The sequence below is a fragment of the Mugil cephalus genome, chromosome 5 (assembly GCF_022458985.1).
Source record: "Mugil cephalus isolate CIBA_MC_2020 chromosome 5, CIBA_Mcephalus_1.1, whole genome shotgun sequence".
NCBI lineage: Eukaryota > Metazoa > Chordata > Actinopteri > Mugiliformes > Mugilidae > Mugil > Mugil cephalus.
This window is the reverse complement of record NC_061774.1, coordinates 8233898-8376436: the sequence shown is the minus strand read 5'-3', so window position 1 is coordinate 8376436 and position 142539 is coordinate 8233898. Positions and strand designations below refer to the sequence as shown.

Below are 142539 nucleotides of genomic sequence, written 5' to 3'. Positions count from 1 at the left end.
GGAACTGAGCTCCCTCGCTGTGTCTGTTGTTCACGTTTTCTGTACAGCGGTGACCCATCTTAATTTATTCTCGTGGTCACAGTGCAATAGGAAGCAAAGCTTGATTTATGCAGGACGCAGACAGCCTCGTCAACCCCAGAGAGAGAAAACAAGCAAGTGTGAAGTGCTTGTCCGGATTCCAGGAATTAGTTGCAGAATATCAGTCATCTACCTCCTCCACAGTATGTAAGAAAATGACAGAAGAAGATCTGGGACGAGTGCTGTTACAGTATGTGTTGGATTAATGCAGAGCAGAGCAGAGCAGAGCATAGCCTCCCCCTCACCAGACAGGGCCATGCAAAATAGTGCGATCTAATTGCTAAGGAAACTGTGGAACTGGATGCGGCTTCAAAATGAGCACAGAGGAATTCACTCAGACCGTGTTTTCAAGTCTCATCTTTTCTACCACGGTTCAAATGCATTTCACCAGACAAGAAAGTGGCCCCTTCGCGACTCGGTCACACTTGATTTGATCACACTTCAGACTCCTGCTGCCACACACACACACAGACACACACTACAAACGCCTGTCGCTTGCTCCTTTCTGCTCACATTTTAGTGATATGATGAAAAGAATAAACACACGTCAGGCTAATTTTCAAAGTAAATGCTGATAGGGAGATCTGATGTGATTTACTGTTTGTTTATTCATTTACTCCCAACACTTACGCATCACCCGCCCACGCATGCTTTTAATACATCAAGCTGATTTTCTTGCTCAGGTCTCTCTGAACATTGTTGTCTGAATGTCCAGCCTTCACAGCACAGATTAGAGGAAGTGGTACTTTTATAATGATCTAATTTCACTCAACTACAATTATCACTACACTGTAAGAATAATGAGTTCAACAAACATGAGCAAGTGCTCACGTTTCACCTTTTTTTGCCTCTCAGGTTACAAACAGACTGACCTGAATTGTATTCTTGAAGATATTATTCAATGCTAACAAAGATACAGACACAATACACAATAACTAGTTTTTTCATACCTTATTTTCATCTCATTCTCAGTTGAACTGACAACAATCATTTTTGCATCAATTTAGCAGGTCAGTTTTTTTCAGTGCATTGTGTTTATCGTGAACACCCAGATGAAACAGACAATGGTAAAAATAGTTGACCTGATAGTAAATAGAAAGAGATTTCTGTCTCAGCTCTAAACTGTGTTCAAGAGGAAAAATGACACCTAAAAATAACCCTACATCTTTCAGCCACAACTGCTATCCTTCAAAAGGCAGGCTATGTGAAAGAGGGGCAATCTTAGCACAAATTTCATTTTTGAACTCCCACACACACACACACACACACACACACACACACACACACTCACGCACGTACACAAATGCCTTGCTATGTGGGATTTACTGTCCTTCTCCTGTGTTTACTTTTTAATGTTTAAATCCAATCACGGTTGTCATGTTGAATCTAAAACGAGCTGCTCCTTATCACGGTGCTGCACCCCTTTCCACCACCACCTACCTGGACCTGTCAGGAGTCAAACGACAAACAGATGCCAGCTAACCTTGTCCTTGCGGTAACTGTGGTAGCTGCCACTAAAGCGCTAATGTTACGAGACTTCCTGGGGGCTGTTCTTTCCACAAATCACCAGGTTGTCTGCTTCCCCCCCGACGTTCGTCGTTATCTTTAGCAGCGCTTCCTGTACTAGGCTCGGGTCCTTGAAATGCCAGAGTTCAGTGCCAAACCACAGCAGCACTGGGCTAAATGCTGCTGAGTTATGTTGACAGAAGCATGGCTCCCTCTGATACCTCCGGAGCCTTCAGCAGCCTCACCGCCACCTCCCAAAACAACGAAGTGACATCAAGATGGATGGTATTCAAGAGTTTTATTTTGCGTAATCAAATGAGCCAAGGTTAAAGACAGAAAAGAAAATACAATCAGGGCATTGATTTCAGGACAGAAAATGGCTATGCAGAGATCGATTGGGAGTAATAAAGGAAGACCATAAATAACGCACAGAGCTGTGTTATCAGCCTTAGTGCTGCACAAAAATATCGCATTACCGTTTAAAAATGCAGCATTCAGACAGAGGAGCCCTGTCCGTCCAGAGGTATTTCCAGCCTCAGGTGCTTTCAAAAAAATACCTCTCTTGCACACATCTTATCCAGGTTCATATCTAAGGTGAGACCATTTTAATTGAATGCTTTAGCCATCATTCCATCGGCAGAGAAACACAATTCAACTGTCACCTGGTAAAGAACAAGCTCAACCACTAGAAAATTACTACTTGTCCTTCTTTACATCCTCCATACTCTAATTTTACCCTTAGTAATAAAATGTGGAAGGAGCAAAAGGATCCAAACTGCATGAATGGGTGGGACACAGTTGAATATGAAGCTAAAGTAAGTTAGCAGAGCTTGGCAAAATGCTTAAATTTTTACCTCCACACATGCCAGGAAATCGCTATGTGAAGTAACCTTCAATGACAAGTTATTGGTTTCTAATAGACCCCTTCACGGTTTGTAAACAGTGTGATGTTTTTTGAGGGGCGGGGCTTAACTGGATGCCAAACATCTCAGACAATATAGCTTGTAAACAGTGGTTAGCATATTTCAATGGACTGTTTTGGCAAGAATGGACAAGGAAAATGTACATTTTAGAGAATATACTAATACTCTCAAAGGCGTGTTATTTTAAAAAGTTGACTCTGACTGTAGGACTACATTCACCAATGACTACACTCTCACTCATGGGATGGACAATTTGACCAAAGGAGGACAAAGAGGGGACGAAGTCTGGTCTAAGCCTCTCCAACAAAGATTTTACAAGAAGTAAGTGGAACCACTGTGGAGGGTAATGTAGCAAATGCAATTCTATTTGGACCACGGAAACACTAAAGTATTGTTGTGTTAGCTTGCAGTTAGCATTAGCATTAACATGTAACAAGAATCCCCTAAATAAGCATTAACTTAATGTAATTTCAGTCACAATTCATTCTAACCCATAATGTTATCCAGGCTGAAACTGTTGCTGCATTACATATTAATCTGACCTGATGTGAAGTGTTCAAGTTGTTGATTGTCTCACTCCAACCCATTCTTTTAATAGCTAAGGTCAAACCAAAGTTGTCTATGACTGGCAGTGGCTGGTATGTGATAAAATGTCAAGTTAGTGTATTTAATTTTTCAGTTTTGGCACCAAAAAATACAGCAAGACGAAATTTTCATGGTTGAAAGTGACACTGTTCGCCTCAAGCTTCCCTCTGTTTTGCCTCCAGTGACGTAGGCCATGAAGGAGTCTATAGTTCTAGAAAAATGTTGACCACAGTGTCCCAAGTTCTTTAGTTGAGGCATACTGTCGGAAAAAAGTAACCTACGGATACATCTAAAGCTCATTGAATTGTAGCCTTTTTGTTTAATCCACTTAAACAGCAAAGTAAAAACCAATAGTTGGAGTTTTATTGGATGGTGCACAATGTCATTATAGAGCTGTCAGGCAACAAGCCAAAATTTCAGTAAGTTAAAAACCAAACCAAGATAAAACAATTCAGGGGCCAAATCCTTAAAAGGCAGTGCAACAGTGCCACAAGGCAGCACCACCTTTGCACAGGGCTGACATACTGCATGCACCCGTCTTTTAGAGTCACTGTAAAGACTGGATGTAAAATGAAAGTGTGGTGGACTTCCCCAATAAAACAGCAGACAAGGAGCACACATCCAAATTTATATTTAATGTCTCTAAGAAAAGAATAAAATGAACAACTCTATCCATGTTAGCCGTGTTCCAATTTCAACGTCATTCCAGACTTCTTTTTTCACACAGGAATCACTTCAGAGATTGTGCCCTTTGAAGGATGTCAATGTTTGCGACACAGCTTTAGTACTTGAGTACTAATGAAAGAGTACTTTCGAAAAAGCCATGTTTCAATATTACCCGCTGCTTCCAATCTTTCCATGAAGCGAAACCCATTGTCACCTGCCTTTAGTTTTACATTTACTAGCTCTAAATGAGAGTAGTATTAATAGCTGAACTGTACAAACTGTATTTCAACATAGCACCTAACTGGTCATCAAAGGTGACTATCCTGTTAGTACCAAGAAAATATCTGACTTAAAGTTAGGTCCTGTATAGGAAGATTTACATATTAATGTCACACTTCAAAGTCCTGTGGTATCGGAGAGGAAAAAATTGACATAAAACATGAAATAACCCTTCTGTGACCAAAAGCCCAATGAGATCCACATCAATAGGCTTCTTAAATTTAAATATGAAATACATAGCGAGTGAAGTAAGAATGGAGGAAATTCCACACCCCTGAGCTAGACATCTTGAGAAGAATAGACTCCTTCCACTGCCAGTTCAGTAAAGCCTGCACAGCAAATTTCACACAACCATTTTGTGCTCTGCTGATAAAACACTTTGAAAGCCCAATGACACAGACAATGCCTTCAGAAAGAAAAAGCCACGTTTTGTCCCCGTCCCTTTTCATCAATGTCCCAAATACAACCAAGCCTAACTGAGCGGTGGAACGGATATACCCAACAGAAACCGACTCCACCATCAAACACCCACTCGCACTTTCAGCAAATGTGCACACCTCTAAAGCATTCCTGCTAAGAATCTGATTGTGTTTTGCTTATTAAATGACTCAAACTGTGAGCACATCACTGCTCTAAACGCTATTTGTGATTAGGTCTATTAGGCATGTGAAGAGGATCTGACACAATGGCACTAGAACCGTGCACCTGTCACCCTCTCATCCACACCCCACTCAATTCCTGTCAATGAATCGTGTAGCTCACTTCATTTCCATGTCCCACTCGAGCTCTTTATTGATGAATAAAAAGACGTCGCTGGTGAATGAATGCTTGCTTTTATTACCTCATGCAAGGGAAAATGAGATGGATTATTGAGTGAGAATCACATCGGGCCTCCACCTCATTGAGTTTTACTGATCTTGTGAGCCTTCATTTTGATAAAGATTTCACATCTGGAAGCTTCACACCGTGTGCAGTCATCATCTACATCAGTGGAGCACAGAATCAACACACAACCTCAGGCTGTTAGACCTTCTAGTCACACAGCCTGCCTAGAGTCCAACAGGAAAAAGTTGCTCAATTAAGAAGCTCTTTGGGTAGCAATCTCCATGCCCTAACTGCTTCTAATGCCACCCTCAAGCACTACCTTGACACCCAAAGGCTCATTAAAACAGCTAGGAAGTTCAGTGAAAACAGCAATGAAATAGAAAATGAGTGTACCCCTTTTTCTTTTTCACTAAACCCCCTAAACCAAGCTTTAGTATTAGTTAAGTCATACATTGTCATCTTTGGTTTTGGATTTGGATGTGTGAGCAATATGTCTGGAGCTCTATTAAAGGACCACTATACAGACCCCTTCACGGTGTGTAAACAGTGTGACGTTTTTTGAGGGCCGGGGCTTAGCTGGAGGCAAAAGATCTCAAACACTACAGCGGTTATCATATTTCAATGGACTGTTTTGGCTCGAATGTACAAGGAAGACACATTTAGAGAATATATTAATCAATTCTCTCCCCAAGACCATGAGTGTCATTTCAAAAAGTTGGGACTATATTAACTGACCCCTACACTCTCATTCATTGGATGGACGATTTGACCAAAGGAGGCTTAACTTTATAAAGACAAGCGAGACTTTGTCTCCTCTGTTTTTATGAAGCGAAGCCTCTGCAACAAAGACATTACAAGAAGTAAGTGGAAACACTGCGGATGGTAACGTAGTAAATGCAACTTCTGCTTGGACACCCCTGAAACACGCAGAATGGTGCATTAGCTAGCCTAGCAGTTAGCATTAGCATTCACCTGAAACAAGAATCCTCCAATTAATGATTAACTTAATGTAACATCAGTCACAATTTAGTTTAACCCATAACATCATCCAGGCTGAAACTGATGATGCATTACATATTAATCTGACCTGATATGAAGTGTTCGTTGCAAGCATTGTTGATAATTCTGTCACTCCAATCCTTTCTTTTAATCATGTTCAACCATAGTCGTCTACGATGGGCAGTGGCTGCTTTGCAATAAAACTTCAAGTGAATGTTTTTGCTCTTTCAGTTTTGGCAACAAAAAATACAGCAAGACAGCATTTTCTTGGTTGAAAGGGACAGTGTTCACCTCAAGCTTCCCTCTGTTTTGCCTCCAGCTAACGATGTGACGTCACAATGACGTCGGCCATGAAGGGGTCTTTTGACAGCATCTTGTTGTGGGGAGGCAGTGGTCGCCACTGGGGAGGGGGGGTAACGGTTGTGTGTCGCATGAATCTGAAAGCTCAGTTTTTAACAGAAGAAGCAGGGTGTGAACATAAGATTGTCAAACTTATCTTCAGGAGGTGTATAATTTGTGTAGGTTTTGTTAGCTGTTGTTGCCATATAATGTTTTGTTAACATCAAGTAGGAGTTAACATCAAGTAGTAAAAAAAAAACGAAAAATATTAAACCAGTAGCAAAGTTACTTTACACAGACAGTCATCACGTCTTGATTCTATCAAATGACCCCACGGAGCTCATTATGATTGAACATATGGCGTGAGAAAACAAAGTAAAACTATACTGGGTGTTGTACTTTCCTGCAGTAATAGGGTGGAACAAGTAGCTTTGTGTCTCAAAAACACCAAATTTCTGCCTTTTTTTCTCCTGGCTGTTTTTTTAGCATACAGTATGACGTCAAGACAGTACTGTGCCTGAACAATACACAAGGTACCGTGGAGCATTTGGTTTTTACATTTATAGAGAGAATTTCTATCTATCCGCTGTCTTCATGCTCCCCTCTGAGGTCAAACTGTGATGCTGCCATGTCACCATAGCCACCCCCATCCTTCATGATCCATCTAGCAACACCCTCCCACTGCCTTGCCCCCCTTTTCACAACTTCAAAGCACTGTTTTGCCCATTACCCTTGGGCAGAAGCTGCCCTTCTCTGGACCACAGTGACATTCAGATGCTATTTGGAGCCATTAGGCCACTGAGGTCAGCACTTAACGTACATTTTCACAGCTTCAGGCATTACTGTTTTTTTTTTCCCCTTTTGCTTTTTCATTTTCTCATTTCTTACTCCATTATTGTTGTTTTGTGCTGCACATTGCACACAGGCCAGTGAATTGCTCATTATCTGGGACTTCTGGTGCCTTAACATGCACTAAAAAAAGGGGAAAGTGGGGGGAGAAAGCCAGAGCATTCAATTCAAGGCGACATTTTTAGTCATCGCAGTAGCAGCTTCTGATGAATTAGCTAGCACCCCAGGCTCTCCTTGTAACCCCGTGAAGACCATCCTGATTCTTACGAGGATAAAATGGGATAAAGGCTAAGAATGTGTGATCTTAATCAAGGGGTAAACTCCTTAGCAGGTATGCCTGCTAAAAACAGATCATTTTTATGTTTCTTCAAAGTTCATATATTGATGGAAAAAGGGTTGGCTTGGTCAGGAACAAGACATAACAGGGCAAATAAGCTTGTCAGAGCTGTCTGTGGCAGAGCCAGAAAAATGAAATATGGTAACACAAGTCCAGTGCACGACCCTTCAGAAATAATAAAAAACTACACTTTCACACATGTTCCTGTCAAAAGAGAGAACAGCCAGCCATACCAAACGCCTTGATCCTGTCCTCGTGTTTATCATTTGCTGTTGTGACTTTTTGTTTTCTTTGGAGCCTATTCCAGCTGTCACTGGGGGAGAGGCTGGGTACAACCCGGACAGGTCATCTGGAGACTGTGCAATGGGTAAAACAGGCTAGTACTCATCATTATGGAGTAACACTTTGCAAAATGTGCTAAGAGCTGCAGAAGCAAAGTGAGAAAAGAAAACGTTTAAACACCTGACGCTCTCACTTTTTGTGCAGTAAAGTTTTACCGGAAGAGTTATTGCAGAACATAAACGCTTGGATTTAATTTTTCCACTGCTATTATGACACATTTTTTATATAATATTCATACGGCCGTCAAATGATAAGAACCCTGATAGCTTTGGCTGGAGGCAGAATACTCGGCAGCAGCTAAAGTAAGTGCATTAAGACAACAGTAGCATTTCATTTTCTGGATATCTCTATCACACCCTGCAGCCATGTGCAGAATATCTTTTGTTTCGTTTCTCTTCCTGGTTCGAGGTTTTTTTCCAATTGATCAGTTCTCCCGGAGCGAATCTCACCAGAGTAAATGAGCAAACTGTAAATTAAGTTTAATTTCCTAATGACAAATGCAATTCTGTTGCAGCAGGGGTATGACATTCATGTTTGATGAGCTACTACATCTCATTTCTAACATCTCAATAAACCACTTGCCTTTTTTATCATTATTATTATTATTATTTTTTTTTTTTTGTAAATAGGCAGCACAGCAATGAGCAGACTACAGCCACTCACTGCCTGGCAACTCCCCATAGGCTGCTATTGCTCATTCACAGCTCCGTGAGATGTCAGGGTTTGGTGCTTATGAAAATTGAACTCCAAACTCATCTTCACCTCAGGCCAAAAAAGTGCTGAACAATGCCTTGTCATTTTCACACAACAGAGAGACTAATCTGTGAGGTGGGGCAGGCATCCACAAACCTAATGTCACATTTTGACATACTGACTCTGGGAGGACGCCAAGGTGAGTGTTTGGTGGTGGATGAAGCTAATGTGTAATAACGAAAAACAGATAAAGAAACCAAGAAAGGCTTATTTAAAGAGGGTCGGTTGCTCATATTAAACACCAACGACATTTATTCCAAACATTAATTTCACATCGCTATCGGAGTCATTTCAGGGCTGAGGAATGAAGGAAGAGCAGGAACAAATTGCTTTCAAGTTCTGCAGAGTGATCCCTCTGGATGGCACAGACCGGGACGCCTCTCCCTCTAATTAAATCTCCCCTGTTGTATTTAAAAGCATAAGATGTAATTAGAATATTTAGTTTCATTTAACCCTTTAACATTCTGCTGGGTCGTAGATGGGACGGCAGTAGCTTTTTGAACCAATCGGAGCTCTGTACACAAGTTGTGTTTGAAGTGTAATTTTCTTCTGATTTCATTGATAAAAGTCATTATAGGATTAAATCAGCACAGTTGACACAATCAACACACTTTTTCAAAACAAAAAAATCCAGGTAAATCCAACGACTTATTATTTTTTAACTTCGCGCCAAGTCAAAGGAGACCAAGACCATGGACAAGCTCCCAAATGTCCATAAACAGCATCCAGTTTACTTTGGGTGTGTCCTAAATAGGTGTTTTATTTTTGCAAAAGGATGGAATGATAAGAGGCTAAAAATGCCTGTATTTCTTCCCCTCCTCCTACGTGCCGCAATTTAATTATATTCAGCATATCGTGGAGTCCTGACAGGAACAGAGTTGCTATAGAGATGACCGTGGCCAAGCTGCGCTTGGAAATCCTTCAGAGTAGTGAGCTGTTACACGTCAGACCGAGCGCACACAAACACACAAACAAAAGTGCAACAACAAGCACAAGGCGAATGACTTCCGCTCCATCATTGTGCGCTGTAGATACATGCAGATATGCAAACACATGTGTAAAGCGGCACAAGCTCGGGCATCCGGCACAGACGCAGGGCAGCAACAAACAAGCACATTATTCACCAAGGTGTCAGCCTCTCGCACAGATACAGGCCACAGAAGGTGAACCTTTCTGTCCTCCCTGTCTCAAGCAACTCCCCTGCCTCCCTTCCTTGCCTCTCGACTTGCTGGAGCAGCAGAGGCTGCCATAGGTGTCCTCCTCTTCACAGCCGTCCTCCTCGCTGTCTTGATTGGGGCTTTGAAGTCAACACAGCAGAAATCAATGGCGATGTGATGGCCGCTGTCACACTTGTTAGATACCCTTTTCTCATGGAAGAATGGGCTGCATTGCCAGTCTTCAATACGGATCAATTATGCTCAAATGCTCACAGAACAAAGTCACCTCAGACGCGTACTCTCACACTCCTGCTTCCCGACCTATTTGCCCTCCACTCTCTATTAGCTATATCCCTATGTACTAACTGTGGTGACTCACCCCATTCCTGCAGAGACCAGTTTGTAGCGCATCTAAGCTTAGATGCTGAGAAGCATTTTTACAGAGGATTTACTAGTCATAGAAGTGATTTACTCCCTACTTTACAAATCAATAGCCATAATACTCCAGCATTGGCAGCTGCCAGAAGAGAGGTCGCAGTTAGCGTGGGGATGGGTTTTTGTGTCATGCAGAGTAAACACTGTAATGCTCCACCGTCTTCGAGCGCGAAGCTCAGACATGGCTCCTTCCTATTTGGTGGAGGGAGGAAACCAAACAAACTCCTTCCACAAAAAGTCCGACCGTTTCCAATTAAAATCTACTGGCCGAAGCAAAGAACAAATCAAAGCCGTTGTTTGACGAAGCTCGCAAAGAGCGTGCAACTGCACAGCAGCGACACAGAAACCCAGCAGACTTCTGTGTGTAGATTCTTTTAGAAAGTGATTGTGTTTTTTAAATAATGTTGACAGCGAGTTTTTACTCGTATGAAATATTTTGATGGGTGTTTTAAAGTTAGCTCTTGGCACCGATGCATTATTCTGTAAAATGCTACAGTAATATGTGCTTAATTTGCTTTCAGCAACCAGCAGCGTTCACTGTGGAATCTCATCACGTATCTGTTGCATTGCTGTTTTTTTTTTTCCATCCTATTTCAGTGCGGTAGTGTTATTTAATTTTGAAAGGACCAACAACTGAACTGGGAATAACAGTCGAAGACAGCAAGCTAACAAAAGCTGACGCATAAGTGACTTTAAATAGGGGTATTATGAAGCTCTTAGTGAAATCCCACAGAGAACTGGAGTTAAACAGCGTTCACGGAGTAAGCTGAATTGGTTATCCATAGCTCACACTTTTAACACAACTGACAACCAACGACTTCCACAGTGCGCCTCCTAGATCAGCTCCGGGCCGTCCATAATGCTAAAGTCTTGCCACATCACCCCCGCCCTTGCCTCTCTGAACTGGCTCCCGGTCCATTTCAGGATTCGGTTTTAAGTCCTCACTGTTGCCTACAGAGCCCCCCGTGGTCAAGCTCCGGCTTACATCTCAGAATTCATGCACCCCTACTCCTCCAGCCGTTCCCTCAGATCCACAGACCAGCATCTCTTGGCACAACTAAAGGGGACAGAGACTTTGAGGTGGTGGCTCCAAGGCTCTGGAACGTCCTCCCCTTGAACCTGAGGACGGCCCCTTCAGACCAGTCATTCAAGACGCAACTGAAAACTCACCTCATCAGGCTTAAGCTGGTCACCTGTTCACCCTTACTTGCTTAAATGTTTATTTGTATAGGTTTTATTGTTGACTGTTCTTTTTTTATTCCATTGCAGTAAATCACTCTGTGCATTTATGCTGCGAAGGGTGTTATACGAGTAAAGTTTTACATTCCTGTTAAAGTTTTACGTTCCTGTTCACCTTATACACCACTGACTTTCAGCACAACTCAGAGTCATGTCACATCCAGAAATTTTCTGATGACTCTGCAGTTGTGGGGTGTATAAGCGGTGGACGGGATCAGGAGGAGTATAAAGGACTGGTGGACAGATTTGTGGAATGGCATTGAAGGAATCACCTGCTGCTTAACGTGGGCAAGACCAAAGAGTTGGTGATTGACTTCAGGAGGAAGGGAACAGCTGCTCAGCCCCTCAGCATCCTTGGCAGGGATGTGGATGATGGTGGAGGAGAACAAATACCTGGGAGTGACCGTTGACAACAGACTGAACTGGAGGACCAAGAGTAGAGCAGTAAGTGTGCAGTAAGATGCTGGAGATCTTCTACCAGTCTGTTGTGGCCAGCACGCTTTTCTCTGCTGTGGTCTCCTGGGGGAACAGCGTTGCAGCCAGTGACACCAACAGACTGAATTTCTGATCAGGAAGGCTGGCTCTGTCATTGGCTGCACACAGGAAACTTTTGAGGTGGTGGTGGAGAGGAGGACACTTGTCCTCTTTTATCAATCATGGATAAACCTGACCACCCTCTCCACCAGACGATAGACAACGGAGCTCCTTCTCCAAGAGACTCAGACAACTCCGTTGTCTCAAAGAAATCTTTCCTGCATCAAGGCATACGCCTGTTCAACTCCTCATCTGCATGTGACAGATAACACTCTGTACATTATTTATTTTCCCTCCTTGTATACACTTTTTTTCAATTCACTTATTTTTATAATTCTGTAAATAACATGTACATGGTAGACTGTGTTTTTCCTGTTATATATAGTATGTGTGGTGTTGAGTGCCTGTACATTGCTGCTGCATCGGTGAAATTTTCCATCTATCTATCTATCTATCTATCTATCTATCTATCTATCTATCTATCTATCTATCTATCTATCTATCTATCTATCTATCTATCCATCCATCCATCCATCCATCCATCCATCCATCCATCCTCTTACCTACTTACACATGGGCATAAAGCCTCTGATTTTCCTCATATTTAAACAGTAGCGCTCTTATCCCCACAGCCAGCTTTGCGCTCTGTAAGACCACACATTGTTGGGAAACAATAGTGTGAAAGTATAACCTGGCCCTTCAGGATGCAACTTTACAAGAGCTGAAAACACTGCTTTTGATGTCTTTCAGAGGTTTAACCTGTTACCTTCCGGTAGGGACTCAACGACTGACTCAGTGCTGTGTTGCTTATAAGTGCAACAGATCGGGATTGATTGTGTTTTTGACTTCTTATGACCATGACAGCAGCAACACTGAACTTTAAACGTTATTATTGCTTAATGATGTGAGCAGCTGGCTTTATAATGACAAGGAAAAAGAACCTGTGATGGACAGTTATTCAAAATAATCCTCAATAATCCCCCTTTTTATTTGTTAGGATTTGGATTGGAGTCTGAAATACAAACATCACTAAACACACAGCAGGGAGGTTGTGCATCACAGCACTACTGGGGATTGGCTGCCTTGTAACAGAATCAATCAAGAGTCATTAAGTGGCAGCATTAAAGAGAAGCGCCTCGTGTTTTAGAGGAACGTCACTTGATTCAGACGCGTCGAGGTCATAACATTCCTGCCAGGGGATCCACAGCAGCGACACACCTGTCTATAGCAGGCACCACAGCGGCCCACTGAAATAAACTTCACTCCTGCAAACTGCCTGTCACAAGAGCTCTACCCTCTTTGCTTCAGGCTGAACATTTCAGTTATCTCTCGCCCACACAGGAACTAACCTGAGAATGAGTCTTCCTCACGTCTAACCCAGCTGGTGTCCTCCGATCCATAGAACTAAACCACCACCACCACCGCCGCCACTGCCGCCACAGCATTCATAAAATGATATTCATGGAAAATTCAACTCATTCGTTTTTTAAGAACTGTGTCCTCAGGTTGTGGAGAAGGAATGGCAGAGCTTTGAGCTGACATCAGCGTGTTACTATTCTCGCCATGTTGCTTATAATGTTTGCTGATAAGCGCGAATTTCGCCCAATAACGGAGTTTCTCATTTATTCCCTTTGCCATGAAAATATAGCAGGTAGCCTCAGCAGAAGTGATGAATACCTTTTGAAGATCATAATGTCTGCCGGTAAAAACTCTATTCCAAAAGGCTGGCTTCTATGCCGGCAATGGAAAAAAGTACCTTTATGCTCTGTTTTCAAGGGGGCAAGGGGGGATGAATTTGGGGGGAAATGGGATCATTATTACCATCTAGTCCTTTAATAACCCACACATTGCTCCCTGATTATCATGAGGATGAGATTCATGGGGGGTGCGAGAGGGATTTGTCGCATTTTGACTTAACTGTGCTGCTAAATCAAATTTCCTAGGACCAACAAAGTTATTCAGCTTCCACTGGGCCCCATGACTACTTCAAGACGACACGTTTGATCACCTGACCGCACGCACTGTTTTGATACAGCAATAAAAAATGAAATTACTGACCTGCTCGTGTTGGGAAATTAATGTTGTATGCCTGCTTCATTACACGCATGGAGAAAGGTGAGAAAGCTTTTAAAATCTCCACTATTCCTTTTTTCTATCACTGTTGCAGGAGAAATAGTCTGAACATTATCAGCATAAACACTTATTACATCTTTTCCTTTTCTTGAATGTGGGAGTTTAGAATAACTATAAACATTCATGTCTTCCCACCAGCTGACCGCACTAGATCTTTTCAAGTGTGCTCGTGTCTCAAGACGTGCCGCGCTGCTTCTAAGCTTAGCTTTGACATTCACCCACCTTGTTCCCACCCATGGCCGTCTCTGGGTGTCTCCTATGGATGTTAAGGCAGATTAAGGAGTGAGAAGGGGGATGTTCACAGTCTCAGCACTCAAATTAGTGCAGCATGGGGCCTGACAGGTTCAAAGAAACTCGAGAAAATGTTTGTGCGAGTGTGCGTGAGTGTGCATGTGCGCACACAAACCGGCGTGGACGTCCGCGCCTTCTGTATGTGTTAGCTCGTGTTTGTGTGTTTACATCTACATGAATGTCTACACGGGTCAAAAAGCGTCCAGAGGAGCCACGGAGAGCGAGTTATGGTGTGATGTCAGGTCTAATTAGCCAGCCTTGCCTTAGGCTCATTACTCACAGACCACAGGGAGGAAGGAAGCAGGATGAAGAGGAGAGGTAAAAATGAAAAGGCCACATGGGGAGCACTCACCACCATCTGAGCTTCATCTCCACTGCTTTCTCTCTAGGAACGCCGCAACGCTTTGATAAGGGCACACGCACCCCACTCCAGACCTCGTATCACCCTCCTCTTGTTCGTCTACGCCTCCCCGAGCTCCACACCGCCCTCCTGACACACAGCTGCCTCTTCAATCGCTTAAAAGGAGCCTCAGCCAGAGGAAGAATAAAGTGTGGGCTGAAATTAAGTTGATACAAGGATACTAAGGATTAAACAGAAATGTTTTCGGCTCCGCAGTTACCACGGAAACGCATTTGTACCCATGTTTAGGGCTGATTGGGAGCGCCTCACCTTAATGATGAAGTGGTTGTCAACAAGATATAACATGTGATTATGAAAGAGAAAGACACACCCAGGAATCTTCAAGATGAGGGCCCGTGGGTAGAAGAACATTTTCAGTGGTAAAAGCTTTGATGAGGGTGGTTATTATTAGTGAACACACCGTGCAGCTGATTGCTGAAAGGTTAAGTACAATGCTTAATAATCAGCAGCGGGTAAAGGGCTGTGCTCGTTTAATTATACCCACTCTAATAAAACCCCCATCTCAAAACAGAGAATAAAATGCCTAAAAGATTAGAAGAAGTTTTCCAGGAATAAGGCAAAAGTTTAAAAGTGAGATGTGTGCATTTTTGTCTCGCTGTGGCTTGTCCGCCACTCCACTGACTGCGGAATGAGATGCTTAAAATAACGCCTTTCACACCTCCGACAGTTTTTATTTCACCGACGTCCGACCGGTCGCACAGTTCACTTATTCATCCACTCCCGACTCTCCACCAGTTCCTTTACACCAGATTGAAAAGATGGCACGCGCAATTAAAAGCAGTCGAAAACACTCTGATTCTGTCTCATTCCTCACCACTTACATCAGACATGTAGGCTACGCCGTCATAAAAACAACCACGCCCATTCAAGGCATCAGGATTCAAAGGCCACGCACGACAGACAGCAAATGCAGGTCATGGTGATGTGACTTATATAAATAAAAACGAAAGGGATGTGTCAGACCCCTCTAAGTGGTATTTAATTTGGAGCTTCAATACAGGAGATGACCTTTAGATTTTATAGGACCCCACGATGGCAATAACACTGCTCTCGCTATTTGTGGTTTTCAGACTGAGGGGTGCAGAGAAGCACATAAGTGTGTCTGTGAAGGAACACAGGCAGTAAAATGAAAGTTACGACTGTGAAAATAGAAGAAAAAATGTGCAAAAAAAAAAAAAAAGTAGTGTGTGTAATTAAAATTGCAGATACAAATTAGAGCTCCTGAGACGGGTAGTTTCTAGATGGAGCAGTCAACAGTGACGGAATAATAAACACATCAGTTAATTTTCAAGTCAGTCCTCTTGTTCAAATCTGAACTGAGTGTTCGTAGAAAACACAAACTATCTGATGAGAACGGTCAACACTGAGGCATCAGCGTTGCAGCGTTGGCATTGCAATCCTCCAGACCTTCCACACATCTAAGTATCTCAGGGCAATACAATCAAGCCGAATTTATTACTAATGGCAAATGATCACCTTGTTTTTGTAGAAATTACCAATTAAGTACAGCCCCATAAGGTGCTCTGCTGCTATGGTCTATGGTGTGGTCCAGGGGTCCCCAAACTTGTTTCAGAGTGGGTCACATCAGCTTACCTTTCCTTTCTGTGATGGGGGGCCAGGGCCAGTCTATAACAGAAAATGATATAGGCCAGGCTAGTATACTCCGTGGTGGGTCTCATAGTGTGGACGAATGTTAAATTCGCTGAACACCGACACTGTATCTTTGCAGATTAGACACACTCAAGCCTCAAGTGGCCACTCAATGAACTGCAGCTTTTTACACTTCCGCATGGGCTTAATCACTCAGACCCGGATGTTGACGGAGGGAGGGAGGGACTGCCTGTGGGTGGGGGCGGAGCAGAACACCTGGGAAGGGTAAGAAAAGCGATACATGCTTTCACATGCGAGTCTCCAAAAGTCTCCAAGACCAACAGAAAAAGTAAGATTTATCACTAGCTGCTTTTTTGGAAAAAAAAAAAAAAAGTCACTCGAGGGGTTTGAAAAGAATATACCATTGTGTGAGGGGTGAAGATGAGCCAGTTTTATAAATGTAATTAAAGTATTATATTTATAATAATATTATATTATTGTATATATTAAAATTTAATTTGAATACCAACCTTTAAACACGGAATAGGAAAATTAATCTTTTTTTTTTTGGTGAAGTTCAGAGGGATTGTCTGGAATATCGTTAAGTGGACCGCTCCAACTGGTTTGGCGGACTGTAGTCTGGGGACCCCTGATGTAGTCTAATATCTGAGGCATCGCTTCTACCACTGAGGGACCAGACAAGATGTTTATTGGACTAGTAATTCTCAGAAAGAGCCACAAGAGTAAATCTGGATTTACAATTTCACTTCCATACTGCACTGAACAGGAAGTTGCAATGTATTTGATTATTATTTTTAAATCTGTTTATTCTGTAGCCTGAAAAGAAGAAGAGAAAGTTAATATTAGGCCACATTTTCTTTATGCTAACATGACAATAAAGATAAACAAATAAAAGTGCAACAAGTCACATTTCTTTGACTTGCTGTCTTTTCTTTCTATGCAAATTCAAGTAGAAGTAGCCTACATGTGGAATTTGCAGCATGAGAGGTGCAAAATCAGTCTTTTAAAATAAATAAATAAAAATATTAGATTAGATTTAGTTTTAAGTTTGAAGTCGTTATTTTTCCATAGTCAACATTTTTACGTGCTTTTTCATTCAATGATTTCTCCAATAACCTCTGCAACAATCACAATCAATTACACCCCTGTTGCGTGCTCTGGTACCGCAACTTACACTCTGTTGAGACCACTTCCCTCTCAGCCCAACATGTGTAAAGTCTTCTGAGTACAGCTCCCTAAAGAACATCACTCAGTTACAAAAGAAAAAAATAATTAAACCTCTGTTAGGTAAATAAATTCTAAGTAGAGTCTATTTCCCTGCACTCATTTCCACAACATCATCCATCCACCAGACTGTGAAATATGGATCCAGATAATAATTTCCATAATAATAGAAACAGGCACTGTGTTTTTCAGCAGTTCTCCGAGGTGTCGAACTAAGCCAAAGGTAATTAAAAGTTTATAACTGTGTGAGCATGTACATTGAATGTCACAGTAACTGATATCCTCCACCTCATTTTACCTTCACATTACAGGGTGTTCTCATTTTAAACTTTATCTTTCACCTCTCACCGCCTCAGGCATCCCATCATGCAGATTAGCATCCTCACACCAACACTTTCCACAGTCCCAGCTGCACTTCCCTCTAATGAGACGCGATGCATAGAGTCCCTCATGCACAATATGTGCCCTTTTCCCAAGTAGCAGCATAATTCCAGGATTGTCCCTCTTTCTTTTATTCTTTTTGTTTCTACAGTTAATGTGCTATCGGGCACAAACTAACCCCTACTCTAAATGATGGAGAAAGGAAAAAAAGACAAAGCCTGTTTCTTTGAATTTCCTCTCAGGAACATATTAAAGAGCTAGAGTGAAGCAAGCCGGACCAAATCTCTTGTGTTTTGAATAAGATCATGAAAGAGTACAGGGATAAGGCCTGCCAGTCTGAATTCCAGAGATAAGTTTTGATGCTCAGGCCGTATCTATGGAAGACGCAATCAGACTCTGGAGTACACAGCAAAGACAAGGCTGGCATTCACAATAATGGAAACCAAGGCAGCTTTAGATAAACAGTAAGGTGCTATTGAGGTTACTGTCTTTCTACTTCAGCACCTGCTTCACCCTGTCATCCATCCATCCATCCATCCATCCACAGCCTCGCAGTACTCAGCTGATTAAACACTAGTGATTGATCCGTGCAGAAATCTGACGTTCATGTCTTTTGTCAGGCTCATTTACATACAGACTGAGCTCTAAGAACAAATGACACCTCAAAGCAGTTTCTTACTCCTTCCAATCCGTCAGACGTGGAGCTGAATGCTTGAATATTTCATCTTAACCAGTAACTGGGCTCGTAGAGGGAATGAAGGTCCTGTGTAACCCAACCAGGACTGTGTCAAAGATCACTGATTCCCCAGAGTTCATGTGAGGTTCTTCTCATAACACCAAGAAGTATTTAAAACATGGTTTATATATTCATTCATTTTCTTGTCAGGTCACCACTTCATCCCAGGGCTAACACAGAGAGACAGACAACCATTCACACTCACACCTACGGCAAATTTAGAATCACCAATGAACTTAACAAGCACGTCTTTAAAGGGTGGGAGGAAGGAGAGAACCCATACACACACACACACACACACACACACACACACACACACACACACACACACACACAGAGAGAGAAAACATGCAAACTCCACCCGGAAAAGCTTATAAAAACTAAATAGGGTGACCTTAGATTAGCATAAAGAGGCAGATTTAGAGGTTACTGGTCAGAAAACTGTATCCCTGATTCAAGCCTCTTTGCTATGCCAAGCTCAGCTACTCAGCTAGTGTCAACAAATCAAGCTGAAACAGGAATAACTGATCTGGTAGAGCTTCTTGAAGACATTTCTCCACTCATGTAAGTACTTTCTACAGTTCTGAAGCACTGGTGGGGACTTGGTTTAAATAGGAACATGTGGATGTTGCCCATCAGAAATGCCTGACTAGGGTCTGTACAGTCCAGATACTTACGTGCAGTTGGAGGAAACTGTTCTGAATGTGTGTGTGTTTTTTTTCTCCAGTGTATGGACCTCTAATGACCCATTATTGGCTAGAGGCTCTAATTCTAAGATGTGAACAGGGATTACATTTTTTAGGGACAGACATTAAGGCTTTTGTCTTCTTCTCTGAACAGCTCATTGTCACTGAAGAACTTGATGAGTGTTTATACTATACTATACTATACTATACTATACTATACTATACTATACTATACTATACTATACCATGAGACCCTTCACAGACACTTACAGACTTGAATAATGTGAGAAGAATAATGTGAATATGCATACTTTCAAGATTTGCTCCAAAAGGGAATCATTCCCAACTGACTTCTATTTTAAAACGCTCAAATAAGCAGAAATAATCATATTAATGGCCTGTTTTTTTGTTTGTTTGTTTTTTTAAAAAAGGTTTTGGACTACTTTTCCATTTATGACCGACCTTTCATATAACAGTGTGCAAAGCGTGTAGAAGCTTTGAGGGTCATGTGGGTGCCATCCTAGGTCATTGTCTCCTTAAGTATTACCTGCCAGGCTCAACTCCTCTAGTGGATTTAAGCAGAGTTCGACAAAGCTAAGATGGAGATGACGAGAGCCATCACACAGAGCTTCAAAAAGAAGATAATGGTTTTGAATCATCTCATCTAACTCTTAGGAATATTATCCCGGTATGTGACTCATTATGAGCGTGGTAATAACTTTGAGAAGTAATTCTACCTGCTCAAAGACAACTTCCCCCCCCAAAAAACAAAACAAAACAAAAGAAAGCCTTGCAGGTTCCTTAAAATTGCAGCAGCATGGCATGCATCTTTGAAATGTCTTCTGAAATAATTCTCCAACCGAAGACTTCAAAAAGTTTTTTCTTAACACATTCTTTCCACCAATTGAATTTCAACCAAAAGGTTACCCAGAGTATTTTCTATCATCAGCCAAGTCTTGAAAATGAACAGATAGTCACTGAAGGTCTGCTCGCTGTGGCAGCTGCATAATTACCAGAGGATGAACTGCTGTGGAGGGTTTTTCCATCTTCTCCATGTAATTTCAATCAGCAATAACAAACTGTTGCATAAGCTGCTCGGATTAATAAGCTAATCACTCTTGTCAAAGCAGTCTGTGGGGAGTTTCGGGTTTAGACAGAGTATAAATATATTAGCATTACTTCAGGACTTACAGATCTGTCTTCCAACTTTACCAGTCTCAAAGTCAAGGACAGTAAATTTATTTTTCAACATTTAATACAATACTTCACAGTCTGCATCACTCTGGGAGTAGACTTGTCTGACTTCATGTAGGGTTCAACTGTTGCACAAACATTATTCATTCATTTGGTCTTGTCCAAATCAGGGATATTATCTTTGAATCTACTGAGGCCGGACTGATATTGACGTCAGGTGTTTGCGTATGGCAAGATATTTGAAATGATAATAAAATGCCCCCACTGGGATCAATAAAGCCTCATCTTAAAAAGAAAACAAGACATTACATCAATAAATATGAAACTGATAACCACAACTTTCCTTCAGGCTGCAGGTGAAACTATGTGTGGAGTCATTCTGCCGCTACGATTTCAATTCAAATGGCTCCCAGATGTTGTAAGAACTCCACAGCTTTATTATATGACCACCAGTTTTAATTATTTCAGCTTTGTTTCGTCCCCACTAGTCCAAATCATCTGACTTCCTCCCACCTGCTCATCTGTTCATCAGTCCCCAACCACCCCCTCAGTATTTATACCAGCTATTTCCACCTGCTCCCACCCACATTGTCATGTTGTCGATACTGCCAGTTCGTCAATACGCTCTAACTGATTCCTGTTTCTACCTGGTCCTGCTGTCCATCTGTTTTTACTCTTTCTCTTGTCTACCAGACTGTTTATTTGAAGTCCATTGACTTGTTCTACCTTGATATATGCACTTGAGTCCTCTATCACCTGTACACCCCATAATTTAGAGATGTGAAAAGTTTTTGGCCCCTTCCTGATATCTTATTGTTTTTGCATGTCTGTCACATCTAAATGTTTGAGATCATCAAACAAATTTAAATACAGGAAAAAGGTAACACAAGTAAACACAAAATGCAGTTTTTAAATGAAGGTTATTAGTGTAAAAAAGTGTTTGCCTCACCTTTTGAAACGTAACTGTGGTTTATCACCTGAGTTCAGTTTCTCTAGGCACAGCCAGCCCTGATTACTGCCACACTTGTTGTCAGTCAACAAATCACTTTAATAGTACCTGGCTGACAAAGTGAAATAAACAAAAAGATTCTCAAAATCTAGACATCATGATGAGATCCAGAGAAATTCAGGGACAAATGAGAAAGAAAGCAATTGAGATCTAAAGGGCTGGAAAGTGTTATGAAGTCATTGCTAAAGCTTTAGGACTCCAGTGAACCACAGCGAGAGCCATTATCCAGGAATGGTGAAAATATGAAACAGTGGTGAACCTTCCCAGGAGTGGCCAGCCGACCAGAATTACCCCAAAAACTCAGTGACAACTCATCCAAGAGGTCACAAAAGATCCCACAACAACATCCAAAGAACTCCAGACCTCACTTGCCTCAGTTAAGGTCCGTGTTCATGACTCCATCATCAGAAAGAGATGGGGCTGAAATGGCCTCATGGAAGAGTTCAAGACCAAAACTACTGCTGAGAAAAAAGAACTCGTCTCAGTTTGGCCAGAAAACATCTTGATGATCTCGAAGACTTTGAGGGAAATACTCTGAACTGATGCGACAAAAGTTGAACTTTATGGAAGGTGTTTGTCCCATTACATCTGTAATGCAAGTAACACAGCATTTCAGAAACAGAACATCATCACAACAGTAAACTATGGTGGTGGTGGTAGTGTGATGGCCTAGGGCTGTTTTGCTGCTTCAGGACCTGGAAGACTTACTGTGATAAATGGAACCATGAATTCTGCTGTCTACCAAAATATTGTGAAGGAGGATGTCCAGCAGTTTGTTCATGACCTCAAGTTAGTAGTGAACTTGGGTTCTGCTGAATGATCAGTGATCCAAAACACACCAGCAAGTCCACCTCTGAATGGCTGAAGAAACACTAAAAATCAATGTGGCTGAATTACAAAAATACTGCAAAGATGAATGGGCCAAAATTCCATTCATCGACATTTAAGTGTGACAAACATGCAAAAAAATACCACCACTTCTTCACACCGCTGTAGCTGACAGGTTTAAACAATCCCAATAAACTTTCACCAAATGTTATTAGACCACACCACAGATTTTTAAACTTGGTGATTGGATATTTCTGGCCTAAATTACAGTTTGTACCTTCAAAGGAACCAGTTCTAAATTGTTCTTTGAAGAGTATTTCATGTGATCAAAGCTATAGAAGAGCTCCGGCTGAGTCTTGTTACATTGCAGTGAAAATTAATGGGCCCTTGCTTGCAGGAGCAAGACAAGAAAATATCTCTGCAGCCCAGACCCAGCTCCTAATTCACACAGGCCAGCAGTAGCAAGTGGGCAGACAATTTGCGTCAAACATCGTTCTCATTCTATGAGTCAAAACTCAGCCAAATCTTAACACTTAGACATGATTTTGGACTCAGTGTGAATGTCAATTTCATTGATGACCGTTGCGAATAAATATCCATAAATCTGCATGGCTATGATAGAAAAGGGTTGCTCACTCTAACCTCAATTCTCTCTGAGCATCATCACATTTTGAATTATCTCGGTATCCTGTATGATTGTATGCAAATATAGACAAATATAAACTGTGTAATTCCTCTGCAAAGCCCTCAGTGAACTAAAGTTTCACAATTGGAGCACAATTATCGCAGATAAAATTGAGAAAAAGAATTATAACGAGAGACAATTATCAGTATTTATTTTTGCAATACTGAAACTCAGTATTGTGAGTAGCATAACACTTTCTTCAACCCACTGAAAAAAATCTTAAAGGCTCAGTTTTCATTTTACAAAACTTAGGTGCATTAAATGTAACCAGAGATGTCAGCGGTTCATGTCTTCGCCCTCTCGGTAGGCAAGCAGGAAATATGCTTCAACACTGAGAAATAAGAAGCTTGATGACTGAGTGGGTGTATGAAGTGTTTAACGAGCATCCTGCTCCAACTCATTTGTGATGCAGAAAGCCAGATGATTTAGTCCTCAACCAGAGTCCTGCCATGGTGAAACGGCACAGAATCTGCCAGCCGTATGTTCACCGATCAAAGCAGCATATGGTGGAAAAGAAGAGAGGTTTTATCATCACCAAACAATATAGTCGGGAGACGTGAGGTTCCTATCACTCCATGGGGGTTTGGCAGTTCACATTCATTGGTTTTAACATGACTCACTCCCTCCTCGCTCAGACTGAACACCAACAGGAGATCGACTCTAAAAATAAAGACCAGGCACCAACAGCATTTCCTTTCAGACTATACATCTTCCTCTGGTACTGATACAGTCACTACGGAGGCAATGTGCACAATGAAGCAGTTAGAATACTCCCTAAATTTGCAAGAAAAGGCAGAGGATGTCTCTGGCATAATCACAAAATGTTTTTCGGTGCAAACTTGGTGCCGGGAACGAGGATCTCTGATCTCTGGAGTACAAGCCGAGGCTTTAATATGTTAAGAGCAAAGGCTTACAGCAGCATCTACTGGCATATGGAAAGGTCAGCATGACTGGAGACAACCAGAAAGGTCAAACCAGTAAAATGATCAAACATCTGAATCATTGTGTTTTAGTCCAGGTTTATTCCGCAACTCTCGGATCTCTGGGAGAAAGGACAAAGAGAAACTGCTGGCTAAGTCTTGCTGCCTTCAGACCAGTGACCTGCGGCGCACTGACAGAAAAAGCAGCGTTTGTCACGAAGAAACATGGTCTAGCAGGGCAAAGAGTTGCTGCTGTCTTGTAGCATTTCTCCAACATTGGACTGGTCTGCATAGCAATAAGTTTGAACAAGTAACACTGCAGTTTCCATAGGAACTAAGTTATGCAGCTTACAAGATGGATTGATGAGATGCTTTAAGTGCAGAATCAAAACTGAGCCCAGAGGCACAGAACAAAAAAAAAAAGGATTTGAGCATTAATTGTGGGGGCTTCTGACCTAGCTTGTGAAACATATTGAAATAACGTGAGATTTTTGAGCATGCAAGCTATTCCTAACCGCGCAAACATAAATAAACACTGCCTGGGGCACGGTGCCTAATCTAAGATGGAAAGTCTTAGAACTGTACTGTACAATGAACAGAACTGTAAAATGAAAAGAAGCGGCTGTATTTGCTCAGGGGGAAATTCACAGCGTGCTGTTAATTCACTTGACTTTTGTGTCTGAATATTTATTTAAGTCAAGTGACGCTTTAAATCGAAATCTATATAGAATTTGAAATAAACTAATATTTCTATCTCAGAGCAACCCACTTTAATGGTTTATTCTGTATTTTAAGCAAGCAGCAGTCTGGTCCCTCTTTTATTGTTTGCATGCACATACAAATGAACCATTCACACTCACACCTACAGCCAATTTAGAATCACCAGTGAACCTAACAAGCATGTCTTTGGGCGGTGGGAGGAAGCTGGAGTACCCGGAGAAAACCCACACAGACACAGGGAGAACATGCAAACACCACACAGAAAGGCCGCAGTCAGCCGATGGATTCAAACCAGAACCTTCTTGCTGTGAGGCAAGAATATCTTAATATACTGTATTGGACTGATTAACACAAACACATTGTACATTCATTATTCTCAGACGATGTATCGTAAAGACTTTTTTCCTTGACACCACTTTAGGGATCACATTTTCAATCAATTTCAATTAATTTTTTTTTAAATGCTGAAACTATATTTGAGGGACTCTGCGTCCTCATATGTGGACATTAAGTTTTAACTTTTTGCCAGATTATTCTGCTTCATTTATACCTGTTGTCCTCAAAAGTGGATGCTTTAGTCTGCCATCCACAAATTTAACAAATTATATCAATAGTAACGTGCTACAAAGTCAAGTACTCATTTGAGGACGTTGAGATTCCATTGTTTGCAATTCTGTTTTTACTTTTTCGTGTCATATGTTCTTACACAATATGTAGTGAAATAATCCCCGCGTCCACACATGAGGACATTTTCTCTTTTCTAAAAACTGCCTCCTGTTCAAAGATGATGCTTTTTATTCTTTTTAGGTCTTTATAATAGCAAACTCCTTGGAGAAATTAAAAATGCATAACAAACAAAAGCTTGGGTCTCAGGAGGTTAAGATGAAGTTCTGTACAGATATTTATGTTCTCTTTTAACATTGGCATCATTTCCTTTAGCACTGTCATTGGGTGAACCTAAATACGTGATGGCAATATGTGTGTAAAACTACTAACATAGATGTCTGTCGTAGCTCTAAAGTGGCAAGAGACCACTCTGCGGGTTTCCAATGAAGAATTTCCAAGTGCTACTACTGCTTACTGCCTCGCTGGGATTGCCGTAAGGAAAGGAAGCCTGAAACAGAGACATGAACACACATAGAAATTCTTTAGTGTGTGGTGAGAAAAGTGAGTTGGGTAGGTATGTTAAAAAAATTGCTCAGCAGAGACAGCGATAGTAGATACTTCTTCTAATGGATCCCCAGGTTGACTGAATTGCTAGTGCTATCTACGCTGGATAGTGATTTTTCTTTCTATGTTTCTTTCTGGCTTGCTCCTGGTTTCCTTGTTGCCCCAGATTTGTTTTACATCTGCTAGCTGTAGTGTCCAAAGCAAGAAACGACTGCTAAGGAACACGACTTGAACAAGACATCCAGATCTCAGTACAATGTCAACGCCAGTAAAATACCCAAAACACTGTATCAGGAAATCAGCTTGTTTTCCTGCTGATGATATTTGAATAATGTAAAACAAGTGTCTGTGCTGAACCACTGAGGCCTGGGGCGCTCTCCAGTGAATGAATGCCGGTCCGATGTTCACTCTTGTTTTTTACTCAGTTTCTATCATTCTTTGCCTTCTTTGTTTTCTCAACAACGGGGATCTTTTTCTTTTGCACAGTTGTTGTTCCACCGTGTCCACTTGGGAGAAGCTGCCCATAGTTACCAGGGACACACTTGCTTTGTGCTGTAAATCAAGCTTTCATTTTAACCTACAGATTTAATATCCGGCACCCAGCAGACTGAGGTACACAGGCTTACAGGGCACCAATCTAAATGCAGATTAGTTAGTCACTAGCGCATAAACATGGCATTGTGCAAAAAAAAATTACTTCATAACGATAAGTTAATGCAAAACTCCTTTTGTGCCAGGCTGTAAACATCTTTATTTCTGCTGTAAAGTTGGGCATTTTAACATGGAGGCCTATTAGGACCAACTTGTTTTTTGAGCGTCAACCAGCCATTCAAGCAACTGGACACTTCTGAGAATTTGCTGCAGCACTAGCACAGTCAGCACCACTTTGCTTAAGTCCAGCCTCAGTTAGCAGCAGAGTTTCTTCTCCTAACCATCATTTCGCCTTTAATTCTCCCTGAATATGTTGTCTAAGGCTCAAGTTACTACTTGTTCCGTTCCCAGTGTAGAACAGCAGTATTTTATATAAATACTTAAGACAACCTGTGTAATGACATGCGTCACTACTGGAGTGAGAACATCTTAGAAATACCAAATAAAAGCAGGGAGAATTAATTGCTGCTCGCTGTAGTGACCTTTTCTGTTTGATAAATCATAAAGCCTTAGAGACTGCCATTAGCCCCGCTGATGAAAAATACACTGCTTTGAGAAATGAGCTAGAACCTGCGGGATGTGGAGCTGTATCGACCTGGCTGTTATGCAAAAATTTGTATTATTCTGCCTTTTTCTGCCTCAAATGGGATGGAGACAATTGTGCTCTATTGTCTGAGGGGAAGGGAAATTTCTATTTCATCATTTAGGGTAGAGAAGTGTTCCCATGATGCTCAATTAAGCTTAACAGGATGAACCTCGCTCTCTGGACAGCGGCTAATATACACAGTCATGAGGTTAGGTTCAGATTCATTTTGAGATGAAAACACATTTCATTGGCTTTGTGAGACAATGTCACTGCAGATGCTTTTGAATTTCCCTTGTTATTCAAATGTCTTTATCTGTGGCTCTTTAAGAATGAAATGAAACTAGGCGTCAGTCAGGAGCCAGACATTGCATTAAACCAAGCAGGTAACCATAGATTTAGACAAGAGTAATTACTCTGAAGGCTGAACACACGGTTGGAGAGTAAAGTAAAGTGTGATTTCTGAGCAATTTCATCATGACAAGGTAGTTTGTCTGTGTTATCTATTAAATACTGGACAATGTGTGGTCATAAACTCGGCAGCTGTACAAATCATGCCAAAGCAGCTGACCACTAGTTAAATTAAAATGTACTCAGATATAAATGACACATCACATGTTTCATGAATGCATACAGACACACAGACAGACAGACGGAGAATTAACAAACAAACCCAGAAAGAATACCTGACACAGACACAGAAGGTCGTCTGCCGGTAAAATAGAACTGAAAAGACTACAAAGGAGAAAAATATGGATTTTTTTATGTTATGTAATAGTTTACCTCTGTAAGACCTGTTCCGAGGTACCTTTAACAAAAAGGCCCAACGTTTTTATGGATCATAATGCCCTTCTGAAATTCTATTACCTACACAAAAAAAATGGTATTTTCCATCAATATTTAACAACATGAATGGATTTTTCTCTTTTCAGATTGAGTTTTATTTCATACTCTCGCTTCCATTCTGATGACTTACAAGGAGGGACAATCAACATAAGCCTCATGTTCAGGTTGATTTTAGGCAGGTAATATATAACAACATTGAGCTGTATTCTGTTAATGAACTTGTTTCTAGGGAGACAGTGGACGGGTATCTGCCACAGTCACACATGATCATCCATATTAAATGCAGATTTAGTCACTACAAAAAAAAAAAAAGTTTCATTCCATTGAATTCATTACATTTTGTGTGGATAAATGAGTGAAACGTTATGAATGAGTTATCTCCACATTAAAAGTGCCCAAAACTGCACAAGAGTGTTGAGTGTTAAACATGTGGCTTGTGTTATTTACTGTTGAGAAACTGACAGTAAAGTTCCCTGTTTCCTAATCAACAATCAAAACCATATGCAGGAAATAAAAAAAACAAAAAACAAAACAGCCTTATTGGGTGCGTGTCCCACTTTGCATTAATTATGTACAACACAAAGCTGATCAATAAACAAGCTGATATATTAGTCTGTTTAGACATCATTTCCCTGATCACCGACCATAACAACTGGAGCATGAATGCAGTCAGAGAGCTTAAATGAAACAATGAACAGTGAAATGTACAGACTGTCCTCCAAGTATCTGAGTAGACCCAGTATTAGTCTCTGACATTTGTGAATTTTATGCTACTTTATGCCTCTGCTCCACCACATTTTTCATAATGAAATATCGTATTTCCTAATCCACTGCATTACAGGTCTTCAACAGGGGGTCCATGACCGTTTCACACAGGGCACCACACTAGACCTGTCAATCCAAGCAGGTCAGTAAACACAGTAGGCTGCTGCTGAGCCAATCACAAGGATGCACGGTATATATAGGTATGTTTATGTTTATGGCAGTTGCACAACCTACTATTGCACATGTTTGAAAAACATGAAACATGAACATGAAAAAAAATGAATATTTGAACCTGTGTATTATTTGAATAGCTTAACATTGAATGCAAAATTATAATATGTATATTTATGAATAGCATTAATATAGAACACATATAGTAGGTAGGGGGTCCCTACTTAATCTCTCCATCAGTTCAGGGGTCCTTGGCCAGAAAAACATTGTACACAGTGTATAGTATAACTTTTTAAAAATAACCAATGATTTCCAGCCTTTGTGCTTCCTGTCATCTTAATAACTAGTGTGCAGTATGGGCTGGCTTTTAGATGGCTAAGTGCTCCGTGAAATAGTGTTTTTTTTTTGTTCCCTCCATTTTCTGTAACTGCTTGTCCTCTGGCCGTGGGGGGGGGCTGTCAGTGGGCGAGAGGCGGGGTACATCCTGGACAGGTCGCCAGTCTATCACAGTGCTGGCAGATAATCACTCACACCCACAGGCAATTTAGAATCAGCAACTGACCTAACAAACCTGTCTTTGGACAGTGGGAGGAAGCCAGAGCACCTGAGAACCCACAGGGAGAACACGGAAGCTCCACACAGAGAACGCCTCATTTGGCCAATGGATTTGAACCCAGAACCTTCGTGCTGTGTTTTGCCTCAGCGCTAACAACCACAGCACTGTGCCGCCCCTCAAATGGAGTAATTTCAGTAAACGTTTAAATGACCTGGTATCTCATCCAAACGTTAAAGACTCTTTTGTGTGACAGAACTACGCTGTTTCTTCCTTTCTCTTCCTTTAATAAACCAGACGTACAGATTGACCGTGGAGGTCAAGATTGACTGGAGGGTTAACACTGTTGTTGAACTGACAAGGTTGAAGCTTGTGTTGTTTGCACTAACAGCCTCCGCTCTGAAACCGTAATTAGTGGAGTCCCTGACACTGCAGTGTCTACGTGGAGGTTATAGTAAAATAATGGGAATAATAAACAAAACTATAAAAATAACACCCAGGTTTCTAATATTAAATAGAAATAATAATTTTCCCACATGTATAAATGTGGAGTACTGGAATTTAAAAGGTTCAAACATTTTTAAAAGACACAATCAGACTGACCCAATACTTGCTTCTAGGAACTGGAAGAAAAACTGTCTTTTTTTTTAGACTGAATTCGGGGAACTACTGCGAGTCATTTCTAATGAGTTCATCACCTGGTGAAGGAGGAGGAGCAAATTCGAATAGACATAATACGCCATTATTTCTTCAAAATGACTTGAAATGACTGTCACCTAAGCCGTGTGATCCTATTTCTTGAATCGAAAATGAGAGGAAAAGGGAAAAGAAAAGAAAAAAAACACCTTAGGTCTGATTGAGGTGTGGGCCGGGGGCAGGTTTTACAAAGCCGTACAGACGTACAGATCACAAATGGCACCAGCATCCCATTTCCCTCACAAATTGCAGATATTAACATTTTCTACAGTCCTCTGCCGTCACCATGCAAGGGGTGAAAGTGTTGTGTTTCTTTTGATGAGCTGAAGCGACAAAATTACATAACACAAAAAAGACAATGTCATGTTGCAGGATGCAGGTCGCTTGCAATAAATTTCATGAAACGGGCCTTTGAGCCACATTAAACGACTCACCCGCAATGCTGACAATGAATGCATGAATTTTATGAATGGCAATAAACCAAGATGGAGTCGATCCAGCCGCGGAGGACAACTGGGCCCGACGGAGGTCACACTGCCAGACATGACACAGCACTGATCAGTACATCAGAGGGTGTCGGCTTTAATTAGAAGATGTTAGCACATGTGCAGAAGATGAGGTGTGACCAGTGCGGAGCAGACGCCGCATTACTCTAACCAGACCTGACATAAGAGTGATCGGCGCACTTGAGAGTAGAATTTACCGGAAACAGAGGAAGCACTCAACGCAGCGCAGCAGCAGCCACAAGAATTACAGTACGTTGCGCTCAGTGCTGGAGCCATTAACTCCAATTAAAGGATAGAAGTTGTAAGGGACCGCTGAGGTAATGCTATTGACCGGAGTGTCTGCTGCGGGCTGAAGATCCGCCCTGAAGAGCTGTGTATATGAGAGTCCACTTGAACAGATTAGAAGCAGATTTGCATTTAAATTATACACGTTCTTTAGGAATGGATTGTTAAATCAATGCAGCGACAAGAGAGGATTTCGCTTAAAAACTGAAACAGCTTTTTGCAATGGACGGATCTCGACTGTAAAGATGCTTAAATCATTCGTCATTTGTATTTATCACACGTTTAATCAGGCGTCCGTTGCGGGAGGCTGCTCTCAGAATGTGATATTTATTGTTATTTAGCTTAAAAGTGTAAATGTTCAGGCGGCACTTAGTCAGACCCCTGCCCCACACGCCGACAACCGCAGATGAAACCGCCGACAACAAAAGGCCGGCATCTCTGGCAGAGAAGATGGGGGGATTAAGATATCACCTTGACATCTTTAACTCACTGTACCGCTGCCTGATAGTCAGAGTGGGAAAATACACGTCTGATCTCTTTTTAGACACGCTGGCTACACCAGAAAAATTAGAACCGAGAGAGAGTCTAGCATCCCCACGATGACAACGTTAATGTTGGGCGTTTTAGCGCGCAAACATAGGCTAATTAGCATGTAGACAAAGTGTGTGCAGAGGCTAATTTCATGTGATTTCATAATGTGATGATGAAAATGACTGGCAATAAAAGCATATTTGCATTCCTGAAATGAACATCTGAAGCTAATATCAAAGCAATCGGTCCTATAGTTTAAATACTCCTCTCAGAGCTACATTTCTCCGAGATGTTTCTGCAGTTCTTTGACAGTGCATCCGCATATCTCGAAGGACAAGTGACGAATCTGACCCGACGAAAGGTCAAAGAATCGGCAGAGTCGACATTTGTCATCTTCTCAAGCGCCTGTTTTAAATTTCATGGCAACATTTACAAGCCGAGGCAGTCGCACCATCATCTGATAGAGCTGCCAGTGCAGTCGTGCCCCTAGCTTGCCTAAACCCACCACAAGCTAACATACGTACCGCGGAGAGAAATTTATGAGCGCGCACAAATCTCCACACATGCAAACGCAGATATCCACAGCAACACGCCCTGTGAGCTATAAATTAAGCCAGGGGTCCTGCTACCCTCCTCTCCCACACTGCCATATTAAGGATGACTTGCCACGCGGGGCCTCACTGTGAGCTGCCCCCCAGTGCAGGGCCCGCAATGGCGCGCAGTAAATAACCGGCATAAACGTGTCACGGGAGACAACCCGCAGACACCAACCCATTTAATGTTAATAGGAAAGCATCGGTTACCAGATTCTAAATAATAGCTCGCAGTCAACATGACCAAGGGTAGTTGCAACAGGCACAGGAATTTATGGAGTTAGCAAATTGCTTTTCTATCCCCATTCTTCCCCCATTTGTCCGCTTTCCCATGTCTCAGCGCGGGGTGGGGATGATGGAGAGGTGCGGGGAGACGAGGGGCCTGTTGCAGCCAGCGTGACTGAGCGCACCTGTCCCGCGGCCACAGAGTTCAGGATGACGACGCTCATAGTTGTGCAGCAACTATAAGTCCATCTGGGTCTCGGGAGGGACAGAACCTGAGATATTTCTATTCCAGCAGCGGCTGCGCTGTTTGCGTGTGACCAGTGGCACTTTTCTGCCGGACAAGAATTGTGGATGCACTCAGCACAACCGGTCCGTGGCAAGGATTGTTAAGAAAGGTAAGGTCCCAGTGTAGTGGTCTCTCCTGTCGAGGAGAGCAGGCATTCAGTCCAGCTTCTAATGAAAGACTCTGTGTTGCTGTTTATCAGTTTCTCCAGTGATTAATACGGCGAGCCGCGTTCTCAGTTGTATTCGTTCATTCATTTCCTGTAAGCCGTTGGAGCCTATCCCAACTGTCACTGGGCGAGAGGCGGGGTACGCCATGGACACAGAGAGACAGACAACCATTCACGCTCACATGCACACCTACAGCCAATTTAGATTCCTCAGTTTTATTACTTTTAGCAAATGCTATATCAAAACCAATAGTGTGTCAGTCTGTCTCTTGATACTTTCCACCCCGTCAACTCCTGAGTGCCAAAAACTGCAGTTTCTCAATTTACCACCATCCATCCATTCAGTTATTATCTGTAACTCGCAGAGGGTCACGGGGGGCTGTTAGTAGCCTATCCCAGCATGCACTGGGTGAGAGGCGGGGTTACAGGTCACCCGTCCATCACTGGGCCTGCGACCACTTTAGTGTGTCTTCGGATTGTAAGAGCACCCCAGAGGCAACCCACGCAGACACAAGCGAGCATGGAGGCCGGAAGATGAAAACAGATCAGAATCAGAAACATCTTGCTCAAAACTACTCTTCAGTAATTCGGTGAGTTACAGAACTATCAGAAATATATTGTTATAACATTTTAAAAAGGGAAACAATTACTCAGACCAGAAATAAACTGTTCGTCTGTTTCATGATGAATTTAGGATATCTCCAGACTTCCAACTCAGCAATTAACTCACTTAACAAAGCTGAGGAGATGTGAACGTGGCAGTCAGAATCGTACGGTGACAAGCATGCACAGATTACTTGCATGCGGGCTTCGGCCTCTTCACTAGCGATCTCAACCACAAGCAGTGGCAGCACTTGATTGTGCGTCTCTACCTGCTGCATGGTCACAGACACGCACCACGTCCGGTCAAACAGCCTAATGCGTTCTCCGCTGTCTGCATGCATGGCGAGAAATTGAAACATCAAACCAAGACGGGATCAAATGACACAACAGACGCTTTGATTACACATAATTGACGCTTCACGGGATTCAAACTCTGGATTATCAAGTTTTTTTTTTTTTTATAGTTTACTCAAAGCTTCTTATTGTTGTTGTGTGCAAGAGTGAGTAGCAACAAACGGCTTCGTCTGAAGGGAAGAAAATAAGCCGTCTGTGAGAAGACCGCAGTGGGAATACGGAACATTATTGCTAATTATATTTGTGTGAAGAAGAAGGGCGGCCTAAAGAAATGTCACACGCGATCTTTTAAATGGAGTCACAAAAGCTCATTCAGGGCAAATATTAAGCTTGACCATGTAAAGTCATGTGTAAAAAAAAAATAATAATCATTGAGGTCTTCATGTGCCCTGCTGGAGAGGTAACATCAATAAGGTCAAAGCTGGGGTCGGCTGTAATTAAATTACAACAGCAGTTGGGCCACTTCGACTCAGTGAGGTGTCTCTGAGCTCACAACTAGTAAGCTCATCGTTGCTTTTTAGAAAGAATATATTATTCTGGATCACAGCTGCTGACCTGCACTTTTTTTATTGTAAATAAAGAAAATTCTTCTGGGTAAGAATATGTAATGTTGCTACAGCAGTTGGTAGGTTGATAATTCTTAACGCTCTGCTAGAGTAACTGAAGACCCCAGGCAGACTTTAACAGAGGATGACATTTTCAGATCACTCTCCTGAATTAAAAAAAGGGGAGGAAAGAAAAACATGCCGAGACAATCTTTAACACAGTTTGTTCCCTATATAACATTATGAATAATGCAATCCCAAAACACATGTTTTGGGATTCATCACAGATGGAAACAAAGCATGAAATAAAGCAGCTCTCCGCCTCAAAGCTTTGCTTATTTGGGTTTAACCTTTCACACTTGGCAAAGAGTCCAAAGAAAAGCGGTGAACGCCAGTGAATCCCAACCAGGGTTGGCCCACAAAAAAAAATGGCAGTTTACTGCAATTTATCCCCAGACTCATCGAGCGTGTAAAATCTAGTCAGTGGGCACGGTGAGGAGCAGGTTACCAAATGTAATGAAAAGCAGTTCCCATAGTTAAAATGGGATGAACAGATTAATTAGATCGATGCATAAAGAGCTGGAGTAGTCCCTCCAAGGAAATGAATGAACATTTGAAAGAAAAGAAATGGATAAGATAGTAGCAGAGATCATCCAAGTGGTAATAGGAGGGCAAACGTGACGAAACCCTCCTAAATATAGTGTGACTAGCAGACCCTTCAGAGGTAGCTCATCCAACAGAACTGTGAGGATACAACAGATGCATTGGCTTAACATCTGACACGGGTGCCGGTGTTTTTCCTGAATGCATAAATGACACTAAAATGGGCCAATGCTGCGCGATTTAATCTATATTCTGGAAAACACAGCTTGGGGGAAGGGGGCTGGTAATGTAACATAAAAGCTGACCAGGAGGCATGTGGAAGGAAAAAGGCAGTGACAATAGAACATCCTCGTAATCCTTTTAGAGTCTTTCCCAATTATACTTCGCTGCCGTGTGGGGCCAGCTCCGCCAAACCTAGAGATAAACAGCAACACATAGTGTAATGTGTGAGAAATACTGGACACCGCTACACTTGCTTTTTATTGTGCAGAGGGCTTCTTTTAAAAATTTCAGATAATTTGCAACAGTCCTCCAAATCCAACAAATGTGCACTTCTATCACCTTTCACATAAATGATCTAGTGTTCGTAAAAAATACTCGCAGCTACTTAAAACTAATGCAGATTGACAACGCTGGAAGGTCTTGCAGGATGACAACATAAAACCCATTTTCAGAGAAATTTCTCTCCGAGACAGGCTGTCCCTTCATGCCCCCTTTGGGAAGCTCCTTTTTTTTCCTCGAAACACTAAAATAAACCGTTTACAGCTTCTCAAGACCTTCAATTTCATCCTGGGCAGAGCCGTGAACAAGAGTTACCGGGCTTTATGATCAAAGACGAAGGAATACAAAAGCAGCCTGGTGGGAAGAAGGGAGAGGGACGCTTTTGATGTTCACAACTAAAATTTTATGCAGGGAATTTTCTGTTTTTGTATTGGAACATACGGCTAAAACGTGGAGTCAATTCCTCCCGACTCTCGGGTGATATGTTAAAAGGCCAATCAGGATGCCTAGATTTGAGCTGACAAAACTGCAAAATAAATCACAATGTAAGCCAAGCGTTGCACAGAATGTAAAAACTCACTTTAACCGAGCTGGTCTCAGCAGCTGCCAGTCAGACTGGGGGTGAGAGCAGGTTCAGATCTTGTGTATCAGTTAATGGGGAGAATATTTTGTTCACGTTTAGTTTTAAATACAGGCTGTTACTGCTACTGCTGCTGCTGCTGACACGTCCTCCAGAGCATAAAGGATTACTTTCCTCCCTCCAAATATTTTCCTAAATTATCCCACACTGTGTTGCATCCTGAGGCCCTCAAATGAGTCTTGGGGCTTAAGACGCACACCGTGTAATTGTAACCATAATTACTCGCGACATCCAGAGTTCAAATCCGGCTCAGCACATCAGTCTCCCATCACATGTCAGTCTCCACCCATACAAATTGATGAGGCAGAAAATAATCCAAAAATGTTGCTTTTCTCTCTTAGGGGAAGACTCACAGCAAGTTGCAAAGGGAGGGAAAAAAAGGATCCCTCGGGCTTCACAAAACATGCGCACACTGGCGCGCACACTAAATACTGACTGAATCCACTTCCTCTTCTATAGTCCGCAATAAGTGAGGGGAGAAACTGTCTATGCACGGTCTTTTTTTTAAATCAGTGGACGAGCTGGACGTTGTTCGGAATAACAAAAAAATTCGTACACATAAGGAGAGGCTGTTCCCAGTTGCAGCCAAAATCATCCAGTTGCGCACCTTTTACTGTGGCTACTCCACCGGCCAGCACACACACACACACACGGGATATAGTCACCCTGAAGCTCATGAAGCGAGCCTTATCCATCACACGGATGTCGTTAGATTAAAGAAAAAGAAAAAAATCCAGCTGCCAAACTGTTGCCAGGACGATGCACATCACCCTAACTGCAGCACAACATCCAGCCTCTTGTCTCAACATGCGCAAGAGTAACCCAAAGGCGATTCAAGAAGGCTGTCACAGTGTCACAGCATGCTCCTCTGTTTGCCCTGAATGTGAGGTTAACCGGCTTCCACCGAAACACCATTCCTGCAGAAAACACTTAACGAGAAGCTGCCATGAACCATAAATCTTACCTCTTTTTTTAAAAAAAAAAAAAAAATCTTCCTGAGGCGAGGATTTGGCTCAGGTAGGACTGGCGCGGATCAGTTGGACGCGTTGGCGAAGCTGCCGCTGTTAAAATAAAGCTACTCCCGTGGATGCAGTCGAGACATGAGCTGAAGAAAGTGAACAGAGCAGCAGTGGCGGCGGCGGCGGCGGCGCAGATGAAGATTTGAAGCGGCGGAGCAGCGCAGCGCTATACCGGCGGCGGAGGAGACTGTGGCTCTTACATCAGAGGACTGCTTTCTTTAAGGTGGCTCCGCTCCTTCTCATCAGCGACAGAACGTGCGCCGAGGGGCTTCATCTCCTGCGCTGAATGCCCTCAACAAAAGAACACGATCGGCGCAGTAACCAGGAGCTGGAATAAAATTAACAGCAAACTTGCCCTACGAGAGCTGGAGGAGGGGGGATGCTCTGAAGTCACACCGTGTGAAAAAAGAAAAGATAACTCTGGAAGTAATTTGGATCAAGGTTGAGAGAGCGAATACATGGAGGTCTTCCTCCTCCTTCACAGCGGATAGAAACCTGTAATAACGCCTGCTAGACTTGAAATAAAGCCGTGATATCTAATTGAATCCTTCCCGCTTAAAGTTCAGACATTCAAAAAATTAGAATAAATATTTGACACTTTGCAACGTCGAGATCTATCTATATATATATATAGTTTTCAAATTAATGCATAAATCAATTAATCTGCGATTGTTCGATTAATCTTCAACAATTTCATATTTGGCTTGTTGTCTAAAGTTTCAACATTAGCCTTGTCATTTTACATACGATCCTAAAATGAATATATTTGGTCTATAAGCATTTACAGTTTCAACAATTAATTACTCCTGATCTTTATTTGACAATAAAAACAATCATTTGTTGCAGATTATTGCTCATTTTACAAGAAACCTGTGGGCTGCTTCAATCTGAACACACATTGCCAAGACAAAATTTGGATGTGCAAACACAAGCACAACAGAAGTTAATTGATATGCTCCGACTCACCTGATCATAAAGTGATTTCGACAGGCCAGGAGCTATTAACCATCGGCACGGTTCCTCGTAAAATCGTAAAAAAGCACTGTTGTTCCAGATGGTTTGGCCTCTAACTACAACACATAAGACGTCTCATCACAACAAAACGTTTAATTGTTGACTGAAAGAAACACTCAGGTCCAGTAGTGTCCAAGGGCAAGATTTTAATGTGTGTCCTGCAAACGGTGACTAATTGTGAATGTTATAAAGACAAAACTGGTTCATTTTATTTGCTTCTCAAGTAAAAGTCTTACACTTATTTATTTTCAACAATGTGCAAGAGCCATTTTTTTGCAGAAGCCAAGCTGCACATGAAAACAACACTAAGGAGTATTGTGGTCTGTTATTGTAGACTGGACAGCACTATAAGTAAAAATAATTATAATAAAGAGAAAAAACTATGTACATAAAAAGATATTCAGGCGTTTTGCAAACAGCAGGCTGGGAAGAAATGAAATATATACAAGTCTTTAAAAAAAAATGCAAGATGCAAGTTTTTCTTGCAGTTTGTTCTCAACTGAGTTGAGTTTCTAGCTCTGCTGCGTTTCCTCCTGTCCTTCGCCTGTTGTCCGCTGCCGGATGATGTTACTCTTAAAAAAGTGTTTTAGGCCGTCAAAGCCCTGAGTGAACAGATACTCCAGGTACCAGCTCCATGGTTTGGAGTGCTGAAACACACAGAGAGAAACACACCTAGTCACGTCAAAGACATCTGAGGATATGTATGATCAAAGTTACCACTATGAGTCTGTGAAACAGGTCCGACACACTTCAAACTACATGTGAAGTCTATTGGAAATGTAGGAATGAAAAGGAGCCCCGTCGTACCGTTATAGAGCTGAGGTCCATGTTCTTTTTCTCTGGCCAACACTAATAAAGAGAGAACATTAATAATCATTGTCAGTCAACCCTGGTAAATCTCAGAAGATCACTCCTGTACGCTGCAGTTGGACCGAACCAAAAAAAGGCACGTGTATTATTAAACATGAAGAACACCACATCTCACACAGCAGACATTAATAATAAAATGCCCCTCTGTATTAATGTATCATCTGTGAAAGATACATTAATAACGCATTTGTCTTGCATGCAGGTCTATTAACCAAACCGTACGGAGCAGCTGCACGGGGATTCATCAAGTGATTCGTAGAGTCTGAAAATAAGCAGGGGCAGGTTTTCATTTAAAAGCTACATGTAAGTTGACGCGCGCTTACCTTTTGGTGGAAGTCAACAGCGTAGCTCATGAAGGCCGGATGGTGGATGAGGTTGAAGCGCTCCCAGTGTTGTGGGACGCTGCTCTTGAGCAGCAGCTCGTCTCCCAGCTGCAGACCCATCGCTGGATGAAACATTTTGGAGTTCCACAGGCAGTTGACCATGATGACCAAGTAGTTGTTGAACTCGCAGTAAGTCTGCCGGTTGATGTGGAAGGCCTGCTGCAGAACAGGATTAAATATAGAGAGGAAGAATTTAAAGAAAAAGAAATGGAAAATCCAACTAAACACACTTTTCTTGGTGAAAAGTGTGACTGACATTTTCAGGGGATTATTAAAATCTGGTATTTGTAGCTGCAACGTCATCATTTTCACAGATATTAAACGTCATTTGGCCTTACCTCTGTCAGTTTCTCTTGGTTCTTTGCTGATGCCAAGTTCACTTTGTACCTGAATGAAAACAGAAACAGTCAAACACCAGTGGCCTCTGTGATAATGAGTCACCGCAAAACAGTGCGTCCCCCACGGTCCGCCAGAACACATGTCACGGCAATTACGCCCCAATTTTCTTTTGCTATGGTATTTTTTGACGCTTAGCTTTAGTAAAATTATTTAAGAACCCTGGGGTGAAGTCAATTAACCGACGCCACACGGATTGTATTATTATAGCCCCGAGTTATAAACGGTGCTTGAATTCCACATAAAAAAGCAGAACAGGGCTTAAGTGTATCGCCTCTTAGCCGCTCATTATCATAAATCATTCATTAGCATGTAAGTGCAATGAAGCCATTTGATTCCAGTTCTGTTTCTGCATCAAATATGAATAAGCGTATGACACAGTGCATTTAGGGGGCCGCTAATGTACGCGTCACGATGAGCTCGTGGCGTGTTGTTAAAAATGAACACAGAGATGAAGAGGGGCCCACCTGTGCATGATGTAGGCCAGTCGGTCCACGCTGACAGGGTCGGTGGAAAACAGAGCCGGGTAAAAAACTCCAGCTGGAGGTATAATCACGAGGGGGAGCCCATACTTCTGAAATGTGTCACACACCTACAGGAGGGCAGAAATATAAGTGGAAATTAGCTACGCCACAGTGGAATCTACACACACTAGCCAGCTCGTCACGCACACGAGTGAAAATGAGTGAATTCAAACATCACGGTGGTGAACTGTTACAATGTTCAGCTTCTGTCGAAACAGTGAAAGAAAGGTGGTGATTTAACTGCGCGATCGTTTTAGGAGCATGTATTTTGTGGTGCTGATAAACTGGATTGAGTCACACACTTAAGTGTTTCTGTTATTTAGCCCACTGAATAAAACAACACAATACAATTCAATACACAAAATGAAAACACGGTTGAATCGACGGCTCTGTTATTTTAAACAGAGGCTGAATAACCTTTGTGAAGCTAGGACTTAGTCCACGGCAGCTATATTAGGATGCATATGTTGTCAAGAACTTTGCATTAAAAAGACCATAAAATATTTTACAGTCTAGAATCTGAGGATTTTGCAAGTTTTGAATTGGAAATTAGTTTTAAAAGTGGGTGAATTGAAATCATCCTTTTTAAATACAATGATATTACTTTTTCATTTGATAGTTTGTTCAAATGTTATGATATATAAAGTTTCAAAAAACAGAATTTGAAAATTACGCCACAAAGTATTTCTATGATGCAGCTTAAGCCACTGACTAAAATAGACGTAGACAGACTTCAATGATCCACGAGGGAAATTACTTGGTCACTGTAGCTCAGCTGCACACAAAAGAAAAACACGCAAAAAGAAAACACAAGTAAAAAGAAAGATAAAATAAGATTAGATTGAAATAAAACACAAAAATAAGTATTATCTAGTAAAATAAAATAAACAGTGCAATGAATAATTTAAGTTTAATTCAGTTGAATTCTTACTTTGCTTCCATAGAAGCAACTTTAGGATGCATTTGTACCTAATGAACTGGCCACTGAGTATATTTCACTGCAAACACTTTCACCACCCACTCAACCTGTTTAGAAGTTGCACTTATCCTTTGCTAAATTATAGATAAGGCTGAAAACTACTGTTTATGCAACCAAAATCATGGCTCTTTTAAGGTGTGCACTGAGCACAGGAGAAGAGCTTCTGATTCAAACGAGCTTCAGTCTGATGTAAAAAGTTATGAGCGGTTGCCAAGCAACCAGGAAAGGTGACAGGGGGTTACTGGTGCGTGTGGTGGTTTATTATTTTGGTCTTGTGCGTTTTTAAAAACGTGCTTTTTTTGTATGTTTCATTCTGTGATGCTAAGTTGACCATGAAACCTGTAAAAAAAAAAAAAGAGTTTTAATCTCAGTTATGGTGAAGGCTAATAAATAAACAAGGCATAAAAGTTGGTCCAACGTAGCAAATAAATTAACGAATGAGTTAAAAAGTCTTAAAAATACATCCGATCTTCGAGAGTCTAAAAATATACAAATATTTGTTTATTAAATGTTTTAAATGTGTCTTACTGCTGCACAAAGTTTATTTACTCTGTATTAATTTTTTACACAACAAGTTAGATCTTAGACTATAAACGACATCCAATCTGGAGATAATTCAAGCTGTAATGTAAGTTAAACTTTCCCCTTAATCAGTGCACGTGAAAACAGCCTCGTACATTCAAACTCTACACAAGCATCGTTCAAATTAATCAGAAACACATTCGTAGTTCATTTACCGTCTCGTAGAAGCCCAGGGTGAAGTTGAGTAGGAGAGAGTGGTAGCCCTCGAGCTGGAGGCCAACAGTGGCCAGTCGACCCACGAAGTGAACCAGCTCCATCACAGAGTCCTTGAAGCCCGACAGCGTCATGTTTCTACGAAGTCAAAGGAGACAGAAACTCCTAGTCTCAGATTGGGCAAAGGAAAACATCACCCAAACAGGCTGAGAAGACAACACTATGAATAAGAAACGCTGTGCCTGGAGTGATGCTGAGAAATTACACAGAAATACGATCTATAATCGATAAGTTCTTCACTGGGTTGTGGTCTGGCTAAATACCAGAGGTGAGCTTGGAAATGACACTGAATAAAAATCTATCTTTCCACTTAGTGGGTCATTTAATGTGGGATGAGACATGTGAGGAGTTCAGGTATTTAAACATCTGTCACAACTGTCACTAACTCTAATTTAAATTCGAGCTTAAAGGTTTTATGGGACTATGAATAAGCAAGAAGCTCGATGATAACCACAGAAGAGTGAAGCAGAAACCTCAGCGCCTACTTGTATCTGTAACTGATTAGGTGTGAAAAGTCTAACTTTTATGCTCTTGAGTAAATACACAATGTGTCAGGTCTTGTTTAAGACCTCCTGGTGTCAACGAGGAGCGGGGAGTGGATGAGGGACTCACATGGAGGTGTGGCTGTTGAGGCTGATGTCCAGGTCGTCCTCCAGAGCGTAGACCGAGTGCCAGGTCAGCCACTTCAACAGCATAGTGTTGAGACACTCCAGCAGTCCGCACTGCACACGTAGGAGGAAAAGCAAACACTCATTAAAGACTGGACTGATCAAAAGATCTGTACTGAGAGCATCCTGAATACAAAGAAAATGCATTTTGTGTAACTTTAGGGCAGAGGGCTTTGTGATTCCAGACCAGCAGCAAGAAGACGTTTGATGGTCGGAGAGAAAATCATACCTTGAAGAACAGCGAGGACGTCAGGAAGAGCTGCATAAGAGGCTCAAACAGAAGTCTCCCGATTTCTGAACAAGAGGAGACGGAAAGGTCACAGCTGCAATACATTCGACACGCCGCGGCTAATACGACAAACGCAAGGTCAAGGAGGTAAGGCTGACGAGATAAGTCACGGCGTTCTGCGAAAGTGAAAACTCACGGGAACTCGGGACGACGGGGATGTTGCTCAGCAGGCCCAGGACCTGTGGACAGAGCAGGGCACCATCCCACACACTGAGGAATTTGTAGAGGAAGGCCTCGGAGCTGGAAAACCCCTCCTGGTGGAGCAAACGTGGCAAATTAGCGATCGATCATTCACGCAGTCAAACCATTAGCGCACAGCGGGTGTCAGCTGAGCGGGTTAATGAACACGGGAAATAGGGTGTGAGCTACGGAGGCGTCTGACACGTGAAGCTCACCTGGAGAAAGTGCTGCGACGACAGCAACCTATTCAGAAACTGGAGGGTTTCCTCTGTGTCCTGGCCGGCTCCTCCGTCGGCACAGAACAAAAGCTCTTAACAAAAACAGCGATAAGTGGGTATTTAGTGAGGGAAAGAGTTGGGGGAATATTAAGAAATAAGTGTTTAAGATACAGTTCCTTTTCTCACAGTGAAATTCTCCCAGTCCTCTTTAAAGCGTTCTCTGAAATAATCCCCTTGATATGCCAACTAAGTAATACGTGGGGTTCAGATCAAGGTCAGCTTTGCTTTGGAAGTAGCTTCCGGATAAAAGATGTCACGGCGGTTTTGTAGTCGTCCCACTGCCACCCCCGACTTACCTTCGTGGAGAGCGTAGCCCAGCCAGAAATTGAGGCGTAGGAGGGCAGACTCATCTTGTACACAGTCCAGGTAATGCAGGGCCAGACTGGAACCCAGCAGTGAGCCCATCTGAGCAGGCAGCTGGCGGAGGTAAAATATAACAGGAAATACAAGACGAGCGTGATTGAAAGGCTAAAATAACCAAATATACACACACGGATGAGACACGCTGAGACGCGGACCGGCTCCAATTACTTCCAGATCAATCCTGATTATTTGTTAAAGACAACGAACCAACAAACGCTCGCGTCCTTGCCACTGACTGAGCCCCTGATTGATCCAGTTCTGACCCGGTTAGTCAGCGCCATTGTCAGTCGCCATAACGACAGCACTGGGACATTTATACTGTGCCTTATTGTACACCAACAGCTGCATCGGTACAATAAATAAATTAGAGAGAGAATAAAACAGACTCTAAATGGACACGACTCAGCTCTTCAATAATTATGGAGCAACTGTATCAATACACCGAGAAAGCACCTTTCTGCTTTTGTCAACAAGAGCGCAGGCTGTGAATGGAACAATCAATGACCCTACGTCAATGTCTGTTCTCAATAGTTTTATGCTTGTAATTGACTGCGCTCATCTGTCGCTCCTAAGACACGACGAACCGAAGTGTTCTTGGCTATAAACACATTCGGTGCCATCACCATCCAAGACTGTTCACAATGGCTTTGTGGGCAATGAAAGAGGTGAATTTATGCAGCGCGGTGCATTAAATTCTGCCGCCCATTTAAAATGACATGTATTAGTTTATCAGCTCAATGAATCCGCAGGGTAAATAGACGTTTATGGACGGGCCCGTTTAAACGGCCATTTGCTTTGTAACTTTGCTCAGTGCATTTCTTGGATACGTCTCATCTCAGGGCTTTTCCCTTTATTACTCTTAAAGGACAGATAAAATACTCATGATATCTGTAAAGGAAAAAAAAACACCTATTTAAAAAGCAAGCAGTCTGCTCATGAAGCCAGTTTAATGCTCTTATCTAATAAACGGATTACAGCCAGAGGAGACCTCTGCTGTGATTTCTTTATGACTAAGTTGTTAATGGCCCAGCACAACGAAGTTAGAACAGTGACACAGCACCACCCTGTGGTTGTGAGACGGTATCACAGTTTAAGTAGACTGACATTATGTTGTTACACTGTATTATGTGCTTTAGATCCTTCCCCTACTCTTGTATGTGTTTCAGGTGATTGGCTGCTTCTTAAAAAATAAAAAAGGGTTAGCAATTTTGGAATTCTTCTCTTCTTCCTGTTTTCAATTGTTATTTTGATTAAATAAATCTTGACAATTAATACTTAGGGGTTGTAATCATTCCGTGGTCCTTCAGTGTCACGTACGCCAATGGTGAATACATTTTGCTGCCTAAAGCAAAACCAAGAGCCGACTGTGCAGGCTGAGGTAGAAAAGGTGGAGACAGAAAAGGTGTCAGCAGCAACAGATGCAGGTGATCCATCCAGGTGAAGTTACCTCTATGCAATGCATATTTTCCAGCAGCTGAGCAAAGGTGCGGAGCTGCACCAGGGGGACCACCTTTCTGCTGGAGTTGGTCTGAGCCTCTTTGTTCACCACAGACCTCAATGGCGGCAATTCCAGGTGGCAATGTTTCTGAATAAGGACACATGGAAAAGATAAAATAAGGGTAAACAAACTTTTTTTGTTTGTGCGGCAGTCTATAACCCATGAACCCTGAATTTACAACCATTAAAAGTGGAGTTAGTGGTTCAAGTTAGACAGTAATGGAAACTGTGATGGAGCTCTATTGACGTATCAGCGCAGTGTATTATTTCTAATGTTTGCTAACTTTCTACTGGGAATGAGGAGTATGCTCTGTGGGTTTAGCCTCCAGTTAACATAAAAGGGTTTATACAGTATCTGGTCTACCAAGAAAAAAATAAACTGGAAATTAACTTGATAATCAATTAATCGTTTGTCTTTTTAAAAAAATAATATTTGCTTTCTGAATGAGGCAATAATTAAAACACAGTTTTGTTCGTTGCATATGTTGTCACATAGAAAAGGCCATTTGCAGACTTTATAGAGTCCAAAATAGCTGTTTCTATTATTTCTAAGGATGCGAGTGTAGCTGTGAAATTTAAGTTACAAATGACAAAATAAAAACCGAATGACACACCTGAAACGTTACAGATAAGGCCATTTTAGGGAGCAGAGATAGGGAGTTGAATTAATACATGTTAACTGAAGCAAGCAGGAACACGTGTTACAATAACATCACATTTAAATTACTAGGAACATTCTTCTTCTACTTGATTTAGTTTATTTATTTCAATAACTGTCATGATGGGATAATCCCTGTCCACAATCCATCTCTCTTCTGTTACTGGCAGCAGGCCTGCCATTGTACATAATATGCTGTTTGTTTGTTTTTTGTTTTTTTCTTGTTTTTTTGCCCACTTTTGCACTTTTTATTCTTTTGTTATCTTATTCTCTTGTTCTTATTTTATGTACCGCTCTTCGCCCTCCTAATTGGCCTTCAGGGATAAATAAAGTTTTTTCTGATTCTGATTCTGATTCTGATCTCTGTCCAGGGACCTTAGAAACAAACCATCAGTTGAACCACCACCACCATCATCATCTGACCATGTTACTTCTTGTTCTTACACAGTAGTTAACCACTGCGTGAACAGAGAAATCTTAACACAGATAAATGGGGTGACAAGCTGCAGCAAGTGTAGCAGGAGTGATTACAAACACATCTGATAACTTTTCCGTACCCTTTTCTTAGAGTTGCTCTTATCCTTATTCGTAAAGACCAGACCCATGTTGGAAGCAACCTGTGAACCGTTCCTCTTCTGGACGGCTATCAGCGCTGACTTCCAGGGGGACATGTGGTTCTTAAACCCACTCTGTAATAAAAAATAAAAAAAAAAAACACACAGAAAACATTTAGTTCACTTGGTGTTTTAACACTATTAACTCATAAATCATGCACAAACCTTCATTTGTGATGGGATGGAGAGCGTCACTAGCTCAGGGCAAAACACTTTGTAGAGAGAGAGGAGGTGCAGGAGGAAAGGCTGGCGTCCCTGCAGAAACAATAACGAGCATCGGCACACTCAATGAGACACGTCTCAACACACTCAATATCTCCATTTTTGATTGATGTTCTCAGATAATGCAATAACAGCTTGTGACATGGAGGGGCAGCCATTTATGGGAAAATGTGCAGCGCGGAATAGATTTTCATACTGAGTGAGTAAGTCATGCAGTTTATCTGATAAATGGCCTCAGATAACTTAATCAGCAGGATATTTACCAGTTTAGACTGTAGCTCCAGCAGCTTCCTGACTCTGAAGACTCGCACTACGGTGAAAAATAAAAACAAGTCAATGAATGGCACTCAGAAGCGATGAGAACACCAAGAGGAGGAAATGCTGGCTTAAACATGAATAATTCGTACTACGTGGATCACATTTCAGGTGTTAAAACAACTGTCTCACCGCTTTCTTTTCTGGTCAAAAGGTACAACAGGTGGCAGATGAAGGGGCACTGGAAAAAAAAAAGTGACAAAATTTAATTCATCCTTTCACACCTCATTTTGTTGCAGCAGCAGACAACAAGGGAGCAACAACAGAGAGGTGTTCTCGCGACTTACAGCAGATGTTAACATTTTAACACCGCATTTTTGTGCACATACCTTTCTGTGTCACAGCCACGTGTTCACAAATTCATTTTAAAGGCAAGAAAAGGTCAAATAGATGGAACAACTGCACCTTTTTTAGTGTTTACAAAGCATTGCTTTTTTTTTATGATTTTAAAGGCACATGTAGTGTGATTCAATGAAGAATTTAACTGGCTGGAAAAGATATTAAAATATTATTTAAATGTCATATAAGCCCAGTGCATGCCAGAGACATTTAAATAAATAATATTTAATTTTGGCCTGAAACAAAGGTCAGACGCATACGTACCAGATTTTCCTCTGTGACAAAGCTGAAGATGAAGCCATAAATAGCTCTGAGCTGATCTTTTGCGTCCACCATGTCGAACACAGTCAACACCCACTTTATAAAAAGAACCTGAAAATGACAAAATGGTCAAATCTTATCAATGACTCGATAGAATCAAAAGTGACAGGCTCGTCTCAAATATTGTCTCCATTGTCATTTTTGTAATCTTATATCAAAAGGTTTATTTAATACAAAGGTCAAACGTAGTCTTGAAGGATGGCTAAAAAAATGAAACTCAGTTATCATCAGTCATTGCATGCTACATCTCTTCCAGTTCAAATTACTCAGGAACAGAAAATTGAGTGAAAGGGTTCAGGTGAATCAAATAAATATCTACAGCCCGAAAACATGAAGTAAAAACTAAATATTGTGTAGCTTGATGTTTTAGTGTTTATAGCTGTAAATCGCTGTATTTGCACACACCTGAGTGGTGATAGGTATTTTCCCAACACCCAGCCAACCCACTGCTCGGACAACAGCTTCCTGTGGCACCACAGTGGCAGGAATCAGACACTTCAGCACCCGGACACATGGAGCATTTCCTGAGCAGGAAAATTTACAGAGACAACGTCACTGAGACGAAACAAATGTTAAAACAAGCTCTGTAAATATTAAATGTCCTAGATAGATGTCCACGATTTATACTTTGTACACGTTTACATACAGTTGGAAATGTTTTAAGAGTTAAAGAGTTACGTGGGCTCTGACAAAACATTACTACATGTGCAATATTATTATTTTATTGAGCAACTATTTCTTTCCTTTCCTATTTATTCTATGATTTTAGTACAAAGACAACAGGGCGGGTGAATTGTATGTTTGTCATTTGGTGAGCTGGCTACCTGACCAAGGAGCACATTTGCTTGATGTATGATCGGAAAAATTCTGTCCCTCTACATCTGTACAAAAAAGCACCAAGACAAATAAATTTCTATCATCTGCTATGAAACCTGCAATTACATCCGGTCCACATCTGCTGCTAAGTGGCCGTCTCTTACCCATACGGAGGCTCATGGCAAACTCCAGCATGACAGAAATGGCCTCTGGGGAAAGTCCCCTACTGAAGGCCACCTTCTCCACCAGCTCCAGGTTCCTCTCCAACTCATCGTTGCCGGTCACAGGAGTTCCTGCTTCAACTACACGAGGGAGAGGAGACACATGAGAGGATGTACCTGTTCTTGGTGAAATACTGTTACAGTTGATGTTGGACAAAATGAAAGTAGCTGGATGTTCACAGTAAATCTGTTTTCCATAACAAACTCCAAATACTTTACCCTTTTTATTTTATGGATTTACTTATCAGCATGACATACGTTGGAGATCTAAAATGTACAGCTTTTGTTTACTGGGTACATCCAACAGTTTTTAATGGCGTATTCTGTCATTTGTTATGTGAATATAAAAAAAAGAAACACTAATGTAATTATTGCCAAAACAATCAATACATTTAACATGACTGATCTACTCAAATGTGACCGACCAACCAAAGGTTATCAGTGTACAGATAAAAGAACTACACAATCAGTTCCCACTAGCACAGTTACTATAGCAAAGACTCGTGGCCACTCATCCAGAAATTATTTTCAAGGCTGAGGCACAAAATGTGGAAGGAATAAAAGTGGTCAGACACTTAGTGAAGAAAACCACTCAGGTATTCAAAAAAATACCTCAGTTCTTTAGAGCTACAGCCGTGGGGACCGGGCCAGTGTCATCGCGAATGTCAAATCACCAACAATAACCACACAGACTAAAGAGTCAACCCAGATGAGAGACCAGTTAAGTCTTAATTCATGTGGAGATTTGTACTGATGCAGGAAGCCTGGAAACATCGGCTGTTGTCTCCCGAGGCCTAGTAATCAAATGATAGCTGATGGGTTCCCACATTTAAATTCTCTGCCCCTATTACCTTCATTGTTCAGTGTTTATCGTTAGTGTCTATGGATCAGTGTACAGCCCACCTTTCTTTCTTTCTACTCGGTTAAGTTTCTCCGAGTCTTTTAAAAGGTGGAACTTGCTTCGATCATGAATGGCAGAATTACTGCAACTAAGAGTTCACGTTTTTTTTTATGTCCAAGCATTTAATCCACTCCGTGGACCAGATAATCACTACCTCTTTATGGGATGGTTAAGTCTCTCGTAAAATTCGGGAAAAGCGTGTTTAGAGGGAGAGTACCAAACCTTTCGCTCTACAATCACTTTGCACAAATTTACTGAAATGCTGTGGTGTTGGCCAGACATCCAAACACGCGACCCATCTTCACACCATCTCCAATCACTCCTTCCAGTTTCACAAATAACATTCCAGTTATTTTACAGTTCACTGTCCTGTAGTCTGCACTGGGCAGCCTTGGATTCGACTTAGATGGAAATCCCCTAAAACTCCATCCATTTCTTTGTAAGTTAGAGGAGTTACATATTTTCTTGGGCTGGAAAGGTGAAAGATATTTCAGCTAAATTTTTCCATGAAAACACACAACACATAACAACAGAAGTAAGATATAAATTAAGGGTCTAAGGACTTGGGTGGGCTGGGTATGGAGCCAGCAGGCGGCCATCTTTGTTTTGGTGCTTGACTGATGCAGCTTCAATAATAAAATAGACGAAATATTGTTACACCAAATATGTCTACACATATATTTGGACTATCCTATAGATAGACTGGATGCAGCATAAACATATTTGAAAAAGATTTCGTCGGGGAATAATCTAACCGATGTTTTGTTGCCACAGTGTCCCGAACGTTTACTAACACATGATGAGACACAGACTGACTAAATAACTTTTTATCTTAGGCTTGTCTGATCGTCGCCAGCTGTTTATCTTTGTGTTACCATACCAGACTGTTAATAACGCTATAATTGGTAGCTGTAACGATACCATCTGCTGTCGACCGGATCGAGTTGATCTCCGGGTCTTACCGTCAGAGAAATACTTCAGGGCCAGAACAAATGGGTCCTCCGCCTCGTTCTTCTTCCTCTTGTTTTCCGCGACTCTCAAACTTCTGTTCCAGCTCCGGCCTGGAGCCGAACGGTCGCTTAGGGACGACTGGTCCGAATCCGAAAGGTTTTGTGTTGCTGCCATTTCAACATTGCTAAACTTTAAAAAACAGTATGGTCCTTTCCGTCTTCAGCCATTCAAAAAACAAAACTCAAACCTTCCGCGCGACCGTTTGTCCTGCGCCTGCGCAGTATGGCCTATCCGCTTTGTTGCGTCACGGGAGTTGTAGTCCTTTTGGAAGCCCGAGTCGGACAAGGGACTACAATAGTCGTCTAACTTTATGATTCTGTGTGGAAACTTGCCAAATGAGTTTAAAATTGGTCAGTACTTTCTAAAAATAAAATATTATGACTCTGATAAGCGAGGAGACTGGTCAAATACGGGTGTGGTTTTAAATATCAGTAACTTTAGTTTCAGAAAATGCCTGACACTGTTACTGAACTGACCTGGTGTCTTTTAGGGGGTTCAATACATAATACATTTAACAGACCTACGCTGCCCTCTGCCCCTAACTCCCTCCCGGCTGTAACTGACATCCTGTCCAGTTTTCATGCTTAGGGGAATGAACATAAATGGCTTCATTCTCAGTGTTAAAAGACTTGAGAAAAAGACTCTTGTGTTTGAAACATGCCATTTGTCGCTTCAGTTCACTATGGGCCCTCTTGTTGGACAGTATTAATGGTGGGACTTGTAATACAATAAAATCCTCAACAGAAAATCCCTTACTACACATGGACATGGAAAGAAAAGAATTACATTTACTGTAATTGACTGAAAATGTATAAAATTACTGCTACACAAAAGCATCCAGTGTTACAGATTTATCATATGCCAGGCTGTATTTAGTCTTTAAATACAAGCGTGCTAATAAAACAAACAATATTAAGCCAGTCTCTCCTCCAGTTCTTTATTTTAAGGATATCTTTTACAGAAATATTGTGAATCTCAAAATTGACTCCATGGTCAACTGAAATAGGAATGCTTTTCACATCTTTAAAAGAAAACACAAATAAAAACGAAAACCCATGAGACGAACCTAAGGTTAAGACTTAAAATGTGAATTACAAATGGTAAAATTCAATTCTGAACAGGCAAAAACATTTATGTTTTTTTGTTTTTTTTTTGATACGGTCATGTTCTGCTGTACAAGCTAGCAGCAGATACCTTGGGCAGTCACTGCTGTGCTGTCTTTTCCATCTAAACTTGAGATAACAGATCTGAATAAACAGAGGATATTAAGATTATCTTACTGTGGGATAAACAATATCATGCATACTCACGTGAAGACCATAGACTGTAGAAAAAGTCAGCTATGGCAATAACCTACTGAAATGAAAAAACATATGGGGATCTCCATGTTCCAGCTTTGTAAAGCAGCTTTCGGGTAACACTGAGCCAAAGTAAGACATGGATATGTAATACTCATTGATGTATAATTTGTACAAAATTCTTTGTCTGGTTTTTCGTTAATGTCCTATGCTCTTGACCAAATTAAACATGCTTGGGATTTGTTAATTATCAGTCTCTCCTAGCTACAGTATAAAAACAAATTAGAAAATCAAGCTACAAAGATTCTTTCATGAAAAACAGCATTCTCAAATCAACTTACAACATAAACGAAATTCATACTTGAGTTAAAAACACAAACACATTTAACACAGAGTAGGACTGAAATAAATAGGGACCAGACTAGTGTGGCGATGAGCTAAGCTCATCAGAGTTTCCAAGGTATGATTGTCCACAGTTATGTAGAGGATGGATGGGGTAGGAGTTCTCCATTTCACAGTAAGGGTGCAGAAGAGTAGGTAGGAGTAATCAGTCAGCCAGCTGGATGGGACAGAGGATGTGTGTGTGTGTGTGTGTTAAGTGTGTTATTACTAGGAGTGACTGTTTCCTTAGAAATCTGAATTACTACAATCCCTTGAGGCGCACCCGGTTCCCTTCGCCGTGGCTTGGACCAAAGTGGAAGATCTTAAGACTGCTTGACCTTGTTCTTTTCCTGATCGTTGATGTGCTGTTCCTCCCTGCTGTCCTCTCTCTCCGGCCGGTCATCACTCTGCCGGGCAATGAGCAATCGGCAGGTGAGCAGAATACCAAAGACCAGAGCGTGGGCATAGCGTTTCAGAGGGTCTCCTACTAGCTGGTGGAAGAACAGGACCGCCAGCATGACAAGCAGCAGCAAGAAGTTGGCCACATCCTTCGGCCTGCCTGGCACCAGGGTAAGCACCATGCCGCAACCCACCTCTAGAGAGCCAATGATCTTACGAAGCAGGACTGAGCTGATCCCAATCTTTTTCAGGCCTGGCAATGCCTTGGCATAACTCTTGTAGGCCCTTTTCTGAAACAAACAAAAAACAGAGACCTTTTTAAACATCTCTAATGTGTCTAATGTGTAACAGAGCCACACAAGCTACAATGGCTGTCTTATAGTGAGACCATTTCAGGATCATGTAAGGTCAAATGCATTTACAGTGTGTGGTTTGTGGCTGCCTCTTATTGTTCCCTGCCTGAGAATGACAGTGAGTATATGACTATGATAAGAAAATATAACTTGAGCTTCATATTGAAGACTATGAATTATAAAAATGTGAAGGCATGCCCTCTATCATCTTCTACACAGGACAGCTCAACATCAGCATCCTGGAGGTGCATCACAGAAATTGCTCGAATGCGCCGCCATTGCTTTTCAGCTGCTAAGTTGCTCTCTATATGAAACCACACACATGTAAACGGCTGTAATAAACAAGCTATCCAAACCTTCAGATCTGATTACTGTCCTCCATATAAGTTTGCATCTTTAATCGAGACCTTTCGAGCGTGTTTCACGCAAATAAGAAGCAGTCAGTCATTTATTATTCATCCCTGTGTCAGTGTGTACTGGCTAATGGCAGACGAATTTCCGACTGTTATATTTATCTATAATCCATAATGATGAATGTAGCTCTTTATAATGCCGCATTACTTTAGGGCTTGTTAAAAAATATACAAGCATAGCCTGTGTGTTAACTGTAATTACACGTTATAAAGCTAGTCTAGCCGTTTTATATAACCTTACATGAGCCTCCACTGGGGACATAACGCACCACAAAGACAGATTATAAGAGCAAGTCAGCTGAAGCGTTCATTTTCCGTATATTTTACTATTTAGGTCATCGTCTCCAGTCATTATTCGAGCCTGTCGCATCTGTAGCCGACGCAGAACAATGGCCTTTACCCCCCACAGATGGCTAAGATTTAACGACACTCACCATTTCACTGTATGCATCTTTGCTTAGTCTCGGAGTCAGCTTGATGGTTCCCATAAACACGAAAAATAAACCCAGAGCAAAAGAAAGGGCCACAATAGTTACTGTCCTTGGTGAAGGCATTGTTACAACCGCACAGGCAGCCCAGGCTCTTCTTCTCAATGAATTGAATGAAAGTCTTGACTATTTCCCGGTGTAGATGCACCAGGGGGATGGGCTTCAGGACGAACCGCAAAAAAATGGCGACGCGGTCCCTCTCTGCTCTGCATCATCCAGTAGCGGGAGACAAGTGTTATCATCCACAGCTCAAGCAGCGGTACACTTAAGCTATCACCACTTATAAGTAACGTGTTATTATAGCTGCTATAACAACAATTAACAGTAGTTTACTCTTAGAGGTAACAATTTTGACAATATACACTTGTTCAGCTTCTTTTACGAGACTTTGAGGTTGCCAAGCAACCAGTAAATACACCCGGAAGTCTCTGCACCAGTGAAAAAAAATTAGTCTCACACTCAACCCATGTTAAACCACAAATTCACACGTTAACCCATCATATTTGTACTCATTAATCACATTTGACAGCATGTACATTTTTATTATTTTTTTTTACTTGGACAGAATCTGGATTTCAACTTGGTCCCAATGTTAATGCCAAACCAAGTCTTTCCATGTTAATTCAGCTGTTTCCTTGACTTGAATCATTTTTATTTATGGTTTTGGTGTATTTCTGACAGCAGCACAACAAAAACTATGCTGTATTTTTCTTTGTTAGCCACTATACATTCACTTACATTGGACTGTGTATTAACTGGTTTGGCCATTTGTTAGTAACAACATTAACAAAGTACAAAAACGTGCATATTTCATGAGTAAAATCATTAACTCTCCTCTGATATATACACAGTTACATGTAAACCATTTGTTCACCTAAGCACACTTAATAATATAATTGTATTCAATGTATTCAATGCTTTTGCAGCGATAACTCATCACCATTAGTCGACAAACCACCAAATCTATCTTTATCTTTATTTAGCTGTTTTTGTCATAGACTCAGAAACTATTGTATGAAGACACAAATTTCCTCCATAAATATGCTGTGGATTATGCAAAAAAGGCTTGAATAATTTTAAATAGCAATGAATTTGTGCCACAAATATTTTGTGTTCAAAAAAACTTGTTACCGCTACTGTATTGTAAACATATAAGACATGCAAGTGCAGAGACAAAACGTTAATTATATATTTTTATTATTTCAGAAACATACTATTCCCAGCACACTACTCATCGCTAGAAAATTTTCAAAAAATCATACAAAAAAGGATACACTTCAAAAATCATGTTTCCCTTACATTTAGAACTGCACAAATTAATACAAACACAATCCCCCTTTTTTGGTCTCGTACACAAGTTCATCTTCAATTAGATTTTTTAAGCGATTACTAGTAGTTTTTATTATACAGACCTGCCCTTCACTACACATTGGAATCTGTAGTTTTGCTCCAAAGGTTCAGGGACCAGCTAACATGTCTACTGTGAAGGAAGTGATATAGATATAGTCATGTGTGAAGTTGTGTAGCTGTGTGGTATGCTACTGCTGTGGACCACATCCTCACACTCAGGTGGCAGGACACAACCAGGACTCACTCTCACTGTCCCTGATCCTGACGTTCCTTCAGGGCGAGTATTGCTTTTCGGTAAAGATCTATCAGGAGACAGGGTCATCTTTTTAAATTAAGGCCGTGATGTCATCATTTCAGAGTCCACAGTGTTACTGAATTTGATTGGTGAGTGGAAGAAGAGGAGGGGGCTCACCAAAGGTTGCAGAAAGGTCCACGGGCTGAGAAACAGCTTGAGGTACCCCCTCTGTGTTGATTTTGTTTTTTCTTTTGACTTTCACCATTTTCTTCTTCTTCTGCCTTTCCCCTTTACCTGGACATGGGACAAAACAGTAATTAGATTTCATTTTAAAACAGCTGACAATCAAACAAACGCAGTCAATTCATTACTTCTGACAACCTTTCAGCGGCTTCTCGTCATTGTCGGGCGATTCTGGCGCTTCCAGAGTCTCCTCTTTCACCTTGGTTTTGCGTTTCAGTTTGCCTTTTCTCTGAGGGATCAGGGCACTGTTGGCTCTGTCTCTGTGACCAGAATTTTCTTGCTCTCCTTCGTTTCCGTCACCCTCCCCTTCCTCCTCCTCCTCCTCCTCATCGTTGGCTCCTTCCTCATCTTTCCCACCTTTGTTGACCTTAACTGCCTTCTTCTTCTTGTTAGACCTCAGCTTCTTCTTCAATGTGGTCTCCTGAGAAGAAACTTTTATTTACTGTGACGCTCATAATCAAAGATGCCCTCACACATATGACAAACTTTGGGAAATAAAGGAGATACATAACTACAAACAGATGAACAGATGCACAAAGCTATTGTTGTCAGAAAGAGGCTAATTTGTCAAGCAAAACAAAAAATGCTAAAGTTGTTTTTTCAAAGTCAATATGGACATTTCTTAACAGTTTTCTGACAGTTTATTGACCACTTAAATAAAGGATTAATCGAATGCAAGTGAAAAAATGCAAGTTTATGACTGAATTATTTGTTGCATCGGTTCCCGGATGTGTCGCTGACCTTTTGCAGCATGTTTCGAATGGGTTGCAGCTTCCCTTCTCCCTTGGTCTTCTTTTCCTTGTCTTTCCGCCGATGAACCTGACGTAGGTCTGACTTGCTGGATCGCATTCTGGGGTGAGGAAATATTTGACAAAAAATGTACGGTCAGATCAATAATTCTTTCTTGCTGAAGTTGATACTGGGCTGAACAATACTGGATCATGTATATAAATGCGTCTCTTACCGTTCAATCTTAGTTTTTCTGCGTACTTTCTCAGTCTTTCCATTTTTCTCTTTCTCTCTCGGCTCCAGAGGCCTCTTGCTGTCTTGGGCTACCCGAGTACAGAGCTCTGGATAATCCAGACAGACAGCGCGCAGCAACCAGCGAAGACCTCGCAGAGTCTTTCTGTCTGACCAGCGTCTTAGGTCCATTAAGGCTGAACAAGGCTCCTGAGTGGAAACAACAAAGGTCAGTGTCTGTCCACCAGCAGCTGATTTTTCTGTCCTCCATATTTTCTTCCGTCTTAGGGAATTTTGAAGAATACTCACAATATGGCACAGAGAGCGGCTCTGGTTGACCAGCTTCTCTAGAGACAGAATCTCAATCAGTTCACCTCCCAGCAAAGCGTTCATCTTATCCTGTTTGTTAGCCAACCTGAAGAAAAAAAAAAAGATCACAATTGAATTGTTCCGTGAATTATTTCCATATGTTTGCCACCAGAGAGCACTGTTTTCACTACAAATGATGTCAAATTCAAGTATAAAGCTGAGTGTAATTACACCAGAATGGGTTTTCCAGCCACCCTTGGTTGCTTCAGCAGGTCAGTCAGAACTTCCTTCACCTCCTTTATCCTCTGCCTGTCGCTGGAGTCCACCACAAAGATGATCCCATGGGCCTCTCCGCAGAGGTCCCTCCAGGCTCCCCGTGACTCCACTGATCCTCCGACATCCAGCAGCGTGACCAGGTAGTTCTCCACTCTCAGCTCATTTCTGATGCAGCCATGGGTGGGACCTGCTTCCACACCGTGGGGGACTGCAGTGGGAAGACACAGGCAGCTCGCTTATTTTACTCCTGCTATAAAAATCGTCAGATGAATCACTCTCAAAGTCGCCAGTACATTACCTCTTAACATCCCCTTGATGGAGGACGTTTTTCCTGCTTTGTCAAGACCAACCACAAGAATGGTCACTTTCCTGTAAAGGACATAAGCATATATGAACTAAAGTAGCACAACATACCTTAAACAAATTAACTACAAATTCAGCTTATGCAAACATATTAAGACAGAAAGAAAGTCAGCCAGTAAATGTCTAAATGCACTCAACATTATTAGGCGTATATTTCAAACTTTCATTGCAGTCACTGTTGCCAGAGTTTGGCGTTTCCTTTCACTCCTTTATTTTTCAGCGAATGTTTTTGTACCTGATTGGCTCCTGAATTTTGGAAACCCAGGTGCAGCAGTTGCTCATCAGGTTGAACATGTTTACTTGGGGTGAGCAAGGTGAGCACAGTGGCCACCATCTTCTCTGGAACTGGTATCTAACAAAACAGATGGTAAAGTCACCAGGGGTCATGGCCACACAAAGATGCTTTGAGTCTGTCTCCCGTGGATTTAGGCAACATCCACAGATGGTCACTACAGACAATGTTCACTGCCAAAAGTTAAATACTTTTTTCTTTCTACCTTTTGTTGGATCAGTTTATTTTGTAGTCGCTCTAAATACAAATAAATATTTGCCTTTTTTTCTCCTCTCAGTAGCTAATGTTTTCTTGTATGGGCCTGATTATGTGTGTAAAGCCCTCCCCTGTTAAAGCTTTCTGCCACGTCATGAGAACTATGAGTAGTCGCATTAGTGCACATGCAGCAGGTGTGTCTGAGGTAGTCGGGCCATGTGCTAAAAAAAAACACTGATAGATCTTCGAGGTCTTTGTCCAGAGCATCTGCTCAGGCTCAGTAATCTGCTAAAGCCAGTTTAGAATGGCCCGCTTTTACAGTGTTAAAGAGCTGACCCACATTTGTTTTCATTGTGGAAGAGGTCTTCACAGTTATATTCATAAGGCATCTGAAATCACTTTTATTTCCTGAAAAACACTGTAAGTGCAAAAAACAGTGCGGAAACAAAGGCCACTGGACTAGTTGGGCTTTAAAGACATTTCATAAATGTCTGACTGGGGGGTTTTATTTGAAACATCTGTCCACCTGAAACTCACATGTGTAGGGTCTGTTAACAACTACATACTTATGGGAGGTACTCTAATGACAGTATATATTCAAATATAATATAAAATTAAAAACTGACATAAAAGTTTTGACCAACTAAGCTATTACAACAATCCTACACTAGATCAACATTTGTATAATTTGTACTTTTTTACTAAAAGCAATCCTGTGTTTGTGTGTAAAACATTTGACTAATGACAATGAGAAAACATGGCACACGGGGTAAAAGGCAAGAAATCAGTTGATCAAAACAATACTGTACGTAAAAATTCAATTGCTCTAGACATTGTATAGGTGAAATTAGTGATAAGCCTTTAAAAAAAAATTATCTCAGTAAATGATATTAAAGACAATGAATACAATAATTACAATAAACAGTTAAAAACAGATAATCTCAGTAATAATAGCTCTGAAAAGCTGTTGATGTAAACAGTAAACCTATCCGAGGCTAATAGTTTAATTATTTGTACTTTTTGCTAAAAGAAATAAAGTTTTACTAATATTTCAGATCAGTAAACTTTGCACATGTATGGATCAAAACATATCATTTTAAATTCGCCTGGCATCAGACTACCACTGCCTAATTGACTACATGTAAAACTTATGGATTTTAAAGATTGAACAAGATGCTTGAGGAATACTTACAGAATTAAGTCTGTATCCATTCATTTGGTTGCGTGTGCGTCTCTGCTAACATCTTGTACCCATCTGCTACAGAACTAATAAGGCTCACACTAAGCCTTTGGTCACCCCATGTGGGAGGCGCAACCTCGAGAATTGTTGTTCTGGCATTTCATCCAATCCCAGAGCTCCCTGAGCTAAATGTCAATCCCATTGGATGACAACATTCTTCTTTAACTCGACAAAAGGAAGGTGGATATATCTGTACGGGAAACCCAAATGTGTTGTGTGGTGTGATCTGTGACATGCAGTGATCTCCTTTCCTTGTAGGTGGCAGAAAGTGGAAGCATGTGGAGCTTTTGAACCGATTTAGGATGTACGGTTTTAGAGATGATGACGTGACATGGTCCTGCAGGCTCACACCACAAGTGTACTTGTTTACAAGTATAGCTGGAACTCAAGGTTTCTCTACAGCCTCCCTATGTTTTGTCACATTTTATTTGATTAGATGTGGCAAGATGATAAAATCCCAAATAACAGTGGTTAGGTCTGCGGTGGATAGATGGTGTGCTGTTATGTGCATGTATATCATGCAGTTAATGTATTTAATTTTTAACATATTCCACTTTATTTTATTATGGGATCTCTTTTTTTAACAACACTTAGCTTGATTGTTTATAATTTAGTTTATTATTCCTGATAACTTAAATATATATACAATCAATATGCATAATTAAGAGGAAAGAAGATGTGATTATACGTCAGGTGAAAACAGATTAGGAAAGTTAATCTACCATGCCACATTTTATTTAAGAAAGAGAATGAGATGAGCTTTATACATTTATCTGTCTAAAGAAGGATCAACTCAATATTATTACATAATGGTGTTACTATAATAACTAAGCCTCTCCCATACATTCTGTAACGTAACACTGACCACTAGATGGCCTCACATTCACAGGGTCTATTTTCACTGCCAGTGGGTGCTTTGCCTCATATAGTCGTCTGTGTTTGTTTCAGTCCCTGACAAGATAAGATGTTTCCACTGAAGCTACAGGAAGTCTCACTTTAGTCTTCACTGAACAAGCTTTGCTCGAGTGTATCTGCAAACTCTGCACCTATCTAACTCTACACTACATAAACAGCTACATTGGCTGAAACAGATTTCTCCAGCAAATCATAGACATATGACTGTTTAGTGACATCTTTCAGAGACTCAGCGGTGTCTGTGCAAGCTTTATCTCATTATGTCATTAAACCAATGTCCAATCAGGTGCTGCCCTCCTCTGCTGAGTAAACTCCTCCAGACGACAGCCCTGCGTCAGCTCACTCACACACACACACACAAACACACATAAATACGCAGACAAACAAGCGTGCTTGCACGCGCACACACACGCACAAACATGCACGCAGGCTGCTAAAACAGCAGCAATTGGGAACCACTCCCTTTCTGCTCCAGTTGGCAACATTGCTGACATATTTCAGAGACCCCCCTCCCCACTCCCCAACTGCTGAATTTGTGGTCACCGAGTGTTTTATTAGTATGGGCTGTTAATATTTTTGCTAGATATATACCTTTTTTTCTAGATTTAGACTAGAAGATAGAAACCAGTCCTGTCTGTGTGATAAATATAAGTTACAGCTGGGAGACCTTGACCTCGCAGAAGCACTGTGAATAGGAGAAAAATGCTATTTTCTTACTCTGTTTACAAAACAAAACCTCCTATCTGTGCATCTAAAACTCACAATTTAGCATGTGTGTATATCTATATCGTTTTTTTTAACTTGTATGTGCACATAAAATATGGTTATTTTGGGGTACTACTGTAAGACTCAAGCACACATTTAGACAGCTGTTGATCAGCGTTCAAATAGTTCAAAACAAAGAGAGGGCACGTGGTTTATTTGAACTGTTGTGAAGGATTTAAAATAGCCTGGCAGTTTATACTTTCAGTTACCAGGCTGGCTGCTGGTAATACAGTATACTGGGAAAGGTTTGGTTCTGTGTAATGAGGTTTTTGTTTTCCACTTCCCCATGGCTCCACTGATCACACGGCCTGTCTGATCTGAAGCACTGATCCACATCGCTGCTTCAACAAACACATGCATTAGTAATGACAACACACGGTGTCTAGCTCCTTCAGAATGTCTAGCTCATGTCACATGGACTTTGAGGGGATCTGATTAGACCGGAAGACGTTGTCATGTTTGGGATGAGCTGCGTCCAAACAATGAACCACTCCTTTTGTTCTTATGCAGCTAAAGAAAAGTTTCATCCACTAGTTTAGAAGTTTCCCAGTAGAAATGTTCGGTATTCCGGTGCAGCTGGTGTACTTCTCATGCACCTTACAAAGAGATAAGCTAACACTTGTTTGCATAAGTAGTTGTGCAAATCAATTCGTTCTGCTCATTTGTATCACAAAAACCTGTCCAATGTGGATGTGCTTTATCAAATAGCAATGTGGAAATGCACGTGTACCGAATAAGATTAAGTGATGTTTTAATAGCTGCTACGGTGTGTGTGTGTGTGTGTGTGTGTTGGCTGCACCTGTTCGTGTGGCTGCTCCACTCTCAGGCCTGCAGGTCACTCTAACAAGGCCAAGCCCACCATGTCGGTGGAAACTAAAAATGGAAGTGCTGGAGAAACTGATCTGTCTGTGCTCGCCCTCTACAGTATTTCCATTTGGATCAGACAGACAGTGCATGCTGAAATACTGCATGTTTCTCACTGTATTCTCTCACTCTCTAGATAGATAGATAGATAGCCTAGTATGGTGTATTTGCAAACTTCTTTAGCATAACAAATATGGTGCTTTGAAAGGCTCCTGCAGGCTCGTCTTTCAGGTTTTTAGAATATGTTTCTATGTGAGTATATTTGCACAGTTTGACCGTTTTTTTTCTCTCGAGAATTAACTCTAACCGTTTTGTTTATTTTGAAAAGGCCGCCCATCACTTCCGGGTTGGTCCTGCGTGATTTGACGTTGACGCTGTTGCCTTAAAAAAAAAAAAAAAAACACGACAATCAAACTCGACCCGACAGCAGTCACCGAAGAGGGCCGATGAGAGGGAGACACCCAAATCTCCCCCACGGTCCGCAGTCAGTCTCCTCTTATGTTTGAAAGTGGGACTTACTGGAGGGTTTAGATCCCCTCTGAGTTTGGACCGTGGTCTCCGGGCTGGAGTTTCTGTCAAGCCTGAACTGTGCCGATCCTGCACCCAGACTGACTGACGGTGCTACGGCAGCACACGGGCGGCGAGGTGGTTCTCTCCGGGATTCATCGCCCCACGCGGGACGACAGCGCCACGTAGGACACAGCCCTGAAGTCAGACCAATTTAAAACCCCTGCGGGGCTGCTTTTCCTCGGCCCTAACAGTGAAGTTAACGTCAGATGCGATGGGACGCCGGCGATGATCAACTCGGAGGAAAGTTGGGAGAGACGGCGCATCAAAGGAAGTATTCACAAAAAGGGACATTTTTTGGAGCTCGTTTTAAGGTCGTTTCAAGCGCTTTGACATGTTGGAAGTGACCACGGAGGAGGAGAGGGAGGAGAGCATGGACGCGGAGCAGTGCCCCGAGGCGAACGGGGTCACGACGGTGGTGTCAGCCTGGCGGGTCCGGGGCCGCCCTCCGCTCAGCGTCCTGCTGACCACCTTCCTCTACTTGGCGGAGTTCATCACCGCCGCCGTGCTCAGCAGCCGCTACCACAAGACGGAGGACGTCATCTGGATGAGCTTCACCATCACCTTCATGCTGGTGCCCGCCGTGCTCATTCAGCTCACCCTGACCTTCATCCACAGGGACCTGGGCAGGGACCGGCCCCTGGTCCTCTTCCTGCACCTGCTGCTGCTCGGCCCCGTCATCAGGTGGGTCAGGGTCAGGGGCCTTGATTTGGTTCATTGTCCCGCATTTGTGTACCTCACTGGACATGCAAGTTCCTCTTAATTGAGTATCACATTTGAATATGAGTGCAGACATAATTTTATCGTACTGGACACGAGCATGCCTACAACATTTAAGTGAAAATCTAACTAAAAACTATTGAATTAGTAGGATTTTATCAGAAAAAATGTTTGTTTTTCCCCCCATAAATACTCATCATATGTGTAAGAGTGTCAGTGATTGATTCACCATTTTCAATAAGATTTGATGCTTTCGCGTTCATAATAAACTTCTTATATCCTGGGATGTGAAAACGTAAACGACATCTATTTTCTTACCTCCTAGAAAAAGAAATGAACTGGGAAAACAACATGCACATTAAATGAAGGGTGGAAATAAATGATGTGCCGCCCTATGTCTTGATGGCAGCTTCCGCTCTCCACTAATGGTGCAGGACAGCTAATGGGATCCAACTGGACAATCTGTGCAGAGTGCATTAAAGCCCTGCAGTCATCTTCAGCGTTGGACCCTGACTAAAGCTAAACTAAAACAGCAGACTGATTAGACTATCAACAAAAACGTACAATTAGCTTTCAGTTTCGTAGCTACAACTAAGATGAAAGCAATGCAAGAATACGGCCTACATGAATGTCATGATGTAACAGAATGAGTTTTGCTATGATGAGTGTTGTTTAGCTTTGGCGGCGTTTTAGACTCACTTGCCAGTTCGCTAGTTACACTAATAACAAATGCATTCTGATGTGACAGTCCTGCATTAAGGTTATAGTATTAAGCATTAGTCTAAAGTAACTGAGAGGGCTGTTGATTCAACAGTGTTTTCATTTTGGGAGCTGTGGATTGTCGTACTGTTGAATTGTACTGAGATGTACTGACGCACGTTTCTATTATTTTGACAACCCCGTTTCAGTCAGTGGTCAGCGAACTCAGTGGATCTGTAATCATCATAAAATGTCAGATAAAGTGCCGGACTTTCACTAGTTTAAAGATGTGTACCTATTTATCTGACAACTGGGTGCAATTCCCAATTGTTTTGGCAAATTATTAATTATTTCTGCTGTTTTTAAGGCAAAAATAATGAAAAATATGCTCTCAATCTAACTAGTGATTGTCTGCCTCTTATGGTTCATCTTAAAATTGTGTTTGAATAATTTGGGGAAACAAGATAATTTAATTCCATATATTACACATTGGAATAAATAATCTTATGATTTATCAACAATAAAACAGCTGCAGCCTTTACGCTCGTCAGCGTATTAAATCAGTCGGGATCATTTCGGTTGAAATCCTGTTTTTGCTCTGAATAACAATTACACATTTGGGTTTTTGGTCACTGAATCACACTCCAGATGGAAAGCGCATGCGCTGTGACGAGCATGAATCGCTGCCTGCACATGACAACCTCCCACACCATCAAACCTTCAAAACCAACTGCCATTTCCTGTAAATATGCCACATCTCATGTGTACCCCGTCATACCTCCCGTCAGCAGACCCTGCACAGCTCCTAACACAAGCTAAAAATGACGACTCCACTCAGTTGTATGACCTCATTTCAGGACAAGGACAGCTGATCAGGCCTGGCTGAATCACATGAAGGACAGAAGTGGCAAAAGGGGGTTGTTTATGTTGCCAGAAAAGGCTTCTAGATATGATACCTGGGCATAAAGATCTATCCTGACTTTTAGAAAACTGGCTCAGTTTCCTGGGAGGAGTTCTGTTTGTCGTCCTACAGCCTTGGTACCTGTTTGTCGAACCATGAGTCATGTAAGACGATGTAGGTGGAGACTCATCCACAAGCGTGGTGTGAAATTCAAACCTACCCTCCTTAGACTCCTTCTGCCTCTGAACTTTGATTTGTTGAGCAGAGGCCTCAGAGGTGCTGTTGTGAATTGTAAGACTTAGCTGAAGGGTGTGTTCTTTTATAGTGCATGGAGAGGTTCAGTGTTGTGTTTGGCTTTAGGTCTGATACAGCGGAAGGAATGTTTTGCAGAACAAAGTGTAACTAAAAGAGATGTGGAGGGTTTGGTTTATACCTCAGCTAAAATCTAATGTATTTCAAAACCTTTTGCTGTTGCTGTTTTGATGCAGCTGATGTATTCTAACAGTTTGAACACAACTTCTCATCGAATTGAATGTGTATAAATGCAAAATGAAAGGAAAAGTCCCACTCAGCCCTCTGTATTAAAATGACGAAAGTGATCTTATCTTCGGCCCTGAGCCAACCGTTTCATTTGAACTCTCATCATTGTGTCAGCTCAAAGGATCTGCACTTCCTGCTTTACCCGTTCTGCTATTTTGGCTTCAAGAGCCTCACATATCGGGTCAGTATAACACGACACGACACCCTTCAGTTTTACAGTTTCCACATTTGAGATAAAACCCCAATGAATGAGTCAGATAGACCACCTGCAGCTCTGCATGGTGGGGGCATTTTTAGCCTGCCCGTAGTTTACCACAACAATGATGTAGCTGAAAGCCAGGGCGCATTCACACTTCCACCACATTTGCTATGAGGAACCTGCTGTGGTGGCAGCGGATTTATTTGTCTGGTGGGTGGTTTCGTTCTCAAGAGGCTGCAAAGACAAAGAGATAAGGCCTCGGATGTATCAAATTTAGTGGGATTACGCACGCTGTAAACATCAGCTTCCTCCTACTGACAGTAAGGTGTTGGAGGGAACGTTCAGGAACCGCAGTCTCCTGATTAATCAAATGTACAGTACGCTCAGGGAGACGGTTTTTAAAACAGCGTCACTCATTTCTAGCCTGCAGTGACATGTAAAATGTAACAAACTGGTTTAAATTGAACCAAAAAATGAAACACAACTGTAGATGTTATGTATCAGAGAAATGATCTATATATATCACTGTGGTGCTGCAATAGACGCCCCAGAAGAAGCATTGATTGGTTTTATTCTCTGATACGTACAAAAGAAAAACTGTCCAGATAAAACACAAATATGCTTAAGCTACCCAAAACAAGTTCATGTCGGCTAATCACTGATATTGTGTGTGCAGGAGACATTAAAGAACAAATATGATAAAAAAATAAAAGATTTCATTCTCAAGTTTGTAATGAGGAGGAAAAAATGAGCACATTCTGCTTTTTGTTTTCTACTTGAGCCCCAAATTTTGAAGCTGTAAGATTCCGTTTCCTTAAGAAGCGCAGATAGACTGAAGAGAAGATCAGATAAGTGTGATGGTGCTGCAGAAGAATGCGAGTAGCTTTAAACTAAAAGCAGCCCCTATCAGTCTGCTTCCTTTTGATCCTGTGCACCTAGGAACGCTCTGGTTAAGCCAGGGAGTGGAACACAGCAGGCAATCTCGAAGTACTTTCTGGTCTGTGCAGCCAAGCTGGCTGTACCTCTGATGTAAACGCTCGCTGCTGTGATCATCTGTCACATCTTTTAATGCAGGAGTGAGTCCAGGAAACAAACATTGAGATTGTGGCTAAAGCTCAGATCGATCTGCTCTGTTCGTCTGTTTCATTTCCAGTTCTTCTTATTCTGTTTCTGTGGTGCCCTGAACAAATCACCTCTGCTCCTTCTTGCCTCAGATGGGAGGCTTCCTGTGTAACTTGGGGATGGCGTAATTGCGGATCTTGTGGCTGCATGGTCAAACATGCCATATCTGGAATCGAAGGAATTTTAACTCATAATGTTTACAGATAACTACATGGGTATATGCTATTTTTTCTGAGAAGGATCCACACAGTCAACATGAAATCAGATTCCCTATTCAGGGTTGTCTGCTTCCAGGAGAACTTTGTTCTGACTTGTTCGCCATTTCCAAAAACAGAGACACACCGGATAATTACAGTGTCAGGTTGGGCCAGTCTCAGCACGCGTAGCTTTAATGTTGTGTGTTAGAAAGGCCATGCCTGTGAGCCTAATGGCATCCCCAGTGGCCAAAACAGGATGGTCTTGCTAAAGAGCTGTCGGATTTCCTGCCGCGTTGCCCTATAAGCAGAGAGTATCAGTCATTCTAGGTGCTTGTTTGAAAAAGCAGTTCCTCTTCTTTTGGAAGGTATTTGTCACACGATGCTGCTGTTTCAAACACCGCAGGAACAGATTGCATGTTTAGACAAACACCGTACAGCACGGCTGCCTGTGTTTCCTTTTTATAAATCCATAAGATGCTGCCTTTGGAATTCAGCGTATTGATCCTCTTGGCTAATGCATTCTTCTGGCACGCCTTTTATTCCTACCCTAAGTGAAATTCAGTCTGCCTTGCAGTCGTTAGACAGTCTCCTAAGTGCACGTTGGCTGGTGTTCAGTATCATCGTCCTGAATACTGAGTACACTGCGCTGTCAGATTTCCAAGGAATGGCTATTAGTAAATCAGGTTTTTGTGCCTTTCCCTGTTACTAAAGCTGAATGTCCCCTAACTAACAGCATGAAGAATAAAATGATGTGTGTGAAGATAGGTGGCTTCCTGTGAATAAGGACGAGGTTTCTCTTGCCCGGCCTCCAAAGTTTGGGTCAAACACAGTTCAGGGAGGACGGCCGGGGAGATGTCCCACGCTACAGTTTCGCTACCAGAAGCAGCTGAAGCAACAGCGCCTGGAAATGCATTCCAGCACAGTGATGTGAGATTTAGTGCTGCAGCGGGGGCCTCGGAGCGCTTGGGCGTTGTGAGCTGAATACAGATGTGAAGCATGTTTGACTTCAGTCGAATATCATTCAGAATTATTCAGTTTTGACATTTTGTTGAGTTGAAAACTTTCGGTTCTTCCGGTTTTGGTGATTTCCCATTTTAAGGTTTTATGTTGATATTTGTTCAAGATACACACACTTGATTGAAAGTAAACAGTCTTCACTTCTTAGAAAACCCCCTTTCAGTGTAAAACCGGTTTCTTTCCTCATGAGTGGTGTCGACTTCCCTCCTGACCGACCACAGAGAGCATTTACCTTGCAAACGTTACCACACCCTGAAATCTTCAGTGGGTCGTTCATGCCCTTCTGTCTTCTGACTGCCCTCTGCTGGAGCCTTATTGCCCTGTTTGTGTTTGTTTAGCTGTGATTTACAAAGACGCGTCTGTTTATTACATGAAATTAGAGCGGTGTTTTGTCACTGTCCCTAAATGTCAGATTTCTTAAGTTCTAAAATCAAACTGCAACAACGGGCATCTGACTCACATTTCACTCATGTGTTTGCTTAACCTACCTCTGTTACCCTTACATGGTCACAAAGCGATGATTAATGTTGATGTTTCAACACACACACACACACACTACGCCTCCCGTCGTGGTTTCCTCTAACATAAATGTAACATTACACTGCCCTCTGTTGGTGTGAAAATATTACCTCAGCCTCACTCCCTCCTCTCTGATTTCCTCAGGTGCGTTGAGGCCCTGGTGGTCTATTTCAAGGCAGGTAAGCAGGAGGAGCCGTACGTCACCATCTCCAGAAAGATCAGCCTGAAGAAGGGGCGTGGGACACCCATGGAGTGGGAGATCGGACAGTCGGAGCGCATTCTGGCCATGCACAGGAACGCCTTCAAACGCACGGCCGTCATCCAGGCTTTCCTGGGCTCCACGCCTCAGCTGACTCTGCAGCTGTACGCCACCATTCAGGAGAAATACGTCCTCCCTATAAGATGTAAGAATCACTGAGGTTTCAACCTGCTCTTCCAGAGTATGGGTGTCTTAAAAAAAGTTAAATTAAAAAATGACAAAGGTGGGCAGGTCTTTAAGTTTGTGTAAATGCACTCAAATAAGGATTTTAAAATAGCCTTGAATGAAACATGAAGAGAGTTAGCAGCCATGCTAGCAGCTCTGTGCAGCTGTACTTACACCTGAGCTTAACAAGCTGCAGCATTCGTTAGCACGTTAACTTCATTGACATCAGGCATCAAAAAATACATCTTCTTCTGAGCTCTACAGTTTTAGCAAAAAATGGAGAAAGGTTTGTTCAAATCTAATAACTCATGATCCATAAGAGAATGAATGAATTCATTTATTTCAAACGTGTATAAAACATGTAATGATTTGTGCATACAAAGACAGAAATAATGATTATAAACCAAAAAACAAGACAAAAAGAAGTAAATGCCTTTTCTTTTTATTCCTCAGTTTGCATCATCATTTGTTCTGTTCCATATAAATATAGAAAAACATATCTATATTACATTAATATCTATAAAAACATACAATTTTTAAATATACTACTAAATATACAGGTTATTGTGATATCAGTAGCAGTGTATCTCAGTAGGGTCCATGACCGTCTGCACTTGTTGGTCCTCTCTGGTCTTCATCAAGTTGCTGTAAAACCTGTGTGTTTGATCCGTTATTTATCCACAAAGATGCAAACCAAAGGTTGTAGCATATCTGACTGGACATTGAAGTCCTACTTCTACTTGATCAGGGTGGAGTCTGTTCACGTTGTAGGTGTCCAACATGTCCCATCAGATGGTTTTACTGTGTGTATGATACACTGCTGCTTCCATACACCAGTCTGTTTACTGCCACCAATCCCAAACTTAACTTCATCTGTAAATAAGATTTTTTTTTTTTTTTTCCGAGTATCTTCTCTTTGTAGCCCATCCTGAACAGTTTCCATGTGTTTCCACTCATGGGAAGTGGTTTCGAGGTGCTAATCATCCTCTGAGACACAATGAGCAGCCTCGAGTTTCGCTGCTTTTCACAGTAAATTCAGTGCTTTGATGTGTTTTTTTGTTTTTTGTTGTTTTTTTTCTCGATACAAACTGGTCTCCTTTGAAACCTTCAGTCTTGCCATGAGTTGATTCCTTTTTTATGAGAGTAATTTGACTTCTGATATGAATGTTAACCAGGTGTACTGTAATATACTGTTTTTGGACAATGTAACATTTTGACCTGATGGTGGCACTAGAGGAAAAACAATGGGGATTCATCCTGAGTTGAGAATCTCACAGCTATCAAACGTCTTGTTAACTTAGCCCTGATAACACTTTCACTATCCCAACTGAAACCTGATGAACAGACACATTTATAGCAAATGAACGGTCTTGATTCACTCTGAACAGATCAAAAGCACACCTGAAGCACCTGAACGCTGCATTTAGTCTTAATTATTTCTTGTTCGCTTTACATGATCAGAGTTATTCAGATTGATGGCCAGAGTGACCTCAGGGTTTTAACCCCTTTTGATTGAACCTTTTTGATCGGTCTAGTGTTGCTGTGGATGTTTGTCTAACAGATGGCTTCTGTCCATGTCCACAGTGACCCTGATGGTCATCACGCTGATCTCCATCACATACGGGGCTCTCGTGTGCAGCGTCCTGGCGATCCAGATCAGATTCGACGACTACAAGGTGCGGCTGCGTCCTGCCGCCTACCTGTGCATGATCGTGTGGAGAGGGCTGGAGATCGCCACGCGTGTCACCGCTCTGGTCCTCTTCAGCACGGCGCTCACGCACTGGGTCATCCTCGTCGGCATGGTCAACCTGCTCTTCTTCTTCTTCCTCCCCTGGGCTGAGTTCTGGGTCAGGAAAGGCTCGCTGACTGAGGGCGTGGAGAAGGACTTCACCAAGCTGGACACCGTAGTGGTGCTGTGCATGTTCACGCTGCTGTACGCCTGCATCAACGTCTTCTGCTGGTCGGCCGTGCAGCTCGACCTCAACCACCGGGAGCTCATCGAGAAAAAGCAGCACTGGGATCGCCTGGCTTTGTACTACAGCAGCCGCTTCGTGGAGAACCTCCTCCTCATCACGCTTTGGTACTTCTTCAAGTCGGACTTCTACGAGTACGTGTGCGCCCCGTTGCTGGTCGTCCAGCTGGTGATCTGCTACAGCTTGGCCGTGCTCTTCATGCTCCTCTTCTACCAGTTCTTCCACCCCTGCAGGCGCCTCTTCAAGCACAACGTCCACGACTGCCTGCGCTGCATCTGCTGCCGTAAAGGGGGGCGCGGAGAGAGGGGGAAGCGGGGGAAGACACCCTCGTACTCCACGGCCGCCACCATGGTGCTGGTGTCGGAGGAGCCCCTGGAGCTGCTGGACCCTCAAAACTCGCAACCTTTTGACCCCACCAACGAGCTGGGGGAGCGGGAGACGGCCATCGTTGAAGACATGATGGAGGCGGCGTGAGAATGGCCTCGACTCGGTATTGACGCTGGGGGTGCGCTCATGATCAAGAGGTTAACACGATGTGCTCGAGAACAAATTTTCCCTCGTCTCTTAAGTGCACGAAACTTCACTAATCCACGGTCCCGATGGCGACTCCTCATGTCGTTATCGAGGACAATTATATACACTAAGGGCACCACGAGGCCTCTGAATACCAAAGAATGTAGCATGAGTTGTGCACAAAGGCCTCTGTTGAGGGAGCAGCACTGAGCCAGGTGTGAGGGAAACGTGCCAAGTGTGTCTGAAGTGCCTACAACACTGACCGCTACGTGCCCAGTTTACTTCCTTTCCGGGTTTTCACGTGTGAAAGCCCCTTTGCACATGTTTGCATCTGCACTTACGAAAAAGAAAAAAGAAAAAAGAAGAGCAGGAGGGAATGAAAAGGTCAGAGGAACGTTCATTTTTCTTCCTTACACCCAGCTGCTGTGATGAATGCCTTTTGTTGTTCACTGTCCAGTCTGGTTGCCTTGATAATTAATAATAATAATATGAGAAAAGTTTAGTGCAAAAAAAAAGAAAAAAAAGAATTGGTGGGAATACTCTGTTAAATAGTTTAGTGAATATGTTCATTCAGATTTAATTGCATTTAACAAAACCGACACTACATAAGCTCCGCCTTTATTGAAGTGCTTTATTTTTTATGTTTTGTCCTGTTGGTTGATACTGTGCCTTGACTACTATTACATTACTTGAACATTGAATAAAATGATGTCCAAAAAAAAAAAAACATCTCTCTTTTTCCATTATTCTTGCCAAACACACAATGAAACATTATTTTCCCTATCCAGCTAGCTACGTCACCAACCTGAAGGGTTAGGTTTCCTAAGGTGTAACAAACACTTCCTCATTCCCGCTGTCCCTGCCTGAAGTTGATCCAACGTCGGTTTCCAGACGACTGGAATGTGGTCACTCAACTCCCAAGAGGGACAGCTCTGCTGCTGCTGCACTCGCCAAAGTTTTTGTTTCCTTGTGCCTCTTCACCGGTGAGCACACCTGAAGGGTGGGAGGAGTCTGAGCAGGAGGTATAAATTAAGACGAACGGGCAAACTGGAGATGCATTCAGAGTCCAGCTAAAGTGCTCAACATGGGGAACTGGATAGTTAATCATGGATTTACAGCTTTCATGCTGGTGAGTATCTTTTGTAGGATTAAGATTATTTTTCCGCACAGACATGTATGCATGATTGTCTCTTTGAAAGTTTGATGTAGTTTGTAACATGGAAAGCTGAAAACGTGACCCCGCTGTGTTTGCAGGTGGTGTGGATGGGCATCAACACCTTCCTTTTTGTGTGGTTTTACCTGTTCTATGACTTGGGGGAACAGTTTTACTACACGCGTCATCTTTTGGGGGTGAGTTAAGACATTGTTAACATCTCCACAGGGATGTGTAAATATTCCCTGGAGAAAGTATCTATGGTGTATAAGTAAATGTGCTAATATAACAATAATAATTTAAAAAAAAAATAAAAATTAAAGTCAAATCTCTGGTGCTGGTGTAAATTAAGCTATCAAGAAATGAAGTTGTTTAAAAATGAAATAACAAAATTAAGCAAGGTTATGTTAATTTCTACTTGTCCATTGTTTTCAGAACTGTTATTTAAATTAAACTGATGTGTACTAAGTTTTATCTGATCTGCTAAACTGGTTTTCTTTTAGGGATGTTCTTTTAAATAGTATTAATCAGTAATGTGACTAATTAGATTAATGTGTAGTGAAGGCTGTAGAGAAACACGTCTGCGGTGGTTCTCAAGCGGTTTAGGCACCACAGCCCTCCCCTTAATAACAGCTAAGTATCCAGCTGTTGGTGGCAATTAGTTTCACCGGTTTCTGGTCCTTACATAAACGAGTCAAGCAAGTTTCTGATGAATTTTTTCCTGCAGTGTCCCATTTATGACTCAAAACTCAAGTCCAGTTGCCTTTATTTAAAACCCAATTCGGGGCTATAAAGAAAGAGTTAAATAATGTACAAGTAGCATGAAATGATCCTTAAGCACACTACATGAAATACATGTTATATTTCCCTGCACTGCTTTTCTTTTTTACAATGAGCAATTTCCTCCATTTATTCCAGTCTGCCTTGGCCTGGGCCAGAGCTCCTGCAGCCGTCCTCAACTTTAACTGCATGCTGATCCTGCTCCCGGTGTGCAGGAACCTGCTCTCTCTGATCCGAGGCTCCTTCGTGGTAAGCTCAAGATACTCTCATGTCACAGCAGGGCGAGGTGGTGCACCACAGCCCACACAAATTTCTTTCACAGGTCAAGCCTTTTCAAGTCATCAACTAGTTCGACAAGTTCCTTTGTTCCCTATTGTTTGATATGTAAATACTTGTAAAAAAGTTTTAGTCATTTCAACATCAGTGCGTTGATTTCAGAGTAATAATGAAAGCTGTTTGTCTTGGACACTGGACAGAAATTGATTTCATATTTTGAACTCCCAACAGTTCATGTCTCCCATTAGACGCACAGGTGGCGGCTTCTGCTCCAGAGACTCGTCTTTGCCTTATCTCACTTTCCACTTATTTTTATCTTTTCAGTGTTGCAGCAGAACTATGAGGTCGCAGATCGACAAGAATCTGAGTTTCCACAAGCTGGTGGCGTACATGATCGCATTGATGACAGGTGAAATGGCGCATGCAGTTAGCTGTCAGTCAGTTGATGCCAGTTAGTTGGTGGTTTTCATTACGTTGCTCAACTTCAGCTCAATAATGTGATAAAAACTGAGTTTCAGGCAACAGATTTTATCTTTTTTTAAAAAAGAGCTGTAGATGTAAATCTTAACCGATGCAAAAAAAATAAAATAAAAATGTTTTGTGAAAACAAAACAGGAAAAGGAAACTCACTGTGACTTTTCTCCTTTCCCCACAGTGTGCAAACATGTCTGACTAGTTGCTAATCTGTGTTAAGATCAGCTACATGTGTTCCTTTTGTCAGATAAATTATTCAAGAATGTCAAAGAAACATGTTTTAGTCCTTCCCCTTGTGAAACCACAATGGGTATAAGTAGAGGGAAATGGCAAAACAATGGCAGCAAATATGGTTATCAAGTCAAAATGTTACAAAAAAAATAGTGACACTAAACAATAATGACGCAGGATCAATTTAAGATGCCGTTGGTTGCTGTGTCGTTACTCTTACAAAAAATGACTTCTTGCAAACAGAAGACAGGTTTTGGACAAGAAATAAATTCTCCTTTGTGTGTGTGTCTCACAGCTGTTCACATGATCGCGCACTTGCTGAACCTGGAGTGGTACAACAACAGCAGACTAGGTGTTTATGATGAACTCAGCACTGCTCTCTCCAACCTGGCGGACACAGAAAACACAACCTACCTGAACCCCATCCGCATCACAGACCTCGTAAGTCACCAGCTAAGCTTTCAGTCACGCGGAATGAAAATGAATGTTGAAACAGCGCGTATGCGCCCACAACTGCACCCACTTACCACTTACTTGCCTTTTATCCCAGTAGCTGTCACTCAAAAACATGTCTACTTGCTATTTTTAAAATTCAACCTTAGGCCTATTTCTCAGACACACCTAAATGAAATGGACTGTAAGGTTTTATTTGTACAATCCTTGTTACATAATAAAGATAACACCTCAGAGTTTACCGCGCATCATTTAAAATAAAATTGAGTCACTGGGTGAGCGTAAATGAAACATTTCCTGTACCAAGCCTGGTGCTGGTTTTAGAGGGGGTTTAGCTGTGGCCTGTTGAAGTAAAGTCTCCAAAATTGGATGTTTGCACACAGTTGTTGCAAACAGTTGTTGAGATCTTTCACTGTGGACTGGTGATGTTCAGGTGAAGCTTTAATGTCCCAACATCTGGAGGCTCGTAGCCCGTCGGGGTCCACGTCTTCCCAGTTGAAAACATCTTAATGCTCACTTCTCACTTTCTGCTTGCGTCTCAGGATCCACAGCAGATTCCAACCTACTTTGCCTTCACCTCCATCGCCGGCCTCACGGGGGTCATCATCACTCTGGCTCTCATCCTCATCATCACCTCCTCCATGGAGGTGATCAGACGCAGCTACTTTGAAGTCTTCTGGTACACGCATCACCTCTTCATCATCTTCTTCATCGGTCTCGTCTTCCACGGAGCTGGGTAAAGCACGGGCGTCTGCTTTCTTTTCTTTTACTTGAATGTTGTTTTTGCCGTCGTTGTTGCAGCCCTGTTTATTTTGTCTCTCTCTTTTGTCTGCAGCCGCATTGTGAGGAGCCAGCAGAGAACAGATCCACCACACAACGTCACCTTGTGTAAAGACCGCTCTGACCAGTGGGGGAAGATCCCTGAATGTCCCGTCCCCCAGTTTGCGGGAGGCTTTCCACAGGTGCGTCTCGTACTTTTATTGCTACAACTCCTAGAACAATAAAAATTACACTAGTGAACTATCACTAATAACATTTCTCTTGCTGACTGCAGACCTGGATGTGGGTGATTGGTCCAATGATTCTCTATATCATTGAGCGTCTGCTGCGCTTCGTTCGTTACCTTCAGGCTGTAAGATACAGGAAGGTATGTTTGATTCATGGCTCTGCTCCTTATATGCACCACCAGTAAAAAGTTCTTCTTCGAGAGAGACAGTTTTTTTTGTAGATATCTTAAACCCGTGTGCTTTGCTCTTTAGATTGTGATGCGACCGTCCAAAGTGCTGGAGCTGCAGCTGGTGAAGAATGGCTTCAAAATGGAAGTGGGTCAGTATGTCTTCCTCAACTGCCCGTCCATCTCGCAGCTGGAGTGGCACCCGTTCACCATGACCTCTGCCCCCGAGGAGGACTTCTTCAGCGTCCACATCCGCTCGGCCGGGGACTGGACCGACAAACTCATCCAGATCATGCAAGACCTGCCAGAGGGAGCTCAGGGACCCAAGTGAGTACTTCCACTTTTAATGCTTTTCATTTTAGCATTGTATCATACAAGCAGGATTTCAGTTGAGCCCTAGATCACCTTTTATGTAGAATACATTGTGTTAATTATTGTTTAATGTAGTGCTTCTAATGTGATTATGAAGATGAGTGATTATGAGTCTGCCGTTTATGAGGGGACTGTTTGTCCTTGTCCTTCCACCTTATGAATGGTGCTCTAATGGCCCATTATCTGATTGGAAAAACCTTCTCTTAACAGAGGAAGTAGACTGAGATATAATCTGCCATCAATTTACAACACAGTCTTAACTTCTGTCCCCAAGAAGTTTCAACCTGTCTCACACCAGTGACTGAGACTGGAACCTCTGACTGTTAATGGCTCATTAGAGCACCATTCATAGGAAAAGAAGACAGGGACAAATAGCCCCCCATCAACGATAGTTAAGTATCCAGCCATTAATGGACATTATTTGCACCGGTTTCAGGTTGTGTACAGAAACACGTGAAGTTTCTGATGGGGTTTTCCCACAGAGTTTCCTGTTTAATCTTCAAACTTCTCACCAGTCCCTTAGAGCTGAAGAAGTCATTTGGATAAGTCTTCTAAAAAAAAAAACCTTTAGAAGTCTAGTTGCCTTTTTAAAATGCTATTTGGATATAACATGACCTAGATGACTAACATCTTGTTCATGTTGATCTAAGCATGAGGATCAAACAATATAAACAATTTCAAACAATATGGTATGTGGCATTGGTCCATGACACATACTTCTTACAATAAAAACAAATATTTTTATTCCGATGCCGTTTGTTGCCAAGAATTTATTTACAGTCTCAGACTAGACATGAATGAGACGCACAATCTTGTGTGTCCATAGAAATGTAGTTCTTCAAAAGCAGAACAAAAATTCCAAGCCAGAGAAGAACCTTTAACCAGTATGAAAGTTTATACAACCCAGACTGTTGCAAGGCTCATACTTATGTGTCTGTGCTTGTAGTATGAAAATGATGATGATTGCAACTTACATTAGATTTACTTAGACAGACTTTAATGATCCACAAGGGAAATTGCTTGGCCATAGTAGCTTATTTATTACAAAATGGAATAGAGATGCTATACAGCTGGACAGTAGATAATAGTGGTAAGATGCAAATGTTTTATTTAAATTCTTGGCCTAAAATGAAAAATGACAGCTAATCTTGAACTGACATGTCTTTTTTTTTTTAATTTAATCTCATGAATGACGCCTATATTTGTGGCATACATTTACTAATTTGTTGTCATTTTAGTTGAAGGAAAATGTTGTCCATAAGAATGAGGCTATTCAAGACAGACTGAAGATATATTTTGCTTCGTAATTATTTTTTACACCCCAGTTGAAGCAGTTATAAGGAAAATACATTGGGCCTAATGTGGAGCCCTGCATTACACCACAGTAGACATTAGCAGAAGAGGATAGAAATTTGTCAAATGGATACTTACAGCTAACTACTAAAAGGACTAAAATAAATCCAGATGCCTATGTACCCTGTAAATGTATATACATATTGTTTCTATACATTAGCTTGATTTGGAAACCTCAAAGTAGCTCTTTAAAGTTGGGATGTGATGATTTATTAATCATAATAACGCAGTTCATTTCTCATTTGTTCTCAGAATGGGTGTGGATGGACCTTTTGGCACAGCCAGCGAGGACGTGTTCGACTATGAGGTCAGCATGCTGGTTGGTGCTGGCATTGGCGTCACTCCTTTTGCCTCCATCCTTAAATCCATCTGGTACAAGTTCAAAGACTCCAACCCCAACCTCCGCACCAGAAAGGTGAAACTCCCACCATTTGTCTGTTTCTGACATTCGAACCCGTAGATATTTTTCACTGCGGTGACACACCGTTACGCTTGATCGATTAGAGACAGGAGCTGCTTTTGTCTTTTAGATAAAGCCTGCTGTGAGTTAGAGGGCGAGTCATCAGCAGTGTGACCAGCTCTTTTGTAAGAGGATCATTGTTTCACATGCGTGCATTTGCTTCCTGGTTTCAGATCTACTTTTATTGGCTCTGTCGGGAAACACACGCCTTTGAATGGTTTGCTGACCTTCTGCAGGGGCTGGAGAAAGAAATGGAGGAGAGAGGAATGGGGAATTTCCTCACCTACAAACTCTACCTGACTGGGTGGGATCAAAACCACGTACGTGAATCAGCTGTTACTTTGCGCAAGCTGCAGACCAAAGTTCAGATGAACAGTTTGAAGTCATTTCATCATAAAGTTGGCTATGTTAACCATTTCCCGTCACATTATGTCACAGGCTACCCATGCGAAAGTTCACTTTGATGACGACATAGATGTGGTCACTGGGCTCAAGCAGAAAACTCACTATGGCCGACCCATCTGGGACAAGGAGTTCGAACAAGTCCGCAAAGAGAACCCCACGTAAGACAAAATCCTTTTTGTAGATAAGACCAAATCACCTACATACATAAAATATAACCCACAGAGCAGTGCAGTGCAGTAGTGCATGTATCTAGTAAACAGATTAAGACTTTCCATAAATGTGTTTGATTTCTAAAATACATTACTCACAGCATGAAATCTGCTTTTTACGTTGACTCCTTAAATGTCTCACCCATTTTAATGCAAAAAAAAAAAAAAATTCAGTTGCACTTTTGGATTTTTTTTTTCTATGAATAGTAATGTGCATCCATTATAAACAAATTAAATAATCCAAAAAGCTAAACAGGTAAAAAGACTGAAGGTCTGAATCCATCTTGCTTGTGGTAGATCTTCAGTTAGTTTATGTTGCATAAAATGAAGTAGCTGAAAATAAGAAATCCTGTAATTAAATACGTCAGTATTCAGTTCTGTATTTGATAAATGTTCTGTTACTTTTCACTGCAGCTTGGGAAGAAGATTTCTTTTTTCCTAAACTTGCTTTCGTTTGTGTTTCCAGGTCTGTGGTTGGAACTTTCTTGTGTGGCCCCGAAGTGCTGGCAAAAGTCTTGCAGAAGAAATGTGTCAAATACTCGGACGTGGATCCTCGCAAGACCAAATTTTACTTCAACAAGGAGAACTTCTGAGCACAATAAATTACTAAAAAATACTAAATCAGGAGAGCAGCATCTATTAAGAATATTAAGAACAACAATTGATGGTAAATGTGTTCCACCGGAGAATAGCTGACGATTAACGTTGATGAAGCTGTGCAACAACCTGTATGACAGGCCGGGTGTGTTTTGATACGGCCTGTACAGCAAACCGCACTTAACTCCGATAAAGAGCCACGGCATGTGGTTTTCATGGGCACTGCTCAGGGACCAACTTTCTCTTCTTCCATTTCACAGCGCGACATAGGGGCTGAATCTTATCGTTTGTCTGCATTGGTGCCCTCGTAGAGATTTTAAGTGTCACAGAGACATGAAGACCTCGGTTTCTTGTTGCATGATGCTGGCACATTATATGCAAAACTAGATTAATTTTACATAAATATCAGCTTAAATCAAGGTAGCAAAGAACATAATGTACTTTACTTATGTATACGCAGGTAGAGTTGCAACTTTTTTTTCATCCAACTGTACAAAATCAAATATGATATGAAGTTTCCGCAAATGAAAACTCAAACCAGTTTGAGTGTTTTTGTTTCCTTGAAAGTGTATTAAATATTTTCTGATTAACTTGGTTTCAGACAGTTATATTATCAGCATATTTCTGCTTTTTTTCCTAATCTTATACTTACCTCTTGGGATAATTTTCCCATGATAAAAATCCATTGTATATACTGTATAGAACATATTTTGCTGTTTAAATAACACGTAAAAGTGTAACAAGGTACAAAAGCGAATGAACTTTTGAAGTTTTAAATTTACTTTGTAAACATATATACTGTTTTTCTAAAGCGTTACTGGTTAAGGAAGCAGATTTCTTGGAAGCAGACAATAGGTTGTCATCGGCTGTTAAATTCTCCCGTATTTCCTCATTACAATGAGCCTGGAGGGAAACGGTCACGTAGCCTGTTGCTAATTATAGTCTAAAGACATGGGACACAATCATTTTAACTGCGTCTACTTTGTATACCACTCCTCATGAATAAACAAACAAACAAAAAAAAAAGTCAATGTGTGTTTTCTTTTATTGACGAAACAACAAGCTGACAACAGCTGGCTTTAGAAGAAAGAGACCACGACATTTTTCACTCTAACTGGTTATCATCTGCCATCGCCACCCTCTCTGAATACACGTACAGCACACTTTCAAGCAACGCAATTAAAAAATAACAACTATACAATATTCCAAACTAACATGAGACGTCTTCTGCGGGAGCCGCTTGCAGCGATTCTGGGGGAGGGGGAGGGGCAGGCTGTGAGTCCTGGCATGATGAAGCGGAAAGAATGGGAGGGCAGTGTGTCAGAAATAGAAGTGGCTCCGTGACGTTTGCACAAATGTTTCAAAAAATCTTACGCTTCCTTAAAGGAAAGAATGCTGGACGGAAAGAAGGAACCCCACCTGTTCCTTCTGTCAGGACTTTGTAGGACAGGCTATCATGGTGCTCCGCTTGCCGTCTTCTGAATCTGCTCTTTGAGGATGAGGATGCTCTGCCGCTGCTCCGGGGGCAACATGGCGATCTGTTCTGGGGTCAGCTGCAGGACCTGCATGATCAGGGCAGCCTGGAGAGGGACAGAAACATGTGCAACAGATGAGGTTTATTGGTAATATTGGTTTATTGGTAATTAGTTTTTGTTCTTAGGTGATATATTTGCAGTGAATTAAAATATTTTTGTATTGTTGGGGAGGAGCATCATTGCTATGGGGTGGGGGTGTCTGGTCTGGTCTGGTCTAAGTGCGTTGTACATGTCTAAGTAACATCCACATGAATGAATGCCAGGTCCTAATGTTTCCCAGCAGAACACTGGATTGTCACAAGATGGACGATGTTATTCACCCCTCCTGTCGGTGGTTTTAATGTTGTGGCTGATCGGTGTATCACACAAAGGTGCCAGACGAAGTGAACCCACCTTCTCCTGGTCCTGTGTGGAGACCTGACTCTGCCCCGGACTGAAGCCTCCTCCTGATGGGGGGACACCAGAAATACCAGGACCCTGCAGGACAAACACACCATTAGCTCTCACTGGTGTTCTGGGGAAATGATTTTCCAGACTGAGAGGATAAGACCGGCTTCTTCTTGATTGTTATTCCCACACTCAATAATTATTTTGTAAGGCTCTGATTGATAATTAATGATTCAAATAGTGATAATAGTGAGGCTTTTTTAGTACCTGAACATTTTCCACTTAGCTTTAGTTAGTATCCTAACATAAAAAAAAACCTTTGGGTAACTTAACAGTAACACAAACCCATTAGATGCAGCTCTTACCGGTCTTGCAGGTGGAGGAGGGTTGGGTCCCATGCTATGTGGGACGGGGCCTTGCATTCCCACCGACATGGAAACCCTCTGACCTGTCACTGGGCCGCGAGAGTCCATCGCCCTTGGGTCACGGCCTGCAGGAGGAAACAAAAATCACAGTTCACACTTCACTGAGTATATAATATATACGCAAACATTACGAAATACAAGGAAACAACAGTGGAAGGTTTCTAAAAAAAGAAAACAAGTTGCTGTATCATGACTACGTGCACACAGTCAGGTCAATCCAACCTCAACCTGTGAACCCTTATGGGAGCAGTACCTCTGGTCTCCATCGGCGGGCCCCGAGGCTCCATCATCGGGGGCCCTCTGGGATCACCTATTATGTTGCGCGGTTCGGCCATTGGCGGGCCTCTCATGTCCATCGGGGGACCTCTTATATCTGGAGGGGGTCCGGCTGCCATCTGCATCATGTGCACAGGCGGAGCCTGGTGGGGCGGCGGCGCTGCCATGTAGCCGCGGCTGCAGGCACAAAATAAACGTTTTTGAAACTGGACTGAGCAAAGGTTGCAGGTTATCTGACATGGCCAGAATTCTTGACAGAATTCTTGACATTTAAACCGGCCTCTTGTACCCAAGGCCAGTAACTCAACTTCCAGCATCCATTGTCAGCGTTGGCCACTGTGTCACTCTGCTATCAGGATCGGAGTTATACTGGTCCTTCTGGTCACCGCTGATCTGATCTAACACTTCACACTGCTTCTCAAAAGCGTTCAACTGGCCTAACAGGGTGGCTTATGCGTTCACCGAGCAGGAAACCTCATACGCTCACTTGGCAGTTTATTGGCTGCGCTAGAGAAAACGAATGCACTGTGAGACGACAGTCATGCACTAAATCTTAGCTTTTAGGTATTCAGCATTTCACATGTCCCATGGAGCTATTTAATTGTACCGACACGTTTCTTTAATTTTGAGAATCTCACTTAATCCTCATTTTAGTCTTTATATACATACTTGTAATAAACACTAACTTAAGCCAGTTTTCAATCAAGCACCATCCTCTGAGCATTTCAACAGTAACTAGGTCAAGATTTAGTGCAGGACTAAATCTTGACCTAGGACACCCAATAATCTGGCACGTACGCTTTTCATCGAGTAAAAGAAAAACACATCAGCAGATTGTTTATGAAATATTTCCAAGGACATAATGGAACAATAAAAACGTGAGCTGCCTGCTGTTTGTGGACAAATACTTGAATTGTTTGAGTAGCATTTACAGTACTTCTTTTGTACTTCTGACACGAGCAGCTGTGTACTTACAGCTAACCCAGAAACCTTAAGTTGGAGAACGTAAATGTAACAGCCACTCCCGCCGTGTTATCGGGGTCTTACTTGGGATCTATGACTTCTCCAGTGACGGACAGCAGAGTTCCTCCTCTGGGATCATTGGGACCGTCTCCCAGCAGGCCTTTGGGGGTGATACTGCCAGGTCCTGAGGAGAAAAATGGATCATAGTACATTTATCATGCATTTAATCAGAACGTACACAGTTTCCCATCAACTTTTAATGACTAATGACTTCATAGGAACACGGCACAGCGCTAAATGGGCTCGAATTCCCGGTTAGAGGAACTGCACACACCCGTTTGCTCATGACACAGATTTCAGCAAACAGCCGGAGTTGTTTGAAATGGACAAAACACACACTAACCACATCAGAATGCCACAGCCCAACGTCACAACACAGAAAAAGCAAGAAGAAAGTTGCGGCCTCAAATCTCTGCTCTCACACACAAGTCGTCCTCAGCTAAACTACGAAATAATCAGTCTGCACGTTTCAGTTGGAAGACGACTTGAAGTGGAAGGTCTCATCTAGTTTCCCCAAAAATAAATGAGGCTCACTGACCATATTTGTAGTTTTAATATGAACCTGGGAAATACTGATTGAAAATGGAAAGGAAACATCACTTATGTTAGAGAGACTGGGTGTAAAAAAAAAAAAACAAACAAACAAAAAAAAGATGAGATAAAGACCTGTCAGTTTTCATAAAACCAACAAGTGAACAATCAGTTTTATGACAAAGTGACGAGAGATCGGACAGATTTTAGACAAAAACAAATAAAAATAAATCAGAGTTCACCAAGAATGATTAACAGTGCAATCACGCTCAGAGGTAACCTCAGCAGTTTCCTGTTGTTATGAATCGATTCGTAGCTTTGCCCATCTTAGATTGGCACGCCACAGCTGGCACCACATTATGACTGACTCATCGTGAAAGCTGTAAACAACTAATTATCTTGTTGTCATTGCACATTTCAGTAGGTGATATAGCTTTGACTGGTAGTGGATATCGCTGGTGGTGTGTTCCTGGTTTGCAGTGGTGAGACAGTGAAGTCTCCGTGGTTACGGCCACTGAGTGGCAAAAAGTGACAGATGATCATGGAGATTAGTCTGAATTGGAAAATGAATTTAAAAAATGGGGAAGAGCTGTCGTGCGATTGACTGAACCAACAGATTTGAAAAGCAGTCAGAGATATATTTTTACAGACATCTGCCGAAGAAAAGAGAAGTAAATGGGTCGCTGCATTAGAAGAAACAACTTGAATCCAGACACAGAAACCTGGTGCTGTGGTTTGCATTTAGTGCCAGGTAATATTAACTTATGCTGTATTTTTTGATACCTTAAGTTATATTCTGGAGGGCTGTCAGATACGTTACAGCCGACAGTAACTATTTCAGTTCCAACAATAAATAAGAATAAATGGAATATCTGCATTCACTCCTCATCGTCCTTTTAACGTTACAGTATTGTATGGCTGACGTTCCTTCTCAGTTACGCTCTTTTATTCTTTTCTCTTCTACCTTTTATTTAGCTATATTTATCATAACAGAAATTACCTGAAACTAACTGAAACTAATCCACTTTTCCAAATCCATACTAGTTTGTATGGATCATTGTTGGGTACAACTGTCCTTAATTTGATCTGGTAATCCACATTTTTCCCATACTCGCGTGTTTTTGCCACTCAGGGGGGCGTGGCCGCGGGCAGCAGTGACCTCTATATGTCAAAACAAGGTCCAAGGAAGTAAAAGAGGTGATGGGGCCTCAATGGTGCACTGTAGCTCAAACTGATTAGAAAAAAAAGGCAAATGTTTGTCTTGATTACATGAGCTTCAGAGTAGAAGCAGGTGCGCCAGTTTCACCAGTAAGCGGTGATAATGTTCTGGCTGATCTGTGAATGACTGCTGTTACCACTTCATCCTGGCAACGTATGAAGCTTGAGCTCAATGCCATCATGTGTATTCGTACCGAATCAAAAAAATGAGTGGGCGCTGTGTGAAAATCTAAAATGTATGAACGTTATTAATTAAACGCTAAGAATTATAAATAGCTCATATCATCTTGTTTAGTTACTATTTAAAAAAGAAAAAAAAAAAAGAAATAAATAAAAAAGGCCAGGCTCAGAATCCGTGATGTAGACGGGCACACAGGTACGAAGGATAAGCAACACTCCCTCGGCTCGCTGACCCAAATTTGCCCACAGTGTCATGGCAACAGCACCACGGCTAAAAACAGACCCTAAACACACAAGATGAAAATGAATATGTCTTTTGGGGCAAAAAAACACCCTAACAACGTCTACAGCAGAGGTCTTCAGTGTTTTTCAGGCCAAGGACCCCAAACTGATGGAGAAAATAAGTAGGGACCCCCTACCTACTATATGTGCTCTATATTCAACTCATCCTAGTGCTATTTATATATATACGTCACAATCATTTTTCATTCAATATGAAGTTATCTCTTATCCCTCCACTAAAATAAGTTGGATTCATGTTAATGTGTATTTAAAGAAATTTAAATTTGTGGAGAAATTTACACACACATATATATATATGTATATATATGTAGCCTGGATCAATTAAAGCTTGTGTCTCTTTCCCACTAATGGCAAACCAGGAACAGTCCGACAATTAACAACATTTTGTTTTCTTAAACGCACAAAATGGGCCCCTATGGACAAAAACTGGACGTAACCAGTCGAACATCTTTGAGAATCTCGCCGTTTGTAAAGGTCAGATAATGAAGATTTGAGGATTTTACTAAAGTGCTCTTTAGCGGCGATAACCATCAAACTGTACAATCCAGTCTGACTAGACTACAGCTGGAGGCAAAATGCCTGGACGGTCTGCACAAACTGGCTTCAACTGCATTTGTGAGGTGGCCTGGTCCAACTGTACAAAGTCCTTTTGTGCACACATTCGGCATTTTGTTTGATTTGATTGCTTCGCTCCACTTAATCGAAAGCCGCGCCGTCACTTTGTTTCTTTTGTTTGAGATTTGGTCAGATTGTAAACACGATACTCTGCATTACTGGTTTAGTTGGGTTGTTACTGCCTACTAGTGTTTCTCTGAAACTTTCAGACACATGCTCGATTTTTCGATAATTAAAAATTAAAATGAAACATTTTCTGCCCGTTTGAAGATTTGTGCATGCGCAAATAATGGTGCACGCTTGACACTTGGCTCTGAACCCAGACCTGTTTCTTTTCGCATGCAGTGACACTACCCTCATGACATGGCATATGGTGTTGTAGTTATGGTAGAGCTCCGAGATTAAAGCCTTTATATAAACAGTCTAAATATCTACTCAAATATCTACTCTAAGGGCTCACGCATTCGCTTACAGCGGACATGCAAGGACAGTGCTGCTCCTCAACAACTGCTATGACCTGACTGGAGGACTGAGGGAGTACAGTGATACCTTGAGGCCGCTCGATAGCAGTTTGACCTGACGATCCTGTGGGAGAATGCTGCAGGTTCCCTGAGCCAGCATTAAAAAGTGAAAAGAACAGGAGACACAAGACTCAAGAGAGCAAAGCAGCATTTTAGCGCGCTCATGAAATCATCTCATGCACACATAAAAACACAGAAGAGGGGACTTATAGCAAGCAAAGAGTATAATGTCAAATACCTATAGGTTTAACAAAAAAAAAGACAGAGAGAAAGAAACGCCTTTCTCTACATTTCTACGAGGAGCTGCTAACCGCACGGCTCTGGTGACACCTAGTGATCTCACAGAGCAATGACGTGGTCTTGATGCATATTCAGAAAGTAATCTGACTTCTTCAAGTTTTGCACACCGTATTTTAAAGTTGGTTTAATTTTTCTGGAGATTTGCCAACATTGGGAGGTCAACAGTTAGTTTTAACAATGCATCCTCTGATTTGATGAGGCAAAAATGTCCTTTTGGCAGAAACTCACGCACTCTGAACCTTAGGTTCTTTGTCACCTCCTGATGAAGGTCCTCAGTGCTCAGTTTTTCTTGGAAGAGCCCCGGTTGCAAACTTGAGCCATTTCACAATTGTTGAGGCCACTGTCCTCCTGGGACACTGAAAACTTTAGGACCTCTTGCCTTTTATGGTGCACAGAGAGTTCCTTGGACTCCGAGGCTTGGATTCCATCCAGACACGCAGTGCGATTATGGGTTTTTAAACTGATGTCTAATGAGCTCAGTTTAACACAGATAGACTCCAGTCCAGTTCTGCATCTCAAGAATAATTGAAGTAAACATAGTTTTGGGAAAAACTGACAACTTTAACTTTAATTTAACTGAGAGATTCCAGCTTTTAATTATTGAAAACTTTGCAAACATTTCTAAAAATGTTTTTGTGGACATGGATTAACACATTAACAGATGCAATACATGAAGGAGTTTAATACTTTCTGAATTCATCTTAAAATACATGAAATGTTTTTGAATTGGCCAAATTTATAAATGAGTTCTATGTATGGGAAATACTGCACCGAAAAAATCAATATGCACAAAGCTACTGCAAACAAATCATTACTGGAATATTAAATGTACAGTATATTTTAAAATACTACACATGAAGCATTTGTGATATAAATGCTAAAGTCCTGTATGAAAGTATGCTTGATTTAAACTGACAAATTCAGGTTTGCTTTAATGCCCAATTCAAACTACCTTGAACCTATAATGCTTAAAGCGACGATGCACATTTCATGAAAATAACTCTATTAAAAAATAAATAAATAAATAATTAGCATTTACAACAAAAAGCAAATTAACCAGAAGCAGCTGCTGCATGGCGACCAGGTGGGACTAACTGAGCAAATGTCACAACATAAACAGCCACATTAACCTTAAGAAGTGCAGATGTGGGAGATCACACGGACATGACTTATGAAAACGAGCCGCAGCAATCTGAAAGCAGAATGAAGTGTGCATGCAGCCTGAGGATTACCTGGAGGTCCCACTGGTCCTGGTACAGGCCCTGGGACAGACATCGGTCCAGGTACGACGCCCATGTTGGGGGGCTGCATCATCTGAGGCGCCCCATTGATGTGCATTCCAGGCTGATCACATAAAAGAATTTAAAAAATGAATACTATGAATTATGAAATGTAAATAACCAAATTTTTATCTTGAGAGCTATTTTATTATTATATAAAAGCATCTACTTCCTGCTACCTCTTCTTTCTTATGAGATGATGCACAAGACAGAGTTTTATTCTACCAGTTTCAGTGGTTAAATTTAGTTGTTATTTTTGAAACTTCTGGTGCATGGGGCCCACTCGTCTTCACAGAAGCAAAATACAATAAATAAAATAAAGCAGAAGATTAAGAAGAAGATAAAATGGGTATGTGGCAAAATGAGGTAAATCTATTGAAACAGAATAAAGTGAAAGGCAACCGTTCTTAACCAGGGAAATGCACAATGAAGAGACAAGACAGACTGCTTTGTTAAAACTACACTTTGAACAAATGTTAATCTACAGGCAAATTGTCCAAATATTTGATCCATCCACTTCCATTAAAGTTTGCAAAATGGATTAGCCCAAGCAGGGGGTTTCAGTTTTGCTTTGATCTCCGGGGGGGGCTGTGGACCAACTTTGGAAGTTGGCTGAACATAAATTCAATGTGAATGCTGACTTGAAGAAGAGTGAAGAGGCGTTGCGCTTACCACAGGCTGAGGCTGAGACGCTGGCACGGTGGGCTGTGCGGGCGGAGGATTGACGGGGGGCGCTCCTCCACCCTGTCCACTGGGAATCAGAGGCTGGACCGTGGTTTGCCGATGGAGCATTTTCTGTACGTGGAGAAACGCGTGTCAAAAAAATTAGCTTTGGTATGGATCGACTGACAAGTGACGTGGTTTAAGTTAAGAACCACAAAGGTAAACTCATTTACGATTAGACTAATCACTCTCACCAAGGCTATCTCAGGGTCGACTATCCGCATGACCACTTGGGCCTGCAGCAGTGCGTAGGCCAGCTGAGGGTTCTGCAGCAGCATGTTCCTTGCCTCCTGAGGACTGTTTTGCACACACAGCTGGAGACATAAATCAAAATTTCAAGGAAAATTCGATATTAGAAACCACAGGTAGAATCACACGTTAACAAGGGGGAAAAAAACAAGGTCCGGGTGCATGTTGATGACTAATGGAAGTTTTGGCAGAAGCACCAAACATTCAGCAAAGATGTGCACTGGTATCAGTCGGATCTGCATTGGAGCACAACAGCCTCTGATCTGCATATGGGGCTATCCTACTGACACAGGCTTTGGTGCAACAAAAGACTTTCCCAGCTGGGGGAAAAAATGTCTGCAGTGTGGTGTTTCTTTGAGCTTAATGAAGCAGACTCCCAGCTGTGCAAAGATAAGCCTTTTCTGGTGGAGCGGATAGAGATAGGCCTCAGCAGAGCCTCTGTTAATGAAAGGAAGAGCATCTGCATACAGCTGTCAGCCCGGAGGTGATTCAGACAGACTGCGTTTGTCACCATCTTTCCTGGAGACCGAGAACAGTAAGCAGCTTCACATGGAGTCTGTGAACACATGGAGCTTTTAACATGGGCGGCTCTCAGCACAGGTGTAAACACACCCAAGACGCATTAAGGTCCGGGGCCTGTTCAGAGCTCAGCATTGAGATCCGATCGCATAAAAGACAGGTGTAAAGACCCCCAGGATGCATGATGATGAGATCACATGTGAGAGATCCAATGTCTGACCACATTTGGAGGTGGTCTGGTCGCATGTGTCCACATTCCTTTGGTAGTGTCAAAGCAATGCGTCCTGAGTCACATTAAAGACCTCCTATAATCAACTGGGGTGGGATGATCCACCCAATCTCTTATCCTTTTACTAAGCTGGTCTAACTAACATCAGGGCGGAGATCAATAAATAATAGCTTATTGTCTGTGTTCAAGTCATGACAAACACACACACATAACACAGAAACATTTGGAGGTTGTCTGGGCTGCATATGTCCACATCCTTATTTAGCAGTGAAAATGTGTTGCGGGCAATACTGAAGGAGGATCTTTTTTCCCCTGCGTCAGAGTCATCATTTCATTTGCACTAGGTTTCCGCATCCAGCTTTGGATAACACAACAGAAAGAGGTGTTGTGCACTCTGCACAAAGTGCCTCAGCACCTTCAGCACCTGAGGAGGTAACACACGTGCTACTCTAGATGATGACTGGACAGAAAAGGAAAAAAAAACAACAAACACTGTAAGTGTTGTCTATTCATTAGTAGGGAGCTTTTTTAAATCTTCCTTGTAGCTATTAACTAACAAATCTGAAGAAGAATGAATTTCCATGTTAAGTCATTACATATGAGTGGATGCAATGTATCACAAAATGGTATTCACACGCTTTATGCTAATTAATATGGAGTCAAGTTACTGTATTCCCTCAAATAGGAGGTTTAATTTACCTATATCACCAGAGATTGCTCTGTTACTCACTACGACGGCAGGCGGTTTGCTGCAGTGCCATTATTATCGTGCTTATGGATGCTTCCCAAATGATGTAGGAGTTTATTTGCATACAGAGCGGGGAACTGATGTCAGATCTCAAGTGGTCACTTCAGACACATTTTAACGCCAGGTGTAAATGGACGCACTGAGAGCTGACATGCACACACACAGTCTGAAAACACCACGTCAGGGAAAATACTTTCAGTGCCATTAGGTTCCTCATTAGTTATACTTTGTTTTTCTCCTTGGTGCTCGTCGTACTTGAAACCGTGAACTGTTTCTAGAGATGTAAATATAATACTCAAGACATCATAACTGTCCACCGACGGTTCTGGTGTTGAGAAGGCCAGAAGTCAAATCCAGTGGAAGGTTTATTGATAACTAAATATACCTAATTACCAGTTGTATACAGTCGTGTGAAAAATAAAGGACTTTACAGATAGACAAACCTACCTTCATCTGTTTCATAAGCTCAAACATCTGCTCTGGGGGCAGGCTCGCCACAGCCCTGCTGATGGACTCTGGGGCTTCCTCCGGCTGAACATTATCTCCATAAGGAGACTCAATAATGGGGGCCCCGGTTCCCAAACCTGGTCAAGACAAAAAAAAACAAAAACAACAACTGATAAATGCTGCTCTGCACAAACACACGTCATTCACATAATAAACAGCACCAGAGACGGAGATGACGCGGACATACTTTTGAGCTCTTCCTTGTTTTTCTCGCTGGCTGCATTGTCAACACGGAGCGCACGACCACTGAACTCCCTCCCATTCAGGTTTCTCATGGCACTGAGGGCCGTCTCCTGGTCCTGATATTCACAGAAGCCATATCCCTTTGGTTTACCTGTTTCTCTGTCATATACTAACCTGAGATGAAGGGGACACACGTGATGAGCATGACAACATCCACAGAAAACACACAGTTAACTAGCCAACCTTCGTTTTAAAATGTTTCACACGGGATAAATCAAGTATCTAGCCAACTGTAAAATCTTGATTGCCCATTTGTCTGACTTACCTGAAACTCACAACAAGACCGACTTCAGAAAATATGTCTTTAAGTTGTTCTTCTGTGGCTTCATACGGTATGTTTCCCACTGAAATAGTTATTAGATACAAAAAGTTATCGTTAAACAGAAATGTGCATTTTAGATTGCAGTTAATGAGCTGATTGTTTTGAATAAGTTTGGCTCCCTCGTTGCCTAGTTAACACGCTAGCGGGACATCAACGTTAGCTGGCTTTCATTCATTAGCCATTACTTTATTGACTATGGGCCTAAAGGAGGGACCGGCCCCTATTCGTACAAGTTACACAGACCAACTTACCAAACACGGATCGCAATGATCGATCGACGGCTGGGTCTCTATTCGCGGCAGCAGCAGCAGCTGCGGCAGCTGCAGCAGCAGCGGCTACGTTCGCCATTTTGGGGACAGAATTGAGCGTGACACCAGGAAGTTAGAGAGTAGGGTACATCCGTTTGTGGTAAAACCGTAAAGGCCGCATTCGAAAACAAATAGTCACCCCTTCTTAACCACATAGAAAATCACACTGTCCGTCAACAAACTTATTTTTCCGTTTTTATTTATTTATTTATTTATAATTAGCAGCAAGGAATAATTCAAACGCAAGGCGCGCTGGAGAGAAGAGGTCAGCACAGGTGGAGAGAAAACAGATGGCGCTGTTGTTAAATCGCGTTTGTCACCGACTTGAAACCAGATATAGTCAATGCTTGAAACCTCTAATTTAGAGATTTCCAACAGAAGATTTGGTGAGTAATATAAATATATATATTCATCAAGTTTAACCATTTCAGAATGAGGTAATAATGTGACCGTTGGTGTACGACCAGGGACTGTTGAAAGTTAACGGTTAAATCCACCTGTAATATCTGATTGAATGCACCGGTTTAGATTGATAACGACGTTTAATCGGTTATTAATAATATTAATAATAATAAAAACTGCTATCCACGTATTCAGTAAACCTTAAGTCGCATTAAAACTCAAGATTTTGAGGCCTGCTCAAGTGATAGGATTTTTAGACAGTACAAAGTTGATAATAAATATAATAGTTAACAATAATAATTAATAATAAATGTTGTGAATTTGTGAGTTTTAAACGAATCTCTAAAACTGTTTCGTTTGCAAAGCTATTTTTCATACATGTAAACAGATCATCTTAACAGGTCATTGTGTTTTGTCAAAAAACAGTGTTGTGATGAAGAGGAGCCTTTTTCCTAAGCTCCTCTTCATCACAACACTGATAAACACTCACTGGCCAGTTCACTAGGTACACTATTGGAAATTGAGTGATCCTAATATAATGGTACTGCACTAAATCTTAGCTTCATGAATGTTGTAAGGTTCAGTGTATGTTGAAACAACGTAAGACAGGTGGTAATTCAACCATATGTTTCTGTTATTTAGCATAGACCACTGACTAAAATGGGGCTGTCAAAATAATAGAAACATGCGTCAGTACAACACAATCTAACAGCACTACGAACAAGAACACAACCGAATCAACCGCTCTCTCCGTTTCTAAAAATGACCATCATTAGTATAAGATGTAGTTGAAGATTTCAGATTCTAAATGTGACCTAAATTGTGACGATGAGTAGATCAAGCAGTTATGTTACATAAACTCATAATAATAGCTATTATCAGAATTGTCAAGACTTTCCTGCTTGACTATCTCCATATCCACAATTTAATTTACAATAAATATAATATCAGTGTTCATCAATACCTGATTTTACATTTTTGTTATCTTCTCCTGGTTTGTTTTTGTTATCTTTCCTGTTTTGGAGGGTGGTGTGGACTAACATGGTGAGTTCAAATAATTTTGGACATCAATCATTTTGGTCGTCAAGCCGAGTTTAAAAACTGCATTTACTTTACTGCTACCTGTATAAATAACGTCTATATAAAAATTGCTGTGAGCTTCAGGGCATCATGTCTGCTCTTAACTGTCATTAGTAATTTCTTCTGCCATGTTGTTAGCTGGTTGTTTGTCTCTATCTGAAATAATAACTTCTTTTTAAATCAAACTTACTTTAAGATAATAATGATAAACTGAATTGTATTGGTCAATATATCTTAATATATATATATTCTATGTTATATAATTTATACATTTAGGTCCATGATGTGAAATTCAATGCTGTGCTTCATAATTGTTTTGTTTGTTTGTTTTTTTTACTAAATCTGTACTATAACTGTTTTTCAGTAACTTAAATTAATATTTCAGCTTCCCATTCATTGTTAATGTAAACTGTAGAAACAATAGCCAAAACTGTTAGACTCGTTTGTAATCAATACATAGTAATGTATATTATCACTGCTGCAACCATCAATTGTATTTAATTCATCTAAAATTATCTTCTTACTCAATGAATTAATCATTTGGGCTGCAAAATGTCAAAATGCCATTTACAATTGTCATCTTGTCAAAGAGGTTTTCACTCTTTTGACCAAATAGCTGAAAGATCCAAAGAACGTTGGCTATATACCATCTAGCTTTGTGATGTAAATATGACAATATTGATATTATCAATTACATTTTATTGATGTTCACTTGCCTTGATTCAACTTGATTTGTCAACCCATCTTGACTGTGTTATTTTTAATGTATTTACTTAGATGGTTTTATCATGTTGCTAAAGGAGGATTATTAAAATAGGTTATGTTAATTGACTGGTATGATGGAAATACTAATTGTTTCAGCTCTACTAATTTAAGGCAAAACAAAGTTCATCAAAATAAATTAGGAATTGGATGTGGCATACAAGTGATGAACTCTAATATATTAACATATGTCAGTGCAATACAGCAGATCTGCCACTAATTACTTGTTTATTAATGAAATCTAGATAGTTATGGGGTTGCACAATATAATATTGAAATCAGTTTCTTATATCCCTACAGTTCAGATAAATGCTTCAGTTAAATCTCAAGATTCAAGATTTCTTTTATTTTTATTGAACATTATATACACATATGTGCCCATGCAGCTCACGAATACGCAACATAAATAAATACTAATGTAAAGGCTGCGATAATATGGCACGAAGCTAAACATTCCCCCTTTAACAGTAGCTGTTTGGGCTCAGTTGTTGTGTGAAATTATACTGAAACTGACAATAACGAAGTGAGCTTAGGACGTTTAAAGCAATTCTTACCTTTCGGGCACGTTGCCCAGCACTTAGTAAAAATTGAACACAACTTCGCCCCACCGCGTATCTCTGTCTGACCTTTGACGCTCCCGTCTTCTCCTGACGCATGCGGTGGGAAAGTGAAGGTAGAGGAGCAATGGAGACAGATTCAGAGGCGCCAGTAAGTGGAAACAGTAATTAAATGAAATTCTTTTCTATATGTGGCATAAAATAAAATGCCCTCATAACGGTCAGTTACAATGATAGTCTGACGAACTATGATAACGTTAGTATCGTAGTTACAGCGTTTCAGCGTACGCCAGAATTCACATTTAAATAAATGTCAACATATTTTCTTGTAAAATTCCTGCAACGTGACAACTTACAAAATAAAAGTGTAAAATACCAGAGAGCTAAGACTTGCTTCAGCAGTTGGTGGAGATAGAAATGTCCGGTGGTTTATGCAATATCAGATGAATAGGCTGATGAAAGCGGCAAGTCAGGAAAAAAGTAGTGGTTCCACTGGGGCTCGAACCCAGGACCTTCTGCGTGTAAAGCAGACGTGATAACCGCTACACTATGGAACCAACTGTCCCTTTGGTCGCTCTGAGGGGTATCTGAAGTGTGTAGGGTGTCCGGTTGTTTTTGCGATGTGGTTCAAGACAGATCTTTGAGAGTCCGCGGACATCCTCTGCGCCTGCTTGTAACGCCCTCTGTCCGCCGCTTCTTTGCTGTAGGTTGCCGTTTACAGAGTACCGGTGAGCTTCAATCTCCCATACATCCCGTCTCTCCTCGACAGTACCGTTCAGATGCAGGTGTTTTAGTTCAGTTGCGAGCCGAATCCTCTTGGGACCATTTGTTTTTCTGGCCGATCACTCGTTGTGATAGCTAACATCCGCCAACAGACCTCAAAGCTTCAAGTCAAGTGAATTGATCTGCTCGTGTCTCAAGCCTGCCGCCAGGATTAGCGTCTCGAGTTTAGAAAGCTGACATGGCTTGTCCAGCTAGCATTGATTTAGTGTGTACATGCTCCAGCTTGTAATTTTATTACTGAAATGTTGGGGTAACACGACGTCCCCCCCCCCCCCCCCCCCCCGTAAAATAGGACACAGAGTGGTGCATTTTACCAGCTCAGGTTACTTACAGTAAATATGACACTGCTACAGTACGGTCAAGACGACAGAGATGTCCTGAAGTTAGATCTGGCAGTGAGACTGTGCCATTTACACACATCTCTTCACTGTTTAACTGCAATGACTTTACCAAAGTAGTGAGTGTTTATGTTTATTATTTTGCAGCTCAGACACCACCTGTCTTAGAAGTTGAAACATTACACATCACTGTTTGTGTGTGACATTTAGACAAGCTATGTAGAGGGCAGCAACATGACTGAGTTTATTAGTGTTTAGAATAAAGGCTATAATAATGAAAGTCTATCCATCTTAAACACTCTCCTTAGGTTTTACATGAAGCAGAATTAGTTTCTCCTGCACTCCTGCGCTGTTGTTTGGTTATACCTGCAAGTGTTTCTGATTTCTGATGCAGTCATTGAATTTAAAGCTCAAATCTACATTTCCAAGTAGTCAGTTCATCTGACAGGTGTACAATGTGAGTGTGTTCGTCACTGACTGATGAGGCTCCTCAAGCAATCATCTTTCTAGCTTATTTCTGTCTGTCCCTTTTTGGCTGCTGTGCTGAAATCAGTGAAATAATTTATAGCATTGAGTTGTTAGACCATCAGTCTTCCACTTTTGGCTATTTTGCCTCCAGCTTACTTAGGTGCCAATCATGTACGGGCAGTAGCACTGCGCTGGAAAACACGGGGATGACATCTACATCTGGATATCATTTGGGGTACAATAGCACACCTTGAGAGGCAGCCAGAGGTTGTATTCTCACTGACCGTGGCTCCCATAAATTAAGAGACAGATCTATTATGTAGGCAGGATCAAAATTAAAGACATCTGCATCTGTTCCACACTCTGAATCTGAATGACCAATATAGGTGTGTGATACTTGAAAGTAGTCCAGTGTTATATATTTTAAGTAAAAATGCAAATTAAAAGTTATTTGATATGCAAACATGTATTTATTTATTGTAATTTAAGGCTTTGTCTGTCTAGTGATTTGTCTTTATTGATTATTTATCTAAAACTATTTAAGTAAAATCAGAAAATACTTCTATTAGAGAGGCATTTTCAGTTTATATTCTCACTGAAATAGAGCAGAACAATTAGTATGACAGATTAAAGCTGCGATTATGTTGCACCATGTGTTGCCCCCTTCTGGCAGGGAAAGTAATTACTACAGGTGGCAATAAATAAAGCCCAACAATACAATATTATCATGGTGCTTAAATGACATTTTAACAAAACTTTTTTTTTTTTTTTTTTAAAGGAAATTGTCAGCCCTCTGTCGGATAATGAACTGTTATAGTCACAAAAATATCCATTGCCCCTGATGCCAACACATTGTGAGATAGTGTGAGTTAATGCTTCCCTTTTGGCTGGACTCAAGCTTTCCTCTTTTTTAAGCTTCACTTCTCTGTTGAGCTTGGCTATGTACACCTGACTTTCAGTGTTATAACAAAAAAAAAAACATAAAGTTGAATATACTCATGTGAAGTAGGTGCTGGCTTTGTTTTTTTGTTTGTTTTATTGTCTTAGCTTGCTTTGAATTGGGAGGTATATTTGTCAAACTCTCCACTGTTGGTTGTTTTTACAGTCGACTATTACCATTACTGGCCGAGGTGACTTCTGGACTTCTGTGTGAGGTGAGCCTCATTTTCACAGTACTGTATCTATATTTTCATACATCCCTCCTTACAAATCCCCTGTGTCAAATAAGTTCATGCACTTGTTTTATTCACGCTTTTCTGATTGTTTACTGCATGCCACCATCATTGTTTTCCACCTTCCTCCCGCATGCTGACCATTACCTCAGCTGACCCCTGGTCTCACCAGAAAAAAAAACTCAACAGCACCATCTAGTAGACTGAAAAGCTATTGATTTTATTTATCCTGTACCAAAGACTTGGTGCCAGTGTAACAATTTTGTTTGTCTTGATACTATGCTGTTTTGATTTTTCCCTCCTTTCCTAGTCATTACACAAACATTGTATGCCTACTACTACTACTACTCCTGGCTTGTGTCCAGAAATCATTACAAAAATCCAGAGATATTTAGGTAGAATATATGTAACAGCTACTAGCTACACTATACTTCAAATATCTTACAAACACCACCCTGTCCTAGGGCGATGAGGCAACATCCGCGTGGGCCCTCTCTCCCTTTGTAAAGTTTCCTTCAGTAATGAAAATTGATGCCAGTGGTCCTCTGTTTGTTGTAAGTTTGTTCTTTTTTTAGACTGTCTCTCCCTTGAACAGCAGGGGTGTTTTTAATCTGGAGTGTCAGAAACCTTTCTTGAACGCTTTCTAAGTTTTGCCAGGAGTGTCTCCTTAATACTCTTAGGTCCTATATTTTAAACAGTCTCCATTATGGTTTCCTCCTTTTTCAGTTCTAGCAAACCAACCATTTCTACCGGACATAAAAAACATAAAAATCGGCACAGCAGTGCTAGAATGTTTCCACAGACCCCAGATTTAAAAGGTCAGTATTCTGTGAATTACAGGCTCAGTCAGCATTGTGTGAACTCATCTGACTATAGCTTGAATGTAACACACATTTATTCATATGTAGAAGTCCTGCACTCCTGCTTAAAACACTTTGACCTCTGCTGGTCAGAAAGATTCCCCATTTTGTTCATCCCGTGAACACGCAAGCACACGCTTGTGGTTGTTCACATAAAATCAATTCCACATTATTATGTAATATTTTACTGATTTAAATGGCAGCAATGTACCAAAAATTGCAGCACTCTCCAAAAAAATTTATAGAAGCAAAAGTTGAAAACAAAGATATAAATATGCCTAATTTTAATACTTAGAGAAAAAGCTTCACTAAAAAATGAAGAAAAACTAAATGTATTAAACCTCTATTTAGGCTAAATATGATGTAGATAGCAGAACAATGTAAATAATGAATTAATAAATATTCAAAACTAATATAACCACAGGGCATCTTTAATTTTCGTTGCACACGTGCATGTGCTTTTACAAACACAGCATGACCCACTTAGGAAAATTCTGCTCTATAGTGCTACTAGTGGTCAAATTCTCCACCGCGTACCTTTAATATCCCATTGAAAAAAGTCCAGATTTACAGTATCTCTATGGGTCAACTTTTTTCAGCTTCTTCTCCATGGCCTTTCAATCAACTGTGTTGAATGCAGGGCATTCTGTCTTCGGTGAACTGGCATTTCTAACAAAGACATAACTTTTAACAAAAGTGAGAAAGAAATAGAAAGCACATGTATGCTGGTGATCAACCAAGAAAGCTTTGACAGAAACAGAGGTTAAAACCTATTACTTGATGTATTTGACTGTGCTTTCTAATGGACCTGCACTGCGGACTAGAGTCCCTATTACCAGTAAGAAGCAGAATGACAGCTGTCTCGTATGAAAGGCTCTACTGCGGGTCAAAGTCTAATGAATTAATCATGGCTGCTTGGAATAATCAGAGCTTCAATGAGACAAAAGATTTTGCTTGTAATCTCCCACTACATAATAAAGTGTGCCCACTGTCTATTGTAGCCTTTTTTGGAGCAGACTGCTGAAGACGGTCTTCAGTCGGACTTTCAGCTATGCGGTGTGTTCTCAGTTAACAGGGCACACCAACGAGTCGGTTAGACACCTATGGCCCATGGCCATTTCGCTGTCCTCCTCCTTGGACACAGTACTAATGACTTTTAAGTCCCCCATGTTTTCCATCAGTCCACTCTGAAATTTTAGACCAGTCCCAAAAGAATAAGGATAAACTGTTTTATTTGTGTTGATGGAAAAATGAAAAATGACATTTGTGACCTGTGTTGTTCCATCTACTGAGAAAATCCTCAGACGTCCCTGTTAGAAGTTTCCAGAGGCTCCGTTCCATCAGTGTTTCCAGTGACAATTTCTCATAGTAAGATACGGAGATTCTCCAGAGTGACCGGGGTATCGTTTCTGCAAATTCATGTTGCTTTTAACTTTTACGTTATACATTTTCTTAATCAATTCACCATATTTTGTTGAAATGTTGGTAGAAATATCAGAAGCATATTTCTCAAAGCACGTCAAATCCAAACTATCGCATGGCTGTAAAGATATTTATGTATATCCTGCATTCTCCCTTTGAACCTGCAGAATTCAGTCTGGTAATGCAATTGACAGTTTTGCTCGTAAAGTTTTGCTTTGTCAGATCTTTTAAAGGACCTCTCATGTAGTGTTTCTTGTTTTCTGAGGAATCAACAACATGATTCAGTGCTAATGAGCTACAGGCGGCAAGTGAGACTCTGTGAGCTACATCATAAACTTGCTCTGACACATGGCTAATACATGTGCTCAGACTAGTACTCTGTGAGTTCTCATGTCCTACTGGTTAAGTCTTGACCTTTGGGAGATTCCTCTCCTGTTCAGCCTGGGCCTTTACTCTTTAACAGGAGTCTTGACTTGTTTACTGACTTAAGCCACTTCTACAGAGGTAGTAATTTAAGTTGTCAGGATCGTCTGACCCAGGTGTCTCTGTGAGATGTAACTGCAGAAAAAGACTTAAGCAACGGAAAAAAAAGGAAAACTAGATGCTATGTCACTGATGATGATTAGACTTATTTTTGTTCATGTGTTTTTGCCCAGTATCTATATTTGTACTTTTCAAATGTCTAGTTTGTCGCGTTTTGTTCTTCTGTGTCATGTTGCCAAGAGAACTAGGAATAGCTGTTGCTGATCTGTTAACCATACATGAGCTCCCTTCAAGCACATCTATGATTCTTTCATTAAATAACATGCTAGGTTTGCTCTAACAAGCTACACCTTCTGCCCATATGCTTGGTTGTCATGTCCACAGGCGATGTCAAACACCGAATCTGACGACATTGCATTTAGGTCGCAGGCCTTTGTGCTGTTTGTGTAAACGTTGCATCTCTTTGAGTTTGAGATGCTTTATCAGGTGGTAGAGAGACACAGGAAGCAGATAAAGAGAAGAATTCAACGAATGTCACCTATCCGGGAATCAAACCACTATGGTCATATGGTATCAACCAAAACTCTCAAATGATGCTGTTTTGTTTTTTAATTTTTTTGAAAACTGCACCTGAACGTTTATATTGTCACACGGAACGGAAGAGAGAGACTGTCTAACTCATGTCCAAGGATTCTCGCTGCAGCGAATTCACCTTGACATCTGACACACCAATCCACACACCACAAAAGTATTATTCAGAGTGCTACATGTCACTGCACAAACTATTATAGAAACTATAGCCAGAGCTTTACTCGGTTGTTGAGGCTGAGAAATGGTACATACAGGAATGGTATCTGACGCAACTCGTAATTGACATAACTGTTTTCCATGACATAAGGAAGAAATTACGAAATGATGACACTTTTAAAACATTTAGAATATTTGTATGCCAATACTGGTATATCTGAAACAACAACAACAACAACAACAACAGCCCATATCCACCAACAGAAACTAGGACTGGTTATATTTGGTTAAAGGAGAAGCACTAGATATACCACTGGATATATCAGTTTACTTCAGTCTGTGTCTAAACTGTACAAATATTTGTAGCGAAAATATTTACCACATGCGAATTGTCAGGGGTAGATGTTGGATGTTAAAAGACAGAGTATTATCAGTAACACATCGGTCTGCACAACAGCCAAACAAAGTGCTCTTTGATGGTCCCTGAATCTGTTTTGGGGAGGTTCACTCTCTGGCCATTTTAAAAACACGTCTTCAGTGTACCTGCCAGTTCCAGGTCACTGAAACCGGATTTACATTCATATTATATTTGTTTAGACCATGGATAGCCTCTTTACAAATTAAATCCGAGTCTGTAGTGTGTAGCAGACTGTGTGGAAACCTCAGTGACAAAAGCTTTCAGCCTTGGACCATTATTATATTGTTGAAGTAATGTGTGGCAACTGTCATTGGATTTCAAGACAATTATATTAGTCTACAGAGCATCTGGATGTTTGAATCGTTGGGGTAAAACGCGAGAGGGTGTGCCGTAGAAGCACTCCGTGTCTGACTCCATTAAAGTACCCTGCAATTAAAGATTGAATCCCACCGAGCACCAGTCTGTTTGTTATTCACCTGTAGGGCTTTACCCGGCGCTAGGACCCAGGGTGCGCGATTTTCATCTCCAGCTGCTGCAGACCGAAAACTGGCAATAAGGGAAGATCGCGAGGACAAGCCAAAATTTCATACTGTATTCATTCTACTTTAAAATCTCATCCCCGGCCCCGCACCGAAGCCTCCCTGCAGACAACAATAGCTTGTTGCGCTGTGTGCAGGCTTTGTGGCTGTAGACAGCTCGGAGCGCAAGGTAAGACGGTGCAATAGCATGCGATTACTAATAACAAAGGCGTTACGGGCGAGCAGGGGGCATTAAAGGGGGCATTGCACAACGCTACTGAGGGCGAGTAAAACTCTGCCAAACTTTGACCTGGATATGTGCATTTTCCAGTTGTTGGTGTCTTGCAGAAGCTACAGTAGTTGCGGGGATGTTTCGCTGTTATCCCGCGGCATTATGTAGGATCGTGTCACATGTATGGACAGCCAAGTTGTGTGTCGAGATGACATCCATGAGTCTGCTGTCCATGCGTACCGGCTGTGGATGCGGTCGGCGATCCTAACGCCGACACGGCAACTGTGAAGTGGTGGGTTTTAATTTTACACTGATATTTAACGTGATGTGGACAGCGCATCGGGCCATCCATTAACCTGGAAAAGAAGAACATCACCCTTGACTGTTTCTGTGATCGGCTGCCATCCTCCCTTCGCCTATGGTAGAATAATTCATTACTTATACCAAGATGGAAGAAGAATGCGCCTGGTTTTTAGTCAGTGTTCAGTCCCCGCTGCCTTCCCAACCTCGACATTCAACACTGACCAGGTGAACCGCGAACTTAGACGGGACATCCTCGTCGCTGTCAAGCATGGCGGCCTTAATAGGGTCGATAATCTCCGATATGACTCACAGATAGATGACCACGTATGCCCACTTTGAAGACGACATACTTAAAAAAAAATCAGGCCTTCGAAATAAACAACGTGCCTTCATCTGTGCTATCGCTGTTGTCATAGTGTATGCGCGGAGCGGAATAGCACATCCCTGCTCGACTGATTTCTACTTGCATCCATAACAAGTTTTTTAACCCCACGGCGTCAGATATCCGACGTGGAGCCTGTGAACCAAACTCGTCTATAATTGGTGAAGCCCCGAGCAGCCGGTCACTACCGGGATAGATCTTGCGCGGTCGTTGAGGTCTCCGGGTTACCCCGGCTCAGACACAATGCGATGTGTCAGCTGGCGACTTTCTGATACTCCCGCTTTATGCCGACACGGTCGCGTACGGCGTTCCACTTTTTTACTGATCGGCGTTTTTTTGTTTCCCAATTTCACATTTGGCCATCTGTCAACGATTTGGCTGCTTGCACGCAGCCATTACTGAGCGAATGGCGAAGGGCATGTAGAGGCTCTCGCACAGCGATCCACTCCGCGACAGGAAAGCAGTCAAATAGTTTCTGCTCGCTCTACCCTCGGCGGATGGACAGTATCGTTGTCCACACCGCCGTAGTGGTCAGAGACGACACGGATCATGCATGGTAGTAAACAAACTCTTTCAGTCACACGACGGTGTCAGCCCTGCTGTGTGCACGTTTAGGCGATTTCCTCACCACCGCAAGTGTTGAGAAAAGTAGGAAATCTGTTGGCCTTAAGGAGTGGATACCCGTGTGAACAGCAGGCCTGCACTGCTTTCAGGATCCAGGTAAGACAAGTGGCCTAATTACAGCAGGGTAACCTGTGCTGCTTAACCACTGTGCCAAAATGTGATTATAGAGTAAGAGAACTAAATATGCTGTGGTTGTTTATCTTTGGGGGGGTGAGTCAGGCAAGTGCAAGCCTCCCGCAGACCCCTTTAAACTTTCATTTGTTTGTCTGTGTGCGACTGGAAGTTGCAGGTGTGTTGTCATTCTCATAACTGCAAACATGAGCTACTGGTCCACATATGCTCTGCTCCTTTGTCCTTGTTTAGCAACAGCAGTCGGTTAAGGAAAAGCTGACCTCATGTATCACTGTGAACTTGTTCAAACTGAAACGAGATTGTATTGTTCTTAAAAACGGAGCACATACGATGTTGCCTTGAGGAGAGATTCTATTGTACATCAGATTGTCTTGTATTTATAAAGTAGGACTATTTTCACAGCGCTTGACTGTGTTAAGGTCAATGTAGTTCCTGTATATTGTTGTCAGAGGGCTGAAGGCTTTTGTCCTTGAATCGGTTCTGCTGTCTTGATTTTGTACAAAAAAAATTTGTGCTAAGAAAACTGAAGGCTAACACTGAAATTAAAAATCTTAGCTCAGAACTTATAAGCACTTCTCAGTAGAAAATCATGATTCCAGTTTAAGCCTGATAGTAACAGGAAATGTGATTTTGACATGCAGCACTATGCAAGAGGTGAATGGCGGGGAACTGAAGATGCACTGCAGAGGGAATGGCACCGTCTTTGTTCATATATTTATTATAAATGTTTATTAGCAGCTGTGTTTACAAGTTGTCTTCACACCATCAGACCCTTTGGGCCTAATCCACACAAAAGGAAACGGGAAAAGCACATGTTTCAGTTGTCCTGATGAATGGCAGGTAAATAATTAAGTTGTCTTTTTAGTGACGCTGGATTCATCGTGTATTTTTGTATTTGCAGTGAAATATTTTGGACAACATGTTGATGGCAATAATAATCCTGGCTCTGTGTTTTCAAAATATCAGTTTTGGTTTCCAGACAAATGTGGAAATTGTTATCCAGCTCCATTAATATCAGCTGAGCACAGAGAAAACACATGTGGAGATTTACAAAAGAGACTTCTGTCACGTTGTAAGCAAATGTTGTGCGTTTCCAGGGTTTAACTGAACAGATAGAGGTCAGCGCTGGGAGACATGTATTTGAAGCTAACCCTCATTAGAGCAGTGAAGTTAGATCACAGATGGCAAACTTCTTTGAAGATAACGCGGTTTTATGTGTCAAAAACGAGTGTTCCTCTGTCTTTTCCAAGCCAGTCCATCAGCCTAACGCATGAAACTGACGTGCCTCCAACACCCGAGTCTTGCTTCCTCGTGTTAATTTCCCCGCAACAGACCCACACCTCTCCCACTCTCTCCTTTTTATATGTTGTCAGTTCGGTTTAGAAACCATCACCCGCAGCTGACTGTTAATTGACCTGGCTGACTCTGAAACGCACCCACACATTCAGAGGCACCCGGAGTCTGCTCTGGTTTAAAACAAAAATACAGTTTATTACTTTGTTACCCCGATAAGCCTTTCCAGTTTAGCGCACCGTTACACTCTTTGGTCGCGATCCCCCATTCCCCTTGAGCGGCTGGAGCTCGCGTTGCATGCCGGTACCTGCAGTCCTCACCCCTCCCAGCCTCTCCAGCGTCTAATCCTGGGCGTGGATAGCCGAGCACTACATCTCCCATGCTGTCACCGTGCACCCTTCTGCCCCTCTCTCTCCTCTCTCTCTCCCACCAGACTGGAGACTGGAGATACGGAACGGACTGTCTTGACGACCCCCCCTACCCTCCCCTCCTCCTCCCTCCCTCCCGCCCCCCCGGACTTTTAGAACCGAAAACCGTCGAGATTAGTGAGCAGCCACGGACGGCAGAGGCGAAAGGCTGGACACGGCCGTATCACAGTGGTGGCTGCGCGTCGTTCACATGCCATCTGGACGAGCGGGTTCGTAACTGTTTGTGTCATTAGACATCTTTTATCTCGCCCGCTGATTAGCCTGGGAATTATTCAATATTTCGGATAGAGGGAGTCTGAAGGGGGGCCGGGAGAGGAGAGGCTTGGTGGGTCGGGGCTCGGTGAATGCCTTTCAACGCCGAAGTGGCTCAGTCAGTCCACCAAAGGGCCGATTAGAGAGACGGGAGCACTTCACATTAGGTCGGCCGGGGATAAATAACAGTAGCCTGCCTCAACATGCAAACCACTGGGAGTAAAGCGAAGGCTTCGCGGAGACTCCGCTGTGCAGGGAGCTGGAAACCTACCGGAGGTAGTACTGGTCAGGAGTTAAATATATTGTTTGCCCCCTTTTTCGTGGACACTCCAGCGGCTCGAGCCCGTGTAGTAAGTTGTGCCAGCCTGCCCTCCTTTTTTTTTTTTTTTGCTTACTTTTTACACCTATTTCCAGTAGAAATTGATTGTGTTTTTAAAAAACTGACCGCGTTACTTTGTGAGGCTGATGAAGGGTGATGATGGTGGTCAGGAGTTTAGTTTGTTTGGCTCTCCCTTCATTCCCTGTGTGGCTTTGCGTTGATGTTGACTTACCTTATCAGGCGGAGATGTGACACATTGCCACATTGTGCTCCTGCGTCGCAGCCCAGGCAGCCACTCGATGGGGGGAAATCTCTCCTGCCACTTGCTGTAATTCCCCCAAAACATCTGTCTTTTATCTCGAAACATTTCATAGAGCCTTGCCCGGGGTTTAGAGATGAAGACCGCCTGTCTTCTCAGCTTGTTTGCGTGCAGATGAACCGATCACCTGAGAGCCAGTTGCCATTCTCTCATTACGGTGACTGCTCGCCATCTCCAGCTCGAGAGAGAGCGACCCGGAGCTCTCCAGAGTTTTTCCGTGCTGATATTTATAACAGACGGAAATGGTGTTTTGTGAGTGCCCCAGTGCCACAGCGTGCGTGTGGTGTTACTGAGCACTTCTCAGATATGACATTGGGACGCGTGTCTTTTGTGCCGTGGGCTGGACAGCGAGCTGACCGGGTGGAAGTGGTCTGCTACAGGATAATTTGGCTTCTTCGAAGCTGTTTTTTTCTCAAAGGTATGTCCAGGCTCGACTTTGTTTGGTGCGAGCCGTGTTGCCCACGGCGTGTGCGCGGACTGCTGCATATTTACTGGCCTACATCAGAGCGGATGAATTCAAATGTAGTGGCGGAGCAGACCTCGATCGCAGCACAAAGACAAACTAGCTGTGAGCAACTGTTGTACGGTAATGTATGCAGACCCTCCTTGCACAGAGCGGTATCTGCATCGCTGGATCCCTTTTAGTCCGTGCTCGCAGATTCCGGCGGAGATTGGCGTGTCAGTCATTATGTGTATCATCTACGTTATGTTTCACAGACCCCGCAGTGAAATATTTCAATTTACCAAATGCTTTGACATAGATTTATTTTATTTATTTATTTTTTTCCTGCACAGTCCCTTTTGTAGTCGTCTCATTTACTTGCAGATGCGCTCGTCTCCGCTCACCTCTACCTACATACTGGGGCTGGGGAGGGGGGGCTATTCTGGCGGGTGTCCCCGCTGTTTCAGATGTTTGTTTTCAGGTGGCTTACAGCTTACTTAACTCTCATTATTAATAATTGTGTGAATGAATATGACCGGGGTGCATTCGGTTCTGAAAATGTCTTGTGTGAGTTTTAAATAGAGAAGCAATGGGTGGGATTGCATGTCTAGTTTTAGACTAACTCTGCATGACCCCCCACATTAAGATCGTAAATAATTCATACATAATCCTTTTCTATATAAACAAGCAACAAAACTTTTGCTAATTTCCTGTCACCCGCATAACACAATCAGCACAAAACACACTGACACTCGCTAAGAAAAGATCATTTGAGCAGTTACGGCTGATTGCTTCATGGATGGATTAATGAATGAGTCTACTGCGGACAGGGCCTGCGGTCCCAGGGGCCATGGGCCACTAAACAAGAGCACGTGTTTAAAGTGCCTTTTTTCTTTTGTTCTGAAAATGTAATATTTTGAATCTGCAGAAAAAAGAAAAAAAAACATTTTCTTCAGTTTTCTTACAACTAAGCAGTGTCTAGTCAGGCTGCAGAAAGCCCAAAGGGAGGTTAGAACTTGAAAATGTGCTTTCTTTTTTGTTAAGAGTTTAGCACTAAAAGGAGGTTTTCACAATTATTGCTGAAGGTGAAACGTTGTGTTCAACAAGAATCATTTTTGTGATATCCCAATTAGTCTGGAAGCCAAGCTGTGTTCCAATATGTATGTGTGGAAATTTGAAGTTTCAAGCAGATATACTCTGAAAACTGACTTTTTATTGTAGGAGGTAATTTTGGAAATGATGGATGTGTACGTCCGAAATGGATCTTAAAATGTTTTTGACAGCAGCTCTGAAGAAACATGTTTCCCTTCATTGTTTCCTATAACGTTCTTTTTTCTATGTCATAGTATTTTATATATAATGTCTCAGAGGAGTGTCACTGTTAAATACCTGCAGCCAATGAGATTTTGTGTCAACAAAACAGTAGACGTAAGGTTAACTTGAAAAATAACATGACAAATATACACACAATGCTAGCAAACAGCATTAAAGTGGTGATCTGGGTGTTGGGTGGTTTGTTATTTGTCTCTGCCAGATGTGTGTTGGCTCACAAATGCTTCATGTTGCAAGAAATGCATTAGATCTCATTTCTCTCGCTGGATACAGATTTTTAGTAAAGACAGAGGAGAAGATCACAAACAAATTGACAGTATTTCCTGCATATAAGCAAATAACACCATACAGAACAACACCACAAATGTGTTCTACCGGTTTACCACATTTCTCCCTGCTACCCTAAAATTTTCTACTCTGATGAAGTTGTAGCATATCTGATCTCTGAGCAAGTCATGTTGTTTTGTGTGTGACTCAGTGGCTGTTGCATACAATACTCCTGATTTCTTCATGAAGGTTTGAATTATTACTTTTTGTGCGACACCAACACTAGTGACCACGTCAAGTGTTTATTGTCTTTTTTGTGCATTCTGCAGCATATCACTCTATTCCACGGAAAACTCTCACCTGACTGACTCAGCTACCCCCCAAGGCATGTTGTGCTAAAGAAACACCTATGCAGGTAATTATTTTTTTCCTGTTGAACTTAGATGACTTGATTAGAGCATTTTGTCCTCATATCTAATTAACAGTGGCCTCGTGAACTTCTCTTATTACTCAGGTGGATCCCACACTAATGAATGTAGGGGATGGAGGCACGGTGAGCAGAGAGATCAGTGCTCCAAATAAGGCCTCTACTAGTATGGTGGGAAATCCCCCCCAGACGCTGCCCCCTGAGTTCCGAGGAGATGTTACCCTCAGTCAGCAAAACAAGACCACTTCAACAAAAGACTGTACGACGGTGAAAACCTGTCTGAACACTAGCAATTGTAACCACAGTCCTGAACTTTCTCCACCTCAACAGCCCAACAATGCACCAATGTCTGGCTCAGTCCTCAGTAGCCCAGAGAAGAGGACAGACAAGAGGACAGAAGCCCCCAAACTCAAAGCTGATGGTGCTGGGGTCTTCCCCACTCCACAGTGGTCAAGTGGTATAAAAGTAAACCGGGAGGACTTACACAACACTTGTCACAGCAATGGGAAAAAATCGCATCCACAAACGCAATCTGTGCAGAGTGTTCCACCTGGGTTTCAGTGTTCTACCATGTTTAAACCAGCCCAGCCTGTGGCCTTCCTTCCTTCCACTAATTTTTCTTCTCCACTTTGTAAAATTACTCTTCCACCAGCATTGGGTCAGATTGCAGCATTGAGAGAGGCCACAGCTAGTCAGTTTCAAAAAGAGATTCAGCCTCAAAGCTCAGGTGTCGGAGCGACACCACTCATGCGGACCTATCCTTATTCCTTGCCTGTGGGACGGACTCCAGCTGCAGAGAAAAAAACAGGCACATCAGCCGCAAAACTAAAATCTAACCACTCATCAAGCAAGAATGCCAAATCTGTAGGAGAGCATAAATCTTTAGCCTCTGTGGTAGCTTCACCTACTATTGCCCTACCATTGCAGCACCCATCACTAACCTCAGCACCCACCCACTACACCTTGTCTCCCACTGCTGCCATTTGCTGTGGCTCTGCACTAGCCAGCATCACTTCTCAGAGCAGACTGCTGAACCATGTGGAGAAAGGCAACACCATAGACAAGGCAACTATTGGCTCTCTTAAAACAACGCCTTCCTCTGCTCCAGAGGACCACACACCTTCATTGGTTGAACCCAGAGATGTACCTCTTGATTTGTCTGCTAAATCAAAGCGCCTGAAATGCTCAAGTGACCCTCCGGTTAGTGTGACGGAGCCCCATAACAACGAGTCAAATCAGAGAGATCCTCTGAATTCAAAGAGGACTCATTCCAGTAGTTATAGCTCCGGTGTGCAATACCCAATCTTACCAAATACCCACAGAAATGGATCTCACCAAAAGCAATTGAACAGGCCCCAGAATCACCAGGTTCCAGAGCCCAAACCAACGTGGGGTAAGGGACCTTCACAGGACTCACTAAAAAACATCCCTGGTACATATGTAGGTGTGGCTAGCCCCATACTGGCTTCTACTCTGAGGGGCAAAGACGGCAAAGGGACCTTTGCAGATGAATTTCAGAGTTTTGCAAAGCAGGAGTTTATATCTATAATTGACCAAGGAGAACATCTGGCCTCAGGAGGAAAGAAGCCATCCTGTCTGATGAAGGGTAACCAACATTCTCACAGTATCAAACATGTTAAAAACACCAGCACAGCCATAACTAAGAACTGTCCCGCTAAAGGAGCCCTGACAACTGCCCTGCTGAGCTCTGCTAATGCTCAGATTCATCAGAAACCTGGGCCTGGCAAAACGGCAGGACCATACTCCACCACTGTTGTTAGTCCGGTGTGGCAACAGCCATCTCATCTTCAACACCAAGCCTCGTCCGCTCAGAAAAAAATTACACAAGGATCTCCAAAGACAAAGGGCGCCACAGTTACGGAAGGATGTAAGTTTCAGAGTGCCCATCACAGCACGTCCAAATCTGAGGATGATAAGTGGGAGAGAATGAAATCTCCTTTGTCTAACCTTGCGTCCATTGTTAAGCAGCAAGCTCTTGAAACAACAGCCGTGACAGGTGAGGCTAATACCCAAGCTTCGCCTGTTCTATCAAGAAAAGCTGATGGTACCAATCCACTCACTGGGAGCAAAGACATGCAATCTAAGCATGCTCCTGATTTTGAATACTCACCATCCTGGTCAGTGGAGAAATGGCCTGGTGTGCCATCTCAAGGGGATTTGACTCAAGCTACGAAAAGACATGAGAAGACGAATGCCACTGAGCCTCTGGAGAATAATACTGACATACACACCAGTCAGGGAGAACACATGGGACTGCAAACAAAGCAAGGCTCCTCAAAGCCTGCTGGCCACTCTCATCTCTTTGGGAGCAATGCATCAACAAATGGGAACAGGATGGAGAGTAAACTAGCCCAGGTGTTAGAGGGGGAGATATTGAGGAAAGAAAGTGGGACGTCAGACGGTCCTCCCAGTGAAAAATTGGAGGGCATGGTTGCATCTATTCTTACAGGCCAGTGTGCAGGGGGAGGCGACAAGTTTGAGAAGAAAACAAACGGAACCAAAGAGGAGTCGCCAACCAAAGCAAAAGCTGCTGCCGTCAAACAAAAGAAGAGTAGTCCTAAAAAGCCAGCAAAGGAGAAGTCTCCAGCAGACGCACTAAAGAAGGCTGTTGGAAAGAAAAAACAAGACAGAGAAAATACTCCAACCAAAGTGACTTCCAATAAGAAGGTAAATTATCAGTGTATATGGTTATAAATTACTTATTTCTTAAAGGTCTTAATTTATCTCATATAGGATTTATTTGGTAAAGTTATGTGGAAAAACTGAAGATAATTAATCACCTTTTTAGATTTTAACTATTACATTGGCTATTGTAGTTCACACGTGAACAATAATAATAGTGTGTGATTGATGATTTGACACTCAGGGTCTTATTGTTAGTTTGATGCTCTCTATCACCATGAACAGTTTGTGATCAATAGAATCCAATACAGTGTGTTCACTCTGTCCCCTGTGTATTTCAGCAGAAGAAACAATGTGCACCTGTGCTTGAGCAGAATCTGTCAGCGGGAAAATTTTCTCCACAGAGTAAAGAACCGACTCCAAGGGACAAGATCAGTCCTATCAAGGTTGAGCAACCAACCTGCAACAAAGCAGGTAAAGTCTTTGTTTCCTATAATTCTGTGACATTTACTGACCTTGGAAGCTCTCCCAGTGCACACACTTTTGATACCTATCACTAATTCAGTGGTGCTTTCAGTTTTGTGAGACATGTTGCCTGCGAGTGAGCTCACGGTTAGATGACTCTGAGCTTACTGCGGAGACTGAAAACGCTTCACGTATTCTCTCATATTTTTATTTTTTGATTATCAGTCATAGTCTGGGCATAGCTGCTGGCACGAATCTAACAATGAGTTGTGATTTACTCAGTTGCAGATAGCGGCAGCAGTCCTCCGTGTGTGGAAACTTCAGAATCGCTCAATAGCTCAGCTGTCCCCAAAAAGGAGGCAGAGACCACAGAGTGCACCTTCCCGAGACTGAGGAGAGGACGCCGGCGAGCTGATGATGCTCGACTTGACCTCTGGGGCTTTGCAACACCTTCCCCTCCACCCCCACCGATGCCTCCTCCCCCAGTTTCCCCGTCGCCTCCTCAGACTCCCACTCAGCCCACCCGACGTCCCAGAGGAAGGCCTCGATCAAATCCCCTGCCAGAGCACGTGCTTCAGGGCAAGAGCAAGTCCCCCAGTGCGGAGGGCGACGCGCCTGCTCATAAGAAACGGCGGCGATGTCGTAGCAAGAAGTATCAGACGGGTGAATACATCACTGAGAAGGACAAGCTTGAAGGAGGAGAGCATCTTGAAGAATCTGACCCGTTGAGGCAGGACACTGGAATCCCTGCAGGTATGCGGTTTGTCTCCAGAGACCAGTTAAGTTCTCGTTTAACTGTTTTCAGCCCAAGTTTAATCACAGGTACAACTTGTGTGATGACAACCGTTCACTACGTGACAGTATATAACGTAGTGTTGAAATCTGATCAGAGCAGAGTTTTAGGATTTTATACAACGCACGGCCGAAATGAAACGTTGATGAGTTGTCGATTCACAGGAAATTTTGATTAGAGTTGCAATGATAATTAGTTGGTTGACAGAAAATTAATTACAAATTATTTTGCTAATTAATTGACTTGGTAATTAGTTGAGCCAATGGGTTGATGATAAAAATGGTTGTTAGTTATTATTTCTAATTAGTTTTAGTCCTTTAAACACATCAAACATTAGTGGGTATCAGGCTGAATCATTCGGCTTTAATATCGTAAACTCACAAAACCTTTTTTGGCTGATGACCCTTGTTTGGCTTTGTTGGCTTGTGATGGATATTTGTCTTCATTACTGACATGTCATAGATTTTTTTATTCCTTTAAAAATATCTGATGAATGAATCAGTACTGACAATTGCTGAAGCAATTTTCTACCCTGTGAAATAAATGTACAGCCACTTTACATTTCGATGTATACACGATTTCTATAGTTTCTCTTTAGGACAACTTTCTTTTACTCACACTGTCTACTTATAGACGCATTATCCCTCTGTTAAGATGCATACCAGAGTTTGTTTGATCTCAGGCTAATAGATTTATAAATAAGGGATTCGGAATAACAATCATACCAGTGGTTATCCAAGGACGTCTGTAATTAAGAAATATTAATGACAACAACAACAACTAGAATAGGTACATATGTAATGTGTATGAACCCAGCACACATGTGAAATTGTGTAGTAGAAGAGTATTCCTTTGCCACCTGTGTATCACGTCTACATCAGAAAGTCCACATAAAGTACCCATTAGTGTGAGTATGACACACGTCATGAGCATAAACAGAAATATGACAGACTTGATTGCTAAAGCAGAGCAGAGTAGCTCAGAGACAGCAGTTATCCTGTTTCAGAAGATAAGATGGCTGAGTCAAGGCCCATTGCTTCAGAAAGTACCAGCAGGTCTGGTGTCGGCTCAAAGCGGCACCTACATTATTCCAGCTCGGTGTGAGCGTGAAGCTGCTCCAAGGCTGCATCAGTACACCGCTGATAAAAAGCATCATGTTTACAGATTAAGATTGTTGAAATCGCCTGGTTGGTACCACTCAGAATAACCTCCAGACTAATTTTGTCATTACAGATCCACAGGAAGATCAGTGTCCAAGTCCCACTGCCTCCAGTCCAGAGCCTCCTCCGAGGAGACCCTCCTTCACACGCTCAGGATCAGTTCGCTACCAGGAGAGCGAGGAGTCTCCAGAGTTCAGTGATAAGCCTTCAGGGAAGAGGAAGTTCAAAAGCAAACACTTATGCGACAGTGATGAGCAGAAGGTGAGTTCTTGATGCTGCTTGTTGGATTATAGTACATATCAAATCACACGGGGTTTCAGGAGCAAGGTGTCAAGAATATATAAGCTTACAGTGCCCCCCTGTGGTCCAACAAAACAATATGTTTGTCACATTTACAGTATAGTGGCGTTTGGGATGTGTTTTTCTCATGTCTTTAAAATGTGTAACGGAGAGCTCTGATCAATAATCTGTGTTTTAGAATAAGACTAAACGCAGCAGCTTGGGGAAGCGCAGCTCCTCCGTTTCCCTAGATGATGATGGTGCTGGAGGAAAAAGACCAGCCAGTCCACCACCCACTCCAAAAAGTTTGCCGTCTTCTCCATCCAATAAGAAAAGCTCATCTGGTAAAAGCAGCGGTTCAGACTCTCCACCAAAAAGGCCTGTTCCTCCGGAGGTTCGTCGACTGATTGTCAATAAAAATGCGGGGGAGACCTTGCTGCAACGTGCTGCTCGCCTCGGCTATCAGGTAAAGTCCCGCCTGTTTACTTGAATGGTATTACTCAGAGTGACTCTGTAAATGGTGTAGTCTTTCTGAGTCATGATATTAAGAGTGTCCATCTGTCCCGCCTCTGTCCTGCCTCTGTCCTACCTCTGTTCTGCAGGACGTAGTCCAGTATTGTCTTGAAAAGGACATCAGGGAGGTTAATCGGCGCGATAACGCTGGTTATACCGCTCTCCATGAGGCGTCCTCTCGAGGGTGGACTCAGATTGTCCAGATGTTGCTGAAACATGGTGCAGATGTCAACTGTAGTGCCCAAGACGGAACAAGGTGATGCTTCAGGGTGCATGATGGTTGTTGTGGTTACTAAGTGTTGTCATGCATCTAACCTTTGTAATGAATTTAAGCACAAAAATTTTTACTTGACTTTTGCAAACAGCATGTGAAAAAAAATAAAACAAAATTATGCCATCCTATTTTATTTTAAAGATGTACAATCTGTAAACAACATTTGTTTATGTTTTTTTAGGCCCCTTCATGACGCAGTAGCAAGTGATAACCTACCGATAGTCTGGTTGCTTCTGAACCATGGTGCAGACCCAACTCTGGCAACCTACTCTGGACACACACCAGTCAAACTAGCACATAGCCCGAGCATGAAGACCTTCCTCACAGGTATTTCCTTTTATTCCCCTTTGTTTCCATCAGAATAATTGTTTGGGATATGTATAGAGAGAACATTTGATAGAACATTTTACCGTTGGTTAAGTTCAACACATCCCAACAGCTTCTATGAAACTAATTGAAGTGAGACATGAAAATAAAAAATTAAACTTGCATTTGACAACTTTACAATCACCTTTAAGTAATGTACTGACAAATTGGTAAACTGTATCATATCTGGCACAGTGGGCTATGAAACATACAGGTTTCATGCAGCGTATATGAGACATGCACGCAAACACTATCCACACAAAGTTTCACAGTAACTGTTGTGTAATGTGTGACTCAGATTGGTTTGTTGACCTCATAAGCTGAGACAAGTACATATGTTGATGACCAATTTATGATTTATTTATGGCTGTGAACAATCTAATTAATCAAAAATATATTATGGCTGACAGTGCACAAATATGACGTAGCAGAACGGTATTTGTTTGTCTGTCGTTACATCACATTTGGGACGTAAATGTGAATGCAGCTGAGACAACTTAAAGCGACTTTAAATGCAAAACGGTAAAAGGTAAAGCTCCCCTTGACAGATCGGTAAGGTTCAGTTCACACGAAAGGTCTCACTCGCGGTTTAAAAAAAGAAATGTCAGGCTGAATTTTTATGACTAAAAAGTTACAGTAAAAGGCTGAGCAGATGACTCACCATGGATTCGCTAATATGGTCAGATTACTGACTAAAAATGAGCGTAGTTCAAGCGTTGTCAGGAGACTGCTGTGGTACAAAATCAGCAGTTAAAATAAAGCTTTCATTGATTAAAGACATAGATTTCTTTGCTCTAATTATCTCTCAATTATTGATCATTACAAAGGCCAGAAAATGATTACAGAAATGGCTCTACAGATGTGAACTTTGTCTACTCTCGTGGTGTTGGGATGTTTTCTCAGCAACTTGCCAGGCTGAAGCTAAAGTCATTCATTTCTGTTGGGTTTTCTTTCACTACTGATGCTGCCGCGGTGTCAGTGTTGTCCACCATACGGGTCTCATTGTGCCATTCTTGTCCTATAAACTGGGAACTAAAGGCTCAGTATCTGATACAACACATTGCTCCAGTGCCTGTTTTCTCTTTCCATTCCCAGCAGAGGTTACTGTTGTGTGAACAATATCAAAAACATCTACATATTGAATTACTTTGTCAAAACAGAGTCCTGATTCCTCTGCTCTCCGCATACAACCACAAGAACTTTTCACATTTTCATGTGCATGCTCACTGCCACAGCCATGCTAAGGTTTTCTTTTTCGCCCCAGAATATTTCACAGATCTGGAAAGCCGCGGTGAACAGGACCCCAGTTTACCCTGGGATTTCTACAGCAGCTCCCTGTTCGGTAAGAAACCTTACTGCTGGATCTTCCTGTCTGCTCAATGTCATCCTGACTGTCAATCAAATATCCTGCTTAAATCGTGAAATCCATCTGAAATATCACTCCTCTGCCGTCCTTGAAGCAAATGCATTAAGTGGTGTGTTCATGGTCGGTCTTTGGGACATGTGTTGTGCTGTTAACAGACACAGGGATGAAAAATTGGAGTAGCATTTAAGTTAATTAAATATAATTAGTCAAACATTAACACATATTTTTCTATATATTTTATTTATTATTGCAGCGGGAGTAGGAGACCAGGGCTCCACCAAAGGATGTTCATTTATGTTAATTATTTGATTTGATTTAACCACTTTATCACCACTCTCCTAATCATCTTTTTTCCTTCAAAATTTAATTGTACAGAATTTTATACCTTTACAGTTAATGTTTAATTTAGATTATCACTTACTTTCTTGTTTATTAACACGTCTCAGTCTGTTCAGTTCAATGTTTGTTTATTATCACATTCTCTTCAACATTCTTCAAAGGAGGCTGATCAAGCTTCCTACCAATCAAACATAGATACACGAGGGATGTTGTGTTCTGCCTTTATATTACCCAAATACCAGCTTTTATTTTGTTTTTGATGTTCTACACATTTCTGTTAATTATATATGGATGTTGCTTTATCCCTTTCCTGAAATGTATTTTTGAAGATACTGTAAACATAAAGGGAAATTCATCTGGCTTTAAAAGCCATTATTACAGTATGAGAACATCTATGGGTTTACACCAAAGCAAAAAATAGTAGAATAGAAAAGAATAGAATATTAATCTTTTGTTGGGGGTCAGGGTTAGAATTTGGTTTAATCACAATTTCAGCCTTATTATGTTTTTATATGAATTTAAAAAACTAGCAGTAACTCAGTCAATAATCATTAAATATGTTCTTTGGTGGTATTATTTTCATAGCCACAATTTCTATGTTTGGGGATTTCAGTTGAAGCTGTGAGTGATACAATGTATCTTCCTGAGCGTCCTCAGTCCCTCGTGTACAATGTGATGGTTGGTGTGAATGTACTGGCCACTAGAGGGCGTCCAGACCTCATGGATTGGACTGAGCTCAGCAGCAGCGCAGATGCAGCCGCTGTATCCGCCTTTCTCCTTCTCACCTCAGTGAACTTCTCTTCACAGAGACCGACCAGGAGCCGTGCTGGGACTTCCTGCTGTCGGAGCAGAACCAGGAGCTGGAGGAGAACGGAACGGGGAAGACCGACCAGGATTCGGACAAAGACTGCCTCGTGTTCGAGTTCTCCTCGGAGCCTCTTTTACCCTGCTACCACGTTCAGGTGTCATTAACACAGGGGTGAGTTCACAAAGATGAGACATTAATGGAAACTGATGGAAACTAATGGAAACTACTGTCGGCATCTGGACCCATGTCCAGAAAGGCACACACTACATTTGATTGTTTGCAGAATAATATTGGGCATGAACTGTGTAAAATTGTTCTAGTGATAAAGAGTGTTGATGCACTGCCACAAATATGTCACAGTTAGGTGGGAAAGGCTGTGATGATAGTAGATACTGATAGCTGTGATAGCTCATGAGTAAATTGAGTTGTTTCAGTCGTTCTTATATCTGCTTCAAATAGTGTCATAGAAATACAGTAATCGTATAAACAGATAACATTTGTGTCGCATTTAGCATAAAAGTGTCACTCTTGTCCATTATGAAAAAACATTTGTGCTTCATCTCTGTGTTCAGTCTTTATGCTGACATTTCATTCAACTCAGGCACCAAAAGTTGTATTGAGAGAATTATTCAACACATTAATAAGTATTATTTGGTGTTTAAACCTGTGTGTGTGGCAGCATTTATTTATTATTTATATTCAGCCATGAGGCTAATGTAAGTTGCAGGTGCAAGTTTTTTTATATTTATCATACAAGCTCAGGTGACATCATCCATTATGAAGGCTGACAGAGTAACCAGTAACTTGCGTTGCTGCTTTGTGACACATTGTTTCTATGAAGGTACTGTTAGTGTTGCTATGGGGAAACAGCAGATATACATTTATATGTTAAATATTCTGCGTGCTCCCTACGATTAATCTCGTTTCACCCTCTCAGCTTCTGCAACTGGTTCCTCCTGACCGACGTCCTGAAGCGACTGAAGATGTCCGCGCGGATCTTCCGAGCTCGTTATCCTCACTTGGAGGTGGTGAGTTTGTCACGCACTGAGCTGTGGAAGCAGGTATCAGTCAGCCAGGTGAGCGCCGCTTTAGCTTCTCCGTACAGAGGCAAAACTAAGGAGGAAGACAAGGAGGAGGAGGACGATGGACTTATGGATCTGGTGCGCTGTGTGCCGGAGCTCCAGAGACTACTGGGCTCCTCCATTCACATCCTGCAGGAGGACGAGGGGGAGGACGAGGAGGAAGAGACGCTGACAAACACAGGGAAGCCTCGTAGTCGATAGCCTCTCTTGCACTGCACTCCTCCACTTGACTGTTGACACTTTGTCCTTCCTCACAAGCAGCAGCTCAAAGGAAAACTCTCCGTCCATCATACCGGGGGTCGTGGGTTTTAACTCCAGCTACCGTAAAGACTTAACACTCCGCGATGACTTTTGACCTCAGACAGAGGTGATCTCAAGGACCTGCACACGGGGGTGGTCAGTGCTGGGAAGCAGCTTTCAGGTTCCTATCTATAGGTATATTTGAATACACGAACAAACCTTTTTTAATGATTATGTATGTACATGGTAGTGTATATGTATATCTTGCCATCAGGGTTAACACATTTGGTTATAGAAGCGTTTTCTTGTGGCAAGGGACGGATAATGTGTAGGACGTTTTTTGTTTGAGCTTGTTCCTGAGGGAAAGCGATAGTTTTCAACGGGACATAATCCGAAGCTTTTATCTTGGTGAACCGTGTGTGAAGATAAGACGCTTAAGTCAGGGAGGCCGCCGACCCACATGGTTTCTCTGTCGACCTGGGAGACCCGGAGACCTGCAGTGAGGAGACATAGCACATAGTGTTTGGACATGATTACCCGCCCAGCTCAGAGCCTCGTTTCCATTTATCATCCTCAAGAGATCATTACTGGACGGACCTAATCACTTACGAAGTTTTTTTTTTTGTTTGTTTGTTTTCCTCCGCATTTCACACAGTAAGCCTGGGCAGCACTAAGCCGTCCCAGTCCCTGCTCGCAGTATAAAATAATGTCGTTCTGGACCTTGAGATTGAGAGTTTGTTTACAGAAGTGGACAGATAGTTGTGTTCTCCACTCCTCCTGAACTGATGCAGAATCCTGTGGATCTCTCTCAGAGGAAAAGCTGAATCACCTCTGGAGTCCAGAGGAGCCAAGATGCCCTCTTTAACTGCAGCCACGACTGTCTCCCACGTCCCAATAAGATGTGTCCACATCCTGGAGTGCTTTGTGTTGCAGTTTTATCTACACTGTTTGTTGTGCTTAATTTAATAGTCATTAATATATTTGACCTCTTGTGTATCTGACAACCCCTATCTATGAGAAATGCTTTCTATGGTTGGTGCTTCATTCTGAAATGTACTTATTAGGATCCCTTTATTCTGAGACTTTCCTCCCTCATTCAAAAACAGTATTTCAAAAAAAAAAAAAAGAAGAAGAAGAAGCAAAAGTACAGTTTTATTGTACTGGTGCTAAAATAGATTTTTGTGTTGACAATCAATGAAGTTTTGGTTTGAAGTCACAAACTAATAAAAGATATTTAAGATGAAGAGACTTAAGGTGTAAAGAAAAGTATAGTTTGATTAAAGAAAATGGGATACAGCAAGACTGAAAGACTACGACGTGCGAGAGATCCTGAAAGAGCCTTTTATTTGATTCTTTTATAAGAAATCAATAAGAATAAAGCATGATTGTGAATCATAGTTCTTATCTCCTTGTTTCCTCACATTATCAGAATAAATTATATGTTCAAGGGATATTCTTTCTCAGATGTTTTCCAAATTACCCCTTTCTTCGCACATAATAATAATAATAATGTTATAATAATAAGCCTGACCTGAGTTTAAAAGCGTCACTGTGGCTTATTCTGCAGCTCTTCACTGAGTCACTGGAGAGCCAGCCCTGAGCTGCTTTAGACTCGGTGCTGTTTCCTGAACCTTAAACTGGAAAAAATTACGCAATTGTCCTCTCACAAAAAAATAAATAAAATAAACGTGCAGCTACAGCCTCTCTGGCCTAGTAGGACAACAGCTGATGGAGGCTAAAGGTGGCCTGAAGAACCCAAGAGCCCCCGTGTTAGGACATGCTAATCATGTAGCACCCTACATGTGCTCTAAACATGATGCTACATACCCGTAACATTTAACCCATGCTTCACTTTATAATGATCAGAGGCTGTGATCTGGTCCTCACATTATCACAAAGATTGACTCGGATACAGACTGAACATACTGATTGTTACTTCTCTCTGTTATTTTATCAATGACAAAAGAATTGTACAAAAAAAAAAGCGTTTAGGTGGAGCGCGAGAATGAGGCATCGGGTTCAGGAGGACGACATTATCCCGTGACCCTCAGCTGTTGCTTGATTGACTCCCTTTAAACCAGCGTAAAATCCTGGATGTGCTCAGAAACTCGGTTTAATAACAGCAGAGCGCGCACTGTAAAGCAGCCGAAAGCTTTTAACCACACGGCTCAGCACACCTCCACCATCTCTGTTGGTTTCCAGGAGTTACTTTTCGTGCCCCGTGCTTTATTCTGTCCACTAGAGGGAACCAGTGACAACAACTCCATCAACATCAGCAGAAAGGAGAAATCTGCTGACCTCACTCATCATCATTTAACTAGTAAATAATGGCTCCGCTGGCTCTGATGTATGATAAAAATAATGGTTTTGTCATTTCATTATCATATTTTAGTCATTCTGTGTTTTATGCAGCTACATCTAACCATCTAATCAAAGCAGTGTCGTTGAAAACACTGAGTTTTAGACGTAGGGGTCTAACTTGAGGCTGACGACCACGTGGTGCGGTGACGTTACTGACGCCGCAGATACCAGGGAGTAACATTATGTTAGACGTGTTACAACTTCTGTTGAGCCCGCGGGGCAGCTGCTCCTGTCGGGAAAGTCTGCGCCCGTACCCATTACGATAAATGAGCACACACAGTCACTCGTCAGCTCACTGGATACACTAATGAAAGTTAATGCTTCCTAATGAAACAGCGCTGAACTAAATCTCAACTACATGACTGCTGTAATGTTCATCATCAGAACGTACTATTACACTACACCACTACAATGAGGGTGTCAAAATAACAGAAGCGCGTTGGAAGATGAAACAATGTAATGCTCCTACAAACCACAGCCTCCAAAATGAAACGCAGTGGAATCAACAGTTATTTCAACAATTACCTCCTTGAAGCTAAGATTCAGCCCAGGACTGATATATTACAAGGTATTTGTTTTCACTACTGTACCTAATGAACCTAATGTTCACTAATGAAGACAAACGAACGCATAAACCCGACATACTAGCGCCATTCGATCACATTTACTGAAGAGCTGACTGTGAATTCCGTCCGGATAAATATACAGCTACAATTTCAGCCTTAAAAAAGGCGATAAAATGTCAGAATACGAGCCACAGAGAAGTTGGGAACGAGCAGATTCATTCTTATTATTAAGCCACTGAGCCAATATGCTGTAACTCGGCCCGGGGCCATATGTTTGAAGCCTCTCTGTGAATGCATAGCGACGAGATGTTTCATTGTGCTCAGACGTGACATACCAGCGGCAGCCCCTCGCAGGGCCTCCTGGTAACTACAGTGGAACCTGTGCGGCCCCCATGAGGTTACTAGCGTTCAGCCGCCGCCACCGCCACCGAGCTTTATCTCCCAGCAGTGATAGCATGTGGCTGCTGCTCCGTGTGGATTCAAATCTGATAAAAAAGTCTTTCAGAAAAGACTCTTTTTTTTCTCTCTCTCTCTCTAAATACACTTTATTTAAGGTGTTTTGAAGAACAGAGTGCTCTAGTCTTAAGCTTCCCTCCAGGTACTTCCCCCAGATGACTCACTCTCTTCCAAGTGCTTCTGTGTCATTGGAAAATCCTGATTCTGCTGTTCACATAAATCAAGCCTTAGTACATATTACACATGGAGCTGGCCCCTCTGGTACGCCCTCTTCACCAAGCCCCTGCTACGTCTCGCCGCTCATTGGCCTCCCGTTGTGGGGCAGCAGGCGCTTATTGGACGAAAATGAGGGCAAGTCTGCTCAAGACCTACTGACAGACTGGCTCCATGGAAAAAGGAAGGATGACTGGCCGCTGTTCTTATTAGGGGAAAACAAAAGGATATGAGTGATCAAGTGTAAACGGGTGGGGGGAGGAGAGATCTTCCATTTTGCTTAAACTTGCAGCATATTATAGACTTTTTATTATTCGTTTCGTTAAAGGAAAAACCTTGCCAGCGTACCCGTGAAAAGCCCTTTCTGGTCATTAATGATTATTTTGTGCCCTTGTCATGAAAGGGAGCTCCTCTGAAAGCGTCTTGCGTTTTTCCGGGGGGGGTTCACTCAGGACATCCGTTGTCTCAGATCGGCTTATGTAACAATGCCCTTTGAAAACAGCCAGAAAGGGGAAGTCCTGCTCAGCCTGGATACTTCCCTTTCTCTCTGAAACCAGCTCCTTGTATTGTCGACTGGAGTCCTAGAGGAATAAATGTTTTAATCTGACTCAGTCGGGCCTCGGAGGAATGTTTTATTGCTCGAGACGGATCAAACCAGCATTCATCCCCTGAGACTGCACAGAGTCGGCCCTTTTGTTATGATCAGCAGGATTTAGATGAATGTGTCCCCTCTCTGCAGGCAGGAGTCCGCTGCGTGTCTGTTCACGACTGCGTTAAAACGCACTGATAAATCAGTCTTCCCTAAATATAACCCGGTAAGTATGTGAGGTAAATGTCCATTGTTCATTTGCATATGAAGTCATCTTAGGCCGTTTGAGGCCTTCACCCCACGCAGCTCTAAATATAAGCCCAGGGGAAAGTAACACTCTTATGCCTCGGCCCCTAAGTGTGTTGCAAAGACGTTGACCTTGTCCAGACATCTGAGTTTGCTTCTGTACGCAGCCAACATCAGGCAGCCTGCACGTGTCCGAGCGCTGAACCCAGTCACCCAGACGTATCGCTGAAATCTAGCGACCATTTAGAAACGCTGCACGCTGAATTTCTAGCTATATAGAGGTGAAATAAACAAGAGAAGGCTAAAGGCTACGGGTTAGCTGCACTGAACGCTGCAGGCCTGTGAATGTTTGCATGTGATTGAAGGATTTCATGTTTGCGTTCAATTCACCGCTTGGCTTGAAGCGCTGAAGGGAGCTGAAGCGTTAGATTTGGTTGCGGCAGCCGAGACGTTGCAGCTGAAGAGCGCGCGAAGTCATATGTTTCTAAAGAGAGGGCACGCATTTAGAGTTTTACTTAATTAAAAGCACAAAAATATTGGTTATTTAAAGCAAAGCACGCTGCTCATTGTGCAGAAGGATGTCCGCAGAATAATATGTTATTATATGACTGATTAATGATTAATGATTAATGGTGAATATAGTTTCATTATCTTAAGTGCTGCTAGCATGTGCATTTCCTAATCTAAGTTATCTGTGGATTTTCACACGAATCTCTGAATGTGTCTTTGTGGTTAAGCTGAGAGCTACATTTTAAAACCGGAAACAACACCTCCCATTTACTTCAAGTCACATCGTACCCGAGGTCATGTCATGCACCCCCGAATCTTAAAGACGCACAAAACAAACGCCTGTGTCTGAAATCTGATCTGATGTTTTTTTGTTTTTTGTTTCTGAGGATTGCATGGGTTTCCAAGAGCTTCAGTTACAATGGAGGCCTTCATGTCAGCAAACACAGCCGCGCCATTGTCTCATCCTCGCATTTAGCAGGTTGGACTGATGCAGGGTTCAGCCAGAGACGGACGCACACACACACACACACGCACTGACACCGACCTGTGGAAAACGTTATCTCTCTGGGCGGAGGACCCTGATTGTTTCCGCCCAACTACCTGATAATTAAGAGTAAACTGAGGAGCTGAGAAACCACCACCGCCTAATACACACATTAGAGACATTTTATTTACTTTTGTTTACATAATTAATGGGGGCAATGCACATTAATGAGCATCAGCATAAAAACACAAAATGCACAGTTGACGTGTAAGATTTTATTCATATTAACTCCAGTAAAATCCTTCAGCTGACGCAGAAGGTAGTAAAACTTATTTGAGACATGAACTAGCATACAGAGTCCATGTCCGTGACAGCAGGTTATATTGACCTACATAAAAAGCTCGTACAGCGACGTGGTTTCAGGGTGTTTGAGCACCAGACAAGGCCAGGCTGAGAGGATTGTTCACTCTCTGAGATTCCCTGTGTCAGCCTGTAAGCTCCTCCAGCTGGACTCCACACCCACCCACTCGCCTCTTACATAACTCGCGTTCCTCCTCTATTTCTGCACGGAGCCGGCACATAGTGCTCTTGGTGTGGTGCGCAGCGGCAATGGCCCCCGAGTGATGTGCACGTACGCCACCACTATGGGTAGGTGGTAGCTAGCTTTTCTGTGGAAAAGTGAAACTATCATCCGATCTTTTTCTCCTCCTGTATCAGGGTTTTTCTAGCGGGGCAAACAACACACAGGTTGGATTTGTTTACTCTAAAACAGGGAACAGATACCAGTCAGACGAGGTCTTATCGTGCAGCCGAAGGAAAAGCAGGAAGGAGGTGGTGCCTGTTTGTGGCAGGGGTTCAGTGGGAAAGCCTCTGCCTCGATGAGAACACGGTGTTCCCAGTCACACAGCTGTGTCTCCGTGCTGACAGAGACAAAGAGACAAGGCTAAAAGGCTGGGGCAGCAGCTCTGAGAGCTCGACGCACAGTCAAAATACCCGATACCTTTAACAAATATATACATAGACTTCATTTATGTTCTCAAGTCAATGCTACTTTATATATTATTGCCTAATTTACTAAAAAAAAAATAAAAAAATATGAAAGCCATGTATTGTTCATTAGTCTCCTTCTATAATGTTTTGCATAATTTGTATTGCAATACATATATATATAAAATATACATATATATATATATATATATATATATGTTGCAAAACCATCTCCAATATATGTAAAGAAGTAACACGCAGAAGAAAAGTGGTCACAGACAGAGTGGACAAAGTGAAGCAAGAAGACCGATAAGAGAAGTGACTGTGAAGGAAGCAATCACAGAGATACACACCAGACGTAAAGAAAGCAACAAGAAACAATCACAAAGGCAAAATGAATACCAGAACAAAAAGGTCCCAAACAACCACAACACAAATATAAAAAGAAACAAACAAACCCAAAAAAAAAAAAAAAAAAAAAAACCTCACAGACGTGAAACAACTACAAAGAGAAAAAACTGTTTTGGTTGTTGAGTGAAATCAGTTAGACTTTAGGTACCGCGCTGATATCCTCATTGATCACAGGACAAAGTTGACATGGAGCAAAACACAAACATGACCGCTTTTCTTTCACTTCCCCTTACATGGTAATCACTTCTTTTTTTTCTGGGCCTGTCTGTGGCGCAGTTCAGAGCACATCCATGTTTTTCTTGAATAACTCAGCTGAAAATTTAGCTTATTACTTCACATCACGCAAAACCGCAGCAGAGACGTCATGAGAGCCCCTCAGAGATGACTTTCTGCTAATGTTAATGACATCAGCGAGCATGCTGGTCCGCATTATGTGTGCAGCACAAGGCGGCAGATTGTGAGTCTGAGCACAATGATGTGGGCCTGACATGGGGTGATTCTGTGCCGTGGCAGCGCCTAGCAACGCTAAGTGCTCTGCACACAGCCAACGTACATCACATTGCATAACAAACCAGTTTTAATTCCAAACAAGTGTTACCTTGAGCCCCGAGTTAAAAACCTTCAGCGGGGCCCCTTCAAGTGTAGTTCTCATAAAAGTCAGTGCAGGGATGCTAGCAGCGCCGTGCATGCCGCGTTTTATGAGCTTAACAACAATCTGTTTTAGCAATATCTGTCAAGTAACGTATGCTCTATGTAGTAGATAAATGCTTATGAGAAAATATGGCACGTCTTTTAATTTCCTGTTTGTATAATTTATAAGTAAAGATCATAATATCTGCAAAGAAATGACACGATGAGGCAGCTAAAAGACCCACCTAATGTTGGAACACATTATTATTGTTGATCAAAATAATACAACATACACTGTGTTGAGTTTTATTATGTTCTTGGAGGTTTCGTCCGTAAATGTATCACCTGTTTCATATTGCTTTTCACGGGTCAGGTGTTCCTAATTAAGTTCAGAAACAACTGATAAAACGTGATGCCCAGTTATACATTAAACTGTCCTAAAGTAATCAGCAAAATCAATAAAATGCACCTTTGTCATCATATTCCAACTCTGAAACCTTAAGAGTAAAGTGTGAACTCGAGAGTTGTCTGAACACAGCGTCTATTGCGTCAAACATCAGTCGTCTTCCCCCACAATATTAATTCATGTGAGAACCGGTTCGATTCCTCTTTGAGTTCGCCAAACGTTTCCTCGCTTCTACCCTTTACAGTTTCAAGTTTGCCTTTGTTTTTTTTTGTTTTTTTCTGAAGCGTGCTTACGTATGAAAGCAAACAGCACGGTGAATACATTCAGATATTTGCTCAGGGAGCAGCTGCGTTCTCAAAGAAAAGTTCAGAATAAAGGTGTTCAAGTGATAAGAGCTGGCAGCAGGCGTGGCAGCCAGACGCACGCTGGCACTCTGAGTTCAGATAGGAGCCTTTATTTGGGATTGTTGACCCTTAGACGACACCCTCCAGCACATGTGTGAGGTTGACTGTCTCGTTAAGAGGTAATCTCCGTCCTGTCTGGCTTCCAGGACAGTGTCCCGGTCGGGTTGCAGTTTTACGGCCGTTGAGCAACGCAGAGTGGTGCTGAGCGAAGCAGGGCACTGCCAGGGAAGGAGCAGCAGACTGGGACTGTCTGCCAAGTCTGCTGTCACGCAGCCCCGTGCAGGCTGCAGGGTGAGGCGAAGCCCTGCCATCCGACGAGGCCTTTCAACACCAGTGTCCCAGGACCTGCGTGTCGTAACTCACTCGACCCAGAACACGTTGCAACACCTCGGACGTGCCAAAAATCATCAGAGTGGCACTTTACAGTTCAGCTTCCTAGGCCTCGATAATCCACGATTAATAAAGTGAAAACAGAATATTACCTCATCCTGTGAACTTTCTTGTGTCAGTGCATGTCGAAACAGCATTTCCTCCTATTTCATATCTGCAGTGTACCGAGAGGTTGCAACCATTTGGTCTCGGGTTTCTCAAGAGGCACGCAGACAGAACTGCTTTACAGATCACCGGCATCGTGGTGCAACCCTTTGAGACCCGTTTGGCAAATACAGCTTAGGAAGATCTCACTGTTTTCCTGCAAGAGATATCTTAAATAATTTAGTATAATTTACAGCTAACTTTAATGTGATTTTCTCCTTAAAACTATAAGAATTTTCTAGTTTTCATTTTCATATCTTGGGAAGCCAGCTCATTCTTTCCACCGGCGTCCTCTCACAGATCTGTCCTATAAATACTCACCTGGCTCTTTGTGACGCTAACATAATCATCGCAGCTCTAAGGCTTACTGACTAAGATGTGAGATGTTGCGTGTTCGCTCCGCTCTGTTCAAAAATAAACCGTGTTAAGCTGAGGCCCGGTAACTTCTTGGAGTCTGCCTGTGACTGCACAGAGCCCTGAAATGCTCCAGAGACAAAACCCCCGACCCCGCCTTCAAGCAGTGAATTGTTGTTTTTGCACTTTTTTTTTTCCTAACACGTCAAATTAACAAGATCTGACGTGTTAATAATAAGCTTTAGAGGAGCTGTTAGGTGGAACACGGCATTGACATACCATCGTTCTTTGAGGCGAACTCGTTAGCAAACAGCTGGAGTGGTGCTGGCCTGTCATCGATCTCCAGACGTGTTTGTTTCTACTTGATAAGTAAAAGCTGAATAATGTTTTCGCTCTGATTTTGGTCTCCACTGGCTCCTAAGGGAAATATCTATCTCTTAGGCGTCTGAATGTTTCTCTAAGGTCACCAGCTAGTAGTTAGTTGTGCGTGTCTGCTGTTTGGTGATGTTACAAGTGACTTACTTCTCGATCTCATTTAATTCTTCCGTTACGTTTTAAGTGTAAAATTAAACAACAATTGCAGATGTAATTGCTCGGTGTAAAAAGCGCTGGGGTGACCCAGTTTCTCTGAGTGGGCTGAGGCACACTGACCAGCACAGCCATTTTGATTTGCAGCCATTAGTGTGGCCCATTGTGAGCTGAAACAGAGGAGAACTGCAGCCTCTCACCACAAGGCCCAAAGCAGCCTCCATTTTTTTTTTCTCTCTCTGAACTCTCTGCCCCCACCGTTCCTCTCCGCTGCTGCTGCTGCTGCTGCTGGTCGGAGCATGTCATTTCACCATGTCTCTTCCTGGATGCCCTTCTTCATCAAACTACAATCTCTTAATCACCGCCGTGTTTTTGAGAGAAGGGGGCTAAAAAAAAACATTGCAACCGGATTGGCTGTTCCTGGTGAAGCTGTTGCTAAGGGGAGGGTTTTCGCTTGGTGATGGATGGACGGACGGACGTGGCAGCGACCACTCCGAAGAACACGTATACATCAATTTAATGTTTCACCCGTGCACCGATCCCATCGTGTTCACGGCGATAAAGCTGCAGAATTATCTATGATTGACGTCATGCGAGTCTCCTTGGGTGGTTTGTAAAGATCATGTTCGCTGTGCCACCAGGGTTCTGTTTCTGATTTATCAAATTTATTGTCTCACCGATATAAAGTGTTATCGCCTCAGGTGGATCAGATCACTTTACAGCCATTTATGGGCCCCTTCGTTACCATTTCTTATAGGGTTGAGAGGACTCGTGGACTTTGTAATGTCAGAATTGAGATGGGAAACTCAAATAAAGCTCAATAAATCCTAATCTCTAAGCTTTCCAACTTCAAAATATGTGAACTAGTCTACAGTTGACTATTGGGAATTCTTTTGTGTAGGAGGTTACATTTATTGCAGGGTTTTTTTTAAACTGAGTGCTACTCAAATATTGCTGCAGGCGACTTGCAGCTGCACAATGGCCTATTTGCATAAACAATGATATGTAAGTGTCCAGTGTTGGCTTTGAGGAGAGCTGTGGCCCCTTTTTACAGCACGGCTTTACATGTTCTCCTTTAAGTAAATCCTGTGTAGAGTACTTTTAAATCCCTCAGGGCAACATTACATGAGTTTGTAAAGCTGCACGGCAAAAATAAGAAGGTGCAGATTACACATTTTGTTTTGTTCACCCCCACCACATAGTGGAGTCACACTCTTGAACAGGTTTCCCCTTTGCACAACAATCAAAACTTGTGAGGAAACGTTACAGCCTTCCTGTTAAAATTCAAACAAGGAAGCCAACATTAAGTTTAGTTATTTATTTCAGTTGTACTGCATCAATATAAAATCGGCTTTGAAATATCCAAAAGGACAAACAAATGAACTGTGAACACCTTGATGATGAACCACTGAAGCAGTCAAGTCAGACAATGGGGAGGTAACTGAACAGGGCATACAAAAAGAAAGTCAAGGCACACCATGTTACAGTACTACCAAGTGGAAAGATTTAAAACGTCTGCAGGTAGGTAAGAGCCCTTCAGCTCAGCAGTTTTTAAAATTACAGTTTAAAAATAAGAAAAAAAAAAATCAAGAGGGGACAGAATAACCAGCATTCAATATCTCCTACAGGCTTAAGCCTTTTATTCATAAACTCTGGTGACAAATTTAAATTTGAAATGAAAAGACACAGAGAGGTTCTGCATAAACCAGAGCTGTGCTTCATCAGGACTTGAGCGGGTTCAGTAAACCTCCACCGTGCACTTCGGCGTCGACCTCTGCAGACAGACACGCGCAGGTTTCACTGGTTTCAGGTATAAGAAGAGGGAGGGGGCAGGGAGAAAAGTGAAGTTGGAGTGCTGCTATTCTGGAGTGCTTGTCCTGGTCAGTTTACCATCAATCGAGCTTTGTTGGAAGCGATGGGGGCCCCTTCACAAAACATCCCATTGTCGCGAGTCAAGCAGTCCGGAGGAGGAGGAGAACGAAATGTGCAGAAACTTCTATCTCATGAAGTTCCCGCCTCCGATTTCCCTCTTGTATCTGTTGGTGAGGTGGTCCGCCTGCATCGTGAGCTTGGACAGAACTCCAAACAGTCCCCTGAGGTGATAGTGAAACTGATGCTCCAGGTCAGAGTTCTCGTCCACCAGCAGATCCCCGGTCACGGGCTTCTGCTCCTCCTGCTTCACGGCCATTTCCAGGAAGCTGGCGCCGCTGCTCATCTCCCTCTTCAGCAGGCCCCACTCCATGTCGTTCTTTATGGACTTGAGGAGCAGGTAGTGCTCGTACATGTCCCTCTGCTTGTTGGGACAGGGCGGCTCGTCGTTGTTGTTGTTGTTGGGCTCCACCTGCCCGGCCGCCTGCTCCTCCAGGGGCACGTCTCGCAGCAGGCTGGGCACCATGATGGTCTCGTCCATGTTGTTGGCGGCTGCTATGAAGCGGTGCATGACGTTGATGAGGGAGTGCTTGTTGCTGGCTGAGTCGCTGCTAATCTGCATCATGATGAAGGCTTTGGGTCGGCTTGGTTACAGTGTAAAACAAGAGCAGGCAGGTGGGGCTTTTAAGGCAAAGCTGCTCGGGGTTTTAAGAGATGGATGATCTGCAGGAGAGAAATGAAAGGAGACATGAGGACGGCGCACGAGACGGAAAATAAATTTAAAAAAAATCGATACACTGTGAAGCACGGGCTCACAAAACCAGCGCCGAGTACATCCTGGCTGCGGGACACGGAACCAGGCCGATCGACACCGTGTTAACTAAAAAGACATTTCCGCTAATCATCTTGCTTTTTGCCGCAGTGAGACGCCAGATTGTCGCCAACATGACCTTGACTTCCTGCTTCTAACGCCTCCGCTCGATACAGCGGCGTGGACTAAAACAGACGGATGAAAAGATGAAGACTGACCTGAGCGACGCGGTAACCTGAGGGAAGAAAAATCTTGGTTGGCGTGATGATTTAGTGAGGGCCAAATCTTCTCAGGTACTGCACACCACCAGCCAGGAAGGAAACCGACTATTTCCCCATCTGCCTGTGAGCTTAACGGCGCCTTTATACCCGGCAGCCGGTTGGGCGTTAGATGCAAAAAAAATAAAAAAAAATAAGAGGGCTGCCCTCCCTGCTATTTTTCCACCGAGCTAATTGGGCTGCAGGCAGGGTGGAGGCGGGCCTCTGCAGCATCTGATCCCAACCCGACGAATGAAACGAGGCCTCGCAGCTGCCTGTCAAATGGATTTTGTCTGCGATGAGCTGGCTGCACCCTAGTTACTGCTCATCTCCTCCGGACTGCTCCTAACCAGCTCCTGCGGGGCCAGCTGTAGGGCTGCAGCCGAGTGCGTTAGTTTATAAAACTACTGATAATGATACAAGGCTGGATTAAACCACATTAGTACATTTTGATCTTGTCCTCCCTAACAAATCGCTTGCACCTTGTTTCAGTTTGCGTGAATTGATGCTTCAATTATTGCTGCACTTTACTGCCACCTGGTGGTCAGACCGCGCAGGTTCAGCTAAACTACCGTCACAGTTTTATCCTGGTAATGCACATCATGAAATCTGCAATTCTACTTGCATATTGAATTATTCTGGCGGAGATAAACTTCTTACCGGGAAAAAAAACTGATGCGCAGGAGCCTGAAGGTGTTTCTGCTTTTATGTGAGCAGCAGTGAGACATGTGCCTGGGACACACAGGTGTTTTTAAAGTTGATTCATGAGAACATGTCAGAGCTCTGGGGCTTCATTAGTGGGATTAGTTCCACCTGTGACTTTCCCCACGGCAAAAGATGCTCTGGTCTAGCGGTCACATGTCACGTGTTTTATTTCTTTGCGACTTTGGGTTTCTATACAACTGCCCATTCATTTACAGAAAACAGAAATTAAAAATAAATTGTTGTATTTGATATCTGGTTCATCTTCTAGGGAGTCTTGAGGTTTGATTTTGTGCATCATTGAATATATATTCAACAATGCGATAAGCATTTCCTTCTAAATGCTTGAGGCAGCCAGTATATATGCAAATATTTAAATCTGATTTAATAACCATCCTCAATAAAATATACTGGTGTACGGTGGAATTTTTTTCTGATTTATAGTTCAACTTCACAAAGTAGCACTGGAAAAAAAAGAGTGAATAGGAATTACGTTAAGCTCAATTGCTGAGGTGAGTTTGTTGGTTATTAACAGGAAATAGAGATCGATTAGTTCAGATGTCAACAGGCCTCAGATGTTCCTTTCAATATATGAACGACAACATGCAACATGAAACCTAGAATTAAAGCCATTAGGACCAAAAAGCCCTTGATCAGCTATGTTAGAGTATCTGATCTGCAGATGACTGAATGGAAACATTCCTGTCCTCTTTTTCCACCGCTGCAGGAACATGAGAATTAAATTGTCCATTTCCTCATGATCACTGGCATACTAAACTCCTCTCTCCTCTGGAATTGTACCCCCTCCACCAAAACTGGTCGCCATCGCACTCATTCTTAACCCAGGTGTGTCACTGGGTGTCCCCCAAGGGTCTATTTTGGGTCCCTTCCTGTTCATCAGGAGCTGGACGAGGAGGAACTTTCTTAAGCTCAACGGCAGCAAAACTAAGGCCCTGATCATCGCCTCCAAACCGACCCTCATCTGTTAAAATCGGTTTACTCACCATAATTGGACCTTGCTTCTAGCTCTGCACTACCCTCCCTGTCCACTGTCTGTTGTTTTTATTATTAAAATAAATTACTATTATTTATTAAATCCAAATTAATAAAAGTTAAGTAATATTGAAATAGATTTGCTATTTTGGTATTTTGGCATAATCTCAAAGCTTTGAGCTTGACACGGTTTACATAAATTCCTCACACAATACACAATTTAACAGAGTTTCTTAAATGTTTTCAATCTTCTGAATGCATTTATAGTTGTTTGTCACATTTAAATGGATATTTTCTTTTAATTATTGAGCTAAATGAATCGGATCAAACTACGGACGTCACACTGTGAAGCTGAACGCCACTCACATCTTTCATTTTGTTTCGTGGCGGCTGTTTATCTGGCAGGATATTTGTGTTTCTTCTCTTCACACGGACGTCTGACATCTGTGGCACAGACAACACACGCTGTTAAAGATGCTGAATTTCATCTTTATTTTTTCAAGTGTTTCACATACGTGCATCCACAAAAGAGTAACAACTTAACACTGAAAACCATCGTAGAAGGTAGGCTGGGCTTCTCACCAGTACTGGCCGTCATTTCGTTAGTGAGGCTGGTTTAAATTGTACATACTTGATTTCAGGGTGGCGACCTCTCCATAGGTTTCACACATAGATTCACACAGTGCTGCAGCAGTTTTACATTTATAAGCTTAATGTCTACATTTACTCTGCTACACATTCACTTACAAAAACGACAAAATAAGGCAGCTGTGATACAAGATACTGAAATGTTGACAAATTAAACAAAGACGCAATAACTATATAACAACATCTACATTTCCCTAATTAAATCCCATGAGTAACAATGGTCTCTGAAATGTCTGGGATCCTTTTCTTTTTGGTCAAACGGAGCACCGGGTCTTGTCCCTTCTCATTCCCTTGAAACATTTTCCCTTCTGCTCATTGGCGAGATTAAATAAAAGAAGAAGCAAGTGAGTGTTTTTTTCCCCTCTCTAAAATAATATGAACTAACACACACACATAATATTAAAATGTCAGCTCAGTTGGCACCAGGATATGTCCATGGGTCACCTGGAAAGACAGAGGGCAGACACGTCGTCACAAAATGACCTCATCCATATCTGATCAGTAAGCTCATAAAAGTTAAAGCTGTTGTCAACAGGGAGGAGACGTTCATAATCTGTAGTGATTCTTGGTTGATAAGACATGATTTAGACTCCACACACATCATCTGAAGGTCCACTATGTCAAATATAACAACTAACCTGTGGAAGGCGACTGTTAGACCATCTCATACTGGTTGTTGGTTATGTATCGAGACAAGCAGCAGGCCAGGAATATCCCAATGAGCTGAGAGGGAAAGCAGTTTCACAAATTATAGTTCATTACAACACATGGACACAGTCTCACTCAAAATACACTACAGTGATATTCTTGTGCAAACATGACAGGCAACAACTGACTATATACACAAACTATATCGAGATGTTTTCAGAGCAAAAATAAAAGGTCAGCATTATTACCTGCTGTAAATATTACTGTCCACAGTAAGTCCACAGCAAATACAAGGTTCAACAATTAGTTTTACAATATGATGACTAACTGAGCAATGTTACGATGGTTTCACAGTCACAATATCCAGTCTGCAAACCAATATGAACTTCACATGTCATAGATGCTTAAGAGAAAAAAATCTGTGTATTTAAGCTAGGAATATGTTTTCATTCTAGTGGCTCTTTGAATCTACTCAGACCGGGTTTTAAATCCGTCTTGAGTAATCTGATCACAGGTCGCCAGTAAAAGAAATGAACAAGAACTAAGACATTAAATTACTGATTATGAGCAAAGTGTACGTTCCTGATTCTAAACTGGCTGCAGTGTGAATGGTCTGTCTCTCTGTGTTAGACCTGTGATGGACTAGAGACGTGTCCAGGGTGTACTCCCCCTTTGGTTTGGGTTTGTTTGCATACAGAACAAGAAATTGTGATCGGACCTTGTGTGATAGCTCCAGACACATGTGGAGATGTATTTGTTCAATGATGTCAGAAGTGAACAGTAGGGGTGGGAAAAAATATCAATATGGCAATATATATTGCGATATTTTTTTGAATGTCTTAATATCAATTTTAAAAGAAAAAGTCAAGTTTTGGGCCGATTGTGAACGACTTCTGCGCCTCCACCACCACTTTTTCTGTACAAATGCAATAAATTGGAAATGCGTCATTTGAATTAATATTGTGTTTTGACTTTTGTGTTCGTCCAATGAATTATCACTTTCATCCGATGTACATATATACAATATAATGAATAGTGAATCATAATCCCTACACGGTAAAAAGCAGAACATGTGACGTACCTGGAAGAATGCGATCCCAAAAGACACCCCAGCAACAATTCCCAGGTTGGACTCCATCGCATCGGTCACCAGCTTAAAGCATCCCTACACAACAGAAAATGAACTACGATCAAAAACTACTGGAAACCAAGACCGACTCTGAAATGTGTTTGGACCTAAAAACAATCAGGCATAACATTATGACCACCTTCCTAATATACTCCCAAACAGTTGTGACTCATCAGAGAATGGACATGGGTCTTCTGAGGGTGTCCTGTGGTGTCTGGTAGCTGTCTGGATGTTGTTAGTGGGGGCCTTTGGGTCCTATGGGTTGATGGGAGGGGCTATTGGTAGCTTTGATGAGGGGAGTCACCTTCACCTGTTGTGTGACATATTTGCCCTTTTATGGAGGTCACACTCAGGATGAGGGGTGTTTCCCAGCGTTTAGAGCTGAGCCATGGAAAGGTGTGATGTGCTCTCCAGAGATTTTAAGATCCCTTTGTTCCTCATGCCTGAAGCAATAACAGTTTTAAAACGAGATATTCGCCTAAGGACCATTTTCCCCTGCACCTTTCAGGGGCCTCTGTGGATCATCCCACAGATACTTAATCAGTTTGGGATCTAGTGAATTTTTTGAGTTGTTCCTAAACTGTTTTTGTCTCTGTGTTCGGCTGCATCCTGCTGGGGGTGGCTGCCGCCATCAAGGAGCGTCATTGCTATGGGGTGAGGGTGCCTGGTCTGGTCTAGTCCACACTAAGACCAGGTCCAAAAGTTTCCCAGCAGAACACTGTGTTATCTCAAGATGGACAAAGTTCCATCCTCTGTGTCAGTGGGTTTAATGTATTTTTTTGCACTGTGAAAAGAATCAACTCTTTATACCAGGTGGTGGCAGCAGTCTGTATTTGTCATTAAAAAAGATCTACTATTCAGATTACTAGACACAAAGCATCCTCCAGAGCTGTGTCTCCTGATTGATGATCCGTTGGACTGTGGGTTATTAATTCTGGATGATCATGTTCTAACACTATTTGTGTATTTCAGTTATCTGGGACTTGACTATTGGCAATGGTATGGACAAAAGGACAAAACAAGGACCGAAAGAGCTGTTTCAGTGTTGGCTGATCGCGGGCTTAATGTGTCACAGGTCGACAGTTTTTGCAATGAACCGATTACTGTGCCTGTTCTGAACTCACCCTTTCGTACACCTCATTTGCAGCCTTGTTAAGGTCTTTCAGGATCTCCACTTGGCACTTGCTGGTTTCCTTACAGCAGCTGGTAGGGATCCCCTTCTCTTTAAAGTAATCGGTGCTGCTCCAGTCAGTGTAATTATACACACCGCAGCATTTCAACTACAGGAAAATGTTTACAACAAAATTAATGCAAAGCTTTATTACATTTCTTTAGGCCACAGGAAAAACAAACAGCTGGATGAGCTCGCTGGATGATGTCACTGCAGATGTTTTGGTTCCTCTGTTGGAAAAACGCTCACAGTGACAAGGGTAACACGCTCTAACAAGAGCTGCAGTGTTCCTTGTTTTCTGTGGTTTTCAATTGGTCTTAAATAAACAAGAGTCCTTTGGTTTGTACAAGGTCAGATAAGAGTAACTCCATTAGTGAAATGGAAATCTTTCCACTTACAGTCCTCTGGATACCGTCGATCGCAGCGGTGTCGTTGTAGGCCTTCACAGCTTTTTTATAGTCTTTGTCCAGCGTGTCCTTGATCTAGTGAATGCACATTCAAAGCCAGTTACACATAAGCTCACCTGACTCATCCTTAAACTTGTTTCGGTGGCTCACCTCATGCCTGAAGACGAACCCTGACACTCCGGCCACGAGCTCGGCCAGGAAGACCACGGTCAAGAACATGGCATACTGAACAAACAGAGAGAAGATCGGTTACACAAAGTCTCATCTGAGGGGGAGTATTTCCAACTGCTCATTCACCGACCAGTTTGAGCATCCATGGGCTGCCGCGGCACGTAGCGAAGCAGCCGAACAGTCCGAAAATAACGATGATGGCTCCAGTCCCGATGAGGACATATGGCGCGTTGGTGCTCTCCTCGGTAGCCAGGGCAAAATAGGCCTCCAGGCTCACCTTCCCCCACACGCCGACGGCCAGCAGGAGCACGCCTGTGAACTGAGGACGACAGCAGGGCCAGTCAGCTCCACCATCAAAGAGCCACAGAGGAGCACAAGGACGGCTTTTACGGCTACGACTGACAAGAGACCTTAGATTAAAGGCCCCAAAACACCTGGTCAGTTACTCACTGCTACAGTCAACACTCAGCGAAAAGACTTTTCCAGCCCCATCCCACCTTTAAGTGGTTTTAGGTTTAAAAAAATAAAATCTCTAAAGAGAATTTAGAGGATTTGATCAGACATTACAAATATTTATGGTGATTTTTTAGAGCAATTCCAAAAATCTAATAGATTCATTTGTGATGCAACAAGGTCAAAATTTTACTGTTTTCTGTTACGTAAATTTGATTTTATCCTGCTCTTCATTAATTTAAATATAATTATTTTTTTTTGGCATCTCTAAAAATGCCACTTGAAAACCATCTGCAGATGAATCGGTAACAAAACCAGAGGAGAAACTGATTAATGGATCAAAAAATGTATCAGCCATAGACCGATTCTGATGACTGACGGAAAGTAATTTTTTCCAAACCAAAATATCAAACATCGGCAGGATTAAGCTTATAAATGTGAAAATGTTCTGTTTTTCCATTGACGCAAGTGTTATTATACCGAATATTTTGTTGGTTTTGGACACATTTCTAAATATTTTCTGACATTTTCAGGCCAATAATAAAGTAAACGTCTGCTTAATGTAACCAGGGTCAATCGTGTCAAAATCATTAAATTTTGCCTAAGAAATATTGAGTTTTGTTGCGATTATGTGTCTAATCAAGACAGACCACTAATCCATGTCGAATCTGGCAAATAACAGAGATACGTCGATGAAAAACACCAGGATAAAAGACAATTTCCTGCATTGATTTCCCTTATTGGATCTAGTTTTCTCAGGGGAGCATGTGCAAATGAAGAGAAACAGATGAGCTAGGGTTGGAGCCTGCAGCTCTGAGGGCAAGATGCACGTAGGGAAACAAACAGCCTCCATATACATTAATAAACTTATTAAAAACACACCCGGGATAGGCCTCTAGTCTGTGCTTCAATCATCTAAGCATCTTTTTCTTTAACGCTCCCCACACAAGTCATCAGCCTGAGGGGAAGTCATCAACTCTACCAGCAATAAATTGGCAGATAAAAGCACAGACCTGAACTTTGCGTTAGCTGCTGTTTGCTTAGGCCAAAGATTAACAGATAGGACGACAACAGGCGTCCATGTTCCTCTGAAGACAAGCTCAGGTTTGTTCTTTAAACATAAGCATAATAGAAGCGTGGGTAATGTCGAAACTAGTCTTTTATTCCTTAATTATTCTGATGATGTCAGAATAATTGTTGCAATGATCATCATATGATGATGTGTATGAGTGATTTGATCACTCATACACAAAATCATACAAAAGAGAAAAACAGGTGCACATTGAAACGTTACCTGAGATTTCTGCTCATTTCTCAATCTTTTGCTTTGTTTGATCCAAATAGATGGGTAAAGTAATAGAAACACCATAAACTCCAAAATGGTCATACAGAACAAAACCTAAAGGTTAGGACTTTTTTCCATGATGAGACAAGCCTAATAGGTTTTACCTGTGTACTAGTTTCCAATAATAAAACCCTACATTTTAAAAATGTGTATTTTATGGTGTTCGTATGTTGCATTATTGAGTTTTGGATGCTTTCTCTACACGTGTGATAAGCTCAATCATTATATTGCTAGCTGCAGCTTAATGACTGACTGCTGGCTGCAGCCTTAAGCGTGATTAAACTTGAACAAAATTTCCAATAACAAAACTGCATCAAATAAGTAAATCAATGACAAAACTCCAATTTAAAGCTTTAATCGTCGGTTTTGTGCCAAGCCTAAATTATAAACTGAACGCCACAGTCTCTATGACAGTAATGTGAATATTTGCCAGTTTAGTCACTAGTGACAACAGGTTTTTCTAGTATTTTGACCAACCCATTTTGGCCAGTGGGGTAAAGAACAGAACCATTTTCGTCTTTAATTCAATCTAGTTTAACAACATCACAAGCTACATCCCACAGTCAAATTGCCACCTTTCTGACACTTTTTAAACCTAATCTTCAGAAACAGTCCTGAAGTTGGATTTAACGCAGGACTATTCAACCACAGCGCACTTGTTTTCAGTAACGTACCTATTGTTTTGCCAAGTGAGTGTGGATGCTTTCCGTGTAAAATCATTGATTAACTAAACGATTAATCGATTCATCAAATTTAAAACCAACTTTTAACTATATCGTTAACTCGTTAGTCGCTCCAAAGGTAGATTTTATAAATATACCTTAAACTCCGCTCTCTAAGTCTCCGGTTTTTCAACAAGTAGTTGTTGGAGTCAACATAGAAACCCACTGAAATCTGGCTTTTACACATTTATTCTACGTGTTTCAGCTCCTGCCGTGATTTGAGGAGACGTCGTCAGTAGCCTCGTTGGCAGCACCGCCGCTTCGAGCCCATTGTTGCTGCCTCCTTAGCCTGTTGTGTCCCCCATTACACGTCCCAGAGACTCACCCAAAAAATGAGGCTGTAGGAGATGAGGAAAGTCTTCAGGCAGGTAATCACGGGCTTCGTCTGAAGCCGTCGGGACGGCGGCGACATGCTGGAGTGTTGATTTTAGAGCCGACAGGGAGAGAGAAAAAGTTCACTTCACGGCGTCCCGGAGCGCAGAGGAGAGAAAAAAGTTGAGGGATAAATCTGAGGAAAGAGGGGAAGTGTCGTCACTGACCCACATTTGGCTTTCCTGATGTCCAACAGCGAGCGGCAGCCAGCATCAAGGTGGCGCAAATGACGGGTTACACAGGAAACACATTTCACAATAAATCATGTCCCACTCCTGGTAGATGTACTAACATAAAAAACGCTAATGCAAAACACTACAATTTATTTTATTATTTCCTCTAATAGTAGCCTGCGATTATAGATGTAGTAACAACAGGTGGCAGTAGCTACATTTGAAGTGTAAATTTTTCATGTGCGTCGCCTACTGTACCTTTTTGTAACCTTGTCAATTTGCCCAATAAATGGATCTTGTTTATTTTTTCAAACTGATACAGTGATATTGTTTATTTGTTTGTCCGTTGTGACCACCCGTGCTTTATTAATAATGCCCGACTGCTGCTGCTTGTTTGTTCGTACCGATATGATACAAAGGGAATTAGAATTAAAGGCCTCCCTCCATAAAAACCTGCCTCCAATAATGGGCGGGTATTCTTGGCGGCGGAGTCAATAAAGGCCCCAGTCGTCTCAGTAAAAGCGCTTTGCAGGGTCTATTGTCTAATTTCTGATGGACGCGATCTTCCTTTTATATGAACCAGATTAATTGATTGGCGTAATTTTGTATTAATTGAGAGATTGATTTATGAAATGACCAATGACATCCACCATTAAATTCTAGGACGTTGCCTTCTCTGCACGATTATGGCTAAAGTGATAATAACGATTATTTTGATCAATATTGTAATCACGATTATTAATCAAATTAGGGAAAACATGTAGTTCAAAACGTTTTTTTGCACTACTTTTAAACAAAAAATATTCGAATAGCTTTCAGTGCAAAATGAAACTTTAAATTACAATAAATGCTTAATAATGACAAATTGAATTTACACTAATGGTTGTCTGGGTTGCTGATTTAGGCTGTGGCCTACAGGCTTTCCTCGTATTTTGGAGTGTGATGTTTTTTAGATGATTGAGCAGATTAGTTGTGCTATCCTGCGGGGCAGACACAACTCTGCTGCACACTTTGCATATAACTTGTTCTTGTTTCAAGTCACTCGCCCTAAATCCATAACAGGTCCATGAGAACATGTTCTCGTCAGTACACCAGGTAACTTGAGGCTGCCGCTCCAGCGTGCACTTTATTGTTATTTAGGCAGCTAAATGAAGCCTTAACCACGCTTTCGCCCCCTGGTGGTCGGCTGAACTCCGTGGAATCTGACGTCATCAGTTCTCGGGTGCGTTCCGTGTCTCTAAAGGAAATGACAGAGCAACACATTGAATCGAATAGTCAACACACATCGATTCCCAATGGAGGCAAGTGCAAGATACCGTGACAAGGTTCGCAGAGGAAAACCAAAGGCCACTCAGCGTGACTTTGGTTCAATTCTTCAAATGCTGCGTGCCAGCACAGCAAAGAAACCACAGGCCAAAGTCGACGGTTTACTTCGGATCTCTGAGCTGGAGTTTCACAGAATTCTTAACAACAATACAAAGAAGATTTCTTCCCTGGACCAAGACAACGCTGCTCTGGTAAAAGAGGTAGAGCAGATGAAACTACTTCTCGCAACACGAGCAAACAAGGCCAAAGAAGACATGGCTGTCCTCCGTCAGGAGCTCTGCAAAAAGGACACAATGCATGGAAATACTTCCCTGCAGGTTCAACAGCTTGAAGACGCAGTCCAGACAGAGAAAGAAAAAAGGAAGGCAGCCGAGAGCTGTCTGCAACAAGAGGTGGAGGAAACCACCAAAACTAAAGCAGCACTGGCCGTCCTGCAAAAAAAGATGGAAGATCAATAACTCCAGTGGGAGGAGGAAAGGCTCAGTTACATAGCCAAGAACCGAGAGACAACATCTACTATGAAGGCTGCTGCAATCAAGGCGCAGGAGGACATGGAAAACCAACAAAAACAGTGGGACCAGGAAAAGGCCGACCTCCAGCAGCGTTTGCAGTCTTCGAAGGAGGCCCTCAAGAAGAAGATGGAGGAGGAGGAAAATTCCAGAAATGCGTTAATGGACAGAATTACACATCTAGAACAGCAATTGGAGGAGGCACCACCAAAAAGAAAAAAGAAATCTCTGAAGAAGTGATTCCTCAACCTCTTCAAGAGAACTTCAAGGACCTGACCTCTGACCTTTGCCACACCTACAGTCCAATTCTACTCTCCTCCTCCA

At 42.1% G+C, this 142539-nt stretch overlaps 9 protein-coding genes and 1 non-coding gene across 20 annotated transcripts; 3 read left to right on the top strand and 7 right to left on the bottom strand.

Moving 5' to 3' along the window:
- Positions 1-38117: 38117 nt before the first annotated feature.
- On the bottom strand, positions 38118-50850 carry cenpi (centromere protein I). 2 transcript variants are annotated; one of them, XM_047584357.1, is made up of 21 exons: positions 50583-50850; positions 48663-48800; positions 48507-48563; positions 48088-48206; positions 47626-47733; positions 47155-47203; positions 46971-47017; positions 46651-46740; positions 46429-46560; positions 45164-45301; positions 43650-43770; positions 43291-43385; positions 43032-43149; positions 42836-42900; positions 42551-42660; positions 41881-42016; positions 40108-40232; positions 39583-39631; positions 39185-39403; positions 38799-38840; positions 38118-38638 (listed from the first exon to the last, which is right to left on the bottom strand). In XM_047584357.1, the coding sequence occupies exons 1-21, from the start codon at positions 50743-50745 to the stop codon at positions 38504-38506; spliced, it is 2256 nt and encodes a 751-aa protein (XP_047440313.1). In that variant the 5' UTR covers positions 50746-50850; the 3' UTR covers positions 38118-38503. The 2 variants fall into 2 exon arrangements, with proteins under 2 accessions (XP_047440313.1, XP_047440314.1); XM_047584358.1 differs by lacking the exon at positions 48507-48563 and having other exon boundaries at positions 50583-50849.
- Positions 50851-51554: 704 nt separating this feature from the next.
- tmem35 (transmembrane protein 35) lies at positions 51555-54208 on the bottom strand. Its single transcript, XM_047585515.1, has 2 exons — positions 53910-54208; positions 51555-52999 (listed from the first exon to the last, which is right to left on the bottom strand). The coding sequence occupies exons 1-2, from the start codon at positions 54027-54029 to the stop codon at positions 52634-52636; spliced, it is 486 nt and encodes a 161-aa protein (XP_047441471.1). The 5' UTR covers positions 54030-54208; the 3' UTR covers positions 51555-52633.
- Positions 54209-55143: 935 nt separating this feature from the next.
- Positions 55144-59451, bottom strand: arl13a (ADP-ribosylation factor-like 13A). Its single transcript, XM_047585514.1, has 10 exons — positions 59379-59451; positions 57935-58051; positions 57635-57705; positions 57292-57544; positions 57061-57166; positions 56756-56961; positions 56533-56641; positions 55930-56212; positions 55726-55842; positions 55144-55615 (listed from the first exon to the last, which is right to left on the bottom strand). Exons 1-10 carry the CDS (start codon positions 59396-59398, stop codon positions 55560-55562), a joined length of 1338 nt encoding a protein of 445 aa, XP_047441470.1. The 5' UTR covers positions 59399-59451; the 3' UTR covers positions 55144-55559.
- A 2898-nt stretch (positions 59452-62349) lies between these two features.
- xkrx (XK related X-linked) lies at positions 62350-71708 on the top strand. The gene is made up of 3 exons (XM_047585807.1): positions 62350-63221; positions 68596-68855; positions 70460-71708. Exons 1-3 carry the CDS (start codon positions 62872-62874, stop codon positions 71320-71322), a joined length of 1473 nt encoding a protein of 490 aa, XP_047441763.1. The 5' UTR covers positions 62350-62871; the 3' UTR covers positions 71323-71708.
- Positions 71709-72209: 501 nt separating this feature from the next.
- nox1 (NADPH oxidase 1) lies at positions 72210-79888 on the top strand. Its single transcript, XM_047585803.1, has 13 exons — positions 72210-72490; positions 72616-72711; positions 73433-73543; positions 73895-73979; positions 74571-74716; positions 75271-75464; positions 75564-75690; positions 75783-75875; positions 75988-76229; positions 77880-78042; positions 78261-78407; positions 78526-78650; positions 79168-79888. The coding sequence occupies exons 1-13, from the start codon at positions 72446-72448 to the stop codon at positions 79292-79294; spliced, it is 1701 nt and encodes a 566-aa protein (XP_047441759.1). The 5' UTR covers positions 72210-72445; the 3' UTR covers positions 79295-79888.
- A 437-nt stretch (positions 79889-80325) lies between these two features.
- On the bottom strand, positions 80326-91842 carry cstf2 (cleavage stimulation factor, 3' pre-RNA, subunit 2). 2 transcript variants are annotated; one of them, XM_047585804.1, is made up of 14 exons: positions 91684-91842; positions 91376-91454; positions 91055-91224; positions 90808-90944; positions 88810-88929; positions 88565-88687; positions 87845-87956; positions 86341-86400; positions 82969-83068; positions 81899-82098; positions 81586-81710; positions 81227-81310; positions 80718-80878; positions 80326-80580 (listed from the first exon to the last, which is right to left on the bottom strand). In XM_047585804.1, the coding sequence occupies exons 1-13, from the start codon at positions 91778-91780 to the stop codon at positions 80753-80755; spliced, it is 1533 nt and encodes a 510-aa protein (XP_047441760.1). In that variant the 5' UTR covers positions 91781-91842; the 3' UTR covers positions 80326-80580; positions 80718-80752. The 2 variants fall into 2 exon arrangements, with proteins under 2 accessions (XP_047441760.1, XP_047441762.1); XM_047585806.1 differs by lacking the exon at positions 86341-86400.
- A 131-nt stretch (positions 91843-91973) lies between these two features.
- bcorl1 (BCL6 corepressor-like 1) lies at positions 91974-120281 on the top strand. 8 transcript variants are annotated; one of them, XM_047585800.1, is made up of 13 exons: positions 96901-96994; positions 97236-97284; positions 108405-108490; positions 108590-111190; positions 111487-111619; positions 111893-112363; positions 113637-113824; positions 114042-114308; positions 114445-114611; positions 114811-114956; positions 116260-116337; positions 117508-117679; positions 118446-120281. In XM_047585800.1, exons 3-13 carry the CDS (start codon positions 108485-108487, stop codon positions 118789-118791), a joined length of 4575 nt encoding a protein of 1524 aa, XP_047441756.1. In that variant the 5' UTR covers positions 96901-96994; positions 97236-97284; positions 108405-108484; the 3' UTR covers positions 118792-120281. The 8 variants fall into 8 exon arrangements, with proteins under 8 accessions (XP_047441754.1, XP_047441756.1, XP_047441752.1 ...); XM_047585798.1 differs by lacking the exons at positions 96901-96994; positions 97236-97284 and adding an exon at positions 91974-92126; XM_047585796.1 differs by lacking the exons at positions 96901-96994; positions 97236-97284 and adding an exon at positions 101766-101940.
- Positions 95026-95098, bottom strand: trnav-uac. Its single transcript has one exon. It is a non-coding gene; the product is annotated as a tRNA-Val (tRNA).
- A 9531-nt stretch (positions 120282-129812) lies between the features above and the next one.
- mid1ip1l (MID1 interacting protein 1, like) lies at positions 129813-132237 on the bottom strand. 2 transcript variants are annotated; one of them, XM_047584572.1, is made up of 2 exons: positions 132107-132237; positions 129813-131101 (listed from the first exon to the last, which is right to left on the bottom strand). In XM_047584572.1, the coding sequence occupies exon 2, from the start codon at positions 131001-131003 to the stop codon at positions 130506-130508; it is 498 nt and encodes a 165-aa protein (XP_047440528.1). In that variant the 5' UTR covers positions 131004-131101; positions 132107-132237; the 3' UTR covers positions 129813-130505. The 2 variants fall into 2 exon arrangements, with proteins under 2 accessions (XP_047440528.1, XP_047440527.1); XM_047584571.1 differs by lacking the exon at positions 132107-132237 and adding an exon at positions 131408-131575.
- A 1372-nt stretch (positions 132238-133609) lies between these two features.
- On the bottom strand, positions 133610-140386 carry tspan7 (tetraspanin 7). The gene is made up of 8 exons (XM_047584570.1): positions 140161-140386; positions 137446-137634; positions 137295-137369; positions 137136-137219; positions 136691-136846; positions 135519-135602; positions 134428-134512; positions 133610-134233 (listed from the first exon to the last, which is right to left on the bottom strand). Exons 1-7 carry the CDS (start codon positions 140245-140247, stop codon positions 134444-134446), a joined length of 744 nt encoding a protein of 247 aa, XP_047440526.1. The 5' UTR covers positions 140248-140386; the 3' UTR covers positions 133610-134233; positions 134428-134443.
- Positions 140387-142539: the final 2153 nt, after the last annotated feature.

Bases quoted from the DNA above. Each gene is read 5' to 3' on its own strand.
- cenpi (XM_047584357.1), bottom strand. From the start codon at position 50,745: ATGGCAGCAACACAAAACCTTTCGGATTCGGACCAGTCGTCCCTAAGC. The intron at 47,018-47,154 runs GTGAGACAGTTG...TTTTCACCGTAG, and splicing joins TTTGACCAGAAAAGAAAGCG to TGCGAGTCTTCAGAGTCAGG. The intron at 46,741-46,970 runs GTAAATATCCTG...TTGTTTCTGCAG, and splicing joins TGGAGCTACAGTCTAAACTG to GGACGCCAGCCTTTCCTCCT.
- tmem35 (XM_047585515.1), bottom strand. From the start codon at position 54,029: ATGCCTTCACCAAGGACAGTAACTATTGTGGCCCTTTCTTTTGCTCTG. The intron at 53,000-53,909 runs GTGAGTGTCGTT...TGTTTGTTTCAG, and splicing joins AAGATGCATACAGTGAAATG to AAAAGGGCCTACAAGAGTTA.
- arl13a (XM_047585514.1), bottom strand. From the start codon at position 59,398: ATGGATACAGACTTAATTCT. The intron at 58,052-59,378 runs GTAAGTATTCCT...CTGTTTTGTTAG, and splicing joins ATGGATACAGACTTAATTCT to ATACCAGTTCCAGAGAAGAT. The intron at 55,843-55,929 runs GTTGTCAGAAGT...TCCCATGTCCAG, and splicing joins TGACGAGAAGCCGCTGAAAG to GTAAAGGGGAAAGGCAGAAG.
- xkrx (XM_047585807.1), top strand. From the start codon at position 62,872: ATGTTGGAAGTGACCACGGAGGAGGAGAGGGAGGAGAGCATGGACGCG. The intron at 63,222-68,595 runs GTGGGTCAGGGT...TGATTTCCTCAG, and splicing joins CTGCTCGGCCCCGTCATCAG to GTGCGTTGAGGCCCTGGTGG. The intron at 68,856-70,459 runs GTAAGAATCACT...CCATGTCCACAG, and splicing joins ATACGTCCTCCCTATAAGAT to TGACCCTGATGGTCATCACG.
- nox1 (XM_047585803.1), top strand. From the start codon at position 72,446: ATGGGGAACTGGATAGTTAATCATGGATTTACAGCTTTCATGCTG. The intron at 74,717-75,270 runs GTAAGTCACCAG...CTTGCGTCTCAG, and splicing joins CCATCCGCATCACAGACCTC to GATCCACAGCAGATTCCAAC. The intron at 78,408-78,525 runs GTACGTGAATCA...ATTATGTCACAG, and splicing joins CTGGGTGGGATCAAAACCAC to GCTACCCATGCGAAAGTTCA.
- cstf2 (XM_047585804.1), bottom strand. From the start codon at position 91,780: ATGGCGAACGTAGCCGCTGCTGCTGCAGCTGCCGCAGCTGCTGCTGCT. The intron at 87,957-88,564 runs GTAAGCGCAACG...TTATGTGATCAG, and splicing joins CGTCTCAGCCTCAGCCTGTG to CCTGGAATGCACATCAATGG. The intron at 81,311-81,585 runs GTAAGAGCTGCA...TTTGTCCTGCAG, and splicing joins CTCCTCCACCTGCAAGACCG to GGTCCTGGTATTTCTGGTGT.
- bcorl1 (XM_047585798.1), top strand. The intron at 112,364-113,636 runs GTATGCGGTTTG...TTGTCATTACAG, and splicing joins GGACACTGGAATCCCTGCAG to ATCCACAGGAAGATCAGTGT. The intron at 114,612-114,810 runs GTGATGCTTCAG...ATGTTTTTTTAG, and splicing joins AGTGCCCAAGACGGAACAAG to GCCCCTTCATGACGCAGTAG.
- mid1ip1l (XM_047584572.1), bottom strand. From the start codon at position 131,003: ATGATGCAGATTAGCAGCGACTCAGCCAGCAACAAGCACTCCCTCATC.
- tspan7 (XM_047584570.1), bottom strand. From the start codon at position 140,247: ATGTCGCCGCCGTCCCGACGGCTTCAGACGAAGCCCGTGATTACCTGC. The intron at 137,635-140,160 runs GTGAGTCTCTGG...TGTCGTCCTCAG, and splicing joins CCTACAGCCTCATTTTTTGG to TTCACAGGCGTGCTCCTGCT. The intron at 137,220-137,294 runs GTGAGCCACCGA...TGCATTCACTAG, and splicing joins GGTTCGTCTTCAGGCATGAG to ATCAAGGACACGCTGGACAA.